The sequence below is a fragment of the Gallinula chloropus genome (assembly GCF_964237585.1).
Source record: "Gallinula chloropus genome assembly, chromosome: Z".
Classification (NCBI taxonomy): domain Eukaryota; kingdom Metazoa; phylum Chordata; class Aves; order Gruiformes; family Rallidae; genus Gallinula; species Gallinula chloropus.
This window is the reverse complement of record NC_140089.1, coordinates 71,117,367-71,230,088: the sequence shown is the minus strand read 5'-3', so window position 1 is coordinate 71,230,088 and position 112,722 is coordinate 71,117,367. Positions and strand designations below refer to the sequence as shown.

General features: G+C 40.7%; 2 protein-coding genes across 5 annotated transcripts; one reads left to right on the top strand and one right to left on the bottom strand.

The window, feature by feature from the left end:
• Positions 1-29,514: 29,514 nt before the first annotated feature.
• On the top strand, positions 29,515-80,962 carry ITGA2 (integrin subunit alpha 2; the record flags this gene model as incomplete). Its single annotated transcript, XM_084278734.1, has 29 exons — positions 29,515-29,714; positions 42,792-42,901; positions 44,403-44,494; positions 48,247-48,361; positions 48,758-48,885; positions 50,020-50,168; positions 51,238-51,388; positions 51,814-51,979; positions 53,211-53,284; positions 54,687-54,825; positions 56,454-56,599; positions 57,295-57,438; positions 59,563-59,766; positions 60,543-60,679; positions 62,181-62,320; positions 63,368-63,519; positions 64,470-64,580; positions 65,173-65,255; positions 66,071-66,212; positions 67,852-67,944; positions 69,087-69,163; positions 69,262-69,345; positions 72,589-72,691; positions 73,508-73,618; positions 74,107-74,211; positions 74,533-74,646; positions 76,433-76,522; positions 79,980-80,096; positions 80,873-80,962. 29 exons carry the CDS (start codon positions 29,515-29,517, stop codon positions 80,960-80,962), a joined length of 3,567 nt encoding a protein of 1,188 aa, XP_084134860.1.
• A 7,644-nt stretch (positions 80,963-88,606) lies between these two features.
• On the bottom strand, positions 88,607-96,726 carry MOCS2 (molybdenum cofactor synthesis 2). 4 transcript variants are annotated; one of them, XM_084278986.1, is made up of 5 exons: positions 93,643-93,739; positions 92,372-92,507; positions 91,444-91,597; positions 89,898-90,021; positions 88,607-88,714 (listed from the first exon to the last, which is right to left on the bottom strand). In XM_084278986.1, the coding sequence occupies exons 2-5, from the start codon at positions 92,490-92,492 to the stop codon at positions 88,646-88,648; spliced, it is 468 nt and encodes a 155-aa protein (XP_084135112.1). In that variant the 5' UTR covers positions 92,493-92,507; positions 93,643-93,739; the 3' UTR covers positions 88,607-88,645. The 4 variants fall into 4 exon arrangements, with proteins under 4 accessions (XP_084135112.1, XP_084135111.1, XP_084135114.1 ...); XM_084278985.1 differs by lacking the exon at positions 93,643-93,739 and adding an exon at positions 93,369-93,526; XM_084278988.1 differs by lacking the exons at positions 88,607-88,714; positions 89,898-90,021; positions 91,444-91,597 and adding exons at positions 96,176-96,297; positions 96,676-96,726 and having other exon boundaries at positions 92,378-92,507; positions 93,643-93,789.
• Positions 96,727-112,722: the final 15,996 nt, after the last annotated feature.

The following is a 112,722-nucleotide window of genomic DNA, read 5'->3' as shown; positions in this document are numbered from 1 at the left end:
CAAGGATCTCTTCCCCAAGCTCTTGGGCTGTGCCTTGTCCTTGGGAGCTTCCTGTATTACTTGCAGTCACACAAAATTAACAGAAGAAAATGGAGGCATGCAAGCGAAGTGCAGTGTTGCCTCAGCATGAGATGACTGGGTATTGACTGTCAACAGACCAGAAAGTGTTGAGGACCACTTTTATAAGACATACTTATTTGCAGAAATGCCTCTGCCTTCACAAGGGAGCCAGGATAATTTGTTCCTCCTCTTGGTACAAATGTCACTGGAAAGGAAGGGAAAAAAAAAAAAAAAAAAAAAAAAGAAAACACATTCACAAAATAAAGCACAAAAAAAAGGAAAAAATGAAAAATATAAAAAAATCATTGCTGTTTTCCAAAAGTTTTTAACTTAGCACTGACTTTATAGTAATAGCTTAAGAAGCAGCAATATATTTTATAAAGACTTATTTTTTTAAGAAGATACCACAGATTGGGTTGAACATGCTGGCAAGTACAACACTGGAAGTGTGCCAGAAGGTACTTTATTGTTGGAAACATGCTGTCACTCGTAAGTCCCTTCTATTCAGTTCCTAAATTAGAGAGCAGTTATTGGGAAGGGCAGCAAGCAGGATTAACTTTGAAAGTGTCTGCAATTTCTCCTTGTGTCTGTGGGAAAGGTGGTTATTTCATAGCAGCAGTCTGCTGAAGGTAGCAGCATGACTCAGAGAAGTTCCTCCCTGGGAACGCTGTGGGTGGCAGGGCTCTGCAGAGCCTGGGAAAGCCGCTGAGTCTGTGGACTTGCTCGCTGTGCTTGCCTGCACACCTGAAAGCGCACCCTGTCCGAAGGGGTACGAGGTGAGTTGCCCTGGTTCTGAGTGCAGAAGGAAGACTTGAATGGAAGGAAAAAAAGAAAAAAAAAAAAAAAGACATAGAGAAGTTTTGGATAGAATCCCTGCTTCATTCCTTCTGTGAGTTCTTCAGTCCTCAAAGGAAGGCAGAACTCCATTTGTTGAATAGTGAAGGTAAATTAATATTCACAGAGTTGTTTTCAGTTCTGTGTGAGATGCAGGTTGTAATTTTAAGAAAATGTATGATTTTGCCAATTTGTTTGAAAGATTTCAAAGGCATTTGTCACTGTGGCATTGGAACACCTCAGAATTATAAATGTTTTTTCCTTATTGTACCTCTGTAAAGGTGTAGCAGTGCTGTATCGTATTACAGTTTTGTAAAGGAACAGAATTATGAAGGAAATGTGATTCACCTATGCACACATAAGAGTCTGTGGTAGCAGAGGAAATACTTATATTTATTATTATTCAGCCAGCTTGTTAACCATGAGATCATTTTTCCTGGCTTCACAAAATTGCTCACAAGTTGTTCAAGCCACACATGACTTTTATGCCACATACTTTTGTTTAATAGTTTCACTTTTTAGTTATTATAAGCTGTTAATCAGAGCTTTTTACTCTTCTGTTGATACTTGATGTCTTATTTTAAAGCATCAGCCTAACTGAAAAGAATATGTCAATACAACAGCCTATTTCCCTATCTACGCAAAAATACCTAAGTATTTTATCAATGCAAAGTGTTCCTTTCCTTTTTAGATTTGCTTTGCACTGTACAAACAGTAATAAGCTTCATATAACCACACTGCTTTCCTCTTTGTCACAATGCTTTCTCCTTTTTCACGTTTGTCCTATCATCAGATTTTCAATTGTATCTATTTATAATATAAGTAAGTAAAGGGGATATAGCACTATAGCACATTATTCTTACCTAGGCTAAATTAGTAAATCACTATTTTTACCTACAAGAGCCTTTCCACACAGCACTGGAAGAGCAGTATTTTACTGCTTTTCACTGTAGACATCAGAAAAGCCTACTGAAAGCAATATTGCAAACACCAGGAACATCTCACTGAAATCTGGCAGGCACAAAAAATATCAGAACAGCATATAATATGTTTTGTTCCTATAAAAAGACATATTAGGGCTGTAATAACTATAATTCTAATAACTAACAAACTAAACACTTTTTTCATTCAAATAAAAGCCTCTAAAAAATTGAATAAACAAATCGGGTGTATAACCAGACCTTAAGCAATGGGAGGGAGTCTGGCTCAGCTCAGTTCCTAACTTAGCACTGAATAGGCAAGCTCTATTTCTCTATCATACAGCTTCTCTGGAAAGGAGCAAGAGCTCTGAACCATCACTCCTGGTTCAATATGAGTCTGTTCTAGAGGTTGATGATCCCATGTGTAATTTCAGAAGACTTAGAAAAACAGCATCGATATTTGGGCAACCTCCCTGGGCTGCTGCTTATGTTCCTGCGCTTGTCTGGTGTTACTATGGGTCTGTATTACAAGCCCTTGCTACAGACACAACCCACCTCTCCTGACCCTTACCTGAGCCCTTTTGCACATCTCCTGTGCTGAGCCATTTTGATCGTGAGGTTCCTCTTCTGTGGAGCTTGTGTCAGGGGACTACACCTGCAACTGGAGCCAAGGGTTTTCATCTCACTTGGCACCGGGAGGCTGTACTTAGGGTCACACTCATCTAATGAATTCCACATAGTCTAATTGTTTTAATTTCTTGAATTGATTATTGTATAGGTTACAATCCTATCCAAAAATAAAAGCAGACCAAGATAATAATGTACCATTGTTAACTATGCCACTTAACAGGAATAAGAGGGAATTTGCATTCTTTTTAAGAAAATCACAACATCCTGCACAGCATTTTCTTTTTTTTTCCTGTAAAATTATTCCATGTGTTTTACTGATTACAAAAAATGAAATAAAACAGTCTAGCAAGCCTCCTTTGTAGTTTGTTTGGTTTTCATTGACAAAAGAATTAGAAAAAGACATCTTACTACATAAAACCAAATCCACCAACCTGCCAATAGAAGGCTATTGTAGAAATAAGCATTCTTGCTCAGCCAATCAAAGGAAGTTTGAATGCAGTCAAACTGTCAAAAATACATTACCATTAATTGTATGGATTCCGTACCTACAGCCGCATCTGAGAGTTTTTCGGAGGAGCATATGACTTCCTGACACAACATTCATTCATCAAAACCATTCATCCCATCCAGTGATTTTTCTGTAAAACTTACTGCTGTGACCCAAATAGCTATCATCTTGCATAGTTGTACAGGAATGAATTCATCTTCCTTAAAGCCTAATAAACATACATACATCTTCCTTAAAGCCTAATACAACATAATTTGTATCAAAACTTCCTAGAAGACAAAGATTATACCTTTTATATCACAGTTAACTTTTAGACAACATTACAAACCATGTAATTATTAACTGTTATCTCATCAGAGACTACTTTGATGGTGAATCACAACTCTAACAGCAACATCCTGTCTAGTCATAGGGGAGTGCTTACCAGATGTCCTACTCTGTATATATCTGATCATCGGAGTTTTCTGGACATATTCCATGGGAGTATTTCAGTGAAAATAATCATAATAATTAAAAAAGGAAGCACTTCTCATTTTTTCTGTGTTTTAAATTGCTTTCCAATGGAATTTAAAAAAGAACTAGAATCACTTTCTCACAGCATGTATAACATTATGTATAATTTGCATAAAATTGGGTTATAATTTATTGCATTTAGTACAAACAGCTAACCTAACACTTCACAGTTGAAAGGCAACAGCAGTTCATGTAGTGGGTGTAGTCTGAGTCTTGTAAGAATGAAGAGTCATAAAGATGAAAGCACTGATGAAATTTTAGTATCAACCATCTGATACCAAATTTAGACAGCACAACTGCATTCTGTTTAATGAAACAGATGATAAAGTGAGATATCATCCTCAAGGAAATCATGTTTTAATGACAAAGACTGAGACTGGCACCTCAGAGATGTTGGACTTTGCTCATTCAGTCAAAAAGAAAAGGTAAGTAAAAGACCCCCAGACAGATTTTTCTTCTGACTCAAGGGCAGTGAGGCAGAGTGCTCCATTACTGCTTTTCCTCTCTTGTACACTTACCCTTTTGACCTCCTCAGTGTTGCAACATCTTCTCAGAAAGGACAGACATTCCTCAAGGCCTCACTGAATGTTTCACCTCCCATGGATTTTTCAAGGAAAAGAGAGAGGGAGCACAAGTATTCAAAGAGCATTGGACACTTAGATCTAGTGGGCCAGTTGTCTTGGCACACATGATCCATCCTCTTTCCCTACTCTCTGTTCACTTACAGCAGTGGCCATGGTGAAATCCCTGTTCTCAGTTATGATTCAGCTTGATTCAGTGCTGCAAATTAATATTCATTGCAAAGCTTTGCATATCTGGTTCAGTACTACATAAGCTCCATAAGGTTTATTTATGTTAAGGGTGCCAGTGTTCTTCCTCATGGGGTATGGAATAGCATCAATCTCTCTAGTGAAAGCTCCTTCATGTCATCATCCATTGCAGAGTTTCACATCTTATCACACAGGATAAGATGAAAAACAGGGTCTCCTCAGTTTTCCCTAAAAAGCATTTGAAGCTTTACAATTTTTTTTACACTAAACACACAGAAAAGTAAATGATTGTGTTTCCTATCAGGGATTTATATACACAAACGTTGCTGAGTATTCTCAACTTAATAGCCATTAATAGCTGACTTTCTTGCTTGCCAACTGATAAAATCCCACTGCCTCACACTACGCGACAACAGATTCTGCTACACGTCAAAACTTCCTGGGTTCAGCTGAAACTTCCCACTACCCTCTTAGCCAAGAAAAAAAATAGTTCTCGTGGTCTCAGTGTCATTGTTTTAATACTTTCAGGAACTTTGAAAACTACTGAGTTTCTTTTTACCATTTTCTTGAGGGATCTGCCAAAAATGATTCACAGTCACTGGCATCCTTTATGTCATGAATTTCCAGTATTTAGAAAGATCCCTATAGCTCTCAGCAAAACACCATTAGCAAGTACATTTAGAGAGTGATACGTGTGTGGTAAAACACTGCCACAACATAGTTCACTGCTTCAAGCCAATGACCTTCAGGTTTCATTCCAGTCAACGAGGGCTGGCCTGTTTGTTCCCTCTGAGAGAATTTTATAGAATAGCTAAGATTTTTGCAATCCGATAAGGAACACTTTTGTACATCCGGTCAATTGGACACCACTTGATTCCATTACCACATTTTATCCCCCACCTACCTGTCTAATGCTCATCTTTAACTCAAGGTTTAGAAGCTAATCGTAGATAATTTAGCAAATTATTGGATCAGTTGACTTGCTCCAATTCAGCAGTTATGTGGGTTTTTTATATTCAGTAGTATTTTTATTAGCTTAACAAATGTAAACTGCAAACAATGTAAGAAAAAACACAAAACAAACCAACCAAAAAAAAATCCCCCACAAACCAGTGCATAAAGACTCAAATTTATCTCACATAATTCATTTAAAATCCATATATGATTCAGTGCAAGTTTTCCAAGAAGTCAGGATTGCTCAAAAAAGCCTACCAAACAACTGAGCAATTTTTTGTGACAGGCAAATATTAAGCAAGAACAGATAGGTCTTAATTCCACAAACCAGAAAACAATTACTGTTTTCAAACCAAAAATGGTCAAAAATGTAAGTAAAGGCCTATCTAAGGGATAGAAGTTCTCATCTTCTCACCATGTACTTAAATCCCCTGTCCAAGAAATATTGATATACTTGTCTTTACCTGTAGTTGAAGAGGCATATTAAATCACATACAGCTGCTCTGTTCTCTTTCTAAAATCCTGACTCAATATTCTATTGCTTAGTCTCTCCAAGCCATGTATTACCTGGTTAAGAAATCAAGTGCAAGATAACCCAGACAGACTTTCAGACGTTTTTGCCATGGTCTATATTGAGTCTATTAGCCTTTTTCTGTTAATTTTTAACAGTTTTTGTCAAAAACAGATTACTTCTTTTAAGATGTTCATTCTGTGATGGATTGTCTAACAAGTAGGTCACTGTAAGAAAATCAGCCCCCCAAAGTGGGTTTGAGTGATTCTCAGGGGGTTTGAGATGCATGGGAAGCAAAGGAGGCAACTCTGGATTTTAAACTGATGTAAGCCTTTTGTCTACTTTTCTAACCTATTTGCAACTTCCTTTGGGTCTGTCTGTCTGTGTTTTCAGCCATACCAACACCCTGCCTGCCTCCTTACACACTCACCTAAGTGTTAGTGCCACACAAGAGTTGGAGTTGGGACCACACAGACAGGCAAAGAGGAGACCGAGGCCAGACTTACCTGGGTTTCAGAGCTCAGCCAAAGAGTGAGACAGAAAGAATATGTCACATATGGCAGTCCTGATCCATTTGACTGCTGTACCTTGTGACTTTACAACTGTAAATACTATGCTCAGGAACAGGCACTAAATGTGGGCCTCAGTTTGCCCCATATGGGATGTGCATGTGCCAAGGGAGGGGTCTTGGTGTACCACTTTACACACAGCATACTAACTCAGGTGTCTGACATGCCAGTCCTCCTGAACTATTTGTCTGTTTCCCTTTGAGTTAGCAGCATTAAGTATTTCTGAAACCAACACAGAAGGAGTCTTGTTGCCGATATTAGCTGTCCACGCTTTGCCTGCAGAGGCTTTCAACGAGAAGCGAGTGTGCAGGAAATTTTCAGCTGTCACTAATCTGTCACTCTCTATGCATTTCCATTAGAGGAAAGCAACTATCTTGTTAATGATACAGTATTAAGAATACAGAGATATATTTACGAAAATCAAATCACAGAATCACAGAATGATTTGGGTTGGAAGGAACTTCAAAGCCCACACCCCTGAAGGGACACCCTCCACTAGCCCAAGTTGCCCAAAGTCCCATCCAGCCTGGCCTTGAACACTGCCAGGAAGGGGGCAGCCACAGCTGCTCTGGGCAGCCTGTGCCAGGGCCTCGCCACCCTCGCAAGGAAAAACCTGCTTCCTTATATCTAGTCTAAAACTATCCTCTTTCAGCTTCAAGCCATTATCCTTTGTCTTACCACTACATGTCCTTTCAAACTGTCCCTCTCCAGCCACAGCTTGGAATTAAATCACAGAATGAGTTAAATATTAAAAATAACCAATCCTATTGCATACCAGAAGTCTGTGTTCCTGATTATTCATTATAATTAAATCAGCTGAATAGAAAACTAGAAATTGGTCCAGCAGAAGAACCAGTGTTGGGCTGGATCAAAGGTCTATGCAGTACCAAGTCCCGTCTCATATCAGCCAAAGCAGACACCAAGGCAAAAGGGTAAGACCAAGGCATGCATGCAAACAGTTTCCCACAAGGACTCTTCCAGCCTCCAACCTTTTTGCAGCTCCAGGCCTCCATAGACTGGGAAGGTTTCAATGTGTCTAGCAATCCTAGCAACCTAGGGACATTTCTCTTTCCTGACCTTGAGTGGGAACCGAAGTTAGCTTTAAACATCTGCCCCGTGTGGCAGTGCAGTCTGCACCTGCAGGTAGCCTCAGAGAAGAATCATCTTCTTTTTGTGCTGATCTTGCTGTGTGGCAGCTTCATCAGACATGTCTCACATATTGTAAAATAGAGTACAACTGACTCCATCACCCTGATCCATGCCCTTTCAAGTATACTTACTATAGCCTTTGAAAGGCATCCTTTTTTCCAGAACAGAGTCCTAATTTACTTGATTAGCCTTTGTATTGAGGTAATTCCCCACTTTCCTTACTCTGTCTCATCTTTTTCTAGTTCTCTAGCATTTTGAGATGACCGAACCAAAACTGTACAGCGTGTTAAAAATGTGTGCTTTGGACAGTAGCATAGCCAAATACTGTTTTCTTTTCTAGTCATTGCCTAACTAATTGCTAAAATCTCATTTCTGTATTTTTTACCTTATCTAGATTGACAGACACCAAAACGGAATTATTACTAATGTCTAAACTACAACCTCACAGCTAATTTTAACATTTCCTTTTTATATTTCTTTTTTTACTAGCTTATACTTTTTTCCTTCAGCCGTTAACATTTATTTAAAGACATCACGTGTCTGCCAAAACCAATAACTGATCTTTGATAATCCTTCCCTTTACCATCTTCAAAAGAGTGACCTGCAGCCATAGACCTTGGCGTCCCCTCATGCAAATTATATCACTTTTGCAGAAGCCCCTCCCAGAAACACATTAAGAAGAAACTCCTCAGTTTTGCATACCACAGAAACTGAGTCTGTGGCCACTCCTTATAGATGTCAAAAATGGAAACATCTGAATGTTTCTCTGAGAAGATTTGTGTTAATTACACATTTTGTCATCACATAAAAACGCTGAGTTAACACACATTAGTTGTAAAATCCCACAATGAAACGGATTTTTTAAGTATTTGTTCACACACATATCTTGCAAAAATTAAATATTTGCTCAGTATTTTCCCTCTGCAATTTTTCTGGAAAATGCAAACATTGAAGTGAACTTTCTGTAATAGAACTTACCTACTTGCTTCCCACAATCCTCACCATAAAGAAGAAAGTCCTTTTTGCACTTGCAAACAAAACAGTTTATTCTAATGCACAAGTAATCCATCCTTGCATAGAACCAAGCCTGAAACTCTGCAAACCAGCTCAGCAGACATGGTGTTTTTGGCAAGTGTCCCTGTGATCACTGACAAGCAGACACAACAGAGTGCTACAAAGGACATCATTAAACAACAAAGACATGTACGGCACAGGGTGTACATCAAGCCCCATTTTAAATTGCAAAGATTAAGAGAACTAACCAAGCTGTTCTCTGAGTGATTTTTTTTAATCAGTGTAGATGAACCATAATAAGGAGTAATTCTTCACATACTTACAGTATGTATAAAGCAGCCGAAGAGACTCAGAAAGGAGAAATCCTGCATAATACAGAAATTCTGGTTTTCTGTAATATGAAATATATACAGTTCAGCATTATATGACAGTGTTGCTATCAAATGCCTTTTAATCTATTTCACAAAATCACAGAATCACACAATCGTAGGGGTTGGAAGGGACCTTGAGAGATCATTGGTTCCAACCCCCCTGCCAAAGCAGCTCCCTAGGACATATCACTCAGATAGGCGTCCAGACGGGTCTTGAATATCTCCGGAGATGGAGACTCAACCACCTCCCTGGGCAGCCTGTCCCAGGGCTCTGTCACCCTCACTGTGTAAAAGTTCTTCCGCATGTTGGTGCAGAACTTCCTGTGCTCCAACTTGCAGCCATTGCCCCTTGTCCTGTCTCCACAGACCACTGAAAAGGGGCTGGCCATTTCCCCCTGCATCCCATACTTAAGATATTTATAAACATTAATTAGGTCCCCCCTTAGTCTTCTTTTCTCCAGGCTGAACAGTCCCAGCTCACTCAGACTTTCCTCATACGGGAGATGCTCCAGGCCCTTAATCATCTTCGTAGCCCTTCTCTGGACTCTCTCCAGGAGATCCCTGTCTTTTTTATACCAGGGAGCCCAGAACTGGACACAATACTTCAGGTGGGGCCTGACCAGGGCAGAGTAGAGGGGGAGGATCACCTCCTTAGACCTGCTGGCCACACTCCTTCTGATGCACCCCAGGATCCCATTGGCTCTCTTAGCCACCAGGGCACACTGCTGGCTCATGGTCAACCCGTCATCTACCAGGACCCCCAGGTCCTTCTCCACAGAGCTCTTCGCCAGCAGGTCATCCCCCAGCCTGTACTGATACAAATGGTTGTTCCTTCTCAGGTGCAAGACTCTACACTTGCTTTTTGTTGAATCTCACCTGGTTTCTCCCTGCCCAGCTCTCCAGCCTGTCCAGGTCTCTCTGGATGGCAGCGCAGTGTTCCTGCGTGTCAGCCACTCCTCCCAGCTTTGTATCATCAGTGTACTTGCTGAGGGTGGATGCTATTCCCTCATCAAGGTCATCAATGAAGATATTAAACAGGACTGGACCCAACACCGAGCCCTGGGGAACACTGCTAGTCACAGGTCTCCAGTCAGATTCTGCTCCACTGATCACCACCCTCTGGGCTCGGTCTGACAGCCAGTTCTCAGCCCACCTCACTGTCCACTCATCTATCCCATGCTCTCTCAGCTTTGCTATCAGGATGTCATGGGAAACAGTATTGAAAGCCTTGCTGAAGTCAAGGTAGATGACATCCACCTCTCTCCATCCATCCACCCAGCAGGTGATGAGATCATAGAAGGCTATGACATTGGTCGAGCACGATCTTCCCTTGGTGAATCCATGCTGAACTACTCCTCATGACCTTCTTCTCTTCCAATTGCTTGGAGATGGCATCCAGAACAAGCTGTTTCATCACCTTTCCAGGGACAGAAGTCAGGCTGACTGGCCTTTAGTTGCTAGGATCCTCTTTCTTGCCCTTTTTAAAGCCTGGAGTGATATTTGCTATCCTCCAGTCTTCAGGCACTTCTCCTGTTCTCCAAGACCTGTCAAAGATGATAGAGAGCGGCTCCACAATCACTTCCACCAGCTGCCTCAGCACGCGTGGATGTATCCCACCTGGGCCCATGGATTTGTGTGCATTAATCCCTTTGAGACGCTCCTGGACCACCCCCAACTGAACTAGAGGAAAGCTCTTAATTCCCCAAACACTCCTACTTTCATCCAGGATCTGTGGGTCCCGAGGGGCCTTTGGAGTGAAGACCGAGGCAAAGGCGGCATTCATTATCTCCACCTTCTCATCATCGCGTGTTACCAGGACACCCGCCTCGTTCAGCAAGGGACACACATTATCCCTGGTCATCCTCTTACTGTTCACATATCTGAAAAATCTCTTTTTATTATCCTTTATGTCCCTTGCTAGCTTCATTTCCAAGCAGGCTTTAGCCTTCCTAGTCGCCTCCCTACAGGCCCTGACAACATCCCTGTATTCTTTCCAGGTGGTCAGACCCTGTTTCCAAGAACAGAAGTATTAATCTAAAAGAATTTTGTTAAATAACACAATTAATTCACACAGCATTTATTCTCCTGTGACCTATTATTTGTAGATACAGACAAATGTTGGTCTGAGAAGCAACACCCTGGGAGACAGCCTTTGTGTCTGAGAAACTATTCTTCAACATTGTGTCTGGATGAGGAAGAAAGTTTCGTATCCTTAGGGTATGCTTATAATTAGAATGATGTAACTGAATCAAAGACATTGTTTCTCAGGCAACTGAGACATCTTAGTTCGATGGGGTTATTTTAGGGTGGGGCAGAGGGGAATTCTAAGTTTATTTTGTCTACTAAGAATCTATTTTTCTCTATGCTGTGGATTTTTTTGTTGTTGTTGTTGCTGCTGCTATTGTTATTTTCCTTTCATTAGTATCCATTAATTAGTGTCCTCCTTTTTGGAAGTGCAGATTTTCCTCCTCATCCCAGAGGACAAAACACATGGAGACATACTTATACACTCAGCACAGATGGGAAGAGGGGGATAGAGCTGCTCTCCCAATCAAAATTTGCCTGCTGGTCACTGGGTTGGACTGGGTACTGAAGGTGCCGCTCCTACCTTAGATATCTGTACCCTTGACACGTCTGTTTGCCAGTGTGACACCACAAAGAGGAAACTCAGGGACTGCTCTGAGTAACAACAAGTGAGTCATTTCTGCTGATGTTAGACAAAGACCTTCAGGGTACAGAAGTGACGGTGTCTTAGGGAGCGCTCACAATGAGTCCATGTGCAGGTTCATGGGTAAGAATGAATAACACATCCGTGGGTCCTAAAGAGTAAATATACTCATGTAATGTGAGTGTAATGTGAGTTATACCGGCATGGGACCCTGGTGTACTTTGGTCAAAAATTTTAATGTCCAGGCAGAGCTTTCTTGAATTATGCTATGTCCATAGAGAACCAATGACCAAACAAATACCTGTTGAACAATCCCACCTATTGACAGGCTTCTTCATTTTAATTCACAGAATGTTAAAAAGAAATAGGAATCTAGGAGAACACATGCACTTCAATAGCAACACTAAAGTAAGAGCTATTGTCTGTGTCACACCTAAGGACCAAGATGCTGAGAAGGGGGAAGGAAGGAAGCATTTCTATTTCAATCTTCCAAGAAAATGGCCTTTTGTATTACACAACGTTAATACCAAGAAGTTCAGAATAATGCAGCAGAAATCTTTATTACAAACCAGAATACATACAATATGAACAGGTAGCACCACAGATCTTGATAGTTACCAGAACCAGGGGATGGAGGGAGAACATTAACGTTTGTCAAATACTCTTCTGCAAAGGCCAGACAGGCTGAAAGCTTCCCAGCACACAGGTACCCTGCCCATTGCACTTCTGATTTCTTTGGGAGTTGAAATCCTCACCCCTCAATTTTTACTGGCTTCAATTCACATTGTCGCCCTGGATAATGGCCTGGCACTATTAAAAGCCAATACAGGCAGAATTTTGCACAGGCAATAAACACATCCACACCTCACTGCCAACTGCAGACCAGTGGCGTGGAAAGGCTCCTGGATCCTGCTGCACTCGGGCAGAGCTGAGGGCATACATCCGCAGGAATTTGATTTAACGAAGATGCCGGCTTAATGCCATCAAATGCGCGACTTAGCAACACTCGATGAGACAGTCACTCTGCACTGTTACACACATCCACGTTTCATCGCGGTTCTACTCCTTCCTGACTCCAAAACTCGGCAAGAGGCGCACATACACCCGCCGCCCCTCCCCCCCCCCCCCCCCCCCACCGCCCCTCCTCACCCCTCCGCACACACACCCCCCCTCCCCAGAGCACTGTGTCGGGGTACTCCGGGCTGAGGCGGCTGTCCCTCTCCGCGGAGTTCCCTCCCCTTCCAGCGCAGCTCCGGGAGCGGGCACGCAACCCTGGGCAGCTCCAGTCGGGACCAGCGCGGGTGTTTCCTGTAGGGACTGGGGGAGATCTGAGGGGGACAACCCGGCCGCACCGGCTGCAAGCGACCACCGGGACCCCGCCGCCGAGTATCAGGGGGCCAGGGGCGGGAGCCACATCTGGCCGCTCCATACCCGCGGCGCGCAGGGGGCGTGGAGGAGGAAGAGGAGGAGGAGGAGGAGGAGGAAGGGTGGTATTTCGGGCGGCGAGGAGCAGGTGACTCTCAGTGCCGTGTTGGGAAGAGGCCAGTTCGGGACGGTACCAGCTCCACCTCCGCCCCGGCCATGGGCTCAGCGCTGCCGCCGCTGCTCCTCGCTCTGGGTAGGTCTCTCCGGGAAGCTCTCCCCGCTCCGGGAAGCTCTCCCCGCCGTGGTGGCCGCAGCCGGTGCGGAGCGGAGCGGGGTGGGGGGCGGGGGAACCGGGCTGCAGCGCGGCGCCTCTCCGGCTCCGGAGCGCGATGCGTGGGCGGCCTCTTTAAAGCAGGTTAAACCCCAGACCTCCTGGATCAGCGTGGAGCTCACCTTTCCCTGGAGCTCACCTCTCCGTGGAGCGGAGAGTGTGCGCGCCGAGCGGGAGGGAGGGAGCTGGAAACGGCTGTGTGGCGATCGCGCCTCTCAAGAGGGGAAGATGATGTTCCTAATTGTGAATGCTGTTCCTAATTTGCAAGAGTCCTCTAGGTTTGTTCCCACCCCGTTGGGCAGATGTCGCTCCTTGGAAAAGGACAGGGAAACTTGAAACATCTCCTCTTGGCTGACTAAATTGCCATTACATACATTTTCCTGGGAACTATAACCCACCGTACTCTCTTGCTGTGAGAAAATTCCCAAGCACTCTCAGTGTTTAGTGTTGCCGTATGCTCTCACAAACCCTTAATTAGCAAACCGCTGAAGAAGCAGCATAGAAATGAGTTTTCACTGATGAGCTGTTCCGACTTGTTCTTTCAGTAACTATGGCGAGCTCCTCAGTGGAATGTGCGGCTGCAGGGTATGAAATCCAACCAAAAATACTAACCTGTGATGAGGTACACAGTATACAACCAACCTGGCAGCTTTTTTAAAAGTACCAATGGGTAAAACATTTGCTCTGCACTTTCCTTTAATCCATCCTTTATTGTCCTGGTTACAGTCGCTGCACACCAGGACCATTAAAATCCCATGTGAATTGGTGGAGTCACAGGACTTGAAAAAGTCTGTAGAGCAATGTCAAAAGCAGAAGATAAGGGCTGATAGTGAGAGGAAGATTCTCCTGGCAATGAAATTAACAGAAGTGGTACTGGTCTACTTTGTTCAGGCACTATCCATGATTTGTCTTCATTTTTACAGTTGAAAGCTGTCATAATTTTGATTTCAAATGTGTTGTGACATCTGATGTTAGTGGATGCAACTGCTGATAATATTCAGACCTTTGTGATCTCGTAGAAGTAGCAGGGAAAGAAAATTTCAGAAAAACATTTTTCCTGAGTGAATTTTGCATCCCATTGTGGAGGTGCTGTTGTGTTTCTCCCACAAACGTTTTCAGATTGTTTGAATTCCAATGAATTGCTTTACATTTGAAGGTGATATTCTTGAATTGAATTGTCCTGGTTTAGCTGAATTAGAACTTCGTGAAAATATCCCAAGTTTACTTTAATCTTGGTTTTGTGTTGGTATAGTCACTTCTGGATTAACACCTGCATGAGGGTACTGCTTTGTGTCTCCAAGTTCAACTAAAAGTAATGCAGAAGTAAAAGTGTGAGTCAGTCGTTGGTGTGTTTGGAAAGTCATTAAGACTTTGTAGATGCTACAAGGAGCAGCAACGCAGCAGAATTACCATTTTGGTGAGTTTGCTATCAACCTTGTCACTCATTGAACATATTAGTATCAACCTTATTGCTCACTGAACATAAATTATACAGCATAGAGAAGTAAATTACATTGAGAGGAGTAATAGTAAGTGAAGGACTCGGTAAGGCAACCTATACAACAACAAAGCCTGTTGCTTTCTGTTGCAACACACTGCTCTTAGATGTGGCGAACCTATAAGCAGCTAGTTCTTTACATTTAGGTTTGAAGGATTCAGGTTTTTTCTTTACCCTGTTCTTAAAAGTCAAAGCCAAAATAGCCCATTTCTTTCTGAGACTGAGGCCAGTGGAAAATACAGTAGCTTTCCTGGGCTCAATTCTGGTAACATTTTCTTTGGAAAGTGCTAGTGCCCTCATACTTCAGAGGAGATACTTGAAATTTGGCAGGAAGGTGCTATTTGCATCATCTTGAAAAATCTACCTAAAGTTGGCCAAGCAACAATCCTTGGAAAACTGCATTCCTCTGGAAAGAAATGTATTTTTGTCAGCTTGATTCTAACATGTTCTGTCCATCCTTGGTGTGGAGGTCTCAGACTTCCTCTGCTACCAGAGGTGTAGCTGTTTCTGTGTGAGGTCTACGTCTACACCTGCAAACATGCAAACTCTTTCTTGTGTCCTCATGTTATTTTGTACTTTTAGAGCAATTTTGGCTGCTGTTTGAGGCACTCTGCTTTCCAGTTTGCTTCTTGATCCTTATCTGCTGATTGTATGGTATACTGTTAGCTGATTGCTGGGCTCTGGGTGAATTGCTTGTTCTTCCTTTTTATGAGAATAATTCACTCCCGAATCTATTCTCAAGTGGTAGTGTTGGAGGACCATGCCTAGTGGAGGAAATCAAATTTAGTATGGCCTCACCTATATTGTCTTGTCAGGCCTTCACATTCAACACACCGTGCACTTTCTTCCAACCACCAAGCATGTGAATGATATAATTCTGGCACATTCTTAAAATCCCCACTCAGTGAAGAATGCATCCCTCACACTATTTAACTCTGAAGTGAAAAATCACAGCTAAATAAGGGTGGTTATACCTTTTGGGCCACAGGTATACCACTTGAGGGCCACAAGTCCTCAAGCCTCCATCTGCCTTGATGAGCAAGCAGCCCTGTGGGAAATTGGGATGGGGGAATCCTTGGAAACTTTGGATAGAATTGAGAATTTCCAAGTGTAATCCCTTTTCTGCTTGGTACGTATCTGGCCCTTGCTGATGAGAAACACCCTGTTGTCTTGGGGACCCTCTTGGAGATAGGTTGTAGAGCAATATAGAGTGATAGGAGAGGATCCCAGTCATAGCATCTCTTTCTTCAGATTGGTTTTGATTAAACAGGGTTGAAAGTTGTGATAAAAGAACAGAGTTTAACATGCAAAAATTACTGTGTGCCCAAAATGAGTTAGCAGCCTAGATTCATCCCTTCTGCATGTGAATGCATCATTCTGTGCCTGCCTGTGGACAGAGAAAGGTAATGAGGTCAGAAGAGTCTGACACTCCTGCATTGCTTCATTTTTAAATCCGAAGGTCTTCTATGAATGAGGAAGAAAGGATTATCTTTTTTTTTTTTCTTGCAAAATTGGATTCTTTCTCTGCTTTTTTTGTCAGAAAAGCCAAGTGCAGTTTTAGGCGAGTCATTTAAATCAAATCTTTGACACGTGGTTGGAGCTTTTGTGTTCCTCTCTTTCTCTTTGCTCAGCCAGGGGTTTTCAAAACTGAAGCTGCATTTTGACAATCTGGTTAAGCTGACCTGAATGTAGGGCTGACGCTGCAAGGACATTTTGTCCACTCCCGATTGCTGTTCCCACCAGTTTCCCTGAGCTACCACTGGGGCTTGGCCTAGGCAACAGGTCAGGGACCCGTTTGCCTGAATAATTATTTCCACTCTTTTGGGCCAGGTTGGTTTTGGAGATGAGCTAAACTGATCCTGTTCACTTGAGCAGTTTGTTTAAGTGTTAGTGCTGGCATAGGAGACAGTTAGAGCTTAAGGCCAGAGGAGGGAGGGAAGCTGGAAAAGTCCCTTTCACTGGTAGCCAGCACTTCCACTGGCTTGAGCTGTTTGTGGAAGTGTATCTTGACATGCAAAACTGCCGTATAGTCACAGCTGTGAATGAAGTCAATGGAAACTGTATTTTGAATGTGCTAAGTATTCTGTAAAAAAAAAAAAAAGTCAGAAGTTAGTTTTAGCTATATTGCTAGATATCCAAAAGTGGCAAGTACTTTGACCTTAATATTTATTTTTTTTTAATGGGATGATCTCTCATTTCACTTGAGTGTTGAATATTAAATTCTCTATCAGTTGCAAATACTTTCATGCTTACAGTCAGGATATGTAGAGATGAATCCACAGGGAAGCTGTGTAAGTATGCGTAAGTACAAGGAGATGTACTGAGCAGCAAGGCCTAAACTGATAACTGAATAGCAAGTGAAAATTGCATGTTTGATCCAATAAATGAAGCCAGAAGTCCAGGTAGAACTGCAGTGTGTGACTGTAAAACACATGCACACACATACAATTTAAAGCTGTACCACACAGCTTAATTTCTGCCTTTCTGCCTCTTTGTGAAAATATTTTTTACCTTGCTTATCATGGTATTTGAGTAATGTTAAAAATCATTCTAAAATCTGGAGATTGTTTGAAAGCAGGACCTGAATGCGAACTCATCTTAAACTAAAACTATCCCTAGTTTTTCATACTTGTTAGGTAGTAGGAGCATTATTATATGTTTTTTTTGGAGTTTTGCCTTTCACAGCAGAGCACGTGGAAGTGAGGCTTCATTCATACTGAATTACAGGACTTGTGTTTTGTACAGATGATGTTTGTTTTAGAAAGCATATTACCATCACACTCCTAAACACCTTAACAGTTAATATTTATTTGTGCATAACTTGAGCAAAGTCAACGTAAGACTTTACCAACCAGTTTTAACTGTGTGCTGTCTGGATCTGTAATGTTTTTTGAAATTGTTCTTTGCTTTTTTGGTTCAGTGACACAGAATTTTCATTTAAGATGTCTGCGAAGTAGAAGAATGGAGAGTCCTTGGTTTTATTGTGTTTCTTAGCTGCTGTATAAACATTCCTCATTGTGGTCTTCGCTATTGTTAATTCTGAATGAAGGAAAGGGGGGAGTTGTGTGTAATTCAGGTAATGCAGGCTAAGTAATGGCCCAGTGTAAATACAGCTGAATGTGAATAATTTCCTTTAGAGTTAGTGCAGGTAAGAGGGAGTTTCTGCATCTTCAGATGAGTAAAGCAAGTCATTTTCCCCAGCAGAAGCCTTGAGAAGTCCCTATCCAGTGTTGTTATTTCCATTTAAAGGTTCCCTTTGTTAGGCTCTGTGCAGCCCGGTTCCCATTTCCATGGTGACCATGCCAAAATGCAGACGGACACAGGCTGGATTCTCATCGGCGTAGCCATGCACTTGCATACCAACACATGTTATCTGCTTGGCTTAGGGCATTTCCATTAATAGTTTTAATGTTTAGGACTTCTTTTTTCACATAGTGAGCTTTGGCCCTGTGATACGATGGTGTGTTAGGATTTCAGGTCCTGAACAGCAAGAAAAAGCAAGCTGATAAGCTTATTTTTTTGTCTAAGTAAATCGGCTGTACTGTTCCCATTCAGATTAGTCAAGGGCATCAGAGAACTGCCTCAGCCTCGGTTATCTTTTCTGTTAAAAGAGATAATGGAGAAGGGTTTTTTTATTTATAAACATTTAGGCAAAAAACTGACGTATCTTTGTGGAATAGTTACATGAACATAGCCCCTTTTCAAGGCACTGATAAAGGAATAATAAAAATAAACTAACGTGAATTACAGGGGATAAATTATACCTTCTGTCTGTGTTGGCTGAGTGTGCATGTGTATCTCTGTGAAGCAATACGTGACTGTTCTTCCTGCTCACGCTGCACTCAATTTCTGGAGGTGGAGAATGTTAAAGATGTCTAGTGGAGACAACACAAGCTCTATAAGCATGTCCATCACTTCCAAATCAGGCTGGGAGTTCTGAATTACCAAATAAACTCCATATTCTGAGTGCAAATAACTGTTCCTTAGAATTAGTCCCTGAATAGCATTTCAGGATCTTCAGAGGAGTAAGTTAGTTTTATTTTTTCCTGGAGATGCATATTCTTTAAATCTAGTGAAACTTCTGTATTACTCAGCACTCAGAAAACAGCAAGCTCAACACAGACCCTTTGAATGCAGGACAAGTGAAGACATTTTATGTATGACCGAACGGCTTCTGTGTGGCTGAGTGTCGCAGATGATGAATGTCACAGATTCTTTTGTCCCTTTCAGATTACTGGTAGAGGGGGTGAAGAGCTCTGAAGTTGTGCACAGCCCTAGTGAAACTCTCCTGCCTTATTTCTGTTTTATTTTGCTCTTTGAACCCTGTTCCAAGCTTATCGTTCTTCATTTCATACACAACACATTATTTTTTTTAACCACACAAATCTCCTTGATTTATACAGTTGGTTATTTCTGAAGAACAGGCTGTAAAGAAATTTTGAGAAAAAACTACTGTTAACAACACACTTCTGGAGCTGGGGAGAGTATCACACAGGGGAAATATTTAAAGAGATAATGCAGTTTGAGGGTGGTATCGATGGGGAAAGATTCAAGTAGTTACAGCTCACCAGTGCTGACTGTTTGGGAAGGTTAACTCTGGCCTGGCCAGAACCAGGACAACATTTTATCTATCAGTCTGCCTAGTTACCTGTTTCAAATATAAGTGACCCTTAAGCAAGAGAGCTGGTGGCAGATGATGCCGTGTTAGGTCTCCAACACAAAGCTATACGTAGCGGTAAGACTGCAGGCTGCCTGACCCACTAGATTGCTGTGGTAGCTTGGCCCTGTCCAAGCTGGTTTGGCACCAGTAAATAACTACCTCAACCAACTGCAAGATCAGACTCTTTCTGAGTGAGGAGTATTTGACCCATGCTCTGCTTGCACAAGCTCAGTGCAGCTGTTATGAGGAGGGTTTTTTGGGGATGTGTTTGTGTGGTGCTCTATGCTGCCTGAAGTAAGGCAGCACCCACAGCTGAGCCACCTGGATTAGTTAACCAGGTGTCTGCCTCTGACATGAACAGCAGTACCTTCTCGTAACTCCCCAGTCCTGGTGCCTGTTGTGTCTTTGTCTCCAACTGCAAAACCACATCAGGGAAGAAATTACTCTGCTTTGTTGCATAATCTGCTAAAACAACATATCACTAAATTAATGTACTTTAAGGCTAAATTTACTCTTGTCTGGTTCTTCTCTTAAAGGTAAATGTCTAAGGTAGGTGCTCAAATCAGGGCAACCAGTGTGTGTTAGTGCCTGGTTTCTTAATAGCAACATGCTATGGTAAGGAAAGTAAAACAGAATAATCCCCTTGATAGACACCCATCTGAAGCAGAAGCAAGGGAGGAATCTTGTCCTGGGGCAACTAGGATGTCCTAGATGGTTCCCAAATATTGTTGTAATGGAAGGTGTGTGACTCAAATATGTTCCAGTGCCTGTATCCTTATTTGCATTTTCCATTTGAGGAGAATGGTAGCTGCTAACTGAAGAAAGGCAGGTTTACTAAATAGCTTTTCACCAGTTCTACCTTCTTAACTGTAAAGTCTAATAAGACAGTAAAAGTACCGCTGTAATTGTGAACATGAGTGCAATTTCATCCAGTATTCCTACTGTGTAGAATAATAGATAACGGAATTTTATCTTATGTTCAGTACTTCAGATGCACATAGAATAGATATTAAACTCGGATTTAGCTGAAATTTCTCAAACGAGAATTTAGGTAACCTTTCTTGAAAAAAAATACAGTGGCCTGACATTTCATCTAACGATGCCCACTAAATACAGTTCCTATTTAAATATCCCTGAAATACATACAGGTCAAATTCAGAATAGTAGAAATGACCAAAAATGAAGTAATTATCTTAAGATGGGCAAATCAATAAACAGAGGGGAAGAAAAAACAAACCCCCAGCAGGGCTGCTTGGATAGTGGTTGTTTTGTAGTTCTGCTAATAATAGTTATCCATTTGACTCTAGCCAGATATCCTTTCATTTCACTGTCCCTGCTCTCTCTTCTTTTGTTTTTGTTTTCTTTTCCAAACTGCCCAAAGCCAGTTCATCATATTGAACAGTAAAAATACACACTGTAAGAGTCTCTGGAGTTGTCTTTCTGAGAAATTGACAGATACAATAGACTTCACTTCTCTGAAGACAAAAAGCAACTGTTTTGCTTTTGTCAAGCTAGTATTATCTGCAGAAAACTCTTCTTAAATGTACGTGGGCCTTTCTCTCTGACCCTGAAATGTACAATGGCTGCATTTTGCAAAAAAGATAACTTCTCTCTGAAATCATGACTGGAGATAGCTTGTCACCCAGTCTGGTGTACAGGCTGAAGGCTGGAGGAGTGCACACTGTATCCTCCCTTCACTGAAACCTGGTTCCCATGCCCCAGCCTGCAGTTAGGTACAGTAGCTTGGACTCAGCAGAGATGTTTAGGTGCTTTTAAAGAGCAGGAAAAATATTGGCTTGTAAAGTAGGAAGGCTTCCGCAGTTAAGCAGAAGATTAGGTGGTCGAGGGAGTGTGTGAACTCCATTCCTCTCAGGCACCTGCGTGAAGCTCCCTGAGGTCAAGGGTGGGGGTAGGTATTTTGGGAGGTAGGTATGTATCTTAGCTCTTTATCAAGTAGCTGAGCAGAGATGGTAATAGTCACCTGGGAAATGTGGGCTTAGTTCTCCCTTGAGGCTCATCACAATGCAGACTCACCTCTCAGACTCCTGCAGAAGCATCTTTACTACCAGACAATAGCCAGGGATGCATATATTCTCTACCTCAGTTCTGGAAACCAAGTCTCAGCTCATCCTGGGATGCATATTTGTGTTTCCAAGCAGACAAGCAAAGACATATCTTGCCCGTGGCCTGACATTTAGGGCACTTAGCTGGAAGAATAGGAGTTCTTAGTTGGCCTTATTTGGACTGCTCAAGCAGTTCACAGTTGATAAATAGGCAGTGCATAAAAAGAAGTTATTTAGCTAAATAATGTATTTAGAACAGAAATTATTTAATCAGGAAACACTCATTGCCTCTGGCCATGATATCCAAATGGGACTACAGTAGGGTAGGATACCTTGCTCTTAGACAGGGGTGCTTCTACACCTGCATCGTATTCTAAGCTTGCATGTGACTTTGTTCTGTGAAACCTAGGTGACAGCATTCTGCCAGCTACTGAAGTCTGGGCTTCATGGATTGTTTTCCTGATTTTAATGAGCCCAGATTCTCCCTAAGCTCTATTTGGTGCCAGAATTGATCGCTTCAGTGCGTATTAAGCAGAAATTTCAGGTGAGTGATTGGGACCACCTACTTGCCATTTGGGTGGTCATGCCACAAACTCCTCTTACAATCAGGGGAGAGAAACAGTCATTAAGTTTGCTATAGGAAAACAAAAGTTCTGATAATTATAGCTCTTCCAACTATTGTATTATATATCCTGTGGTGCTTTGGAGGTTTTCTTGTTGCAGGAAGCTGATGTAGCAACTTTTTACAGACAAGGCCCTCTATACAGGGCAGAAAGCTGAGTTCCCAGCTAGGTCTTGACAAGCTGTGAGGGAGGAACAAGGTCCTAAAAGCAGTGCCCTGAACAGCATGGTGGCAGGGTCTGCCGGCTGTAACACTGGAGCGTCAGAGGGACAGATGGTGGTCGCATGTCACTCAGCCTTTTTCTAATTTAGCTTTTTCAAATCATATTTGTGACAATTATTATATAATACACTAATATGTTACAATACACTGAAATTTTTGTGTAGCCTGGAGTGTCACATGGGTAAGGGGATACAGAAATACATTCACTTTCCCATCTTCTTGATACCTGCCTGCAAAAGTGCCTTTTCATCAGTGTACAAATGTGTTTGCATAGCACCTAAGACAAGTAAAAGGCAGCAAATAGCCTATAGAGATCGCAGCCACATCAGTGTTTGTGTGATGATGACATGCATTTCCTCTTTTACAGTCATAATGTGGCTCATGCTTTTCTGACTATATTTGGAAATATTGTTGCTTGGAAAAAAGGGTCAACAACTGATAAGGTGGACACAGGGGAAGAGAACAGAAATTGCTGAAGTAAAATGTGGCTTGAAGTCAGTTATCATAGGGAAGCATGTGAAGTGTTTTTTTTAATCTTCGTTACTTGTAAAACCAGGGCCCTAAATGCATATATATAATACATGTAACACATATATGTGCAGATTGTTAGGTTAATGTACTTTTTAATCTCTTTGTAGTATTGCTGAGAACAAATTGTGGTATTCTTAAGGACAAAGTTGAAATGATCCCGTTTGTTGTACCAAGATAAAAGAAAAAAACTGTAGGTCGTATTAAAAGGATACCATTTATGTGAATTTTCTGTAAAAGTTTTTCCCACTGAACTTAATGATGGAAACATGCCAGATTAATAAATTTGAGTAAGCTTGAATACTTGCTGGCCTTATTAGAAACACATAGGAAGTTGTCAGTCCTGCAGGAACTGCTCTGAAGCATTATTTTGGAAAAAGTTCTTGTGTGTACAGTAGGTTGTGGAGATTTATTAGGTCCAGATAAAGAGCAGCTTACACGTCTGCTCTGGGATCCAAGGAAGGCAATGTGTGGGCCACAAACAGGGGCTTACCAAGAAAAAGACAAGTCTTTTGGAGTAACTAACACAGGCGTGGGTAAACTCAGATCTCTGTGGATCAGTGCCAAAACAGTAAGAGGCAGCATCCCATCCTGTTATCCTGGTCTCTCAGAATTTTCATTTACAACTTGTGTTCTAGCGTGTTAGGGTTGCTTTTTATCAGGTTACTGGTAACTCGTTGGTGCAGTTTCTTGGTTTATAAGTAGGCGTAATTGAAAGGCAGTGACTCGGGCGTTCACACGCTCAGAGGCTTTCAGGCTGGAAGCTGACCTACTTCCAGGAAGAAGCAGTCTGCCAACTACGCCAAGAAAACTTGTTGGAGGGAGGGAGAGGAGGAGAGGAAGAGGGACGGGAGGGAGGATTTGTTACTAAATGAGGCTTTGTTTTTTCTTTCTTCTGGGTGGGTTGTTTGGGGTTTTTTTGGTGGCCTATACTGTATTTCTACACTAAACATTATAATCGCTGTCAATTATTAAATAGCTTGAGATATTACAGCTGATGTGAAGAAAACATTGGTAAAGCAAATCGATGAAGCACTAAGAGGAAGAGTTACCTTTTATAGCTTCTGTAAACAATGAAATATCAACAAAGTAACTGAAGTGAGTGTAAAATACTCCTGCCACTTAGTAAAAAAAAAAAAAATCAACTGTCTTTCCTCCTTTTGATTCCTGTCAGATGTTCATGTTGTCTTATTTAGAAGGTTGTTCACAATAAGAAATATTAGATTTAAAATAAAAACGGATTAACTGTGATTACAGAGCTGCTGCTTCAATACATATGCTGAAGGTATCTGCTTGTCACTGTGAGTATATATGGATGAGGTTGAGGTTGTACATACTGAAGACAAAATCACAAAAAATACAGTAATAAATATACAGGAAAAAACTAGTGAGAAGATACGTCGTTGTATATTGACCACATTGGGTTAATATAACTTTCCAGACTGAATTCAAAGTAGTCTGTTTTCCCTGCATTAAGTGGTTTGGATTCCACATAGCCCTGTGTGAAGTGATACATCAAAAATGTGTTTTTTTCAATTTATACTAATTCATAGAAAAGCATCAAACAGTGCAACCGATATAAAATTACTTGTTTTCCATGCAAAAGAATTTGATTTCATGTCACTATCTGTGCATGCACACAATACGGTGTACCACTACATTCTTCTGCCTGAAGAATAATACCAAAAAAAAGGGGCTTTCTCTTGGACAGATTTGCTCCCTGGGTAAGGTCACTGCATGAAGCCACAATGAAGAGTATCTTCACTGCAGTTCCATAGAATGAAGTAACTTGATGCTACTTGTTTTGTTCTTTATGCATTCACAGCCTTGTCTATAAAACCTCCAAAGCACAATGTATTATGAAAGCTGTTCAAATGATGGTTTGTTCATTCTGTAAAAATAGTTGACTAATTTCAGTTGGATTATTGCTCTGATAACATAAGTTCTGAGTAATAAATGAAGAATTTTACATCAAAATGGTGTTGCCTTTTAGTAAAAAGCAGTAAGGTAGCAGTAAATATTTAACATGAAGCACATGAAAAAGGGCAGTCTAGTATAGCTTCATTGCTTACCATTCCTGCTCTCATTCTACCTTTTGCCTAATATTTCAAGGACAGTAGGTGACCCCAGTGGAGCAGTATCTTTAGATGCCTATCATCCCTTACTATTTGGAACCTGTGAGCCGATTTCAGAAAAGTTTTGCAGGGAGATAACAAAAGTAACCATTTAGCATTGGAGTGAGACAAAAGTGCTTTTACCAGTTCCCTTATGACTATGGAAATAGAGTGTGATCTTGCACAATACAAACCACCAGAAAATCTACCCCTAAGAGAGCCCTTCTGGTTCAATCTTTCTCTTGAAAAACTATTAGCAATCCACTGTGAGAAGAAGACAGTAGGAAAAAAGAGGGGTGAGCTCTTGAATCCCTCCCACCCTTTTCTTCTCTTTGCTCCTGTGGAGTCTGACAGGCTTCAGGGCCCCACCCCTGTGTCTTCTCTGGAGGAAGAACTCTTGGAGACTAAGGGCAAAATTTTCTTTGTGGGATTTGTAGTGACTCTTCTAAAGCAGATTAACATAAAGTCAAAGTCCTCTTCTGGAAATGGCAACTTTGAGAGAAGAAAAATGTTACACTGAGCAATTAAGGCAATGTAGGCTGTACCCATCTTGCTGGCTGCCAATCTATGGAACTGCTTTAGGAAGCAAACAATAATCCAGTAGGATTTTCTTGATGTTTTTTTCCAAAACAACTTGTGTACTAAAAAAACCCACAAGAATGCATTTACCATAATACCAGGTCACGGCCTTGTTCTTTTTCAGTGTTTACAATGTTACCTTTTCCACCCCAAATCCTGCAGTGTGCTGATGAGTTTGGGTTTGTCAAGGTCTGCTGTTATGACTGTGATGGAGCAGAGGGGAGCTATGGACGGGGGCTCCCTCTGTTCCCTCTCTTGGCATCGTTGGTGGCATGAATGCTCACTCATAAAGACAAATGGTGACTTAGCTGAATTTTATGTCAGACTTTCTCTGTTTTATAGCTCTTGGTTGTTTAAAGAAGGAACCACCATACCAGTATGGGAAAAAAGGTGCTGAAGTTTCCAACAAATGCTTAGTGTGTGGTAGATCCTTATAGACTCAGGGGTCAAATTCCACTGTGCCTTCTTTTTTCTTTATACTGTGGTTGCTAGACCTGTTTGACACAAGCTATAAAAACAGTGGCAGTGAATGCCTTTGGTCATTTTAATGAGAGATGACACGTGGCATAGCTGAGTCTGTAAGATTATGGGATTCTGTCACATATTGCCATCTTAAATTGGAACATCACCTTTGCAATGTAAAGTGAAAATTCATTTTTACTATTTAGACTGAAAATAAAATTACACATTCATTATGTGTCATTTGACACAATTTAAACTAATAATATGTTTAGTATATTAAGCTTCTATAAACTTATTCCACAAACTGAGTAATCACACAAAATCTGATTTCATTTTTTCTCATCCAATTAAACATTTTTTTGTTTAGTTTTGTTTTGATTAATCTGAATAAGGGCCTACAATCAGACAGTTACTATAATCTTGACATTAAATGATTGATTATCTGACAGGCGTTTTCTGCTTGCTAGATTTAACCTCTGAGCTTTGCTTACAAAATCTAAACAATTTTAAATTGGGTGTGCCTAATAAGAGCTATTACTTCAATAAACTTGCTTCAGCTTGCATTTCATGTGCAGCAAACTGAAGGCATTATGTCCATCATTAGACATGTCATTTATAGTTCCAGAAGAATTCCCACACGTTCAGGCTTAAAGGTGCAGAGTCAGGACATGTATTATTTTTCGTCTTCCTAGGAGCAAGAAAATGGTGGTGCAGAAGAATACCAGCAACTGTTGTTATACACCGCAGCTCCTGTGGTATACCCTGCAATAATGTAGTTACTGAAATGTGGCAATTCCCAGGAAAAAAAACCAACCAAACAAAAGCATGTGAAGAGATAACTGGAGTTTATAAGAAAGTTTACAATTCCTTTTATCCAATTAAGTATTTTTCTTTTACTTTTATTGTCAGAAGCTTTGTGTTGGGAGCTACTTTGTTTGATGAAGCTATTCACTTTAAACCAAAGCACCAAAGCCCCCTGCCCAGTTGATTGAGAGGAACTGCTGCTTTTGAAGTCTTCAGAGAGTCTTGAAGCCTTCAGAAGCTTTAGGCTTGTATCTGGCTTCCTTTGTTCCATATAGTCTGTTTATTTGACTGTAAATAAAATGCCATTTACAGACAGAAATTAGGAAGTGAATTTTTACTTGCCCGACTAATCTCTCATCGTGATCGTTAGGTCACTAAATAGAAGTCGGTCACCAAAAGCTATTAAAAATCCAGATAATGAATTAGGGTTTTTTTATTTCAAGGTTCTTAAATTATCAAAGTTCATTGCCTGAAGGCAGCAACAGATACTGAATCTTTCCAGACTTGAATATACAATACTTTGAAACTAGATACTTCAATGATTGGCACCCTTTTAATGCATAAGAGACCCTCTTATTCTGGCACAGGCTTAAAATAGGTTTGAAGCAAACTTGGCATTTTCCCTCTTTTTGGCTACAGATGTTTGAATTTCTTGTTCTCGATACTGTATTTAGATAGATGTACAAAATGGATAAAAGATGTCCTTACAGTGAGAGCACTATATACGAGATGGTGGAAAATGGCAGGAGAATGCCAAGTATTTTATTGCAAGTATATACTTGCTAGGCCCAAACCAAGTAAGATTGGTGTGGGGTAGATCTAAAAAACAAAAATGTTCTGATGATTGTAAAAACATGGAACATGGTAAATCAGAGTCTATTTCCTAGCTTTTCTGTTTTGATTTCTTGAAGCAGACATGAGTGAGAGGCAAGTCAATCCATAAAAATATTGCAGATGATAGCGTGTCTTCAGACGCAGGGCTTTCCCCCTCTCCAGTGCCCAGACTTGAACTATAAATATATGTGGTTGTGTTTAGTGTCAAAAGTTCTGCAAAACACACAGTGATATGTCTACACATTCTCTTCTCCAGTCTTAAATAACATGAGTCAGGAAGTGTATTTATCTCTTAGGATGTTTCTCAAGGAACTGTACTTTTAGCAAAGGGTGATTGCTTGCTTTCAAGAGACCAGCTGTAGATAGTGGTTGTTTGAAATAACTAATATATGATTTCCTGTTTTGAGTTTGTGGTAAAAATGTAGTAGCTGTGTGAGTTGTATTTAGTCTTCTGCTCGTAATATTTGTGTTTTCTATTCCATGGGCAAAGGTACAAAATCAATTTGAATTTGTTATGTGTTCTGAATGTTGCCTGCAAACCTGTGGTTATGTTTTCACTGTTCTCACTATGATGTTGTTATTATTAAAACTAAGTTACTGTGGTGGCTGTTTTTTGCTGATGTAATCCCTCTTAACATCTCTTCCAAAGCTGCTTTTGGGACCTGGAAAAGAGTCATACCAACAGTGAGTGCTCTACTCATCAAAACTAGAGAAACACTTAGAATTTAAGCTTATATTTTTAAGATATCAGGGATCAGCATACATCTCCTTGAAGGTTCCCTGCTGTAAGGTATTATTATAAAGGCTGGCCACTTTACTACACAATGACTCATACTACAACCCTATGGTAAAAGTATATTTTGTGTGCAGAGCAGATAAAACTCAAACTATCTGAGCACACAGGAAGGGAGGGGAAATGTGAGGGATGTTTAACCCATGAGCAACCTGCGTCACCTATGAACCTCAAGCAGTAACGGCACACTGCTGTCACTTCTGTCACCGCCATTTTTGGGGGGTTGTCAGGAGCCTTAAGGTGTTCCCTCAGCTGGGGTCTAGCTTGTTCTTAAGATCCCACCATTGTCACATTCCTTCCACCTCCAAGCTCTGGGACATGTTATGTACACCTGGTTGCTAGGGGACTCTGGCTCTTTTCCTACAGCTTCTCTAGTGGATATTTTCCCAGATGTCCCCCTTGATCAGAAAGCAGTCAGGTCCTTTATTGATGAGGAGAGGGCCCCTATGGCCTGCAAATACAGTTAGGACCTTGCCCCCAGTGCACACTGCCAGGTCCCAAGAACACCTTGTGAACTGTCATACCCCTTACCCCTAGGCGCACAAGTCCCCAGGGAAAAGCAATTAAGACTATGACCACAGAGAAGTGGAGTTCCAGTGTTAAGTGTCATGATATATTAATGTAGTTCCATCTTGCATGTTTGTATTTCTAAGCTTTCCTGTTTGGACAACTGTTCAGACTGTTTGGACTGAAAACAAAGGCTTTTGGTGTAATAATGTAATGACTCAAAAAATGTAGATTTTTCTGATGTAGTAGATAATCTGATTTTTGTGCCAGTGCTTCAAACATTAGGTTGCAGATAGACAGTAAAATATAAACAGTATTAGCAGCTACATTCAGTGCATTTTCTTTTTAAAGTGCCTCAGCAGGCTGTTGATGTGTTTGCTGCACCATAAGCTTCACTTATGCCTTAAGGTAATGGCGGATACCAAACCTCTGAGTCTTACTTCTTGCCTCCCTTAAGCCAAAACATTCGCATTAGTAATGCTGCAACTTTTGTGAAGGCAAACAGTGAATGAGTCATTAATCTCTGCCCACAATATTATAACACCTGCAAAGAGTGCCAGGCAGGCATTACATGGGCAGATGGGCACTGTAAGGAAAAGGATGGGTTTTTTCTTGTACATGTCAAAGGCTAAATTTTCTTCTGTTGGGGGAGCTGGCACAGATGAAGAGCCTTTTTCATGAGCATCAAAATTCTTCTCTAATTGCTTCTGTGATAATCATAATCTTTCTGTTAACAGGCTTTCTTCATAACTGCTGTGAAGCCTACAATGTTGGACTCCTAGAAGCAAAAATATTTTCTGGTCCATCAACAGAGCAGTTTGGATATACAGTTCAGCAGTTTATAAATGAAAAAGGCAAATGGTAAGCTGTTTGAAAAGCTTGTTAAGTGTACAGTTAAAAAGTTAAGGAGAAAATATTGCAACTGATTTTTCTTTTGTAACTCTTAATTTCACTTAAATGTGTTCCAGGCAGTTCATTTTTATATTAGAATTATCTTTTCCCTCATAAATACTTAGAGTATTAAAACAAAAGTGAAAGTATTCTAATGATGTATGCATGTAAAGGTTCAGGCTTTTTCCCTTTACACAATGCAGTCTGAGTTCTGTCTTTCTGTTTATCTTTTACTTCATCTACAATACATTTTTCTCAGACTCTCAATTCCTGTAAAATACAACTCCTGTTTCATTCCTTCCTTTTATCAATACCAAATGCCTTGTGTCCACTGCATCTCTTCAGCCATGAAATTTGATGTTAAATCCATTGTTGCCATAACATTGAATTTGATGAGTAATTAGTATTTTCCTGATAATGTTGGTTTCAAAAAGAACTTTAACCCAGAGTAAGCCCATTTAGTGGAAAACACAGTCACCTCATCTACAGCCTCAGCAAGCATAAAGTTTAAGTCATCTTTCAGGGCAAGGATTACATTCCTGTAAATAGTTCAGTGGTACTTGAATGCTTTCACGGAATCACAAGGTTGGAAAAGACCTTTAAGATCATCAAGTCCAACCATTCCCATCTTAAGCTAAACCATATCCCTAAGTACCTCATCTACCCTTTTTTTTAAACACATCCAGACAAGGTGACTCAACCACATCCGTGGGCAGCCTGTTCCAGGCCCTGACAACTCTTTCAGAAAAAATTTTTCCTAACATCTGATCTGACCTTGCCCTGGCACAGCTTCATGCCATTTCCCCTTGTCCTATCTCCTGGCACCTGGCTGAAGAGACCATCGCTCACCTCTTTACAACCTCCTTTCAGGTAGTTGTAGGTGGTGATAAGGTCTCCCCTCAGGCTAAACAGCCCCAGCTCCCTCAGCTGCTCCTCATAGGATTTGCCCTCCAGCCCCTTCACCAGCCTGGTTGCCCTTCTCTGCACTCGCTCCAGGACCTCAATGTCCTTCTCATGGTGGGGAGCCCAGAACTGCACACAGTACTCGAGGTGTGGCCTCACCAGTGCCAAGTACAGGGGCATAATCACTTCCCTAGACCTACTGGCAACACTGTTTTTAGCACAAGCCAGGATGCCATTGGCTTTCCTGGCCATTTGGGCACACTGCTGGCTCATATTCAGTGTGGAGTGAACCAACACCCCCAGGTCCTTCTCTGCCTGACAGCCCTCCAGCCAGTCTCCCCCAGGCCTGTAGTGCTGCAATGGTTATCTGTGTGTAGATGGTTTTAAGTCTGTAGTGAAAAGTAATGCGAGTTATAGTATTCTCTTAAGCTGAGACAACATTTTAGATGTCTCCGTCTCCATAGATTTAAACCATGTCAGTATCAAAATAGCAACAAACTGGTTTTTTTGCTTAAGGGATTGTGGTGGATTGACCCTGGCTGGATGCCAGGTGCCCACCAAAGCTGCTGTCTGTCTTCAGCAGGACCAGGGAGAGAAAGTAGAGAACAAGGCTTGTGGATTGCTATAAGGACAGGGAGAGATCACTCACCAGTTACCATCATTGGCAAAAAGACTCAACTCAGGAAAATTAATTTTAATTTATTACCACAAATTATTAATCAAATCAGAGTAGGATAATGACGGGAAAAAATCCAACCAAACCCACCCCTAAATCTTAAAACGCCTCCGCCCATGCCAGCCTTCTTCCTGAAGCTTAACTCTAATCTTGATTTTGTCTCCCTCTTAACCATCAGTGCAGGGGGACAGGAAATGGGTGCTGTGGTCAGTTCATCACACAGTGACTCTGGTGTCCCTTCCTTCTCAAGGGGAGAATTCCTCACATTCTCCACAATCTGCTCCAGTGTGGGTCCCCCTCAGGGTCACAGGGCCTGCCAGCAAACCTGCTGTGGTGTGGGCTCCATGGGTTCAACGTCCTGCCAGGAGCCTGCTCCAGAATGGGCTTTCCACTGGGTCACAGCCTTCTTTGGGTGCCTCCAGCTGATCTGGCATGGGGTCCTCCATGGGCTGCAGATGGAATCTCTGCTCCCCATCATCTTCCATGGGCTGCAAGGGGACAGCCCGCCTCACCATGGTCTTCACCACGGGATGCAGGGGAATCTCTGTTCCAGTGCCTGGAGCACCTCTTTCCACTCCACCTTCACTGACTTTGGTGTCTTCAGAGCTGTTGTTCTTGCATATTATCAGTCCTCTCTCTGGCTGCAATTGCTCCTGGTGGGTTTGGAGTGTTAGGGGTTTTATGCTTGGTTTGGTTTTTTCCTTCTTAACTATGTTATCCCAGAGGTGCTACCACCATTGCTGATGATGAGCTTGGCATTGGCCAGCACCTTGGAGTCTGCTGGTACTGGCTGTGTAAGATTCAGGGAAAGCTTGTAGCAGCATCTCACAGAAGCCTGCTCTAAAGCCCTGCCCCCTGCTACCACAACCTTGCCATGCAAACCCAAGAGAGTGATGATGGACAGTAAGTGAAATTTTTTCAGTGAAAGGAAAGATGTCAACATCTGAAATCCATGGAAATGTGTACAAAAATGTATTTTACAGTAAAAGATTGGAAAAGCCCATATGAAAATACTGAATTATCTGAGACTTCTATGCATAGCTCTGTACAGAGAGACTGTGCAACTGGTTGCATATGCAAAGGTGTAAGACTAACTAGATCCTATTGCATCTCTGGCACTACTTTTTACCACCAGTGACCAGGAAACAAATATGTGGAAAGCAGAGCTTTATCCTCCAAACTAGGAGCTTGTCATTTCCTATCCCTCCCTTGAGTAGGCTTGCAAACTACACCTACACCTCACCTAACATGGTGGCTTCTCACTGCATTTCTGCTACTTTAATTATGTGGTTAGTCACCCATAGATCAGAGCTTTTTTTCTTTTTTTAAATGTTTGTGTAAAGCCATTGAGGTAAAACAAGAATGGCTGAAGTGAATTGAATGCTTTGGCTCAGACATGTCTTGTGTTTTGTACTTGTAAGTTATTCTGTGAGCTTGCCACAGGAACACTAGGATGCAGACTCACCCAAGCTATTTGAGTTTTATATTTCCCTGTTTTACTTCTAAAAGTCTCCCTCAGAACCATTTTCTTGTTTGGGTGAGAAAGTAACTTTGAATTAACTCTTCCTATATTATCACAGAATCACAGACTAGGTGGGGTTGGAAGGGACCTCAAGGATGGTCTAGTTCCAACTCCCCTGCCATGGGCAGGGACACCCTCCACTATACCAGGTTGCCTAAATTCCCATTGAACCTGTCCTGGAACACTGCCAGGGAGGGGACAGCTACAGCTTCTCTGGACAGCCTATGCCAGGGCCTCACCGCCCTCACAGGGAAGAATTTTTTCCATATATCCAACCTAAATTTACCCTCTTTCAATTTAAAGCCATTATCCTTTGTCCTATAACTACATGTTTTTGTAAACAGTCCCTCTCCAGCTCTTCTGTAGACCCCCCCTGTGGGCACTGAAAGGCTGCAGTGAGGTCTTCCAGGAGTCTTCTCTTCTGCAGGCTGCACAAGCCCAACTCTCTGCCTGTCTTCGTAGGAGAGGTGCTCCAGCCATCTGATCATCTTTGCAGTCTTCCTCTACCCTCACTCCAACATCTCCATGTCTGTCTTATAGCGGGGTCCCCAGAGCTGGCCACAGTACTCCAGATGGGGTCTCACAAGAGCCGAATAGAGGGACAGAATCACCTCCCTTGACCTGCTTGCTGGTCATGCTGGTTTTGATGCAGCCAAGGATGTGGTTGGCCTTTTGGGCTGCAAGCATGCATTGTCAGGTGATGCTGATTTTTTCATCAACCAACAGGGCCACAAGTGTGCATTGTCAGATGATGCTGAGCTTTTCATCAACCAACACCCTCAAATCATTCTTCTTAGGGCTGATCACAATCTATTCTTTGCTCAGCATGTAGTTGTGCTTGGAATTGCCCCATTACCCATGTGCAGGATCTTGCACTTGGTCTTGACCTTCATGCAGTTTGCATAGGCCCACCTCTGAAGCCTGTCAGGGTCCCTGTGGATGTCATTCCTTCCCTCCAGCGTGTCAACTGCACCTCACAGCTTGGTGTTGTTGGCAAACTTGCTGAGGGAGCACTCGATCACGTCATTGGCAAAGATGGTAAGCAGCACCAGGCCCAATACCGACCCCTGAGGAACACTACTTTTCATAGGTCTTTACTTGGACATCATGCTGTTGACCACAACCCTTTGAGTGTAACCATCCAGCCAATTCCTTATGTGCTGAGTGGTGTATCTGCCAAATCCATTTCTTTCCAATTTAGAGATAAGGATATTGTGCAGGTCAGTGTCACATGGTTTGCCCAAATCTAGGTAGATGACATCAACTGTTCTTCCCTTACCCACCAATGCTGTAACGCTGTCATAGAATGCCACCAATTTTGTCAGGCATGATTTGCCATTAGCGAAGCCATGTTGGCTGTTACTAGTCATCCCCTTATTTTCCATATGCCCTGAGTGTAGTTTCCAAGAGGATCTGCTCTGTGATATGGCCAGGCACAGAGGCAAGACTGACTGGCCTGTAGTTCCCTGGGTCCTCCTTTGCTTTCCATTTCTGAAAATGGGGGTTACATTTCCCCTTTATCAGTCAGTGGGACATTCACTAGACTGCCATGACTTCTCAGATATGCTGGAGTGGCTTAGCAGCTTCATCTGCCAATACTCTCAGGATCTGTGGATGCATCTCATCAGGTCACACAGATCTGTGCACTGTCAGGTTCCCCAGACAATCTTCAACCTGATCTCCAGCACTGGGCAGTTCTTCATTCTCTCAGTCCCAGCCTTTGCCTTCTGCGACCTGCACAGTGTGACCTGAGCCCTTGCTGGTAAAGGCTGAGGCAAAAAAGTCAATGAATACCTCAGCCTTCTCCATATCCTGGGTAACCAGGTCTCCCATTTCTTTCCAGGAGGGCCTGCATTTTATCTTGTCTTCCTTTTATCACTGACATACCTATAGAAACTTTTCTCATTCTTGACATCCTTGGATAGATTTAATTCTCTCAGGGCTTTAGCTTTTCTGACCTGATCCCTCGTTGCTTGGACAGTTTCTCTGTATTCCTTCCAGGCTCTCTCTCCTTGCTTCCACTCTCCATGGGCTTTCTTTCTGTGTCTAAGTTTGCCCAGGAGATCCTTGTCTATCCATGCAGGTCTCTGGGCGTTTTTGCCTGGTTGAGATACATTGTTCCTGAGCTTGGAGGAGGTGATCTTTGAATACTAGCCAACAACCTTGTGCCCCTCATCCCTCCAGGGCTTTGTCACATGGTACTTTACCATGCTAATCCCTGAATAGGCCAAAGTTACTCTCCCAAAGTCTAGGGTAGTGAGCTTGCTGTTGTGCTGCACTGCCCTGAGGATCCTGAACTCCACCATTTCATGATGCCTGCCACCAAGACTGCCCTGAACTTCACATTTCCCTCCAACTTCCGCTTCTTGAGAACAAGACATGACACCTCTCTTCACTTGCAGTAAGGGTTTATCATCAATATGTTCCAGGAACATCCTGTATGTCTTATGCCCTACTGTGTTGTCTCTGAACAGATCTTGGTGTGGTTGAAGTACTCCATGAGGATCAGGGCTTGCGAATATGACACTGCTCCTATCTGTCTATAGAGGGCCTCTTCTGCTCAGTCTCCCTGGTCTGTAAAAAACCCCCACTATAGTGTCCCCTATACCTGTGCTCCCTTTATGCTGACCCATAAGCTCTCAGTCAGCTCCTTATCCATCCTCAGGTGGAGCTCCCTTCACTCCAGCTGGTCACTGATATAGATGGTGACACCCCTGCCATTTCTTCCCTGCCTGTAGTTCATAAAAAACATTCCTCTTCTAAGTATATGAATGTTACCAATCTAGAAAATTTTCTGTAAATAGGCACTTCGTATCTCAGAAAGACAGAATTCATCAGCTCTTGTTCAAGCAACCATGACTTGTTAGACACTCTTCAGTGAAGAAAAGCTCTTTTCAGCCTTCCTCTCATGAAATTCTTAGAAAAGCTTAAAAAACACAGTCATGGTTTACTGTCTTGTTCACTTACAGGCTGTTTTATTTGTGTTGGGATAATAGAGATTTCTCTTGTGTACATTATTAAAAACAAAACAAAACAAAACAACCCCAAACTATAAAACACTCAAGCTGTTCAGTGGAGTTACTTTCTCCTGTAAGCAGTATGGAGGCTGCAGTCCTTGTGCAGAGCACTGGTTGACATGGTTGAACTAGGAGTGAGATAACCAGACTGAGCCTTGCATAAGATTGAGACACTTCTGTCAGAGAGGAGCATTTCTTACCTCTGCTTTTATGAAGAGATTGCTGTTGTGCAGCAAGTGTGTGATGTACTCAAAAACTCCGCTCAGGCACAGTGGGGCTGCTCACTGCATCAAATGCTTCTGGGGTGGCACCTCTCTCCAAGGAAGTGGTTATCCAGAATCTGAGATCCACTATGAATTTTATTACTTCTTTGACCTTGTTTCTATTAAAATTACATGATACTAACCAGCAGATACTAGTTACATTATTCAGCTATGTTTCTGGGAGGTACATCTCCTGAGGCAGTAAAAGTTACAGAAAATGGTAGAGGAGTTGCAGAATTGTGACTGCATGCAGCAGTATGCTACCACTTTTTCTCTGAAATGATTTCAGAGAGAAGAGAGAAGACAGTCCAATCAGGCATGTAGAGCTACAGGGGGGACTGGTACATGGTGGGAAGCTGTGACACAAAACAGCAAGGGAGCTTTTTTTGTATGGAGTCAGATGATCCAGGATAATTGGACACTGATGGCATGTGATGCTCATAACTAAGGACAAACTTGCAAGTAAAGCACAGTTCAAACTTTTCAGTGTCTGGTGGGAATTTGAAAACAGGAGCTCTTTAATGATCTTGAAGAAAACTGTGAACACCAAAGAAACTCTGCAATTACAAAAAGTTAAGGCAGTCCACCACACAAGTAATGAGCTAAAACAGAAACATAATTCAGTTAAGGCTTTGGTTCTCCCTGTATTGAGATCATCTGTATTTCAACCTTAGATTGAGACCAAATTCTTGGTTATTTTATAAACATAACGTTTTAGAAAGGCTGATTGAGCCCTGTCAAGTTCGTCTTGACAAATGCTGAGGTTTGGGTTATATTTGTCTCAGGTGAGGAAGACTGAACAGCTGTATAAAGGTGTTAATATGCCTGCTCTTACCCATATGTGTGTTCACCTTGTGGATATATAATCCCTCAACAGAGCTAAAATCTCAGTCTCCTGTTGAGGTATTGATTCATATCAAGTCACAGCCACCCTGCTCAGTTGTGTCTGCACTCAGGATTTGGAACTTTTGAGTTTTGTTTTGAAATTTATGTTACAGGATTTTTATTTTTTAAAATAGTTTGTTTCATTCCATATCATGTCATCAGTGTCACCTGGATATCCACTATACTTACTGATCAGTCACATAATCATTGCACTACTACATAGCTTTAAAAGTCATAGAATCACAGAATGGTTAGGGCTGGAAGGGACCTTAAAGATCATCAAGTTCCACTCCCCCTGCCACGGGCAGGGACACCTCTCACTAGACCCGTTTGCTCAAGGCCCCATCCAACCTGGGGTTTTACACTTGCATGGAGGAGGCATCCATCACCTCCTTGGGCAACCTGTTCCAGTGCTTCACCACCCTCATAGTGAAGAATTTCTTCCTAATATCCAATCTAAATCTACCCCCTTCCAATTTAAAACCATTCCCCCTCATCCTATTGCTACATGGCCTTCTCAAAAGTCCCTCCCCAGCTTTCTTGTAGGCTGCTATAAGATCTTAGAGCCTTCTCTTTCCCAGGTTAAACAGCCCCAATTCTCTCAGCCTGTCTTCACAGGAGAGATGCTGCAGCCCTCTAATTATCTTCATGGCTCTCCTCTCGACCCATTCCAACAGTTCAGTTTCATTCTTATGTTGGAGACTCCAGAACTGGACACAATATTCCAAGTGGGGTCTCACAAGAGCGGAGTAGAGGGGAAGAATCATCTTCCTCAACCTACTGGCCATGCTCCTTTTGATGCAGCCCAGAATACAGTTGGCCTTTTGGGCTGCAAGCACACATTGTTGGCTCATGTTGATCTTCTTGTCCACCAGCACCCACAAGCCCTTCTCTGCAGGGCTGCTCTCTATCAAATCATCTCCCAGCCTGTATTGATGACAAGGATTATCTTGACCCAGGTGCAGGACGTTGCACTTGGCCCTGTTGAATCTCATAAGGCTCACATAAGCCCACTTCTCCAGCTTGTCCCAGTCTCTCTGGATGACATCCTGACCTTCTAGCACATCAATGCACCACTCAACTTGGTGTCATTTGCAGACTTGCTGAGAGTGCACGCAACCTCACCAGCAATGTCACTGATGAAAATATTAAATAGAACCTGTCCCTATATAGACCCCTAGTCAAGGCCCAGTAGTATTTCTTTTGAGGTGGTGTGTTGCTGCTTCAGACTAATATGATGGTTCACTGAAAACACATTTCTGCAGCAACTTCTCTTGAAATCCATATATTTTCAAAACCTTCTGATTTTAATGAGTAGGGTAAATTCTGCCTTTTTTTTTTAAATAAAATTCTGCTATGATTATGGTGCCAACACCACTGCTAATGTTGAGTTTCTTCCCCAGCTTTTGCTTCCCCTGACTGCATGTCCTACAGGTCACCTTTTTCCTGCTAGAAGTATCTCTGGCTTCTGTCTTCTAGGCCTTTTGTCAGCCAAACTTTCTTGCTATAGCTCACTAGTTTTTGATTATTTGAGTCTTCTGTTCAAGGGATCAAAAGTTTTAGTTGGTGATAACTGTTTCAGAGTGTGCAGAGAAACACCTGTGTGAGTGAAGTTTTCTGTCTTCATGTCTATTCATTGCTTCCTGTAATTGTAGGTAAAAGGGAAAGATTATTTAAGAGGTCCTTTATATGTTTATTTTCCTGTTTAATATTAGCCATCTTTGTGTTTAAAAAAAAAAAAACCCAAAACAAACCACATACTTAAAAACAAATGCATGAAAAGGGGGAAGGGTAAAAAAAAAAGGACAAGAAAATGTGCTCTGACAACAGCTGGGAATTTAGCCTTTTGCCATGAATTCTGATTTTGTTTTCTGCTACATCACACTTTGCCAGTTACTAGCTTTGTCATGGTGTAATTTCCCAGAAATAATTCCTGTTTCACTTTGATCTGCCACTCCTGCAGCCTGTGTGGTATGGCATTGCTGATGAACTTTATTTGACTTTATGTACTTCCACTGCTTTGTATACAGTGTTGAAAACTGATTACGGAGCTGAATAATAAATTCAGTGGCTACATTAGATCCTAAATCAATATAGTATTGTGTAAAGACACCCTACAATGACACATAAGGAAGTTCTGTAAAAATAAATATTTAACTCATAGTTGAAAAAGACCCTATCCATGATACAGTTTATTTGGAAATAACCATTTTCAAATATTTTAGTACTTGTTTCTTGCATTCTTTCCTGATAAATTCTGTTTCACTCTGCCTCATGTTCATCCTGTTTAATCACAGTAAAAACTATTTTTCTAGTAGCAGGATGCTATCCAGATACTCTTTTGCTTTCTTCAATGCTGACGTTTCAAAAAGATACACATGCATATTCCCAGAGCAGTATTGTGTAACTCTCTACTGTAATGGTTCATATGAATTTTCAAAGGCAAGTAGGACGTACTGATTTCTAATATAGATTAAGGCTAGTATTAAGCTTAAGTAAGGCTCAGGATATGAGAGAAATAATAATTAAGTTATTTCCTAGGACTTTTATGGTTGTCAAATAAAAGTAGAGGGCTAGGCTTGGCAGAAATTGTTTAATAACTTTTTATTAGGAACGTATTGATGACAGGATAGATTAGTTAAGCCCCCAAAGGGAAGGGGTTTAATAGGTCTGTTCATTTCTGAAAATCATAGCGTCAGTGTGTTAAACTCTGTGTACAGAGTGGAATTTTTTTGACCTATGACATAGTTATGGCTCTGATACTCACAGACCCTATAAATCTACAGGAAAGGGGAAGGTAGTATAGTAACTTCCAGTAAAGTCTGAGATGCACAAGATAAATGGAAGAGAAAATTAAGTTTGCTTTGGGGACAGTTGGCATAGATTTAGATTTGGCTTTAAAATTAGAAGAGTTTTTCTTGTTTGTACAACACAGCGGCTACAAGGTTAGTTTTAAGGCTAGCAAAAGTAAAATACAGTTGTGACTAATAAGTTCTAGAAGTGGATGGTTATAAAATAAGTGATGGTTCCTTGCAATAAATAGATGGCTGGGTTAGAATTAATGTTGAGGTTGGGGAAGTTGAGAAGTTTCAGAACCTTCATTACTGCTGAGCCCATGGAGAGAGTAAAAATACAGTGAAAGAGAACTGCTTTTTCTAAACTCTGCATGGCGTTTGTCCCAAGTTTGTGCCAATAGCAAGGTTAAGGGTTGGAGTTAGGCTTTGATTTGGGGACAGCTAGTCCTCAAGCATACTTCTCCTCCTCTACTACTCCTCTCATCCCCATTCTGTGAGTGAAGCTATGTGCAATTGCCTTCAGGACAACCCATGGCTGCAAGGCAATGCCATTGCAATGCAGAGGTTCACAGTGAGTTTTGTGAGTAGACAGAGTGGTGCAGGGGTTATTTCCAAGATTAGTTCAGGTCATTTTTGAAGAGTAGCTGCCCTCCTGCAGATGAACCTGAAATACATTTGCCTTCTGGGAAACAGAAAAAAGCGTACAAACATTTATAAATGTACACAGATGTTCAGCTTGAACAGTTACTGCTGAAAAGCTTTTCTGGTTTTTAGATACTACACATACAGTGCTGACATCCTTTTAAAAAACATTTTCCATTGCCATGAAAACTGTTAGTCCTTTCTCTCCCCCATCAGCCCGGTTAGCACTGTGTAACTGTAAAGAAATTTGTACTATCTCACATGGGAGAAGACTGTAACACCATGTCTTCCTTCTGTCAGTCCTTCCTTCTGTCACTATTGACTGGCTGCACCCCTCTGAGCACTGCAAGTGTCTTCCGGTTGTATTATCCATTGGCACAAGACCAGTTGGGTAGTTTCTGGTGACCACTAGTTATTTGGTCCTAATCTATGGTGGCTCTAGTTTCCACTGTGCAGAAAAGGCTATATTCCACAGAAAATACTGAGAAGATCAGAGGCCTCCTCACAATGCCTGTAACATACACTTTTTTTTATAGGGAGAGGTATTTGTATGAATCTGAATTGAAGGTTTAGAGATGCTAAAAGTACATGACATCCTGTTCCTGCTGCCTGCATAATCATTGTTTTTCAACAAGGTAATTGAGAAGAATGTAGGTATTTTAAAATATTTCTACACACAGAAAATAGAATTTGAAGTTATACCCAAATGAAATGGTAAAACAACATTTGTGCTTTTAAGTTTGTGTTTAATTGAAATTAAATAAATGTTAAAAAAAGCAGTTAGCATTATTTTCTTTGAGAAAGCTAAAAAAGGACTTGAACTCTTGCTTGTACATCTAAAACAATGTATTTTTTGTCTTTATCAATTTTAATCAAACTTTTTATTCAAGCTAGTTATAAAATTGCAGCAGTAAAATCAGAGGAACCCTGAAAAGTAAATATGATACATAGAAATTGCTTTGAAACATCGTAATGTCACAAAATATGTTTTCTCATAGTGCAAGGTATTTGCATTAGCTACCTATAAAATTTTAGAGGATGACAATTTGCTTTTAGCAACCTACTGACCAACTAAAACAGATGGTTTCTTAGGAAATTCCATATTCTGTGCTGGGGTCCCATTGCTTGCCTTTTCTCTGTCCCATAAATGTATTATTTACTACCACAGACTGTTCTGTTTTAAAGCAAAATCATGTTGCTGCTGGAGCAAATACCTGCAGCCCCTGCTTTCTAATCATCCATTTCATTTTTTCATAACTCTAAAAGATCATCTTCCAATGGCCATGTTTCACCTTATACATAATTCACTGCATGTTGAACTGTATAAAGAATTAGCCTTTTCCAGTGCTACACAACCCTGTACTACTGCCTGGTGGCACACCTCTTACAGAGAATTGTGCTGAAAAATAGGTGTTCTTAAGCAAGTGTTCCCAGGAGGTGAATTAAGCAGATTTTTGAAGGCTTTCAGAAAAAATTTAAGGGGTCCTGAGGAGTGTATATTGAAGGGAAACCTCATGGCAGATGAAGGAATGAGTTAGAGAAAGTTAATTACTTAGTATTATAGGCACAGATTATCTTAAATCTTAACTTTCTTGTTCAGGATTAAGTAATTCATGCAGCAGACTGTTACTACCTGCAGTATTTTCTTTCTGACTCAGTGTTATCAAGGTGTGGTAGTGTTCAGACATAAGCATTTGACTGTCACTGAGCAGATCCTGAAGGAAATGCTTCTTATCAGTTAAAAGAATAACTTGCCAATAAACAGTTATTGGTTAACCATTACCTGACAGGATAATAAATGGTTTTGTGTCTCAGTACCCTATGTCTATATTTCTAGATTTGTATGCATCTGTATATATTAGTACCTTTATGGAACCACAGAATCATAGAATTTTCTTGGTTGGAAGGGACCCTTTAGATTATCAAGTCCAACCAATACCCTAACCTGCCATCCACCACTAAACCATGTCACTCAGCACTACATCTAACCATCTTTTAAATACCTCCAGGGATGGAGACTCCACCATTTCCCTGGGCAGCCCATTCCAGTGCCTAACAACCCTCTGCTACATTTCTTCAGCATCATGTCACAGAAACAACAGCATACCTACTCAGGCATATACTGCCTAATCCCCAGAGGCTTCTCCACCAGAGTTGCCCCTGGTGAATCCAGTGTGTTAATGTGAAAGTAGAGATCCTGAGTAGCTCTGGAGAAAACTCCTGAGTATCTCAGGTGCTGTATCTGGTAACAGCTTCTTTACCTGTTAACTACCATGTACTAGACAGTAATGCTGCTGGACTTTGAAGGTATCATTGAAAACCTGATGAACTCCTGTTGCTTTAGGCTGTTGGTTGGTTCACCCTGGAGTGGTTCTGAAGGTAACCGGACTGGAGATATCTATGCTTGTCCTGTTGGTACAATCGAAACAACATGTAAAAAACTGAATTTACAAGGTAAGTTGTCACGAATGATGTCTCACTATGGTTGTTCAATTTTTCTTTGGCCATTCTGTTTTACTAAATCCTTTCTTATCTGTCTGCATAATCTTAGTCTCATTTGTGAGTGTTTGAGGATGCAGTGCCAGCTCCTGGTGAGACCTGTGTGAGTGAAAATTGGTGTCTGCCATTGGACTGGGCCTGAGGTGCAGACACCTTGGCTTGCAGTGCAGCTGCCAGAGCCACTGGGATCTTTAACATCCATCCACAGATGTGTCCCCTAAAACCAGTTGCTCTGTTATCAACAAGGGGCTTCACACTGGAGGAGGACCATGGGGTACAGCCCAGGGGGCTTGGTGCCGGCTGTTGGGGGGATGAGTGTCTGTATCTTCCCCAAACCAGCTGTGTGCATTTGTGTGTTCATGTGTTCACTAGCAAACTTTCAGCTGGACCAGCCAGCTAAGGGGGTTCCAGGCATCAGGTGGGTAGGAGGGTCTGTGCCGGTATGCCTAGGAAGCATTGTGAATGTGGAGCCTGTGAGGGAGGAGTATGTGTGTGTTTGCACAAGCACCAAGCTGGACCAGCTGGTGAATAAGGAAGTAGTGGGGCAGAGAGAGATGCCATGTGGGTACTTGGGGGATCCCCAGATGTGCATCTGCTAGTGAACGTGTGAGTGTCACGTGCCCATAAGCCTCCACTAGCGTCACCCAGGAAGAGCACGCCCTGTACATGGGTGCTGCTGAAGGAGGTACCATCTTGCCTGTGGCGACCTGCACAACAGGCCCTCAGAACCTTCATGGTGTGTCACTGTGTGTCTCATAGGTGCTCAGCTGCACCTGTGGGTGCCACATCCTGCAGAGGGGCAGAGGCCCTGACTCTATGGGCACTGGCCTAGGTTCCCATAGCCGGGCCAGAGAGTCTTGGGCCACAATGGCTGCAGGGGGCCACCACCCTCTTAATGCTTGTTACATTCCCAGTTTGAATAGCACTTAGCAAACATATATCATGTGAAGCCTTTTCTGCCACTACATGCTTGCAGATTGAGTGTAAAATGGGATTAACTTTTGGATACAGTGTAAATACGGGGCAGCAGTGTGCTGACATCCCTACATTATGGGGTTTTTTGATGCAGAGTGTGTCTGCCCTGCGCTGCACCTTCCAGGTTTTAGTCTATAGCCTGATACAGGATCAGTGGCGTCTGGTGTCCTGAGGAATGTAACAGTAGCTGCTGCTACTCAACCAGCCAAAAATACTCAGTTAGGTAGACTTTTTCTTAGTCTTCTTTTGCCTTCATCTCTCTTGAGGGCAGGTACTCTAAATGTTCATAATTCATGTCTATAGTTAATGGTTAGCAATTCTTTTACAAAGTTTAGGTTTTGTTTCTTTTGTCTCATAATTTTATGCAGCCATTTCAAAAAGGTGTCTTAGATTTTGAGAAATCAAGCTTTCAAAAAGGAAATTGTTTCTACATATTACTTACTGTTCTGTCATTACTCAATTTTTTTTTTTTTCATTTCAGCTTTAATAAATATTCCAAATGTGACTGAGATAAAGGAAGGCATGAACCTTGGCTTGACTCTGATAGAGAACTCAAAAACAGGAGGGTTTTTGGTATGTATCGAGGACTTATTTGGTAAACTTAGAATTTCCTGAGGAAAATAAAGAAAACAGAATTCTCCACTTTTTGATAAGTCCAAGCTGAATATATTTTCTTAAGCAGCAGAAATGAATACATTTTTGTATATTGTAAAGTATCTCATCCCACTGATACTACCTAGGTCCTAAACCAGGAAAATTACTAATTTTCTTTACCATCATTTACCTAAACATTCAATGGCAGGACGCATAATTAAAGATTCTGTCATTTAAGTCAGAAAACATAGGCAAGAGTATTTCCACCATGTATATCTTTAAGGCAGTCTTGTATAATTTTCAATGTAGTCTTTTATAGCTTTTTGTATATGTTTTCAAAAGACAGTATGGGATCTCTCCACCACCATATGCACTTGTACAGTGACTGTTCTCTGAGATGTTAGGATTTCTGTTCCTGTGGTATCTTTTATTTGGTTTGTGAGCTGGAGGAGGATGCATTTTCTATGCGTATTCCCTGCAAACCACTCTCCTTGCAGCCTGTAAAACATATTTCGTAGTTTAAAGGAAGTTAGCAACTGATTAATATACTTTTTTACAATCTTAACCATGAACATGAAAACTTGCAGTGTAGGTGTATGCTAGTTTGATGTATACATTGTAGGCATAAGCCATAATCAAGTAAGACAATAAACTAGAGACAAAACAGCTTCAAGGCTCACTTTAAGCTTTGTATTTTTCTGTTTCATCTTCGTAGCAACTGTAGAAGGTTTCAACTGTGTATTTTCTTCATTACTACATAGCCCAGTTCACTGAAGTTACTTAGAAGTAGGTCTAATTCCAACCTTTCCAGCAGTTCTCTTGGGTTTAGTAAAGTTAATCATAACTTCAAAATACAGCAACAGTGCAGCCCTTCTTGATTGTTGGTTTGAGAAGATACTGATTAAAAAAAAAATAATCTGTCTCTTGGATTGTCTTTAATTACTGTTAATACTGTCCTATGTGTACCCACTTCTAATCAGTATCATAATTGCAGTGATATTTTTAATGCAGAAAAAATTGTGTTTTCTAATAATACTTGAAATTCTCTCAGTTCTCAAGTTTCCTCATCCATACATTATTGATTGACTCTCCTTAAATTGCATAAGTAAGAAAACCCAAAAAAGTTGAATGCTGAGACATGAACAGATAGCCACATCTTTGTCAACACTTTTTGACATAAAGAGAACAGAGCCTCAAGAACTGTCAGAAGCCATGACTTAGTTGTGGCAAGGATTAGACAAGTGGAGACTGACTGCTCGTAATTGCAACCTGCTGCCAGCCAGGTCTTCTCTTGAAGATGTTGTCTCTGGCTTCTAGCCTCTGTGGTAGGCTTGTTGGGTTGTGCTCAGGGCTTCCTTCTCTCAGCTCACTGTGCTCCTTCCTGCTGCAGCTGCTTCTCTCAGCCTACATCCACTTGCAGCAGTCTGTACTGCAACCATCTCTGTGCTGTAGCTTCTAGTCCTGCTGCTTTGGCTGTTTGATGCCATGTGATTGCTTCCCACAGTCATGTCTATACACTCATTACATTTTTCTGAGGCATGCTGAGTCCTGTTGGAAAGATGCTTAAGAATTTCACTGATGGTTAACAAATGTGTTCCAACTTCTGATTCCAGGTCTCCCATCATGTAAAAATATTGGTTCTGCATTTAATGCCTCACAATTGTTCTCCTTTGCTTTGCTAAACAAGCACAAGAGTGTTTTAACTGAAATCCACTTTTAAAATACACCTCTCTTGAACACAAATGACCAGATCTATACTGTATTCCACACAAGTCTTTTTAGGGCACTATACAGTGTATTTGGCATTTTCATGTCTCAACTGCAAGTGCTTCTTGTCACATACCCTTAGACCACATTTGCTCTGCGTTTGGGCAGCATGCTTACAATCGCTCTGCAAGTCAGCCCGTGCTTAATCCATCTGCCCCTGTCTTTTGAATGAGTTCCCAGTTTTTGTCCACGTTTCTTAACCTTAGTCCTGAAGTGCAGGTCTATGCCCTGTTCCAGTATCTGACTGTTCACATTCATCAGTTGTTATATGAGATCTCCCCAGTTTTACGCTGGAGTAATGATGCATCTGAAATTTCTGACTGTGACGATGCTAAAACATGAGAGTTTTCCCACTTTTTTTTTTTAAAGTGAAGATCAGCAATGTTTATTAGAACATTTATTTTTTGCTCCAAGGTTAACATCACAATTTTGAGTTAACACTAATACAGTAGAAAACAAAGCAATGAGCAAATTAGATTGATCTAAAAAGAACTCTCTATTAAAAATATCTTTAAAACCAGTAATTTCTCCTCTAGCTTCCTAGTTACTGATATAGATCATTTGCTTTATACCTCTCACTTATGTAAATACTCATGATTTCCAGTAAAACTAATCAATCCCCACATAGGAGCTAAAAAGAGTGCTTATTTAAGACCAGGTAATATATAGCTACACATCCTTTCTTTTGTCTAGAATATCCGCTCCCTGGTCAAAGATGTGAGAACAGTGTGATGTAGTCTACCACTTGTAAACCAACGTGTGATTCACCCCGTTTTACATTTACCTCTGCCTTGAATTATTTTTTGTTTCGATATTATTCTTAAGAAAAAGGTAATAGTGCTGTTCACTTTCTCTTCTCTTCCTACACAGAGATGGCACATTTTATGTTCTCCAGGCTGGATAGGGCCATCAGATAGTATATGTTAATGAAGTTACCATTTTTTCACAACTGCTGGATGGAGGTTGTGTAGAAGTTAAGCTTTTCCCTTGAGTTCCTAACCTGCTTTTCTTTTTTAAAGCCGCCCCCCCCCCCCCCCCCCCAACTTATCCTGGTGACAAAATACCATTTCAAGTATATTTTTTTTATCTTTTTTCACAGAATCATAAAATCTTGTACCTAGTCTCCTAGTATCAGTGGTGTAACTGTCATGCAACCAGCTGGCTGATCCAGCTGAAAATGCCTCTTTTTACAGAGATCAGCTTCAGCAAAGAAGCAAGATTATTTTGCCTGGAAAGTAATGAAACACGTAGCCAAGGGAGATGTGAGGCCAGGGCCAAACTTCATGTAGCTGCAGCTAAATAGGACAGCATATGCTGTGAGACTGCACGCTCACTGGAGGTGACGCAGTTTAGCTTGGAAATGTTTTAGCAAAGTGGGTTTCCCTGGGGAACAAGGCTTCTGAAATTAATACCTGTGTGCGTGTGCGTGTGTGTGCGCGCTCACCTACCAAGAAACTCCGCATTCTGGCCACACTGTGTACGGTAATCTGAGGTACCACAGGCGAAAAGAAAGGCGCCTTTCTGCGCGGTGACTGCGGCCTGCATGCTCTTGGCTCTGATGCCACCTCCTGGTTAGCGGAGGCATTTCTCCGCACGCTGACAAGCCATGTGCATGTGCCGACCCTGCTCTTAAACACATCGTCTGCGGAACAGGTGGCTGGGGGCAGCGCGGGCTCCTGGCAGACCAGCTCACGCTCCTGGATGTTATTTATGGCTGCACGTAGGCCGGAGGGTCAGCTTGCAGAGGGAGGCACTAAGGTGATCATGACCAGGAAACTCCTTTCAACGAGAAAGGCTATGGAAGGGGTCACGCTGGCACAGTGACTGCAAGGGATTTGGCCTGGTAACCCAAGAGGGTTTCTCTGATCCTATGTTCCTCTGGTGCTGCTTGTGCTTTTGTGTGTGGATACAGTGAGACAAGTATTTTTTATTTTTATATTTTCTTTTTGTTGCTGTTTTCAAAGACTTGTGGTCCCTTGTGGGCACAGCAGTGTGGAAGCCAATACTATGCGACAGGAGTCTGTTCTGAAATCAGTCCAAGTTTCCAGATCCTAAGAAGCTTTTCTCCTGCTGTTCAAAGTAAGGCAATACGTGCAAAACAGATTCAATTAAAAAGAAAAAAAAAACCAAACCTAAAAAACATTCAAATGAAATCAAGATACATTGTGTTGGGGACTTTTAATTTGGAATTTTAAAAAAAGTGTATTCACAGAGAGCAAAGTCCTGTGATTTATACGTAAGGACTGACAAATAGTGATCCAATGCTGATATGAATATGGACTCACTCCTCTGATTCAGAGGTATTGCACCAGCACAGGCTGAAAACCTGCATATGCTTTCTATTGAGTCCTCATTCTGGCAAAAACGTCCTGAAGCATTGCCTGTGTGAGATCTAAATGTACACCTCTGGATTTAGCCAAAGAGTATACTGAGACTGAAAGTGTATTTAATTTCCACTTTGTGTTCTTGTTTTAGAGTGTTCCTCTGTCATAGATATTGTGGTGGTTTGTGATGAGTCAAACAGCATTTATCCCTGGGATGCAGTACGGGCATTTTTGAAAAAATTTGTTCAAGGCTTAGACATAGGCCCTAACAAAACCCAGGTAAGTTAAAGACATGTTTGGAAAGGACTGGAAAAGAAAAAAGGCAATAGGTTAAGTGGTTTTATTAGTAATTTTTGAGTGAATCAAGTGTGCTTTAGCATAATTACAGTACCTCCCTCAAAGCCACAGATTGTGCAGATGTCCTGTGTCTCTCAATTGAGTTTTTTATCTCACAGCTAACCTGTTTCAAAAGGGATTAGTAATTTGATTCAACACATAAGCCAACTGAAGTCTAGGTTATATCTAGTGGAGTCAGATCTCTTTCGTGCATTAGGTGGAGAAATAGCTAAAATGTAGTCTGTGGGGATGTGTTAAAAATAAACCAGATTTTTTTAATGGGCTTTTCATATGGCTCTTTTCAATTGCTGCATCTTTAAAATAAGATTTTTTTCCTGCTTGGTTACTATCTGAGTTCTTTTTTGTCCTTTTAATTTGGTGATGATAAGGAAACCTTTATGCTTTTTAAAAAAAACATTTTCTGTCTTTACAGTTGTCCATTTTCCATAAACAGTTCTGAGAACAAAGACTGGGGCACTGGAAATCTCTTTCCCAAAGGCTGCCTTCTTCCTTGGGCAACTTTGGAAGTGAGGTGCTTAAAAACGAGGCTACCTGCTCAGTCCTTTCTGAATGTCACCTGTAGCATCTTCTCCTCTTTCTTATTTCATACTAAATGTATATCTTGGCATATGTCTTTAGCTTCATCTGTATTAAAAATTAGTAGGATGTACAATACTGTCAAATAACTAACCTTTAGGATTTCCTTAGAACAGATCATATTGTGGTGCTATCAGCTTGTAGAATTTATGTTGTTTTCTCATTTTTCCCAGAGCTGCCTATATTATTGTTACCCATCAGCTCTTCCAGAAGTAACCAAGCAAACATTTAATGCCTACTATTTCAGACTGTTTGCATTAACATATTGCAGTCCATAATAAATAACATCAGGTACAAGAGCATCTTGGCTTTCTTCACTTTCCAAACATGTAAATATTAATTGGGTTTGTATGTGCTGAAAGAAATTATAACTCCATATGCATCTGCAGATCTTTTACTCCAACCTCACAAATAAGTGTTGTGATTCTACATTACTGATTGTGATGTGTGATAATCTAACATAATGTCTTTATTGTATAGGTGGGTTTAATTCAGTATGCTAATAATCCCCGTGTAGTGTTCAACTTGAACACGTATCAAACCAAGGAAGAGATTGTTAAAGCAATGGAAGGAACATCTCAGAAGGGAGGAGATCTAACTAATACTTTCAAAGCCATTGACAATGCAAGGTAATAAATATTGATAATTACTGTGCAATTACTGTGACTTACCTTCCAAAGAAATGGGCTCATCCTGAATTTCCCACTGGGAGTTCACATACTTGGAGCCTCTGAGGAGGTTCCCAGCAGCAGGCAGAATCCTTCAGGTACATCTACAGTGCCCTGTGCAAAACAGTACAGGGGTATGTAAACTAGTCCTGCTGAAAAACATGTCTTTAACCATTCCTTATATTCTACACTTAAGTAGTTATGGTACCCAACAGAATTGTTTAGTCTGTCACAGATGTCTAAACATGACAGTGCATCAAACAACATGAACAAGCTTTTGTAAAAAGATACAAAACCATCAAAAGAAGTTTATCCAGGGATTCAGTGGGACCAGTAACACTCACATGTGCAGGACAGGCTTTGCTTGATTGTACACAAAATAAAATCTCCTGTCAGCTGTGAGTTTTTTGTTGCTGCACCAGCAATGTTCCATGACACTGACTACATGTACTAACCAGGTCTGTTTTTCAATGGGAGGATGCCATTTGCACTTGAACCAAGGACAGGAGTCTAGGCCAAAGTATGTACTGAATCAAATGGCCTTGACAATCTTGCTTAGGGACAGAATCAGCCTTCAATTGAGGCAACACCTGCAGTAATATTGAGGAGCCTGTTATGAATACTCTTCCCCTTTTGTTTGGATTTGGTGGAACCAATTCCTGGCTACTCTGGTGTTAACAAAACATTAATGGTTCTGACAAAAAAACCCACCCTTTTTATTTAGAAACAGTTGTACAAAAAATACTCCTTTTCCTGGAATGTAATGTTCTATCAGAATTGCCATCCAGTCCTTATTGTTTGAACTTTTTTCTATTTCCTTGATTACATTTTTGATGGCTCCCTGAGCAGTTCTTTAAGAAGAAGCACTCAGGAGCATAACTGAAAACTCTTGTTGCAGACTGTTAATTTCCACATAAAAAACACTACAGATGCACCTTGTTCTGAGTCAGTGATGGACATAGTCATTACAGTATTACTGAATTCCATCCATTATTAATTGATGTGTGATAAATCCAATATTTTATAACAGACAATTTGCCTTCTCACCTGAATCGGGAGGACGTCCAACAGCCACAAAAGTAATGGTTGTTGTGACAGATGGTGAATCTCACGATGGCTCCAACTTGAAAACAGTGATAGGTAAATGCAATGAAGACAATATAACCAGATTTGGCATTGCTGTAAGTGATACTATAATTATATATATATTATTGTAATTTCTGAAAGATAATTTTGTTCTGTATGTATGAAAGTGCATGTGTATATATAAGCTGTATGTAATGCATGCATTGTTACATTGCTGAGCCTGACACTACATGAAATTAATTTTTATAAATAAGTCATCTTTAACTTGCTGAAAAAGCAAAAAGAGTGTTACTTGAACAACTTCTGTGGTTTTTTCCTCTGCCTTGTTTTTCCTCTCTGAATGGTCCCTTGTGTAGGAATACAGTCTGATAAGCAATTCAGTAATATAAATTAGGGAAATTTTATTTTATTTTCTTCAATATGAGCAATATTTACTTAAATAATGCAGGAAGAATTGGGGTAACACCATGATTTCCTTTACTCTTCTTATTTTGTTTCTCTTTTTTTTTTTTAACCCAAGGTTTTGGGATACTTAATCAGGCAAGAACTTGATACTAAAAACTTAATTAAAGAAATCAAAGGAATTGCTAGTCATCCAACAGAGAAGTATTTCTTTAATGTGTCATCTGAGGCTGCGCTACTGGAAGAAGCAGGAACACTTGGAGAGCGCATTTTTAGTATAGAAGGTAAAATACTCAACATTTCTGGAAAATTAGATCAGATTTTCCAAGCTGATGAGCTAAGGATTTTATTTAGGTTCATCTTAGTGTCGTACAGTGGAAATGAGGGGCAGCTGGCGCTCAGGGCTGCTCCCCAAGAGGACTCCTGTTTGGACAGATGTTAACCCAGCTATCCCACCCTTAATGAGCCCGAGCTTCAAGTTAGTTTCTGACGCTTGTGGGAAATACTGCCCAGATGACAAAAAATTCCAGTCAAGTCATGGGCTTCTGGAATCCACTGACGGTTTGTCCATATGTTTCCAAATGTATTCGGAGCTATTAAGGAGTAAAGGCATCTTTACGCTTGTCAGATTCACCTGTGGTTTTCTGTTCAATGCTAAGCAACTGTGATTTTAAAAAGCAAATCAGAAGCTCAGTTACTGATTACAGAACTGAAAAGATACTCTAATGCCACAATCTGTGCAGTGTCTGCCAGGCTCTATCTGTTGCATCACCCACAGTACTCTGTGTAATGTTCCAAGGAAGGTGCTGTAGAGGCAACTCAGAGGCACTCTGTCACCCCAAAAGCCAGCTTTTCAAAGTAAAGTGGGAGACACAGGACCTGCCCTCAGCCCTGCCTAAGGAACTTTTTATGGCTGCAACCTTCCTGTGCTCAGTATGAAATCCTTACTTCTAGTTTACCTCTGTCCATTCTTTACCAGGCCCATGCTGCTAATCTAGGCAGGGGGATTGAGTGAGCTGCCCTTCTTGGATTTTTCACACTCCTGTTGAATTCCTTTTTCCTGTGTCCCATACATCTAGTTTAAGAAATATTCCTGCACGTCACAGCATTTTTCAGGACAATTACAATGGTTTTCTAAGTCCTATATAATAATAAACATTCACTTGAAAGTTGTGAACATGCAGTTATTAAAGCTGTTAATTTCAGTCTATTGTCAGTGCTTCCTAGAAAACATGAAAAAAAAAGCCACAGTTACACCACTATGCAGACTGATTCAGGCAATCCTGATCATTGTCTTCTGCCTTTTTATGGAAGATATCTATACCTTCAAAATATTCTACAGCCTGTTAGCGCTCAGCTTTCTGTTGTTTGTTCATGTTGGAAATGTTTCAGAACAATGGGCAGACTTGGAAAAAATAACACAGAGTCCCTACACAGCTATGCTTGGAGGCAACAGGATAGGATCTCTTGTGTTGTTCTATAAGGTTAACCATACAAGAATACTTGTTTTATCAGGTACAGATCAAGGTGATACATTCCAAATGGAAATGTCACAGGTGGGCTTCAGTGCGTATTACTCACAAAAAAAGGTACGTGAATTTAATTAATGATATACATGTAATTATGTAGACATGAATGCTTAGACATGCAACAAAATAAGACTAATATAATGACTAACTGCAAGATTTTTTTTTTACAGGCAGGAGAATGTCAAATAATATTTTTTTTTGAGTACCACAAATACCATCTGATAGATGGTGTATATCCCTAAAATGAAAAAATGCATTCATATGTGAAGTTGTGTAATAATTTCTCTCATGTGATGACTTTGATGTACGCTAATCCAGTTGCTTCACTGATTTCTGAGTTTATGTAGCATGAAAAATTAAATTGCTCTCAGTTAATATTCTGTAGCTGAATAACTGAGAATAATTGAAACCCTATGGAAAGCAGTTATATTTCTAAGCAGTCACCGAGATGTAAATAGATAGCTCTGAAGAGAATTTGTCTACTATTTATAATGGTTTTTAAAGCATATTTCACATAGAAATGGGAAAGAATAATAAATCAGATATATTTTTCTTGCTAATCAATTTTAAGTTTATCTTGACCAAATAGGCCCATTTTATAAATCCTACTGTGGTTCAAGTAGATTACAAGTGAAAATACAGGAAGGTTGGTTGTTTCTCATAGGCCTTAAAGATGAATGAAGTAATTTTTGAAAACTCCTCTGTGTTTGCAGAAATTGAAGTTTTAATTAACTAGGCATTTAATGTTTGGAAATGGTAAAAAATAAGAAGGATTTGAAATTTTCTTCAGGGTAGTTACACATACTACTTTTACTGCACTTTTCTATAACTATCTCAGTTTGGTATTTTAATTATGAATAATCTAATCTATGGAGTTTTATGTGTACAAGTCTGAGATTAAGTATTTCTTATTAAGTATTCTGTATAATAAAACATATTAATTTGGATTTTAGATTTAACTGTTCTCTCAATGACATCTTCTTCCAATAGACTATAAAAAGAAAATTCTGTTTCCTTTTCCATCAGCTTTTGTGTACTGTCATTGCTAGTTTTGTTGGCAAAAAGGGTGCTCTAATGTGTCTGATCCTCAGTCTTACTAGGCTCATCAGTGCATAAGAACATAGACTTGGCAAGCACAACCCCAGGATGAATAGGTTTAGGATATTAGGATATCCTAAGTGTTTAAATAAACCCATTTTATCTTGAGTTGCAGTGCCCCTGAAGCTAGAGCAGTCACTTACCCTCTTGCAGTAGAGGGGTGATAATCCCTCTTAATAGGGCAGTAAAGTCCTGCATGTAAGTGGTACTTATAAGCAGCTCCAGTCAACTGCTTGCAGTCATTAGACTGTACATGACTGCCTTAAACACAGTAATGTAGGACATTATGCACAGTAACTTCAGCTTTGCCTACACTTTCTCTGAAATAAGTAGTTCTAAAATGTTGATTTTGATTTTTTTAAAGGATGTTCTGCTGTTGGGTGCTGTTGGGGCCTATGACTGGAGTGGAACAGTAGTTCAGGAGTCTTCAGACAGAGTCACCACCTTTCCAAGCCAGGTGTTTGAGAAAATTCTACAGGACAGAAATCATAGCTCTTATTTAGGTAAGGGGCTGAAATATAAATCTAGAAATAACAGAATCATAGAATATACTGAGCTGGAATGGACCCATAAGTATCAAATGTTATCACACATGCATTAAATGAAGAAGTTGGGGAAGTCTGCTCTAGCCAGACTCCTGTTAAGAACAGATCTGAGATTATGTCAAGAATTTTGCATCCAGAAGATTCTATTTACTGGTCAGTACTTCATTGAATGAAATATTCATTGTGTTCTTAAATTTTACTCGTATGAATGCAGTAAGCTAAAAAAAAAATCAGGCTTTGTCGTGAAGACTAAGAAGTCATGGGATTTGAAAAGGCTGTTTAGTGCATTATACAGATCGTTATGGGTACCTTCTGGCTTAATATTTGTATGTACTTCCCCAATTACATGTTGATGAGAAGTTGATTGACTTGCTTTTGTAGAGTAATTCTTCAGGTGAGGTAATTTCCTTTCAGCACTTCCCCACAAGATACTTTCTAGAGTATTGGCCGTAATATCTTTGGAGCAATGTTGTTGCCTTTTCTGTCCCTTCATTTCCTTTCCACCTCCTGTGCCCCAGTAAGAGGTCTCTGTAGCAGGTCTCTCTCACCAGCTTCAGGGAGCATTAAGCTGAAGGGCTGCTAGTACATCACAGTTTGATAGATTGGCCCCTGTTCTTCACTGCACCCTCTCACTTGAAAAGGCTGTACCATATATTAATTAGGAACATGAGCCCTTAACTTACAGAATAAAATCTTGTTTTGTTGTTGCTTGTTGAACTTCTAGTCTCCAATGACGTTCTCTCCCTAAAAAACACAGTGATTGAACACAAATCAGAATTAGCCTGCTGTATGTGATGACCAGGGTGTAATCCTTTCAGGCTATGCTCCTCACATTGCCTGCAGCTTGTTCAAGACCTGGGATTTTGTTATTCAGTTTATAGTCTTTAGAAAGGATGCCTTTTTTTTCTCTTCTGTTAAAATAAATTTGCTGAAATTGAACCTCAGAAATGTAAAATATATAATAGCGCTAGCTTTACAGTGCTAATACATGTTTAAAATATTTTCAGGTATTAAAAGATGTTTCCTGAAAGAAAATAAAGTTAGAATAATGGGAATGAGGATTAAAAAGTTCAAAGAAGTTCAATCAACCTAAGCCTATCAGCTGACAAGCTATTAATATAGCCTGTTGTATTCAGCCAGTACACTGAGGTGTGGTTTGCTGAGCTGTGGGAAAATGCACTGCAAGCCTTACAGAAGCTAGGTGTTCTTTCCCAGTTTGAAGGCTGGCCCAAATGTTCCTCTCATGTTTCTATTAATTTCTGCACTCCAAGGATACTCTTTGCACTCTTTTTCCTATATTCTTCATAAGTGTGACATTTTTGTGGTATACATTTTACTGAATAGGCTAAACTATTGTCCATGCTATTCTGCAAACCTGCTTCAACTTGATCTGTATGTTGTCATTCTCTTCAGAAGACTATTGCAAATTTTATGCATATGTGACAGCTTCACTTCCCATCTGGAAGTATCATTCTCTGTGATTAATGTACCAGATTGATTCATTCTCTGTGCCTTTATGGACAACCAACTGATGGGTTGTAGTTAAAGGTCTCTCATACATGTTAAATGTTGGCTTCTCTCCCCAGGTTACTCTGTTGCTGTTCTCTCAACTCAGAACTCCGTCTATTTTGTTGCTGGTGCACCAAGATCCAACTACACTGGCAGAGTAGTGGTTTATGATGTTGACAGTGATGGCAATATTGCAATTGTGCAGTCCCAAAGAGGCGAACAGGCATGTATATTGGTCATTAATGCAGATTTTGAAGCCATCTCTTTTGATTGATGCAGCAGCAAATTACAATGCATTTGCTCAGAAAATTCCTTTTTTGCAATGCATTTAGAAATCACTTAAACATTTTTCTGACACTGGACTATTTCAGTAAGTTTAGCTGTAACTCTTAAACAGTATTTTAGGGAGTCATCCTGTTAGTGGTAAACAAAGGTACTTAATGTATCATTCTGTCAACACTTCTAATTAAGAGACACTCAATAAGTTCTACTCTGCCTAAGAAGTTGTGGAGTAGATGATGTCAAAAGAGAGATTCGCACCCCTGTTCTCTTTTCCTCCATTTGGAAAAGAGCAGAGAGTTTAGATGGCTTTGGTTTTGTTTGTAAGAAAAATCTGAAGAGTAGATCAGAGATTGGGTAGTTTCATGTGCAGAATTTTATATAAAAATTTATCTCCTATAACTTACTCCCTATTTACATTCTTATGGCTGGGTAGTAAAGCTATAGCAGCAGCCACTGTGAAACAGTTGCACAGATGATAAGGATATGATTTTTCAAACACTGGAGTATGTTACATACTAACTTCATTCCAGTGGGCAGTTTCATTCATTTTCAGTTCAAGTTTTCTGAGTCAGGTGCTAAAGCATAATGTTTCACAAAACCCACTTACAAATATGACTATTCTTCTACTGGTTTCAGATTGGCTCCTACTTTGGTGGTGTGGTGTGTTCAGTGGACGTTAACAGGGATTCTGTGACAGATGTGCTGCTTGTGGGTGCACCAATGTTTATGAATGACTTGAAGAAAGAGGAAGGGAGAGTATACGTGTTTTCCATCACCAGGGTAAGAATGGCCCCGTACCAAAATTGGAATTGGCTTCCTACTTCTCCATCCATGATAAATGTTGATATTTTCATTTGCAGCTGGAGGGATTTGCTGTTGTTCCCTGGACTACAGTTTTAGTGAGGAAAAAGCAGTCCAAACTGCAATATTACTTAGTGGCAATGTCTGTTCTGTTAAATCAAAGAGTGATTAAATCAGAGCGCTGCACCAGCTCACTGATGCAGCAGACTCACTCAAGCCAGCATTGCTTAGGGCTAGCTTATTTCAAAGCTGGCTGGCCACATGCATGCCAAAAAGTGTTTGGCCCTGGGTCTCTTCAGGGCCTCTCAGTCACTAGCGATCTTTTTCAAAGTGGCTGAAATAATGCAAATGGTGTTTTCCTAAGGAGAAACGGAGCATGCACTTTTCCTGAGGTGTGGCGTAAAGGCAAGGGGTAAATGGTGCCAAGCCTGCCTGCTTAGAGGGCTGCAGATGGAGCCCTTCCCAGTGCGGTCTCGCCCGTTCTGCTTTTCAGGAGCAGCCGCAAACTTTCCGCAGAACTACTTGTGCATGTAATCTGGGAATAAGCCAGTTGGAACCGACCAAAGTGGACTCAATAAACAAGTTAGTAACTGAGCGCTGCTGGTGACCAGGGTCCTGCTGCTCTAGGTGGCTCCCTGCTCCTGGTTTCATTGCACTTTGCCAGGCACTGTACACAAATATAACACAAAGTTGACAACTTCCCCGAAAAACTTTGCTCGAGGCTTTGCTAATTAATTGTTTGCCATTTGATCTTGGCCTATCTGTTCAACACCTAACAGTATTCCCCCAAAAAGTTGCCGTAAATGCTCATCTGCCAGTTTTCTCCATTGTTTCATAGACTTTCAAACTGGATGGTTCCTATTACTCATTTCCTTGGTTCAGTGTAGCTATGTTATTTTTCTGACACTTGACTGACTGTGTTTTTCATTAAGACCTGTAGTAGGTGTTTCAGAACACTTGCATTAACAGTCCTGAAGCCTCTTGACACTTCCAGTCTCTCAGTCACTAGAACTCTGAATAGGCAGAATAAATTAATACCTGCCATCCATGAGCAAAAATGGGACATGGCATTTTACTAGGTAAATTGTCAGTCAAACAAATAAAGAGGAAGGACCGTCCTCTTATGCAGCAGCTAACAGTCAGATCATCCTGGAGCAACAGGAAACTGTACTGTAAGGCGATTTCAAGGTAGATGGAAGTGCTCGAAGTGTTACGGCTGAAAGCTGACATTGTTCTTTGTGGATTTAGGCATGAAATATGGAAGAAAAGAAAAATGAAAGGGTTTTTTCCCCATGTTTTGAAAACTGAATAAATTGGAAGACCAGCCTTACAAATTTTAACTTTTAAATAACTTTAAATCTTACATTTGACAAAAACTAAAACTAAAATAAATCATTCTTTCATTATTCTTTTTTAAGGAACCTGGATTTGTGCAACTTGTCTGTGTTGCGCAAATCATAATTTTTCTAGTCATTTTAAAATAAATAACTTGGCTGATATTTCTAAAATGTTAAGCATAATGTGATAACTGAAGGTTAAAGATGAGACCAGTATTGGCCAGTGTGTTGAATTTAAGCTAGTGTAAATGTGATTATTTAACTATAAAGATCTCCAATCTTTCTTTCTTTATTGGCACTGGAGAGGTCAGGAGTTCAGCATTTGGACACATGTTTTTTGCATTAGTTTAGTTAGGAAATTCCATTTCTGTTTCAAAGAATTATGTCCAGTTACATAATTTCCATTCCCTCTGCATAAAAACTGGTAATCCAAAACTGGAAACTGTATTTTTCAATGTATTGTGAAACTTTCAGAACAGTCAGATGAGGATAGTGAGACCATTTAAGCTTCATACATATGGTTATATTTGATGTTAGTGCTTTGCATAGCATGCTTTGATTTTGCTGTGTAATGTTTGCCAAGACTCTGAGACATAATGCAAACTGAATGGGCAATACAATGGGGAAGGAATTCAGGGTTGAGCAGTCCAAGAGGAATGTACTGGAAAACAGAAACAAAAAACAATGCACATAGATACTGCTCCTATGTCTAATCTGGTGCAGTGATAGCTGTGTTTTTGCTATTTCTTCTTTTTCTTTTTTAAAGGGAATTTTGGACCAACAAGAACTCTTGGAAGGTCCACAGGGGTCAGAAAATGCTCGCTTTGGATCAGCAATTGCAGCGCTTGCAGACATTGATTTGGATGGTTTTAATGATGTTGTAATAGGTGCACCACTGGAAAACCAAAACTGTGGAGCAATTTACATTTACAATGGATTTCAAAAGACCATTCGTACCAAATATTCTCAGGTAAATAACTTTGTTGCATAATTCTGCACTCAATGCCTTTTGATCTGGTAGAAGAAAACAGGAGGATTTTTCATCTTTTAATTGGCTAGTGTTTCATCCTTTCAAATAAGTACTGTTATTCTCATGGCTTATTTCAAGTTTTCCACCTCTCCTCACTTCAGTTGTCAGTATGCCCTGGTTGATGTTGTGGTGCTTATAACTGAAGAATATAGTGAAAAAGGACTTGCAAGATGCACCATCTGAGCTGCTTGTAATTTTTGGTCAGCTATTTTCCTCTACACTTTTTGACACCCATTATTCTAATTTTTAGGGTTGATGTAAAACACTGAAGATGAGATAAATCCAGCTATGTAAAGTGTATATATGTAATATTAAAAGAAAAGACTTTCAAGGAGGTTTGCATATCCTATATGTTAATATAATGGTAATTTTAGTGTCATTTTCCATGCTTTCTGGTTGCAGAAAGTATTTGTTGGAAGTCTTGTTAAGCTTCCTATTCTTTGAGTTGCTCAATGTGAGATGGAAAAAGTTTCCAGTAAGTACTAGCTGGCAAACAGCAGTCAGTTAGTTGATCTGTTCCCAAGACAGAAAAATCTAGTCCATTGTCTGCTCCAACAGGGGAGGAAAAAGCATCTGAGAAAATACCCAGAAGAGCATTTTGTTTAAACAATACATCCTATATACAGGGAATATTGGTGAAAATATGTTGCTTAGGAGGCTATCTACAGACTTACGCACACTTGTGGCAAAGTCAGTAACCAAACTCTCTTTTCCAGAAAATTTTAGGGTCAGATTCTGCTTTTGGACAACGGCTCCAATTCTTTGGAAGATCAGTAGATGGCCATAGAGACTTAGATGACGATGACATTACTGACATATCAGTTGGTGCTGATGGAAATGTGGTTCTGCTAAGGTTGGTAAACTCTTTTAGAAAGGAAGCACTCAATGATTCAGATGCAAGTGAAGCATTTAGTTAATTAAACAGCAAAACAAACAAACCAGAAAGCTCTTTCATTCCATGTGTTCAGAGCTCACACGCTTATTGCGTCACCGCTGCTATCGTAGCTAGCTGAAAAACTGCTTTAGACTAAACCTCTTTTAAGCATGTATCATCAAACCATTGAAAGCTAAAGCAGTGTGGGAGGCAGAGCCAGGGCATGCAGGGGGAAGCCGGGTGGTGGGAGCTACTGGGGGGGGGTGGGCCTGGGGAAGGATGGGGAGGGCTAGGAGACACCCCCACCTGATGTTGCAGTCAGGCACTTCATCGAGGGGGATGGGGCAGCAGCGCCAGAGGAGCTTGCTTGAGAGTATTTGTAACAGCAGGGTGTAATTCAGTAGCTGAAGTACAATTCGGAGCCCCAGACAGATGAAACCACTTCCCACATGACCTGTGTGACCTTTACTGGCTGGTGGGCTGATCTGTGTGGGCAGGGGGAAAGAGTTGTTCTGCAGGGTACAGTCAGAGAGCCTTGAAAGGGAGCTGGCACCTGTACCTGGAAAGAAACCCTTTTCAGTTGTCTGGCATGTGGCCTTTGCCAGAGCAATCTGAGTACTTCCACAAAATAAAGAAAGGCTTCACAGAACCCAAATTTTCTGATTCCCTATGTACTGAGTATGTTCAACTACTTCATTAAGGAGCTAAATTAAAATGCATCTTGGTTTTTTAATCTGTAGCCTGTCATCTTGCCTGAGGCTGCCCACTGAAAGAAGGAAAACATCACTGACTTGCTACTTATTTCATTATGAAATAAGATTATTAAAAATGAATGGTCAGTTTGGACCTTTGACCCACAACAGAACTGCTGCTGGTGCTGGTGGGAATTACATTAAAGAAAATTATACTCCTTGGAGTACCAGCATTTACTTAGATTTGATTAATGAAATTTTTCTTTTACTCTGGCATTTGGTCTGATTAATGAGTTTCACTTTTGATTAAAGTGTTTGTTTTTACAATGCAGGGATCCTTTGCAAATGTTCTTCAAAATCTTGATTAATTACCTTGAAGATGTTTTTCTGAAAAATAAGAGTATTAATTAAAATGAAGAATCACCCTTGTTCACCTTCTTAAGAGGAGCTCAGTAACTTCCCTAAAGGAACAGAAGGTGGTGACTTATTGGGAAAACAAGACAAGGGCTTTGTTCTCTGTTATCTTAAGGGAAGTATTAGAATATTAGGATAAAGACATTGATTATTCAGTAATGTGACAAAATAAATTATTTAGTGTCATGAAACCAACTGTATCAACAAATTCACTTAGATGCAAAGAAAAATCATTTTACCGATGCCATGAAAAATGTTTACATTGGGAACCAAGAAAATCAATGTTATATTTACAGATAGCAATAGACAACAGCCTCTGTGTTACCCAGTGCTCTTGAAAATCATCTTTTAAACCTTTTACAAATATTTTTCAGGTCACAAAGCATTGCAAATGTGTCCATAATTGCCTCATTTAAACCTGAGAAAATCAGTCTGCTGAACAAGAACACAGAAATAACTGTCAAAATATGTTTTCAGGCTACGTTTAGACCTGCTAAGAGAAATAATCAAGTGGGTAAGAGTATTTCAATGACTTGTTTTATATTAATTTCTTCAAAAGTCCATTATTCAAATGAGTAGTGGAAATTCTAAAGATATATTAGATTGAGTGTCAAGAAAGGCAAAATCAGGATAAAACTGAACTGCTTGAGAAAGTGTTTTTAAGACCTACTTTCATCCCTGGCTGCATAATCTTTGAGTAGTAAGGAATTAACAGTATAAAGGAGAGCTGTATCCTTGTTCAACAAACCCCAGAAAATGTGACTTGTGAGATTTTTTTTTGTTTTTTTTTTTTTTACAACCTACTGTTTCAATAGCAGACTGCAAACTTTTCTTCCCTCTTCAGCAAAAAAAAAAATAAAATAAATAAAAATTTCCATGGTCTCAGTGCAGATTTCAGCGGGGAGAAGCTCTTCTTTTTAGAGTATAGGAGACCACTAAATATCTCTGAGACCAGCACTGGCCAGTTAATTATATATATATATATGTCATATACACATATATACACATACAGGTAGTTAGTTATGGATAGACATCATGGATAACACCAGTTGGGCTGCTTCAGTGCTGCATATAGTGCCTTTAGGAGCTCATGACTGTGTGCTACAAAATCAGGTTAGACTTCCGCAGCATAGTTGTGATAATATGAAGAGAAGACGACACAAATTATTACATGATTGAAGAGAAGACGCAGATTCTTTATAGCCTCCTCAGAGCTCAAGGATATGGTTGCAAGGCCCCTTTATCTAATGTAATCCTGGCCCTGCTGACTGGCTGCTTGCCTGGGCTGCAGGCTCAGACATCTGCAGTGGAGACTGGATTGATTGCCATATAATGTGCTCTCTGTGGATGAGAACTTGCGTCAGGATTTAAACCTGTTTGACTGCTTTGGAAAACACAAAAGAAAATTTTACCATTTGGAGACTGCTCTGTGTTTGAGACTGCTCAGAAAAAAGTAAAATATTTAGTGTGGTTTGGAAAGCCCTGTCACTCTGTAATGCTGAGCGTAGTAATGAGATCATGAGCAGTTATACTCAGAAAAAATGTACCGTTTCCCTTCTAGCTATAAAGTACAATGCGACATTGGATGCAGATCTTCAATCCTCAAGAGTGACTTCTAGAGGATTATTCAAAGAAAATAATGAAAGGTACATACAGAGGAATCTTGAGGTACGTCATGAGGAGAATTGTGTTCATGACGTCTTCAGTGTACAGGTAAGTGCAATGGCAAACAGTCCCATGTGACAAAAATGATCAGAGGCAGATGATAATGAATTTTATGCTTGCTTTACTCAAAGATTTATTTGTCTCAAATTCCCAACAACTGAAAAATACTTCGTAAGATTCTGATTTAAAAACAACTAAGAGAGCCAGTTCTTAATTATGTACTTCAGCTCTGACACAACACAGAGCCCATAATAATCCAGAGTTACAATAGATTTTAATTTCCTTCTGAGTAGAATCTTCTGTAAGAACTAAGACATACATGCAAATGTTTTTTCTCAAACTAACAGCATTTCAGGCAGACTTCTGGTGCATGATAGCCCTAGCTAATAAATCAAAGTAGAAATAAAATAAGGAAGGCTTCATCTTCCCCTAAAACCAAAGACTGAACACAGTCCTGAGCCTTAAGCCCCGTGCATGACAGTGTCAGGTGAAGGTCTTTGATTTTTGATTTGGAATGCAAGTATATTTGACTTGATCATATTTAGTGTCACTACTAAGAAACAGAAGAGAAAGAAGGCATATTGTATTTTAGTGTCTCTCAGGCCCAGCTGCTCACTGTGATGGTAAAATAGGAATTTGACTTCTGCAGCCAGGTGAGAATGAAGGTCATCTGGTGGCGGCTTTTGAGGACCAGCTTCTGCAGCTGCAGAAGATCTACAGGTTCCTCAGCCCTATAATCACAGTGACTCCAATAGATAGACTCTAGGACCCCTAGGAAAATTAGTTTTTTAATCGAAATGGCATTAAAATCTGTTCAGCAGGAGGAGTCCACACTAGGCAATCTCACATAATAATTTCGGTCAAGAAACAAATTTGCACTGTTACTTCTTGCTTAAAGCAAGTATGATTTTACTAGACATTCTTGATTTACAGCAGAATTACCAGTTTTACCCTGTTTGCTGTGCTGACATCCGTCATCTGAACCATGTGTTTTACAGGAACCTTCCGATGCAGTGAATTCCCTTAGTCTGCGCATTGACATTGGCCTTGCAAATCCTGGCTCCAGCCCGGTCCTTGATATATATTCTCCTGCATCTGTGGCCTACAGTGTAAGTATCCAGATTTACCGTAGAAAAAAGCATGGCTAGACACATGTTCATAATGCATGTCCCCCCAAAACCACCAAAGAGGTAGATGGAAGTGAAAACTGTTGTTCTAGTTAAGTCATTGGGCTGAAAGCAGACACCCTGGGGGGGCATCCCCTGGTCCTTCCATGCTTTTGTATTGTGTGGGCTTGCTCACACACAGGCGTATCATCCACCATGGCGTCTAGGTGATGGTTCAAGCATGTTGGCTGACCCATGTCACTGTTGGTGTAAACTGCTAGCTAATGGCAAAGATGAACTATTGTAGGTTAGTTTAGCCTTCTATAAAAGAGTGCATTAAAAAAGATGGAACCTCTTTCATTTGTTGGGGTTAATGATAATCTGCCTGCACTTTTTTTCATAGATCAGATGATGTGTAGCAACATGTTAGTCAGTGTTACGACTGTTCACATCTCAGTTTTCAGTCCGCTTCAGAGGGATGTTCTTATCTGCAAACCAAGAATGTGCTTCATCTCAAAGGTGTTTGCACTCCATTGTCTATGGGTAATTTCAAAGCTGAGAACTGTCATTCAGGAAATGTTTTTTGTTTTCATAGATTCCTTTTGTTAAAGACTGTGGTGAAGATGAACTTTGCCTCTGTGATCTTGTTCTGAATGTTCAGCAGAAGGCAGATGATGGGTAAGAGATGAATCACTGGAACTGTTGGGGTGGGTCAGGAGTTAAGTTTTCACCATTTGGTTTGTCTGTAGGCTTTGCATGAATTTCTAGACGAGAATGCCTTTCTAGTTCAACATCTACTTCCAAACAGCAGGAACAAAAAAAACCAATAGCATTTCTGTCTAAACAGCTAATCAAGGAAAAAGAGGTATGACAGGAACACAGATACAGAATTAGGGCTCTTGTCAGCATAGATAAACCCAAGTTTTGGTACCTGGGGGACTGAGGACACAGTGAGCATTCAGAAGAACCATGTCTGGCTTGCTGCTGTCAGGAAAGGGAGTACGATGGGAAAGCTGCAGCAGCTGTCTCAGTCTGTCACGCACGAGCAGTGAGGATCCTGCAGCAGGCAATGCCACTGGGCAGCTGAGGTCAGCCATTCTGGCAGCACATTTTACAAGTCCATATGCAGAGATACACACACGTTTACAGTACACAGAGTGATGGGGCTGCCTCTTCCTGGAGCTCTCATCTATGTCCGCTGCCTACTCTGTCAACTTTCCAACCAGGGCAGAGCCCTTAAAAATTCAGCACAGTGACTTGGACCACGTATAATCAAGGTCCTGCATTTTAAGAAGACACTAGTTCCATTCAGTTTTAAGAAACACCATCACACAGTTTCTCATGGGTTTAGAACACAGAGTGTTTAAGTGCGTAGACTGTAGGAAATATCTTGCTGTGCTTGTTATTTGTTGTTGACTACAGGCAACACATTTTCATGATCCACAGCTGTTCTAATACCTCTGTTTACAACAACGGACTTTATTTTCCAACAGCAAACAGCAGTTTGTTGTCAGCAGCAAAAACAGAAGACTAACATTCAATGTGAAATTGAGAAATAAGAAGGAAAATGCATATAACACCAGAATCCAAGCTACATTTTCAGACAACTTGTTTTTTGCTTCATCATCTTTACCGGTATGTGATACCCAACCTCACTGTTGCTGTTATCACCACTGATTTTCAAGCTTCTCAGAGAACCTTTCTTTTTTTCTTTTTTAGTAGTGCCTGTCCCAGGAAAGAATGTGTGTGCAAACCTCCCTCCCAATTTATTTTCTCGGATACCAGAATTATTCCCTTCGGCATATCAGTTTATTTAGGTCAAGCAGAGATACTGCCAACTCAGCATAAAATTTGGCAACCTGTTGAGTTTGACCTCACCTCAGTATTTCAGTCATCTTTTCCTCACTTTAGGGCTTGGCACCTACATCTCCTACTTCACTCCCAACAGCATGCCTGAATGCAGTTGCTGTGCCACAGGGAATTTGTATTTGATAAATCAAGCATGCAGCATTGATGATGCAGCCTTAAAGCACAGGCTTTGGATCTAGAAATAGTGTTACTGCCAAAGCCATGTGTTCCAGCTAGACAGCTAATCAGTTTGAAATGATTGCTATACCAGAAGCTCCTCTTACAATGAATTGTCTTAGAAAAGGGAAAAGAAAGGAATTATACATACTATTTTTGGGGAATGCAGTAAATCTATAATCTCAACTGTTGCTCCCAAACAATTCATGAGGGGTGAAATCCAGATTTCAGTGTTTGATTTATATGCTTCAGGCTGCTACTGGATAAGTGTGTGATAATCCTCGGGGTGGAGTCTAGAGCCATTCTTACACTGAAGGAAAGAGAGGGATAGGAGTATTCATTACTGCCCCAGAACAGAATTTTCCTGAGCAATGAACTGGCAGTAGCACTTCACACAGAGCTGAAGGTGGCCCTCTACCTTCCTGTCTGGTTAAGCAGCAAAATTGCTCATTCCATCCATGCCAAAAGATCATGCTTGAGCTCGGATTTTCTTTTCCTTTAAAAGCCCATTTGCTTAGAAGTATTTCAGCCTGCAAGTTCAGCCTCTGACCAAAACTGTGCCTGCTTCAAAACAGGAAGTGAAGTTTACACTAAGAATGCATGGGTGTTGGTTGGGTTTTGTTTTTTTTTTGGTAGGACAATTCATGGAAGGTGAATGTTTGGTAAGGATGTTTTTAACAGAAGATAGTACACCTTAATTCTTTTCAAAGTGGTAATGAGTGGCAGTGATCTGCAAGATCATCTTCTGAATTAGGACTATGACATGCTAAATATTCTGCAAAGAAAGTACACAAAGTCATGTATTGTAGGTGTTCCTACCAAAAGTACAAAAGAGTTCCTCTGTGCACACTAACTTCTACAGCAGGAGCACTTAACTAGCTCTCAGGTCATGTAAAAATGGCTGCAATAGTTCTGTAAAAAAAGCTATAAAAAGCACTGTAGAAGTTAATGCTGGAAATGACCTTTACTCTTCAGCCTGTATTCCTTCTTCAAAGTCCAGCACAAAATTCTGTCTCATTACAGCTCATGAGAAATTCACAGGACTGGTCCTTGTCCCACCTTCTCCTTTCTTTCTCCTAGCCCTGCCTATGCCTCACCCACCTGTTGCATCTCTAGGAACTAATGTCATAACAGCTATCTGCACTACTTAGCATAATATACGTCCTCGTGAAGATGCAGACTGGAAAATTCCTCTCTCCTTTATCAACACCTGGTACTAAGATAACTTTTCTGTCTTTTTCCTCTGCAGAGTGATGGGACTGAAGTCTCGTGTCAGACAGGAATAGCACAAAGTACAGTCATTTGCCAAATAAGCTATCCTGTTTTCAGAACTGGACAACAGGTACAGCTATCATGTTTTTAAAAACCTTGAATGATATATAAAAGTGGTTTTTTGTTGTTTTTTTCCCTCAAATCTGCATTTACTGCTGTAATTATTTCTTAGATTTGGTGACAGTTAACTTCCCTTTGAGTTTTAGAAGCATTAAAAGAAGCAAACTAAGGGCTAAAATCTTGTGACCTCCTACCAGATTAAAGGAAAAAAGGCTCCTGAAGCACATTTATCTCCCTATCCACAGCTTTCAAATGCCTCTCTAGCTTTGCAGCTCTTGGAGGGTGAGAGCTGGGAGCAGAAGCTGAGAGCATTATGTATAGCCTTCTGGGAACTGAGGACCATTCCATAAAACCCCTCCTGCTGCATGAACCTGGGGTAGCTCCCTCTCCTGCTCTATGAGTATTATCTCTCCACAAAAGCATCATTGCTTTGAGAGGAGAGAGGTAGCCCACACAGCCCTAGTTCTCATATATACCATATATATCCTTGTTCTCATATATACCATATATATCCTTGTTCTCATATATACCATAAATCTTGGAGCATTTATGATTTTTATGGAACTTAATATCTTATTCCTCAGCAGTAGAACAGAAACAGGCTTCCAGCCTCTAACACAGCCAACTGGATCAATAAGAAACTTGATAGAAAGAATAGAAATGTGACATTCTACAGCAGGGGCAGCAAAATAAAAAAAAATAAAATAAAATAAAAAAACCCAAACAAAAAACCCCAACTGCATAAAAAAAGTTAAGTTTGTTCTGAATTTTTAGTGGCATTGGTCAAAACAGGTCTGTTGGAATAAATGGAAGAGAAGATTGAATACAAAGCTCGTGATAGTGCTACTGTTTAAAAGCATGTAATTGAAACGATCCTGAACACCTTTTGTTTCAGCTTATAGCTATTTATCTATAATTTTAAAATGCAAATAGGTCATGTTTATGACACAATGCCCATCTGTAAGGGAAAGCAAGAACAAAGCAGTTTTTGAGTATTGGAAACTACTGAAATATTAAATAGAAATTGGAGAAATCAGATACAGAGGGAAACTCTAGGCTGTTGAACATATGAATAATTATGTTCCTATTGGGAAATCCTTTGGATGTTGTACCATCAACTCATTTACTGTGTGTTCCTTGTCTGTTCCATAGGTATCATTTGATATTAGCTTTGATTTTAACCTGAAACATCTTCAGAATGTGGCAGTTCTAAGTTTTCATGCATTGAGGTAAAGTATACGACCATATGAAAGCAAATTAGGTATTAATACCTTATTTGTTTAAAATAATACTCTAACACCTGACTTAAATGTGTTTTGATGAACAGTGAAAGCAAAGAACAGCAAGAATTGGACAACCTGGTCAGCTTATCAATTCCTCTGCGGTACGATGCAGAAATTCACATCACAAGGTATGCTGAGTAACGTAAATAGTCACTGTCATTTTGCCAGTGAATACAGGCACAGTCTTGAAAGGTTACTGAAAAGATAGTAAAATCTTGTTTCCATTTTGGAAGTCATAAGGAATTCCCATGTCATCAACAGAAGCAGAATGTCATGTTCTTCCAATAATCTCACATTTAAAAGTTAGGGAATGTGTAGTAAGAAATCGTAGATCCGTGTTTATGTCTGAACAACTGTTACAGATACTCATGTGAATGGAAGTGGTAGAAAACCCAAACAGTGCTTGTGGTTTTGATGATATAGTTAATATATAACAGTGCATCAAAACTAAACAAAACAATAACAAAGAAGAAAAAAATCCCCCCACTCAAGCTCTCAACAAAAGATGGGAAGAAAAATATAATCATGGACATATCAGCTGAACTTGGACTAAGAACAAAACCCATTTGTTAGCTGTTTGAGGTAATTTGAACTAAAACCTGAGGTGGCACATGGCAGGTTCCCCCTTGCTGCAGCTGCATTCGCATCAGAACAGCACACCTGGCTTTTCCTACATGCCTGCGGAGAGATGCTGGCTCCTGCCTATCCCTTCCCTCCTGGTGTCAGCCCTTTCCCCTCCCGAGGGCAGGTCGAGGCTGTTGCAAGAGGGATCCTTTACCCTCAGAAGGGTAGTTGGTCAAAAGAATCAGCTGGGCAGGCAGAGGGAAAGACCTTCATATCACGCCCTTGAAATCTTTTATCTTCGGCCCTGGAAACCCCTGGGGATTTGGGATGCAGTGAAACAATAATCAGTCTGTTACTCTTCCAGACAAGAATAATTTCAGTTGCAGTCTAACTTAAATTAGAACTGAAACAAAAATACACCGGTTTGCCTCCTGGGTCATAGAATCATTTTGGTTGGAGAACACCTTTAAGATCATCAAGCCCAACCATTAGAAAAGCAGATCAAGTCAGGGTACTTTTACTTTTCATCAAAGGGAACTGTTTTGGGTATTTTTTAATCTTTCCCAATTACTGAATTTCTAGAATAAAGTATAGGTAGTTATCCTTGATGCACTTAGTCACCAATTGTCAGTGGAAAAAAATGCTTTAGCATCCCAAAGCATTCCGAAATTAATCAACATAAACTGATAGAAAATAAATATTAATTATTCAAAGAATGACAGAGACTTGGAAAAAAAAAAGCGGCAGCTGCTTAAAAATGCACAGCAACAATGAATTCAGGAACTGAATATTCAAAGACCACTGTAACTACAAGAGCTGTTGGCTGTGTAGGATGACCTGAGCTGGAATAGGAACCACAGTTACAGAGGCTGAGTTTAATAGCTTCCATTGCAGCCGCCATTTTAGGATATGCATAGGCCCAGTGATCACCAGCTAGTGCACCAATTCTGGAGTCATGCAGAATTTGTCACATTATTGTAATTGCAGAGAAGCATTTGAGTCAGCAATGCAAATTCTTTCATCTCTGTGAGAAAATCAGATGAGACTTCAGCAGAAGCAGACTGTTAAGGAAGTTAGCAGTGACACAGAGGCTACAGGAGCATCTAACTAGAGGCCTAGCACAGTAACTTGCAGCAGCCTCCTAGGAATTTGAGAAGGTGCAAAATTGAATCAGCAGATTTAATTAGCTCAGAAATATGAACAGAAACTCAACACTTCAGAAAAGGCCAGGCATGGAGCCTACAGAAGAGTTACTCAAGGATAAACAGGACTTTGAATTCAGGTGCACCTGAGTATGAGAAAATGCAGTCATATGCAAGTCGAGGCATGAAGGAATCCTTACTGCCAGAAAAGGATTAGTTATTCTTGGAGATGAATCAAGTCAAAAGAACTAAAGGAAGTACACATTAAGCTAAGGTACAATTTTAAATGCTTCCTTTCCCTCTGAATATGAGATTCTTGCATTCTTCCACTTAGGAAATATCCATCAGGAGGTAGTTCCTTCTTGAGGCAGGTAATAGAGCTGAAGAGCAACCTCCTAAAATCCAAAGGTTCAGAAAAGAGTGTGATTTTCTGAAGTGAAGCCTTTCCAGGGAAAATCTAATCTGAGTTTCCAGGGGAACAGTTAGGAATCAGTCTTAGTAGTGACTTCTACAAGGACAAGGAAGCTGATACTATATGTCCTGGAAGGACTGGAGATTTAGGCTATAACAAAGCAGAAAATGCCTCCACTGCTTTTTCCTAGGAGTCCTTGTGAGGAGGCCCTTCAAGTAAAGGGCCCAAGGGAGGAAGTAGTATGGAGGACTGAAAAGGATCGATGATGCAGTATGGAGGAGCACAACTGATGGGGCAGCACCTCATTCATTCAGCATTAAACAGGGAGAGTAGCACTGGTAAAGAGGATGGATTTTACCTTGAGCCACAGGAACAGCTGATATAGGAACCATGATACCCCCTATTGCTTCTTAACTCACTCTCCAGCTTGCCTTTTGACTGCTCAAACAAATCTAATGGGAGCCAACAACAAAAATCAGACACAGTTCTGGGATGGTTCAGCAGAGGAGCTGCTCACAGATAGCAAGCACCTGGATGCAGTGCACTACACAGGGATGCTTTCATTGGTTTTGAGCATGGTCCCAGCTGTCTGAGCCCCTTTAGCATCCATGGGCCCATGACCACATCTTTCCATCACATGCCTGTAGCTTCATGCTGTGGTGGGCTGCAACCACCCTTTTGTTACTTTGGAAATTTTTAATCTTGAAACCTGTAAATACTCAAGCAAGCAGGCCAGAGGCTGAGGGCGACACAATACGTACCCTGCGCACAAGCAGGCTGCTAAGTGCATTTCCACACCTAGTCCATGTGGAAACAAGTCTGCCTGTGATCTATGGCATTAGGGCCCAGGGCATCTCTCAAAGTCTGTTCATATTTGGCATTATTGATGTACCAAGGGGGAACCATCAGGTGGCCCCTTCTGAGGAGGGAGATCACTGCAAGGCAGAAAGTCGCAGTTTGTGCCTGGGAGAGAGCTTGCAGTAAGGCACTGAAACACCATGGGGTGCAGGGGGCTCTGCAGAGCCTCTGCCACACACAGCCCTCCTGTCTTACCTTCACATGCTTGCTTCTGCTCAGAGCCTCAACACACCGTGTATTTTCTTAACCAACTTTGCAAAATTCAAACAGCAGTACAAGTGAATGATTTGTCATCTGATTCTATTTCTGACCTGTTTCACGAAGGCACGTCCAGCAATGTATGTTTTCAAAGCAGCTGCCAAATTGAAATGTATTGTTTTATGGTTGTTAACTAGGCTTGCCAACATCAACTTCTATGAAGTATACTCTGGTCGTAACATTCCTTCCACTGTGAATAATTTTGAAGATATTGGCCCCTCGTTCAACTTCTCAGTTAAGGTTAGTAAATGTTTCTGGTTCAAGGAGCTGCCTTACCTTCTCCTGTAGCCTGGTCCCAAAATGTAGTTGAACATTCCTGATTCAATGTCTGATTTTGATGGTTTTGAATCAGTCAAGTAAGAAGAAAAAAAAAATTGTAAATAGCTGGGGCACAAATGCTTAGTCTTTATGAGGTTAAGGATGAAATTTGTACTTAGCGCACTAGTGGAATGGGGGTGGGACTGGTTCTGCACTGTTTACATATTTAGAAGATGGTTAATGCTTAACTTCAGGCCAACTTAGATTTTTTTCACAGAGCTTATTTGTCTTCTGCTGACTTGATAAAGGAAAAGAAATTTTTGCATGCTTGGACTTTGACACTTGAAGTCTGGCAAGGGTTAAGTGCTTAAAACAGATGCAAGAACTAGCCAGATCACAACATTTATATTACATAATTCAGAAAAACTTAGATCCAAATATGCAACGTGGAAGAAACTTAAATTATGTTCCATTTACATTCCTGTAACTGCTATTCTACAAGACTAAATAACAGGCCTGTTGGCTACAGCAGAATATTTGCTTTTCAAATGTATTTCATGCAGTTAATTTTCCTAAGGAAACAGACTGGGACCTGTAGCTGTGCAGTATGTTTTCTGCTTTACTATCAGCATAATTTAATTACTATCCTAGTAAGTGTCTTAGTACAAAAAAAATTATCTGAAAGGAGTATATTTTTTCTATACTCATCCATGATTTCTTATTTTCTCCCTAGGTTAAATAATTTGTGCACATGTAAGTATAGCTACCTGAATTGATTGTGAGCTATTTGCTTTGCAGGTAACAACAGGAAGTATTCCAGTAAAGATGGTATCTTTAAAAATCAATCTTCCAGAATTGACCAGCAAAGACAACCCACTGATGTACGTAACTGCAGTCACCACAGACCAGGTGAATAAATGAACTACATGAACTAGTGTGTTTTAGGGTTTAATCAGTACCATAAACAACACTTTCCCTCACAGTGAAGCTCACATTTGCAGAATCTATGCCCTTTTTCCTTGTCCCTTACTCCCACAGGAGGGGGGAGGACCACAGTGTCAGCAGTACACTTGTCTGTACTTGGCAGATGTGGATTATCCTTACGGCCCATGGATGACTTTTCATTTGTCCAAGTTCCCGGGAAGGTCGTAGTAAACATGGAGATTTTAGATGGGGACAAGCCCATCAGGTCAATCTAGGGGGAAAATACTACTGTAGGAGTTGTTTAGTTCTGACAAAAACCACATAAAGATCTCTTAGTTTCTAAAGTATCTAGTGGTCTACAATTCACAGCCTAGCCCTTCACAGCCACCATTTCATCCCAGAAATATATATTACTATGATGATAAACTCCTGAGTAGCATGTCATCCATTTTCACTCATGCCATCTTTCGTAGGCCAGAGGTGTTACTTGTCAAGCTCAGGTAAATCCACTGCAAATAGGAAAAAGACCATATTCTGCGTCTTTCACAAAGGAGAACTTCAGAACTTCCAAAGAACTGGTGAGTAAGACTCAGAGCTGCAGCACTGCAGGACAAGGGTACAGAACTGCCCATTCTGAGCCCACTGCTCTGTCTGTGTGGGTACCTGTGGTGGGGGCGGCATTCCTCATTCACAGTGCAGGAGTGTAGCCTATATATGTTCTCACACATGCTGCATCTGCTTAAATACAAGTAAAGCTGCATGTTCTTCACAGCCTGCAAGTACTTAATCTGTATGCACAGAATAGCAAAAGCAAGAGCAAAAATTGTTCTTAAAAGAACATTTGTTAAAGCATATTTCTAACACATGCTGTTGTTTCTTCTTGCTGTTACCCCTGGAAGAACTGTAACAATGTGAAATGCAGTACCATCACATGCAAGCTGGAAGATGTTATGCTGAAGGGAGAGTACTTTGTGAACGTGTCCACCCGAATCTGGAATGGCACCTTTGCTGCTGTGAGTATCATCTGCATCTTTATGAAGGTTACAATACACAAATGTTTCTTAAATCCTGATATTTTTCAAAGTTCATTAAAGCAGACTTCCAACTTTACATTGTTTTTTCTGTTTTTCCAGATTTAAAACTTGAATATATAGAGTAAGTAGCAAGGCTGAGTAATGGGGCTGATAACCCTCAGTCCAGCACAAAACCCAACAAAATGCTGTGATAATGCAATTTTCACAGGTGAAAAAAACATTAGCAGCATCTGTTAAATTCATTCAAGGAGAACTACACTTTCCACAAAACTCAACTGAGGATAGCAGAGTACAGTATTTTCATAGCCTGGAAAATAATGTTGCTTTTAGCTTTTGAACATCACAGCCTACATAGTGATTATGTTAAGTCACGTCAAAATATCAAAAGCCTGTTAGTGCTGCCAGTTATATTTGTTAGAAAAGGTGTGGAAATATTCTTTAATTGATTTTTTTGGTTTGTTTTTATTAGAGTTGGTGTCAAGGAAACACTTAAAGACCTACAGGATGCTTAAAAATACCCATCAATAATACCTTGACTTAAATCACCATGTGTCCTCCAGGATATAACTCATCACGAATTACCAGACTTTTGAAATGAGACCATGTTTGCTACTTAGCTAGGCAACCAACCAAACTGTCTCCGAGTCCTGAGTCTGCCCAGAGTGTCAGGAACATGACGCAGTCTCCTTAGTTTGTCTGGCAAATCTTATGCCAGGTATTGACATTTAACAGCAGGGCTGCTGTCAGGTTTAGTATTCGGCTAAAAAGGAAAAGGTCAAGTTGATAATGTAACACCCTTATGCAAGTGTGTGAAGGAAAGCATCTGTCTCTCTTTCAAGTTTGTATTTTTCAACTCAGCTGGGTCACGACCACATGTTAGCACTGTCAGGTGTACAGAAGGTGGAGACCTGAACTAAAGGTTGCTACCCTCACAAGAAAGTGAGTGAAAATAATTCCTTCAGCACTGAGAGATAGGAGAGAAAGATTGCATGACATTCTCCTCTCATCTCCCGTTTTGTTGCTTTCTATCCCAGTGGTGCTGTAGGAGATGAAGCTCCGTGCCTGTCACGTGGGGAGAAGAGCAGTGGTGGGCTGGCAGTGTCTGTGCAGCTGTGCGCCTCTGCCTCCAACACATGCGCAGAGGGAACTGAGATCTGGCACATTCAGATGGGAATTGACTTAGGATTTGTGTTGTCCCCTTTCTTTAAGCTGAGAGAACGATGTCAGAGTTTGAGCAGTGGAGAGGAACAGTGATAGGAAAAAATAAATGGAGAAAAACAGAAGCATTGGATAGAGGTGATGGGGGGAAAAGGGAAAGAACATCCAGTTTCCATTTCTTTCAAAAGCCAGAGATGTAACCCCATCTGTTATTTGCTGCTGAGCTATTTCTCCCTTTCTCACTGTTATTTTTCCCCATCTCTTCCCTGCTAGTAGCAGTGACAGCTTTGAAATAACTATAAAAATTGATACATAATCAAATTCTTCTGTTTCACTTGAACTATATGCTCAAGAAAAAAAAAAGCCTGTTTGCCAGTTTCATTGCTAGTAAGAATTTATTAGTCTAGATTACTGATACATTATTCATTTCATAGACGTGTCTGCTTGGGCCAAATAAAAAGAGCATTTTCATTTTAATACTGTGATTTTTTTTTTTTTCTGGTGCTGAAATCTTCATTTCAAAGCAAGAGAGTTACTTTAGGATGTCTACATTCTAATCGATTTGCCATGTAATAGAGCTTCTTGGTTTTTTCAATCTCTCTTTCAGTTAACTTTCCAGACATTACAGCTCTCTTCAGAGGCAAAAATCGACACGCATAACCCTGAGTTATTTATAATTGGAGAGAATACGCTAACTGTAAGTAATAGATAAGTGTATTTTTTCTACTGCTCTATTTTTTTACTGTATTCAAGTGATAGTATTTCATTTTCAGTGTCCCTTGGGAGTATATAGCAAATTACGAACTCTGACATTTGATTATGGTGAACTAATATATCCTCCTGGCTATACGCAACATCCTTGAAGTCACTGAGATGTTTTTATTTCATCTAATTGCTGTATAAACCAGACAAAATCTGTAGATTGCAAATAGACTGTCAGCCAAACTCAGTTACAGACTTCTGAATTTCATTTATCTTCCTGTTCATGTAAAGATCAAAATTTGGATTCTTTCTGCAACAGAATTAATTGTTGTAGATAAATGAGCTCTAGGAAACATTTTTTTAAATCTGATTTATAGTCTTACCTTCTGTAAGTGTATTTGGTTTGATCTTTGTAGACAGATGTTTGGCACAGGTCCCCAGCGAATACACTTAATCTCATTTCTAAAAGATTGTGGAGTATTTTTTGCATTTGGAGTGGCTGTCATAGGGACAGTATGGACACAGCTAATCTCAAGAAAAGTTTTCAAACCACTGCTTTAATTGTGTAGAATCCCTTTCCCAAGATTTACATCTGCTATTTACGAATGTTAGCACTTGAAGAATACATTAGTGATACATTAGTGCCTTTTCAATAAAAAGATACTTTGTTCTCTTGGTCTACCTAGAGAGGAACACTATTCCATTTGCAATAAAGTTTAGATTTATTTTTACAACACTTACCAGCCTGTTTTATCCATAAAAATAAACAAAGCCACTGAAAACCAAAATGCAAGTTAGTAAAGGAGTCAGATATCTGTGAGAATGTGTAGCATAGCTCATTCACAGGCAATGGAAAATTCAGTTAAATATGTATGAAGGCAGTTATTGATTATCTGTCTGAATGTGGAAATAAGACCATAATTCAGTACTCATTTTTTTCATTGTTTTCTCATGGATCACTCCATTTTTTTGTGAAGAACCTCTAAATAGACCCATTTGTATTCAGGGAAACCTCTAGTGCCTGAAGAAGCAGAGGGAATATGTCTGTAGTTCTGGAAATAATACCACATTTTGTGCAGAAAAATTACATGCCTGTATTTGAATTGTGCTGAGGGCCTCAGCTTTTGTGGTATGGTATTATTTCTGCTAGGAGATGAAACTCATTAATACACAATGCAAATATTCCAGTTAACTGCACAGGCGTTTTAGGTAGCTCATGAACCATGTATTACTAGATATTCTTCCACAGCTGGAGCATGATACTGCCATATTGACAATACCAGCATTTCTGTTTGTCATTTCAGGAGAATCAGAAATTAGTTATTCAAATAACTGTTGATTAAGTCAGTTTAAAATTAAAAGCTAGTTCCTGGCCAGCTATTGAAATATCTGTGGTTGTGATTTACACACCTCTGAGGCAGTGGCTGAACAGACCCTGGAAGTTATCCACAGGACTCCTAAAAAAAAACCAATGCTTTGGTGAGGCTTACAGCCTGATCCTTGCTTGGTGGCTTCTTGCCCTTCAGAAGTCTTGGGAACCATACCAGCTGGTGGAGGTACACTCTCCTTCCCGCAGTTCCCTTTGACACTTCAGTGATAGAGTTAGTACCCGGCACTGTATATACTTCTTGCAGGCCAGCAGTGATACCCAGTCTTTGCCCTTCACACTTCCCTGGGAACAGGACAGGGCAGAAGCAATCTGAGACTACTTCTCTATTTACCCTGTTATTTTGGATCACAGTGGTAGGATTTATCCAATTTATATCATCCAACTGACAAAGAGAGCTAGCCCTTCTCTAACATCTGGTCAGTAGAAACAATAGGTATTTCAGAGATGTGATTCATCTCATCTTAAAGATGATCCTGAAAATAAGTAGGGTGAATTATACCATAAAATGATGGTGAACTGGGTTCTGAAAGACCCTATCTTTCTCCACTGGAAGCCAAGGAACTATATTGTAGATCTAACACTACACAAGGCTAATCCCAGCTGTGGTGTCTTAGCATCATTTGACTTCGGGGAAGATACTTCTTCCTGGGCATTGATTTAACTCTCCAACAGTACCACTTCATTGTCACTCTAATGGAGAAAGCATTAGTAGGCAAACTGCATGTATGTATTAGATTGGCTCTTTACTTTGGATGAGCTTGGTTGCTGTGTAGCCAAATTAACTAATACTGCCTTGTGATGCTATGTGCCTTGTGAAGCTGCTTTGGTATCTTTGCGTAAAACCTTCAGATTTTTTCCAAGTGGGACAGGCCTGCCAGCTGGAGAACAGAATGTCAACCTGGTATAATCATCATTATGACCATTCAGTTAGAAACTGCACAAAACCAGCCTGCCTCAGTGAAATGAATACACATAGCCACACCTAGCACAACACTGGAGCCTTCCAGCAGAAACGACTTAAATCACTAAGATGTCAGTCCAGTGCAAGTTTCCCAGAAAGCTTAAGATTAAATTACACCAGACAAATGCACTGACCAAGCAACCCTGAGAAAGTAAACCAACGTTGACTTCTTTTATCATGTTTCAGGAAGGAAAATGCTAAATGCGTATTGTTCCAAGATTAAATCCAAAGATTTGACAGTTCATAAATATTACAGCAATGTCTCCCTGAGCAACTATGTTATGCATGACTATATAGTTGGTCATACCAAATTCAGCTAGATAGGGTATCACCTGAAAACTAACTTGCAGATACAATATGCTGTTCTGGGAGCTCTCTGGTGTTGCTTATAGTTCAGGAAGCATTAAGTGTGCTAGAAACACTCTTATTTGACCCATACATCTTAAAGGAAATTCATGCAGTTTACTCAGGAGAACACAAATTAACATGAGAAGATTACCAAATTGCTAGTTGTTTCCCAAAAGGTAGGAAGAGCAGACAAAGGAGACAGAAGGCAGTAGGAGGGGAGAAATTTCATCACACAGTGAGTGCATGATGGTGTCTGGCCTCTGTGATTAGTATTGCCTCCTACAACTGCCTGTCACAGATAACAGGCTGACAGTACTTGGGTGGAAGAAGTTCTTCTCCAAACTGATGAAACAGGTCTGTTTTGAGCAGACGGGACTCTACACCATGCTACTGCCGTCCTGCATGTAAGCCTGTCCCATTTACCTAGTGATGCTGCGTCCATGCACTATAGGAACAACTCTGAAGGACCTCCTGCCACTGGAGAGGCAGAAAGCTAGCAGAAGAAATTTCTTCTCTGCCTGTTTCGTATGGCCGAGAGTGATGAGGACCCCTAATCCTTAACTGGTACTGCCATGTGCCATAGTGGTGCAGTCAGGTACCTGTCATCACTAGTGAAAGGGCTGCACTTGCCTGCTGTGTTCCCTCCATCGATCCTGGAACATGTGCAGTCCAGCTGTTCTTGATTAGTGAAGTATATGGTTTCCAAGCCGTACTTTATATGCATTTGACATTAACCCCTAACTCTGCTTTCAGATCCCAGTTACAATAATAAAGCCGGATGAGAAAGCTGAGATACCAGTTGGTGTTGTGATTGGCAGTGTATTGGCTGGACTCCTCTTGCTGTTAATATTGGTTGCTGTTTTGTGGAAAGTAAGTAGGTTTTATATACTTTAAAAGTAGAAAGGGATAAACACATTTGGGTTGTTTTCTTTGGAATTGCTCTTTGGTGCTGAACAAAACCTCACATGTAGTTTTGTGGAATGAACACTACTGCATTGGCACTGCACCCTTGATAGGAGTATTTAGAAAGGCTTTAAACATTAAAACTCTGAAATCGGTCTTCAAAGAAATTGGCAACATGAAGATAATAAATGAGTTTCCAATGGCTCAAAACAGGAATGTGGCATTTGGGTTTTTTTCCCTTTGGATAATGCTTGCCTCTTTCCATTACTCCCCAGCTAGGCTTTGAACTCCCATGATATTCGAGTGGGCAAGGCTGGGGATTAAAAAGCAAGTTAGGAGAGGATATACACGCAACAGACAAAAAAGAGAAGAGAGAAGGATGAGGGCAAAGAGCCATTTACAAAGGGTGCCTAGATTAAGGGAAGAGAAACAGTTTTCTGTGTAGCTGGGCATTGGTGCTTGAAGGGCTCCTTGGCACAGCAAGGCAGCATGAAAGATACCTATATATTGTCAGGGAAGCAAATGGCCACTCAGCACTGCTGGTTTTGGCAGATAGTTGCATGAAGAAAGAGTTTAAGGCCCAGCTCCTTTCATTTTAGAGCTAGAAATTGTCTATAAATCAAACACTGAACATGTGTGAGTGCACATATGTGCACTTCTACCATCAGGCGATTTAGCTTAGCTGAGAAGTGTAACTACTGATGACTGACTGCGATGTGGTGTTATTCTAATACTTCTCACAGCTTGGCTTCTTCAAAAGACAGTATGAGAAAATGACACAGGATATAGAAGATGTTGATGAAATTACAGAACTCACAAAGGACAAAGACTGAAGAAGAGAAGTTATATGGATACAGAAAGAAGATCTGAGCCACCAACAGTAGTTGTGATCCAGTTGGTTCTTCAGCTGGAGTGCCTTAAAGCTTAGTAACATTTAAACATTTTTAATGTAAGTGTCTTTGTATAGGTAAAACTATTTTACAGATTCTACTCTATTATAAGAGTAACTGCAGGACAGTTTGGTTTTTTTCAAAAGTGATTTATAGTGCCTTTTCTTGTAAATTTTTGCCTTTCAAACAAACTTAGCCCTTAGAACTGGCAGGTCCGGAGTTTACAGTAACATATTGTGCCAGCAACGCTTCTCCTGATCCACTGCAGAGTGAAACAGAGCAATTTATTTCAGATTATTGTGGAACAGCATCAGTGCATAATTCAGTTGACAAGTACCATATGTGTAAAGGACATTTTCTATTAAGTTGATGATGAATGTGTGGTGAATACTGCTTCCAGACTGAGAGAAGAAAACTCATTTTTTCATTGACTAGCTCTATCCTTATTGTTTTAGAGAAATAATTTGCTCCAGTAAGCCTCTGTCTTAACTAATCTATAAAGTGGGAACTGTATCAGGATGTCTGTCTGGGTGCTACAGGACAACTGGATGGGCAGACTGGTCCAAAAGTTCACCATATTCCTTGCACTAAGGTCACAACTAAATGACTGAAGTACACTGTGTTGGGGAAATACTGCCAAATGGTATGTATGACTACCTTCTGCATACCTTCTCGCTGAGAAGAAAGTGTGAATTTCATAAACACTTACAACATGTTCTCTGCAATGTTACAATTGGTTTTCAAATTTCATCTTGAGAAGCGCTACCAATACTGTCACACTGGGCTTTATGCTTGTGGTCCCTCTGACACCAGTTCAGCTTTTCACATAAATAGGGAAGACAGTCAAGATCTGGTCTTTAATTCTGTATCGAGAAATTTTGCCTGACTAAGAGCATGAAGTGAACTAAAGGGGATGAAGAGAACGAAGGGGATGATAACTGAGTAAGTATGCACATTGGGACAGAGGATAGTGAAGATCTATGTTCTGTAAATTGTTTACTGCACTTGTGTCTTTAGCATCTCAGTGCCCTCCAGGAGACCAAAGTTCAGCATGACCTCTTTACCTGTCACATTGTACTTCATCCCACATACTCGTATCTTGATGAGGTCAACTTATGTTTCATACAGGAAAGTACTGTAGTGCTCTGGAAGGAGCTCTGAGCACAACACGGGTGATTTTGTGTTGGTTACACACCTCAAGTTTATCACATGTTGTTACCTTGTCTGATTTTAATGAAAGTTCAGTCTTAAAAAAAAAAAAAAGAAAAAAAAGGCCGGGCCATAAGAGTGGTTCAGTCAGGGGGAAGTGGCCTTTTGGTTGCCTTGCTCTCTCACGGCTGGCAGTTACGCCTGTGACGGGTTGTGAAAGCTGTGTGTGTTGTCCTTACGTACACTGCCAAGCAAGTGAGAGCAAATCACTAGGGTGATTTACTTGAAGAGCAACATATTTAAATGTGCCTGGTTCAGAACCCAACATCATGTTTTCTTTTCCCCAAAGCTAGGCTGTAATTATGTTTAGGCACCTTTCAAATTACTTTCTGAGCCTCTCTTGAAAAACGACGCCTGAGCATGTTTGAAAGTTTTACTCAGTCTTTTTTAATCAGTAATCTGTCGGGAGCCAACTATCTTTTCGGCAAGTAACAGCTTCATTTGTAGTTAGAGCTGGATTGTGTTCCTTGTAGTTTTGTATGTGTTTTGGATTTATTTTGTATCTATGAAATGTTATGTTTTGGGGTGAGTTTTTTTAACGTTCTGAAAAACAGTCCAGATTCTGATCTCGACTGTCAGACAAGATTGTTGCCATCATCCGAGTTTGTGACCAAAACAATTATTTTAAAAGTAAAAAAAAAAAAAAAAAAAGTAGCAATTGCATAAAGCTAAAGAATAAGCTCCTGACTTGTAATTATAAACCCAGAGGGCAAATGCTCTGAAAGTAAGGATATAAATTTCCCTGCCTCAATTCTTGTATAAACTTGTGACGAAGAAAACAAAACCCTACACCCATATGGGTGGGAATCTCCTACATAACCAGGGTCATGCACTCCAGGCCAGAGGGGGAATTTCACAATGCAGCAAATGGCACCCTCCTTCATTTCTGGTGCTGCTCGCAAGGGAAATTTAGGCATTCAGCCAGATTTCCTTCTTCCACCTTTGGTGGGAGGTACAGGTCAATATCTAACATGCAACTTTTATGGGGATTTAACAGCTTATCAATGAGGTAGCAATGATTCAGTTCACTAGTCTTCACTGGGCTTTCTTCTGTCCCAGACAATGGGATTTCCCCCCCCAGCCTGGAAAAACTTTTTCCTAAAATAAAGGGAAGGCATAGCAATGGGGAAGGCTTTTGTATCCTAACCACTTAAAGTTAGTAGTTTATTTTTCTTTTATAATTAATACTTAAATGGCTAATTCATTTTTTGTAATGGGTGATTTTATTGCACTTTTAAGTTGGCACAGCCGCAAATAATGCTGGAACTATTATGTATATTTTGTATTATATACAAGTGGTTGGGGGTTTTTTAGGTTTAGTTTTTTAAAACAGCACGTTACAGATTAAACAATACTCAATACTTCAGCATGTGCTTCTGTTTGTGCTTCCAGCAAGAGAAGTCAGGACTATCATAAAGTCAAGTTCTGTCCTTTAAGTACTAGGCTCAAGTCCAAAATCAAGAGTTAGTCCCATGTGAGCCTACGTGTGGATTTGGGATGTACAAAACAGTTTATGATCAAACTGACTTCTGCATGCTAGCATGTAAGCTCTATGGGAGCAGGGACTGTATCACTGTGGTGCCTTCCTGAGGGCCTAGCAGCGTTACTACAATAAAAACAAGAATACTGCTGAACACAGACTCACTTGTTTTTTGAACAGCACCCTAAAGAGAAGACATGTTACTAAAAAAGGACTACGTAAAACAGGGCCAAATTTGTCTTTGTTCCTGTGCATAGTGAAAACCCTTAGGAGATGACACTGGTGGGTACACAAAGAAGCTGCACTCAAAATCTTCTAGGTTAGTCATGAGTGTAACACTATGGGTACACTACAGTATGGCTTCTGTCAGTCGTCTGTAGTGCCAAATACCAGTATTTGAATAGTTCTGGCTGAACAGTTGGTGTTGAAACCTTGCCATGGTCAGGCACTTCATGTAAGCATAAGCTTATCATCACTGGCATCTGAAATTGTGCTGTATTCTGCCAGTCCCATGTCCTGCATTGTGACATACACAACTGGTCAGCAGCAGCATATCCTGACACCTGCTCTGACATTTTCCCACCGTGTGCTGGAAAAGCCAAAGGCTACGTTTCAGCAGGAGTACAGTGGGAAAGGAAGAGAGGGGGGAACTTGGCTGTGAATAGGAAGATATTAGGAAGACAGTCATGGCAGGAACCACGTGGAAACTAGCCACTTTCATGGAGCTTGCTTCCCCCCCACCCTGCTTCAACACCCTCATGCTTTTAACAGTGGTATATTAACATTCAGGCTATCAACTTTAACACTTCCATAATAGTCAGGTGATCATAACCTTAAGGCACTCTCTCACTAAATCACAGTGTTCTGCAGAATTGAAAGCCAGATTCCTTATATGCTGGCTTATGTGTCTATTGCCCCTTTATGCCCAAAATGGAAGTACAACAAAAATTTGCAAATTAAAGACTGAAGAAAATTATTTTATTTATTCTTTATTATTAAAATGCACCTAAAAATTCATACCTGATTGCCTCAAATGTTCATTGCCTTTAAGGGTAATAAAACGTACTTACTTTTCACAGCCTCAGAAAAGCAGAGTCCAATCTCTGTCATTCTGTCCTCATTTACAATCAATTATTCATAGGAAATAAGTCTTTGGTGTGCTAGCAGTTTTTAAAATGGATTTGCCTCTTTCTCTCAAAACAGTTGAAAGAGAACTTCAGAACTGCCATAAAGATACATGAGGATGCTAAATTTTTCTAATTTTCTAATTCTAATTTTCCTTCCAATAAAATCAAACTGCATGGTGGGTTCATTAAAAAAACCAACCAAAAAACCAAAACCAAAAAAAAAGCCCAGAAAAAACAGGCCTAAGTTACTCAGATAAACACGTTTCGTTGACACTCTCTCTTTAAGTACCTCCACGGGGCACTTGACAGAAGAGCATGAGGCTGAGCTGCCCGAGCTTTCTGGGGGCAGAGGGCCGCAACGCCCGCCTCCACAGCCTCTCTGCTCGAAATTACCTTCAGCAGGTTGGGGTTGGAGGGTTTTTTAGTAGAACAGACGAATGCGCTAGTCTGTAACGAATTCTTCTTACAGCCACGGGGAACGCTAGCCGAGAGAAAGGCCCAAACCTCAGCGTGAAGCTGAGCGGCCTCACGGCTTCGCTCCCCACAGCCGAAGCGAGCGCCCGTTCGCGGCAGGGCCGGCAGCACCTGGGCAGCCCGGGCGCCGCGCCTCCCGCCTGCGCAGCCGTCTCTCGGCTGCCATCTCCTGGGGAGGCTCCTCATAACACAGCCCCCCGCTCCCCGCAATCGATGGCAACCCGTCAGGCGCTGCTTTCGCGGTACGCACCAGGCCGAGCTTCTCTGGAGAGTACAGCTGAACGAGGGATCAAAAAGCGGGAAAAGCAACTCTTAAAATTAAGCAGCGCCGGTGTATGGGCGCCTTGCCAGACACAGGGATCAGCATAGTCCTATGTTGCCAGCCAGGACCAAGCCTGAACAAAAGCTTGCCCTTCCATAAACAGCCATCATGCAGGTCACTACAGGAATCACACCACTGACCCTCTGGTTTACATCGGTTGTTCCCAAGAACATCTGTCTGCACCTGGAGCCACCACCTCAGGAGCAGGCCATGACACAGCTGGAAGAGCCACGGAGGGGTGGGATTACCCTCGCCGGTAGCCAAGGCAGAGGAACAGCTGGACTCATCCCAGAATCTGTGTTGTGTATCGATCTGCAGCTGCCTTCCATCCCACTCACAGACCCCACCAGAACACAAGGTAGCCCTCATCCAGCAGCCCACTCCCGCGTATGTGGGAAGCGGGACGTGTAGCCATCTCCTTCCCTGACACACAGTCAGATGCAGCTGGGATTCATACCCTGGACTGGAAATTTAGGTTGTTCAGACACAGCCTTAGGCAGCTTACCTTAGAACAGAGTAACCTGCCCTCTTCGGGTAATACCTGCCTCACAGAGAGGGTAGCCCTACAGAGGGAGCTGAAACACTGAGCTCAGAGTATGGACTTAGAATTTCAGTGAGATACATTTTACCTCTAATTATGCACATCATCCCTCCTAGGGGCATTTCCATTTCGCTTTTAGATGCCAGTTGAAGAACCCAAAGTTACACAAGACTGATACATCATTGTTCCAGAACAAAGCAGTACTTGCCTCATGCACAGCTAGGGACACAAAAATGACATTTCATTGTTTTGACCATGGCAGCGTACACACATTGTAACACTCAGCTGTGACTCAGTACCACATCTCTTCCATTCATTGTTCCTGGTCACTGTGGGGAAGTACACAATTACTCTTTCTCTTCTTTTCTGCACCCTCCTTCCCAGCTGCACTGCTGATGGGGAAGGTGCACTTAAGGTCACCCTGGAGTAATCTTCCAGGAGACTGCAGCAGTACAGAGACACTAGTGCCACACAGGAATTCCCCTGATCATAGGGCCTCAAGTACAGTTTAACTGTCCTCAATACAACGATTGTTCTGTATCAGAGCACAGCACCAGTATGCAAGCACTGCATATGCTTTATTTCATTCATAAACCACCCATTACAAAGCAACCCAGCCATTTATTCTTGTGAAATTGGTACACTAAGTAGTTGCAGAGTAGCAGCAAACACGAACATCGAAAAATGAACACCAAAAATGGGTCACTTTGTGTATTCTTTTCTTTTCTAAAACAAAAAATAATTATTTGACATAGGAAGTGATCTGTACTTAGGATTCTGTACAATTCCTGTTAAAAAATGACATTCAAATAGCAGATGGCTTCTCTTCAATATCCAAAGCAAAAGAAAATTCAACCCTGAACTTGCTCAGCTCTGCCTAGATAATAGGGCCCACATGGTTTGGAGGCTGCGTATGTGTAAGCACGCAAGGAGCAGCTGCTGTCCTGCAGAGGAAGGACTTGCTCGCTTCCACTGAGGAAAGTCCATCAGTAAGTTAACAAGCACAGTTTAACCATGCTTCTGCCTGAAGCTGTATGTTTCAATGGGGTTTACTTTACTTAATTCAGACACAGTTAACCATCACTAAGTATTAAAACCAATGGAGTTTACTGGAGGGAAAAAGATCATCACCTATTTTCTTGGTTTATTTTGTGCAGTTAGCTGTTGTTTCTACATATTTACTGCAGAGACAATGAAACGGGTTATACAGCTGAGACTTTAGTGTAGTGCGATGTAATGATACATAAACTTGAGCTGATAATTTCATTTTTACCTCATTTCACATCCTTTCTATCAGTCTTGTCTATATGGATAATGATGACTAGAGCAAACGGCCTCTCAACATTAGTAAAAATGCCATACACAATGTAATTTTGAAGTCTTAACATGTCATGGAACACGTCACTGTCACGGCACAGTACAATAATATAGTTAAAATTATCTTACTCAGATGGGCAGCCCATTGTTTCTGGTGGACGCACTGGCATACTATGTTAGTCTCTCTTTTAACTAGGTTTCAAAAGAGTAACAAGGAAAAACCATTAAAATCATAAATGTACTCACTTTCTTTTGGAAAAATAATCTGTTTCAATGACTTTGAATCCTAACATGTCTAATTAAACTCAGTTTTCTATTTCTATTCAATAGCTGGCTTGGTTTTTTTCTGCAGCACCATACAACTACACAGCCAAAAAAGCTCCTTCAAAATCAATCACATCGAGACATCATTAAGTAGTTAAGGTTTGCGTGTTATTGCCACTGCAAGTTTGTTGCTGGTACAGTATTAGATCTAACTTTGAATCAAGGTCTGTCCATATTTTTTTAATGCAATAGGCTTGTAATATCAGCTGCACAGTAAAATGTTTCTCTGAAACACAGCTACTGGAATGTAACCACTACTGAAAAGTTAATAACTCTGGGGTATAGTTTATATTTCCTTCTCTGTCTGTACCAAAATGTTTAATCTACTTCAAGTAGCTTTCATGTTACAAGAATGTCAAAATAGCATAGAGCTTGCAAACTGATTCTACAGTCATATAAAATTAAACTACTCAGGACTTTTTTTAAAATTAAAAAAAAATAGTAATCCAATTGTCCTCTTGTGACCTCACATGCAGACAGTGAATGCAGAATACCAACGTAAAGGCATTAAAGCAGTATGTATCACAAACTAAACACCTTGCAAACAATATGAAAGAAGATTTTTTTAAAAACTAGATTGTTTTAAAAACTGAATGAAGTTTAAATTCATAAAGATGATTTCAAAGGACAGTCAAGAACACTTAAAACCCCTAATTATTACTCATTTCATAAATGAATTTCATAAATTCATTTCATTCAGTCCTAATTAAATGACTCAGATTGAAATGTCTGTTACAACTGCTTAAAAGCATATAGGTTCTCTGTAAAAACAACTCAATGCTAAACCAGGATGCTCATTAGGAACAGTAACACTTTATTTTTAAGAGAGTAGTTATTTTTCCGAATTTGCCCAAAAACATTCCTTGTTTTCTTTCCAAGAATATTCATCCTCATAAATCTCCTGCAAATATAAACAAAGAATGGGAAATATTGTAGAAGTCTGCTACATACAGCCACAAGCCAAGCCAAACAACTCAACAGCCATCCTGCTATTATTTACTGATCACAACAGGACTACACAGCACTCAGCTGGCAAAGAGAAAAGAGGGCAGCACCCTTAGAACATACTGACTTATATGTGGGCAAATGCTGAGCTTCAGGCTGAGACTCATTAAATTTAGAAGGGCCCATCTATACTGAAGTCTACTCAACAAAGAGGTCTAGAAGAAATTATGTAAAAGCTGTAGAGCACACAGTACTGGTGTCTGAAACTGCCCTTTTTACATGTTGCCATCTTAACCCGCTGCACCATGATTTTTAGGAGTATTTAAGTGTATAAAAAATTGTCAGTATTAAAAAGAAATAATTACAATGATACACAAAATATAGTAAAGCACTTTATCTTCAGGACAGACAGGACTACGCAGCAGCAGTCTAGTCCCAAGCAGCAAACTCACCAGGGCCCTGAGCTCCTGATTGCCCTTTCTAAGACCACAAAACTGCAGCCTCCTGAAAGGGTGTCAGAGATGTGGAGTACTGCAGAGAATATCACTGCTACCACATACCACATTCCGCCTGGGAGAGAAGGCAGAGGTAATGCTCATTACTCGCATGCAACACTGTGGTTATGCAATGAAGCTCTTTCTAGACCCAAGCTGGTCTACCCACACATTGTTATGTGGCCATACTAGCTTTGGGACCTCTGCTCATCCCGTCATTGTGAGCTGTTGCTTAATGCTTTGTGCTTTCTTAAGGTCACGGGGGTGAGTAGAAAACAGAAAGACAAAAACCGCCACTTTTACTTACAAACGGCAGTGCTGTCCAAAGCAAAGCTGACTCCAAGCTCTTCCACAGGGCTGTGCAGAACTGAGTTTTGCCACTCAAAAGCAGGCAACTCCCTTTGACCTCACCATGGCGTTAAGAGGAGGTGGATGGTACAGAAAAGGGAGGGCCTTCCAGGTTCCCTACATGCCACAGAAGGGCCTGGCTCAGAATACTCAGTGGTGCTAGACACTAGGATCCCATCAGGATGAACTGCTGCCCACACTGTTTCAGCTCCTTGTCTCAAAGAGCAGCAGCAGCCTCCAGCCTGGCTGTCTAAGACTCTGGCATAGGCCTAAAGCCAAATGTCTCCCCAAACCTACCTTTTTCCATATTGGGACAGATGCTTTCAAGGTATTGATGCAGTATGTTACAGCTTCAAGGGATTCTGCTCTGTGTGGAGAGGAGACCGCAATAATTACACTTGCTTCAGTTATTGGAACCACACTAGGGAGAGAAGAGGAACAACAGCAGCTTCAGCTAATGCTTAACATCAAGAGCACCCAAAAACTGTGGCCATGTCACGTCAGTATTCTGGCCACATGCTCTCCTGACTCATTCATACTGAGCAAGTGTCAAGCCATGTCCAAAAGATTATACACTTCTTAAAAGAAAGAAAACCACAACCAAAATCAATACCAGATGTGAGAATTCCACACTTTAGAATAAATAGACCCACCAGACATAGGCTTTTTTCTTCCATTCTTTTTTTTTTTTTAAATAAAGTCTATGGAATTAAGTGGGAAAAACTGCTAACTTGCAACAATGCATAGGAAACTCATTGGAAGCTGGCTTAAAAATGAACAATAGCAAGCTAGGAACAGCCAATTCTTATCTGAAAACCTAAGAAATCATCTCAGATTGCAGAAGAATTGGTGAAAGAAGAAATTAGGTGCCTCAAGCTATGCAGACTTGCAATGAAACTTCATTTTTGACAAATTCTGATTCCAAATTATCAAGTTTTTCCTGCTTGATGTGTTGCTATCCAAACTTAACAGACATAGCTCCAAGTTTTGTTTTGTTTTGTTTTTCTTCTCACAGGGGTAGTATTCCCAAAAGCTGCCTCCCAACCCTCCCTCTAAGACACCTCTAGCAAAGAGTTAATTGGAAAAATCTAAGCTTAAGTGCTTTGAGCTGCCCTCAAAAGAATCACTCTCTGTTGACTATTGAAGAAATCTAAGGAAAACACCCCTCAGAGCTAGTATTACTCTTTGCAATCACCTCCCAGGTTCCTTCTGCTAAGAGAAAAGGAAACGAAGTCTCTGCAAATCCTGCTAGTTTTTGTGAGAAATCTGAGAAACAGTGGAGGCTCAAGAGTGTATCAGACATTGGTATTCCATGTTTTGAACCCAAAATAAAACGCTTATCCAAGACTCAAAGAGTAACAGGATGTTGTCTGGCAAGTATGGCCAGCGATCAGCATGCCTCTCTCCCCGTAGTCTAAGCTTTCGGGTTCCCTATGGTATAATTTGACTTAAATCTGACAGTAAGAACATTCTGTGGCACCTTGATGCAAGAAAGAAAAAAGAAAGTGCTGACAACTTCACATCTTAGGAAAAGACAAAACCAACAGACTCCCTTTCCCCAGAGTGAAATGTCCATCCCTTCTCCCCACGCTCAAACCATCACACCAGCATCAACCATCTGGCAGGCTAAACGCAGCCTCCAGCGAACACTACCAATACACACATTTTTGAAAAGGGTATTTCTGAAACTCAGGTTCACAGTGACAGCTTGATCCTGCAGCCAGCTTTGCTGCATCACAGTTTATACAGGCTCCAGCACATCCTGCAACTATGTAAGCACAGCCATGTACCAGAGAAGAATTAATATTGCACTTGCAGAAGCATGGAGCCTGGCCATACATACCCAAGTCTATGGTACACTGCAATATGTTTGACTGATGGCCACTTCTGTCTAACATCTCTGCAGATTTTCTTTATTTCAGTCTCTGCCATTGAAGTGTATGCTTCATATTCTAAATGAATCACTTTCTTCCCTTCAAAATTATTTCTTGTAGTACCTAAACACAAACGATTTATCAACCAAAAGCAACAAGGAAATATATATATGTATTATATACTTGCTATGTAATAAGGTGTTGTATATAAATACAGAGTAAAACGCAGGGTCAAGGTCGGCATGGTGCAAATAGAAATAACCTATCCTAATCATGGTTGGGAAAAGAGATTCTTTGAGGAAGACAAATCTTTAATATACAAGGAAGAATTTAATTTATGCATTATAAAAGTCTGCAGTCTGTGATGCCCAAAGCTGGGACATCTGTGGGAAGTCCTATGGTGCTTTTACTGCTTATTCCCACGCAATATTTCAATGCTTAGCATTTAGGAGCAGAGTAGCACTAAGATTTAAGCACAGCTGGGTTTCAAGACATGCACCATGTACATTAAGCAATGGGACAGAGTCTCAACCTTGACCTTCACGAGTTGCAGAAGCTTTCATACAGGTGTGAACTTGAGGTTTGCACAGCCATAAAATCCCACTTTCCACCCTGAATAAGCCATGGCTAAAGGGATGTGAGAATAGCTCCCAAGCAGTCCTGTACTCTAGAGTTGCTGCTCTGTTCAGCCCTACAATAGCCACACCAGCAGGGAACCTTCTCACCACTTTGTGCCAGTGCAGCAGTTTAAAAGCTGCCATGGGCTAAATAATTCACGTGTTTTCTAAACATCCTGGGTTCAGTCCCCAAACTTACTTATTTGAGAAGCACAAGTCTGGGGTGTGGACAACCTAGGTTTCTTACACACAGAATTCCAGCTGGGTATTTTAAACTCACCAATGAATACAGACACTGCCCCACAGTATGGTGAAACGACTAGCTCTGACACTTCATCTACAGAGAGCTTTTCAGACTTGAGCTTGATAAAATCTTTTGGCGTATCTTCATTTTCATCCATATCTCACCAGAAAAGCTGAAATCAAACAGATTCAATGGATTTGGAGGTACTAGCATTGGCCAACTGCTTTTTATCCAGTGCTGATGACCCAATTTATGCAGAAAACACGAACCATCTAGTTCCCCAAACCAAGATAACTGTCTCAACGGCAAATTCACTTCCCAGCAGACTTGCTGAGAGAATATTAACTGCAAATATCAAGCGATGACCTTTTTTTTTTTTTTTAACACATGCAGGTTCCTTCCTGATAAGAAAGTTTGGCCCAGTTGGGAAAAAAATAGAACTAGTCTGAGACCCCAGTTTAACAGTACTATCAACCAGCATGGGCACACTGTGCTAGTAAACCTCGTCTGCCCTCCCTCCCTGCCTTATCCTGAAATTAAACACAGTTTAAACAAGAGATTTCTGATAAACACAGATTAGCATTCTAATCCTAAAGTTTAGTATGATCTTCAAGACATTCAGGACCTGATGCTACCACTCTGCTGCAGTGACACACAAGACATTTATAATTTATCTGAAGAGAAACCAATCATCAGTTCATCTAAGAATGAGGAGGGAAGTAACTGTTTTGAGCAGCAGCAACAGACTAAGATGTAGTAAATATATGGACTTGCACTTGCAAGTATGCAAAAAAACAGAGCTATTCTAAAGACATCTGTTCCTTTGACAGCAGGAAAAAAAAATCCCAAAGATTTTCTTTCAGTAGCAGTCAATTCTTTTTGTGCATCAACTTTTCTACTAAAAAGTGGCAGGAGTTTTTTTTCATTATTAGCTTATTTATTTAAATAAGGGTATCTGGATATCTACTAGCAGCCAGAAACAACTACAAAAGTATAGCAAGACCTAAAACCCAAGTCCAAATCAATGCCTGACCTCTCTGGCAATTTTCTTCCATTTACTGCATCTGTGTTAATCATTTATTGGTGCACCAGCTTATAGTTTCTGGTCAACACAATGTCTCTCTCCTGCAGGAAATGCAAGGTAATGCTCTCTCAGAACAGTATTGGAGTGGAGGGAGAGAACTGCAATCACATCTCTGGATCTAAATAGCAACAAAAAAATATTATTGGAACATTATACAGAATTCATGAAATATTGTATCACAGGATGACACTCCATAGGAAACGAAGCAAGAAATGATACCTACCTATCAGAACCTGGATAGGTTCAGCCTCCACTAATTGGTGGGATGATGGCAACCTCGTCTCCAGGCTGCAGGTTCAGGAGCTGATCTCCAAGAAGCACGTACTCCTGCTGAACAGCAAAAACCACTTGATCTCGGATGACAGCAAGCCTGAAGGGGATTGGCAGGAGCACAGATAGATTTCTAAATAGAGTATTTGCATTTAACCATGAGATTTCATTAAGTAACAAACTAGTGCACAGTCTAGGGCAGCTGAGGTAAATACCACTGAGACTTACGCAGCTCTGCTTCATATACACTTTAAAAAATACAACAAATGCCTTCCTACTACTCTTGGATATTCTTGTGGTGGCTAAAGAAAAACAAGCTCATTATCTAATTTTCAGAAGTTGGGAACTGGATTTGTCATGAAACAAATCAATGTATATAAGAGCCACTTCAGCAGCTTCCAACAAAGCAGTTAACTGAAGAGGTAGTAGCCTCACAATTTGGGATTAGAAGGAAATGTTCCCCTGATTCAGTATGGCAGGACAGGAGCCAATTTTCTTACATGGCCAGAAGTACTGTTTGCAAGATCTCATCAAGATTCAGTGGTCAAAGAGTTGCTCTTGTATAACCTCACAGTTCATGAGGCTTTGGGACTTTTATACTTACAGGTCTGAAATCTGCTGCTGTTAATGAGTGGCAATAGAACGAAGAGGGCTGATATGGTGCGTTTTCTGGCAGATCTTCTATATATTTTATTTAATACCTGTGATATGTTGCTGTGAGAGTCCACAGCTCTGGATATCATGAGGCAGGAAGTTGCTTTCATGACTAGAGGGTAATCATGTAGTGATTATGAGGTCAATGCTAGTAAATCAGCAGAAAAAGCACGTCAATATTTTACGTTAGGTGTGATAACTGTTGTTGTTCGAAACTACAAAATCTAACACAGATGGCAGAGAGCTGTATTGCCTAGAAAGAAGTAGGCACACCAAAAGGTACAAGTAAACACCATCTTACTTCCTACCAGCCAGATAGACAAACACAGGCAAGGCACAGGCTGTGCAAAACACAGTAGCGCTGACTCAGAGGGCACACTGAAGGGAGGGTCTGTATGAAAGTAAAACAAGCCACTGAGGAACAGAGCTCAACTATGGAAGTGAAGTGCCCATTAGAAGGATGAGCTCTAATTAATGTCACTTGCAAGTTAATTCATCGGGTAAAATGGGTGGAACAGAAGAGCATTGTCAAGTATGCTCAAGCTGCAGCCTGAATATCCATTTGCAATGTGAATAGAAGTCTGTGGTCAATGCCCTGCAATTACGTTGAGTTTTTCCAGAAAAGCTAGGAGCAGAAGTGTTTGCCAAGAAGGCCACTGTGAAGTAACTGCACATGCAAAATGTACTGCTCTAAGTCATTCATAAAAGGAGGAAGTTGACAAACTATGGTGAACCGACCAAAGGTGCTGCTGCTTCTGACACAAGTAATAGACCACAAAGTAAAATACACTCATTCCCTACTGCCTCCTCCCAAAAGCACTTGGCCTCAATTCTCTCCGAGGAAAAGGCCTGCTATTCTAGCATTTGGTTAAAGCTTCTCATTTGGAAACAGATGCCATTACTAAATAGCAGTTGTGTTTGGGTTTTTTATAGCCTTTGAGAGTAGACCTAATAAAGAAGGGTGGGTGCCTAAAGGAAGACTTTGGCACTTAAGCCTGAAGTTACAGAAATTCAAGTAGATTCAGCAATATATCTATATTCTATATCCCAAGAACCTCAACCTCTGTTATAACCTACATTTTTTTTTTTTACCACTCCCCCCCCTTGAAAATGCTGTTACACTTTTGTCTGTCAGAGTCATTCTTAGTAAGACTTGACTTGGGGGAAGATTTCTGCTGACACGCCAAAAAGCACCAGTGCTGCAGGGGTCCTTAAAGTGCTCGCTCAGGACCAGTCTCCCTGTGAAGCTCAACCAACAGGGTTGGGTTTTTTTTCAAAGCAGAGGGACTTGAAAGTGGCTGAGCCTATTTCTTATGTAAAGGTTCAGTGGCTGGATACATGTGGCAGGGCTTCAGTTCTCCTTCCGACCTGCCTTTTCACGTGTGCCATAAGCTCAGACCAAGGGCTAACAGTGCACCTGCACATTATCATGAATCTCTTGTTCATTTCCCTGGCTGTGCCTGGCCCCTCCTTGAGACATCTCACCTTCCCTACAGGCTAATAATGTAGCTCAGTTTTCATGTGCAGCTGAGTTAACGCACCACAGCCCTTCTGGACAATCGGCCATGTTTTTAAGCACCCCTCAGGCTCAACTTTTGGATCTATTTATTGCACCCAGTCTTCCCTTGCATATACATAAAAATGCAGCATTTCCAACTGGTTGTAACACAAAAAGCTTGCTGCAGGTTACGAGCACAAGGTAATGCCAGAGTTTATATGGCGCCAAAGTTCTGATACGTGTCACTCCTTAAATCTGAATGCTGAATCGGTATTTACCAAAACGCCCCGACCACATTAAACTCTGTGCACCTAGCAGTAACCTTCCCGGATACCTTGGATGGACCTTGACGATCTCCTCCCAGAGCTGCAGAGAGGTGATCTGCCGCGGCACCGAGAGAGTCTCGCAGCGCAGCCCCGCCAGGTCCGCGCTCCTGGCGAAATACAGCACCGAGACCTGCTCAGAGAACAAACGCCGGTGAGGAGAGCGGGGCCTACTGAAAACAATATCGCTGCCGCACACTAACTTCTCCGAAAATACCGCAACAAACAACCGAAACTGTACCCGCGTGCGGAGGGACTTTCTCTGGGGATTTTTAATGCCGATAAGCTCTGTCGCGTTCCTCCTACAGCAGCTGCCAGGAGAGCGGGGAGCAACGGAGGGGTAACAAGGGTTGGAGGGAGGAAGTCAGCGCGGAGCCGTGTCCCCCTCCCGCCGTTCAGCCTCGCCCGCCCGGCGCCTCTGTCCGCCAAGGAGGGGGCTGAGAGATCCTCCGCCGCCCTCCCCTTGCACCCACCTCGCCTGTAGCCGGACTACCGGCAGGGTTACACGTACCTGGCAGCACATGGAGCCGCCGTCCCCGGGCGGCCAGCGTTCCGCCGCGGGCTCACGGTGGCGCCTGCGCCCGAACGAGAGGCGCCGGGCCCGGACCGCCCCCTGCGGCCTGGGCCGGGAGAGCGGCGCGGCCCCGGGGGCTGTTAGGCCCAGCTAGGCCGGGCTGGGCAAGGTTTTGCGGCATGGCGCAGCCCCGCTCCAGGACCCTTCTGCCGAGACGACCCTCGGAGGAGAGTGGGGGAGCAGGGTGTCAGAGGCCGTGGCTTTGCCCCACAGACGCAGCCCACAGCTTTGGGGACAGCACCCCAAAAGACAGATTCTCACATGGACTGAGCCCCAGGAGTGCAAATACTACACGTCCACTGCCTTGCATGCATTATACATCCACTGCACATACATAATGGGTATACATAGCATGTAGTAAAGGATCCATCCAACCCGCTGACACAGGGTGTCTGGGATCGGCCCAGTTTCAGCATGGAGATTCCCGTGGCACCTGCCTCTGCATATAGAACTATGCCTTCAGCAATTGCTTGTGTGGAAAGAGAGCATGGTGGAAGGACACTGGCTGACCTTGGTGCAGCTAGGCACCAGGGAGGAGTCGAAAACAGTGTGGGGTACACGGCACGTGCTGCAGAGAGACCCAGGACAGTTGTTCTGTAGGACATCACTGTGCCCTGAAACTGCATCCTCATAGACAGCCAGAGTTATTTCTGTGCTGTTTACCTGGCAACACTTGTAACAGCCGTCGGTAGAGGAGCTCCTCCTGTCAGGCGAACCAGGGGGAACTCTGCAGGCATTAGGCTAGCTTGTAGTCAGTGGAAAAACAAAATCCCCTCAAAGAACTGCTATCTCGTTATTTCAAAAGATGGCTGAGAAAAGTATCAGGCCTTTTTATGCAATTGTTGCTTCTGAGGTAGAAGACAATGAAGGGTATATATTTTTCCTAAAAACATGCCATAGAAATACAATTACTTTCATGAACCGTATTTTTTTTACAGATAGATAGCTGTATTTAGATATCTGGTACACCATATCTTAATCCTCCTCTGCGAGGAACAAATGAGTTATTTTTTAAAGCTGTATTTTTGTGAATGATTAACTACTGTTAAAAAATGAACTCAAGACAGCGTGTGTCAACTGAATAAAATTACTGCTTTCCAGGCTGTGTATTTTTGGATCTATATATCTTAAATGAAATTGATCACTTTGACAAAGTGTATATAGTCCAGCCAGTAGCTAGCAAGTGGCTGGCGCATTTTTCAGTGCAAAAGATGTGCCACAGGTGTCTGTCCTTAGAGTGAAGTGGGTGAGTGCTGAGCTCAGCTGGAGCAAATTAGCCTCTCAGCCCAGAAGACAATGAACTTTGAAAGATTTATTCATATGCTTAGGGTTGAATTTGGAGTTAGGTTTGCTAAGGAATAAGGAGAGAGGAGGTACTGGCAGTGAGTTTCTGGAGGTGTTTATTTTTTTATTTGAGCTCCAATTAATGACCTATGTAAGCTATTTCTTATTTTTCAAAGGACGGGTCAGTTTTCAGGCCTGTGTTACGTGACTGATAAAGGCAGAGTTATGCCTAAAATGCATAGGGATAGAGTAGGTGTAACTGATAATATAGTAATTATGTTCGGGAACTGCTAAAAAGAGATTAAAAGTTATTACTGGAAAGTAGGAGTTAAGATGAATTGCAATGTCAATGTCTAAAACAAAATCTCCTTGAATACCTCTTCATTCTGGAGGTCATTTCTTCTAGGAACGCCAGCCTCTGTAAGAGGAGTGACTATTACACATCTTGTTTTGTGAGAAGTTTAAATTCAGACTCCCTTTTGTTGGCTTGTTTTGTGGAGTGCAGATACCTACAAAAAAAGTTAAATTAGAGATGGTTTTGTGTCTGTGGAGCAAATATGTTAGCTCTGTAGAGAGTGGGATTTCAAAACCATCCCTTTATGCTTTCTATAGGTTAGCTCCACATTATTTTCCCTTAAAATAATTTCTGATTTGGATACTTCTTTCAGAGATCATTTTCTTCTTGCAGCTGTTGGTTGGGAGTGTGATCGGGAATGCTGCGGTGTGTAATGTCTAGTTCTAAGTGTTATTTATTGAGTCTAAAATTTTTAATTCAGTCTTGCCCTTAACCATAGGGCCTTTGCTTTAGCCAACAGGTGTGTATGCACCCTCCCACACCATTATGTGTATTAGCCTCTCAGAGCGTATTTCTTTTGGATTGGATGTCTGTGATTTAAAAGTTGCGATGACGCTTTACAAAACAGACATTTCCTATTCTGTTTTCCAACCTTTCTTTTGTTTAATAATATTTAATACTGAAAAAGTGCAAGGCATGAAAAAGTGCATGGAATTCCCTTACACCACCCAGATAGACATAACAGAAATTAAACTCTAATACTATGAAGGAATGGTAATGGTTAGGAGCTGCTATTCCTATTAATTGATGTCTGTCTTACCAGCAGCAGACTTTGAATTTGAAGATCCAGCTGGAGTATACCCGGGCACTAAGCTTGCAGTCTAAAGCACTGATTCTGCCCTGTGCTATTTAATGGAGAGAACTTAAGAAGGTGCCCTAGTCTGCTAGTAAGCTATTTTTTGTAATAACTTATTACACGAATTGGCATAACATGACTGGATGCAATGGAAAAAACAAAGGGGAATGAATTGGAGACATTGTTAATCTTTATTTCTTTTTACCGATGATTTACTTAATGCCACTGCAGCAAAAACTACTCTTTAGGACTGCACAAGATTTTGATTGTTTAACCTCTAGTAGATTTTCTGTTTCCTTTTGTTTTCATTTTAGACCTTCTCTTAGGACTTATTTGGTATAAATCATGACTTACTGCTTTGAAGTTTAAATTTGTGCTTAGGAGGTCTTCAGAGGACTTCTTTACTCTGGTTTTACTGTTGTGAAGAACTTAAGTTACGTTGGTGCTAGACCTGAGTGCATCTTTGTTGTACACACCAGATGTAGATATTGTTTCACAACACTGGTCTTAGAAGAACAGACACAATTCTTCTACTTCAGGCTTCCTGCAATAACCAGGAAAAATGAAAGTGATCATGATCTGGAGTAACCCTTCATTGCCTGTTGCACCCTTCATTTGTCTTGGGCAGCCAGCCAGATCTGAAGGCAGTTTAGCATTAACCTCCTGCTACCGAGTTCATTTTTCTAAAAAACAAAGCGGTTTGGAATAATCTGCAAGGATGCAAAAGTGGGGCAGGTATAAAAGATATGTCACAATGAATTCCAGTCATTCCATTGAATTCAGGTCTGAGTTTGGCCTCATACATGTCAACGCTGGTAATAATCTGGAAAACATCTCCTTCCTATTTTGGGAGGAAGGGGAGTTATTCCTTGAGTTTCGATGGTGGAACAATGGAGAGAAAAAAGTAAAAATATGAATCTGTCTGAAGCACTATGACCTCTAGGATTCCTGTGTGTGAGGTATATGTGGCCATTTGACCAATGTCTTTAACATTCCCCTTGGCACTCTTTGAAATTGTCTATTACAAAACAGATGGTGCAGTAGTTACTTTTTGAAGGGCTAGAAGAGCATGACCACATCTGGAATTAATCTTTAGCTCCCTAAACCAATAGATCACCCAGTTTTAAGAGGGCCTTCCAATATAAATGCATTGCACAAGTACAGAGAAAGAATACACAGCTTTAAGGCAGAGTATAAGCAGTCTGAAACTATAATTCATAGGCTCACAACTATTTCTGTTCAACTGTCTCATTTATGGGCAAGTCTTTTCTACAAAAAATTCTTTTTGTTTTCATTGAGCAACAGCAGTAAGTGAAATATGTAACTTCTTAAATGAGATTTAAAAAAAAAAAATCCATAATTTTCAGGTTTCGTACAAAGTGTTTTCCTCTTGTTGGTAGCTACAGTATGACCTTTTTCATTTTCACACTGTCCTTTGCCCCAAAGGGTAGCTAGACTTTGTATTAAACCAGCATGCATACCAGCAGCATTCAAATAAAGATAGCTATGGAGTTTTTTGATGATCAGTAGGCAGCATAACACATGCTCTGAGGAATGATGGGAAAGGACATTAGGGCATTCAGCGATGATGCTAAGATTACAGTTGTTTCTGCAAACTTTGATGCCAAAGGAAAACACAAGTTTTAATCTGTAGAAACTCAAAGTGCCAGGTACTGAACTACCTGGCTAATGTTTGAACTGGATAATCTAGATATTTAAAATATCAAAAGTGTTTTCTTTCATTATGGAAAAAACAAATTGTAATGTCAAAAATGCATCACTTCCTGCAAAGGCCCCAAATTTGTAAAACACAATAGTTCTAAGGGCAAAGAATTTTGAATGGTGTCAAATCCACAAGTCATGTCTTTGATGCTGTGTTTAAAAAGGTAACATTTCTGTCTGGTCTGGAGTATTTTGCTTGGCTTGTATGCTTTTCTGTTCTTTTTGTAAAGCACCTAGTACAGGGAGATGTGAAATGCCTGCAGATAAATAATGCAGTGTTAGTTTATATTCCCAGATAATTATTGGCCCTCTAATTATCATAATGTGTAAGAATTTTAAACATTGCACAAGGCAAGAAGCATTTCATAATATAGACTACCCAAAGCCAGTGGAATTCCACAGGAGTTACTCTGATGTGTGAGTGGCTGATGAAAATAAAACCAACCTCTTTACCCACCAGTTCAGAATTTGGGTTTTGAGGTAGACACTTGTCATCCGATTACAGATTGCAGCTACCTGTCTGTTCTTTATAATCATTACAGCTGCTTTACTTAGCTTGAAAATGGAAGTTTAGGTGAAATTTTTACAGTTTTTTCAGATCATTATCTTTACCTACCCCTGGGGGTACACGTAGCACAGTTGTGATGGGATAATCTACACGTGGCACTAGAGTTTAGGTAAGGTTTAAATTGTGGTTGTATCATATGGTTAATTCTTTCAATATCTGTGAAAGTATTCTAGTTGGTTTGCCTTCAATCTTTTCCTTATACATAAAATGTAAGGATTGTATAGCTGATTCTGCAGATTTCTGGGCTTGCATTTAAAGATCCTGATTAATTCTACACTTAGAATTTAGCTTTTGTGAGTAATAGAGTGAAAAATGCGTAACTTTTGTAAGCACTCTAGTGGAACAGTAGCACAAGAGACAGTAGGAGTAAATCTACATTGACTCTAGCTGGGGGTTTGGCTGCAGCTTACAACATGCTGTCTTCTCATACCTGCTGTCTATGTAGGACCCCTTGCTGACAGTCTGCAGATGTTAATCAACTTACAGTCAATATATAAAAGTTAATCAGTATTCTTACTGGAAGTGGTGTATGCTTTTCACTCACCTGTTCCACACATTTCCAGAAACACATGGCTAGATCCTGACTGATAATGACTTCTTGAGGTTGATCAAACTGGAATTATTTTGCCAGCCTATATGCCCTGTGCTTATTCAACTCTTCTCTGAGTTGGCTGACAACTGGAATGCTTTTTTTGTAAATAAGAAGAACGTTTTTTTGAAGAAGAGTTATGTTCTGTGGAAATTTTTCCAAACTCTGGGAAAAAAAAATGTATGATTAGTTCTTTTATTTTTTAATATGAATCAGTTTGGGTTTCGGGGTTGTTTGGGGTTTTTTTTTGTTGTGTTGTTTTGTGTTTGGGGTTATTTTTTTTGTGGGGAGATAGATTGCAACTGTGCAGTTAAAAGTTAGTTCAGTTTTGCACTGCAAATTTACATTAAGAACCATGCTATATCCTGGCATCCAACTAGGAAATTCTGCTTACAAGCAAATAATATGTGTTTGCCTACATTGAAGGCAAATAATGGAAGCCTGTTTTAAACAAACTGTCCAACTTTTGTGTGTAAAACTGAGATGCTGAAGTTTTTATGGCTTTGTCTTGACTGAAAGTTTCATTTTCTGTTATATATAAGGGCACACATATCCACATGAGGGCACCAGCTGACATCTTATTCTCAGACCAATGTGTAATGTTTCCTAAATGAACAAGTCAGTCAATGGTCATTCCATCCTTACACTTGCAAAGCTAAAGACTGAACTGTTAAATGTTACAGATCCCAAAATTTGGGTTATTCTGTTTCAGTTCTTAGGGCAGCAATATTTTTACTTTCTCTAATCTCTACAGTCAACAGAAATCTTGAAATAAACTTTAATCACAGAGAGATGTGGGGATGTTTTTAAAAGAAGCACAAATCTTTTTCAATCTGGCTGCATAATGGAATGTAAGCGAACTCATTAAAATTGTTAACATTTATTATTTATTAGCTTTAGTCTCACTTTTATTAAATCCACAAAAATATGCTGTCAACACCAATTCCATTTGTAGAAGTTACACAATCTTAAAAAAAAAGAAAAGTAAATTGTGCTCTTCACTGGGTTAGGCTGAGGATTCAGGACCAAGATCCTCTCCTCTTCCCGCTGGACTCCAAGAATGCGACCAACATAAATACAGTGCAGGAACAATCACATTTACTCTCCCTGCTCCCAAAGCATCAAGGCAATCAAAACTGCAGAGACTTGAGGCTTTCCTCAGAGGCCAGCAGGCCTGACCCTGTAAGGAAGATGTAAGTGTATATTACCTAAATAGGGAAGGTTACCCAAGCAGACTGCAGATTCTTTGACAGAGGTGGCTGTACACGATGTGATGTAAAAGAGTATTCTTCTTTGAATCAACTAGGCAGAATTTTGAAGGAAAGAGATACTTGTCAGAAACTTCCAAAAATACTTTGGAGGGTATTCGTCAAAGTTCTTTTAGCCTAGGGAGGCTGACATCCTTAGACTCTAAGCAGTGGCAATCCATAGGCTTTTCCAAAGGATGATTCAGAAGAAACAAATTGACTCCTCTGCCTTGGCCCTGGCCAAAGGCTGTTGGGCTATTAGCTGTTGAGGTAGTCTGGAGAAGTTGGCCTTGCAAGGCTAATCTTGGGTTCAGTGAATACTGTCTCCTGGTGACAGAGCAGCAAAATACCATTGTTTAAAAATTAGAGATACCATGGTAGAGTGTCATTCTCTGGAGTGGGGAAAGTGTAGGAAAACTGTTCCTCAGCAGAAAGTCACAGTCTTGGAAAAGTAATAAAAGGTTTTGAGCGGAGGACTATCCTCAGTCCTTATTGCAGCACACATACATAGAAGTAGGTTTCATAGCATAAGATCAAACTTGAGCATTGGAGCAGGCATTATTGTGGAAAATAGTGACTTTAAAGAATCTTTAGTTTATAATTTTCTAAGAAAAAATGGTAATTTAGAAGGATAATATCATCTTTTAGCATAGAAATTTAGTATTTCTAACTTTATAGAAGAAAGTCCAAAATCCTCAAGTGACTATTTTTGGGAAAGCGGAGGCAGTTAATATTTGTAAAATCCCTCCCTGCCTCACTTCTGCACTGAAAATTTATCCATGCAAGTGTTTCATGTCCACTAAATATAAAGTACATGCATGCTGGAAAATTTTAAGGTATTTATGTATATAGATCTGTATTTTAGGATATGATTCTGACACTAGAGGTAAGTGATTATTTCGTTTCATCAGGAATTACCAAGAGACATGCAAGAGCTAATGGATGATTGATTGTGATACCAGCAAGTATCACTAGTATCTCAAGGACGGCTGTGTGTCAGGGGAAGAAAGGAGGGGAATGAGAGTTGTGTGGCTGTCTTCTTACATTGCTTGTTTTCCAAAGCACTTTTAAGGGGAAAGTAATCAGCAGAGCCAGTCAATTTTGTGTTAGACAAAAAAGGTTCTTGTGGATCCATAAAGTTCTTGTTCAGCTATCTAGAAGGATGGATTGGGTGGGTATATGTTCATCATATCAAAAGCTTGATGGCTTGGAGACAGTGGAAGATTTCTAAAGATTCATGATATTTGATTTTAACATAGGTAGACCTCAGTTTAGCACATTGTAGCTGATAATATAGGAGAGAAAAAAAAAAGTCCATTTCCCAAGTGAAGATAACAAAACTGAAGACATAGCAGGGAATCTTGAGTCTTTAGCATGCAGACTGAGACAACAGGAATAATGCAGAAAATGTAGCTTTGTTGCTGAGTAAAACCCTCAGAGGGACAGTAGGTACCCTAAGCACTGTAGAAGGGTCCATACGTGAGGAGAATTGTGAAGCTGGTAACACTCAGCATGCCATAATGCATTTGGTGCATGTGAGTGAAGGCCTCTTGAGTCTAAGTGGTGCTGACAACTCAGAAGAGGTTTTGAAGGCATCGCAGGAACTACAAGAACTCAGATAAAGATAAAATAAAAGACCGTGAACAGAAGTTGGAGTGTACAGCAGTGACCATGCTGGCTACTGATAACAGCAGTTTTTGTGGGAAGCCACTGAGCTGGGGTCTGTCAGAAAGGATGGGAGTTGTCCTAATTTTAGTTGTCCAAGTGCTATTTAACGAATCTTAATTTGCTGCCTAGGTTTCTCCTGTAGTAAGATGTTTGCTGTATAGAGGCGACTGTGAAGCTTCACTGACTACAGGGGGATCATCTGGTTAGATTAGACGTTTAGACAGCTAAAAGTGAAATAACCCCATCAGTTTGTAGGTGGTATTGTGCATTTGCAGCTTGTGCCTCAGTGATACCTCTACATGGCTTGGAACTTTCTAATAGTTGAACTCTTTCTGATATTTAGTGCAGGGAGACCCAGATACTAAAAATTACACCCAAAGAATGACACCAGTGTGACACAGGAGAAAGCAGTTACGTAGATGAGCAACCCAGATGCATGGTCATGCATGTACCAACAGTGAATGCAGGATTTTAAAAAAACAGGAGTCTTTGTACTGTGAAGTGGCAGCTCTGCAAAAAAGTTAGAAGTAACTACAGAGTTCATGTATGGTATTTTCCTCACCATCTCTCTCTTGCTGATAGGTATCCATTGAGAGCATGAGTTTTCCTGTATTCTTAAGAATTTCTCTTCCTTAGCACTTCAATTCACACATAGAGTAAATTCATTAAAATAGGTCATTTCACTGAATCCAAATGTGTTAAAAATATGACAGCTGTGTGATACTAGCCCTAAAGTTTCCCAAAAGGCTCGTGATTTTCCAGTGCTCTATTTGGAATAATGATTTTTAGTAATTAAAGTTAACAGAAAAATAACCCAACAATCTGTTTATTAAGAGTAATCTTTCCATGAGCAGAACATTTTTTCTACAGGTTAACTCAGATGACTTACCAGATACCTCTGCCATGGCAATCAAGTAGCATTATGATTGGTAAAGATAAAAGGGCAAACTGCAGTTACAGCAGTTTTTTTCCACCTTCCAGGTAAAGACAAACACTTTCCAGTACAAATGACATTTGAGCAGAATTATAGTGGAGATTTGGGGGGAGGGGGTTATTTTGTTTTTTAGTTCAAGGCATATCCCAGTTTTTCCTCAGCACATTTCAGCCTGAAAGCAGTCCTTTGGCCTCCCCTTCTTTAATCTGGACTCTCCCAGCCTCTTCATATTTTTATCTTTTATAAATATTTGTACATTTTTATTTAATAAATATATATACCCACAACCAGAGAACTGTAACCTCTTTTCCAGGCAGCAGCAAGACTTGAGTGTACTTGCTCCTTGCTGGTGTTTGCTCTGAAGTACAGACAGCAGCAGGCCTTTTTCCCTCACCTTTGCAATTAGTCTAGATACACTGCAGAATGCTTCAAGAGTGTGGCAAAAGTACTGCCCATTGCGGTGTGAGAGGAGCATACTCTGTACTGATGTACAGCAACTTTATAGGGCTCTGGGAATTGCAAACCCAGCTCTTTTGTAGAGAGCTGATATCCCTCAATCAAATTCTACAGGAGTGATACAAATGGAAATTGGATATTGATTAAAATAATGGAATGTCTCTCTGCCTTACAGTTTTACATGCAGGGGTAAAACTCCTATGAAATTCAGGTTTTCTGGCTGCCCAGAATTTATAGCTAATCATAAGAATAATCCTGTCACTTCCTCTTAAACCTAATATCTAATGAGTGAGAAACAAAAATAACTGGAAAGTTTGAAGCATAAGTCTGCTTAATACATGTAGCATGGTATTTGCAGGCTTCAGTTTCACACAGCTCTATGTGCTTTATGCAACAAGGACACTTATGGTCTCAATTTTTTAAGGATTTACACTTACAAGCCTCATCAAAATTTGTAATACCATTGAAATATTGCAGATAAGCCCTTTTTTGACAGCGAGTGGATACATTTCATTCAACCTGATGCTGCTAATGATTACTGGCCTTGCATTAAAAGGCTAACAAAAGCATTTGTTGTTGTAGTATGTACACTTGTAGCATTTTTAATTCCATCAGCATTTTCAGGTAGTGTAGCCAGCCTCACTATCAAATGTGGTAGCTGCTGAAAGCCATCTAGCCCCAGTAAAAAAAAACTTTGCAAAGAAGGTGTATCCATTCACTATGCAGCTGCGTGGACATTGATGCCAGCTCAGGGGAGAAGGTATGGGTGGGAACAGGCAGCAGGAAGGTGGGATCATTTATTTCAGTAGCAGTGTGGGGTTTATGCCAAAACAAATGCTCATGGATCTACAAACTAAGAGTTGCTTAATGTAACAATGATATGTAAGTAGAAACTCACACTGATAAAGTCTCTTGTTAGTCATTCATAAATTTTAAGAACAGAAAAGTTCAGGTGTCCAATAACAGAATGTAATTGTTTTGTCAATATTGAATTTTAATCCGAAAAAATCTAAAGAATTGTGCATAAAGACAGGCATGCTTTTGTCAAAGACATAAAGGTGCAAGTTAATGAATTTAGTTCATTTCATCTGCTGTCCATGCACAGGATCAGAGTACCTGTTCAACTAGGGTCAGGGTGTTGGTACCACCAGACACGGGCCGTGATTTTGGGCAGATCTAGCAGTGATTTTTTGGAAGAAAAATTGTCCTATATTTTGAGAATAAGTCTGTGATTGGTTTTTCAAATTCAAAACTCACAACTATTTAGTTTAACTAAAGAAGTGGTATTTGAAGTTACAAGGAGGAATCTCTAGAGTATCAAGTAACTTCCTACCACTGAGCAAAGAACGTGGATTACTCAACTAATCTGGAATAAAGCTTTCCTAGCAAAAGTGAACTCTCTAAAGTAGAAATTGATATGGAATTTCCTTTGGGCTCAGTACTCAGATCTCAGACCTGGGAAATTAATGTGATCTATAACAAAACTAATAGGTGCTCAAATGCTACACAGCCTTCTCCAGTGACCCTAAAGTAATCATTCTTCTCTTCAGTGCTTCTGTTGCTACTTTTCCTTTGGTAGTAGCATCTTGGGAATGCTTCTCAGGACTAGGGAAAATGCCATTTTTTAGACCTCTCCTTCTGAACTCCCATCTCAGTTTCACACAGCTCCGGCATCAGTCCAATTTAAAACTGGTTATGTCCAGTTTTAGCCTTTTTATTACTAAGATTGAATTATGCAGACACTCATCCACACATAAATTTGTATGGTTAGTGGGAGCCTGTAGCTTACAAACCTATAGTATGCTAGGCTTTTGCTTTGGATCTTTCCCTTGGATTTAAAGAAAAAGACAAGGGAGCTGCTTGTGGTTTCTTTTTCAAAAAGTTTTTGCTCAGTATAGTAAAGCTTTTTTTTTTTTTATTTTTTTTTTTCTCTGCAGTGAGATGAGTAGGAGCTGCTAGTTAAAGATTTAGATCTACAATCCAGTCTGTGTCTGACAAGAGAAGTAGCGTATGTGAGGAACTGGGGTTTGGGTCACTTCTACTGTGTAGTCCATTTTGTGGTCTCTGGGTATGTGTCCTGGTTCTAGCCAGGCCAGAGTTACCCTCCCGAAGCAGCCAGCACAGGTGAGCTGAGTTAGTCAGGACTTTTTCCACCTCATTCCCCCATAAAAGGAGGCACTCCTGGGTGCCTCCAGGGCAGCCTGAGTGCAGCTGAGGTGTTGGGTTAGTCGTCTGTGCAGTGCTCTGTCAGGTCGGCAAGGTACTCTATGTTATCACCAGGTGTAAGTGTAATTCACCACAGGCTGTTGTTCCCCTTTCACAGTGATGTTATCAATAAACTGTCCTTATCCCAACCCATGGAGGCTCTGTGTGTTTCTCCTCCAGGAAAGAGTGAGCGGTGTGTGGTGCTCAGCCACTGCTTGGGGCTGAACACAGGATTTGACAATCCTGGATTTCAGAGATTGTGAAACTGAAGCTAATGGGGCCAGAATTAATTTCAAGTAATTACTGGCCGGTATTAACATCATTTATACCTCTCATGTACCTGTTTTAGATTTTCACCATTCTCTTTATCCAGCAGAAAGAAAGAAAATGTAATGCTTGATGAAAATTACAGCACTATTTTAGCTGTACATGCAAGATGTGAAGACTTTTCACCTTGACATTGCCTTTGTATGCTGCTGAACAGAGATTTATCTTGTTGCCTCTTCCAACTATGGATCCTTCTCTCTGGTCTCTTCAGGAGGCTAGGACAAATTATAGCACATTGCTTTTAGCAGCTCTGAAAGAAAATTCATGTCCTCACGTTCAAAGACCAGTATTTGAAAGAACTGTATATAGATATGCCACAAATTAGAAGCACATGAATGAGATAGAGCAACACTTTCAAGAAATAGGACCTGGGATGGAAAAGCAGAATATTTTTCTTTCAAAGACTTTGTATTACCACTGTTTCTACATATTTGCTTTGTAACTTCTACAATTCTGTCTTGACCACTGTCAAAGATGTTTTATTGTTAAAGTCAGACTGCTGGGGCTTCAGACACATTGCTACAGTTTAGTAAATGTAGAGGAAGGTATCTTAGCTTTAACTGTTAGAATATAAAGGGGAAAAAGAATGTAAATTGTCAAGAACAGATTGTACTTCATTCTGCAGGAACTGAAGTACCTCAAATAGAGTAACAATCTTTTAAACTAAGTATTTTCTAGCATGACAATTTTCACAGTACTGCTACCCAAAAAGGAAACTTCAAATAAGATTAAAATACATGAAATGATGTGAATAAGTATCCTTCTTAAGATCAGTTTATATCATTTCATTACCATGAAGACTAAAGCAGACTAGATCACCATAATCTTAAAGCTTAAAAACATGTTAAGCAGGAAAGAGGGTATGACAGCACAAAAGTCCCAAGCAACAGTATCCGTTCGTGTTCACAGAGGGGGTGATACAGAGAGTTATTCTAAGGCAGAAGGAATCACTTGGATACCTTTGGCCACACTATTTATTAAAAGATATATATTTATGCAGAAGAAACATGACATCACGCTGTCTGTGGGTGAGAAATCTGGATGTATATTTGCTGATGTGTCCTTATCACTGACATTTGCTGCAAGACTCTGAGAGCTTGCACACCTCAGTCACTGATGTGCTGGGAATTCACTAACGTTCCCTGAAGCAGGGGATGACCATAGAGTTCCCAGCTTTATTTCATTGAGCATTTCCAAGGGACTGGAATCCCTCTGGTGGGACAGACAAATTTGCAAAGAATATGACAGGAAACAAGAGGTTGTAATAAGTAATTAGAAGTATTATGAGTTTAGGAACTATTTGAAGTTCAGTACCTTTGGTTGGTAAAATTTGCAACTCTATAGTTCTCATACTACTTGCCTTTAACTGTTGGCATGTAACAGTATTGGCCATTACATGAGTGCTACACTTAGTCATGGTGAAGGAACAAGATATTTGCTGTAAACTGTCTCGAGAAACAGGGATCAATGGCAGAATTGATTTAAACTGACCCTGACAATGAAGTGGTCTCATCACAGGGTTCTGCAGCCAGGGCCGGTTAAAATAATCATTTATTTTCCTTGCTTTTTCTGAGACACTGAAACTTTGTCAGCCCTGAAACAGAATGAACTGCCAGGAGCGTAGTTGTTTTGAGTAAATATTCCCAGAATTTCAACACACCATGGATGGCAATGACGTCTCTTTTGATGTTTGTTGTCCTAACTCCAATACACAACGCTGAGTGTAAAACACAGAACTGTAGGTTATTCTGCTACAGACTTTCGCAACGAAAACAAAAATCTTAGTAGCTCCATTATCTGCCCCTTTTATTTTAACTTTATTCTGACATCTCCAGAGTTACCAGCTATATCTGTTTGTGAAGAGGCTGTTCTCCCAAGAACAACCTTCTCAAGGCACAAAAGAAAGAAGAATAAGTCTGTAACATGCATATTTAAAGTTTCCAGAAAAAAAAAAATAAATTCATCTCTTCCAGGAAAGCCTTAGGCAAGACTTGATTTTTTTTTATTTTTTTTTTTCATTTTGGGGGCAAGCACTGGAGCTCTGAATCAGTTTAAAATAATTGGACACCTGCTATTACTCATGGAATTACCCTTTGAAGATGCTAAGGGAAATATTTTCACAACAGCATCAACTGAGCACTGGAACATGCTGCCCAGAAGGAATGTGGAGTCGCCATTCAAAACTCAGCTGAGCAAGGCACTGAACAGCCTGACCTGATGTTGAAAGTAGTTCTGCAGCGAGGAGGTGCTCAGACTGGGTAATGTGCTGAGCTCCCTTCCATGGTCAGTTCTTCATGTGTATTATTTTGATGGCTTCCACAGAAAATGCTCATTTTTTCAACTCTTCCATTTCAGTTCTTAACAGATTCCTGTGCTCAGGACCACACATTTATTACCTACTTGAATTTGTCAGCCCGTAAATGGATCCTTATTAGTCAGTAAAAAAATAACTGACTTTGGAGGAAAAAATGAGTATTTTTACCTATTAAATGGATATTTTAAAAGTGGGACACTTTTCTTAGGAACTTAGGTAAGAACTGAATAATCCTGGCCACCAATAATAGAAGGTGAATTTCTTTTCACAAAACCCACTTTTATAGCAGCATAACATCATTTTCTTGCATGGGGTTAACATTAATCTATATATTCTTGAGATCAGAACCAGGTCATAGTTTCATAATAACCTGGATGCCAAAATACTCCTTTATACTCACACTTCTTACTGCAGTTTCACACAGTCAGTGGTATTAAATGTTCACAATCAGCCATAAGACAGAAAAAAACATCACCAAGTTCATGTTTTTCTTTTGCAGAGGCATGGTCTAAATTTTTGCTTTCTGTCCAGGTATTGGGTTTGGACCACAAAATGCTGATCCACAGCTGGAACTAGCCCAGAATTCAGGACTCTTCCTACCCACATTTTTTTCTCAACCCATTAGGTTGTAAACTGTTCAGTTGCAGAAAATGTCATTATTTGTGTATCCTCCTCATAGAGTAGGAAACCTGGTTCCACTATTTGACCCATTTTTGTGGGTTTCTTTCAGACCTCTCAATATATTTTTTCATGCTGGATGTGTCTCTGGGGATGTAAGAAACAAAGACCAGCATGTTTTATGCCTGTAGCGCAGAGCAGCACTGTGACTTCTTTGGTTACCATATGTCCGAGCTCACAAATGCATGGTGCCAGCTCATGCAGTGACATGCACTTTGCTACTGGCTGAATAAAAGTGTCACACAGGATTCATCTGCATTTCTTTCTTGCCTGCAGATCTGTGCTTTTTCCTCTTATTCTTCCTCACTTCTGAGCATGTAGGGTTAAGGTCTGTGGTACATTAGCTGAATGCAAAGCTATGATTCACCCAGTTTAACTGGGGGACTTAAATTAGGAGCATATTTGCCCTAGGCTACCTTAATACTCTGTTGAGATGCATTTTCAGGGGGGAGTTAGGAGTGAGCTGAATAACACGGTGGAAAGTTTTACCCTTCTCGTTCAAGAGGGAGATACCAATGAATACATTCCTGGTTAAGGTACCTGGCCAGCTATATGGAGCTAGGTGAGATGAAACCAGCTGGAGTACAAACGCTAACAAGGGCAGCCCTCATCCTGAACAGTCCAAGCAACAATCTTATTTTCCTAGTAGCCCCCTCAGACCTGGTCTGCGTAACCTTTCTTCTGTCCTTCAATTATCATATGCCAATGGCACTGTCCTTACTAGCAGTGCATGGGCTTGTAGTCTACAATGATTCATTCCTCTTTTGTAGAAGGGTTGGAAACAGGAAGCTACCTGGCATCTACCAAGATCTGAGCAGGTGACACAGACCCGAGAGGATGG

What these genes read in the sequence shown, in the direction of transcription:
- MOCS2 (XM_084278986.1), bottom strand. Translation starts at nt 92,492, where the DNA reads ATGGATGAAAATGAAGATACGCCAAAAGATTTTATCAAGCTCAAGTCT. An exon ending in GCAGTGTACCATAGACTTGG is followed by an intron (nt 90,022 to 91,443) that starts GTATGTATGGCC and finishes TTCTCTCCCTAG; the next exon opens with TGTGGTTCCAATAACTGAAG. An exon ending in CTGTCCCAATATGGAAAAAG is followed by an intron (nt 88,715 to 89,897) that starts GTAGGTTTGGGG and finishes TTATATTTGCAG; the next exon opens with GAGATTTATGAGGATGAATA.